Raw genomic sequence first — 142,131 nt, 5'->3', positions numbered from 1 at the left:
TACAGAAGCCAAGAGATGTTCCAGAAGCTTCCAGACACAAGCCATATCGATATCAATGAAATGACAAGGTAAGAGGTTTTTTTGGGTTTTGTTGTTGTTGTTTTTTAACAGACACAAACAGCACCTGGGAATGCACAGTTCAGCAAATTTCAGTTTATCCTCTCCCCCACATCTTAAATTCAAATCTCCACCTTTCTACATCAGTTTGCAGTTTTTTTTAAAAAATAAGGTCATCCGAATAATAATCATATTATTATTTATCCACCTGGCTGGGTTGCCCCAGCCACTCCCCAAAATTTGTCAGCATTGTTAGTGTACATTTCTCCTAATATACTGTGCAATTTTGCCTAAAAATAGATGACCCCCTGTCATGTATGATTGAGCTGAGATACCTGGATAGCAAGGGTTGCACTAATAATAATTTATTATTTATACCCCACCCATCTGGCTGGGCTTCCCCAGCCACTCTGGGCAACTCCCAACAAAATATTAAAATACCGTTATACATCAAACATTAAAAGCTTCCCTAAACAGGGCTGCCTTCAGATGTCTGAAGACACTAGACGACTTGCAGGGTCCCTACAATTCTACGATTCTACGGATACTTCTGCAAGCAATTTCCCCATATATAATCCATTTTTGTATGCTGTTTTCACTGACATATGTGAGCGTTTCCCTCGTTTTTGGTTGGCGAAATACACAGGAAAATTCAGTGAAATACAGAAGTCAAAGGACAGCTGCATGTTGGGTCATGTTTTGGACGGAATTTAACGTTGAGCTGACGCAATTGTTCCGTCAGTGCAAGCGTTTCTGCTTCTGGGGGGACTGATCTCCCTTCCTCCCCCTTCCAAGGTTCTCCCGACCCTCTAACATAGATTTGGGGGAGGCGTGGGGGGGCACACAGTGGGGAGGAGATGGGAGAAAGCCCCATCCCACTAGCAGGAGTCTGGCCCTCTGTTTCGGGAAGTGCAAACGAAATCACTTTTCTCCCCCAAGCCTTACTACTGACCCCGCACAGTTTCCATGTCTTTGTGCTGCAAAGCGGTTTATATATTTGGATAATAACTTTTCAGGTGTTATATGGCCATTGCGGAAGACGTAGTTTTTCTTACGCAAGCTTCTCCCTGCTCCCCCCTTTGTTGTCAGTGACGGTGAGCCTGGCCAAGTTTTGCTGTACTATTGTTACTGTGAGGTGGCAGATCCCCAGGGACTCTGTGACTGGCAGAGCGCTTTGTGCCAACACCTGCATCTCACGGGCAAGGTAAGGAATTCAGCACACTACACGGCAAAGAGTTGCAGCAGATTGGCTGTCCAGAGCTATCCCCACCAGCAGACCTGGCAGGCTAGGGGTGCCTCCCATATCAGGAGTCTCCTATCTGTTCAGACACCTTACAAGAGCCACTGTGGTATAGTGTAGGGCTGATAGGGGACGCAGGTGGCGCTGTGGTCTAAACCACTGAGCCTCTTGGGCTTACTGATCAGAAGGTCGGCAGTTTGAATCCCCGCAACAGGATGAGCTCCCGTTGCTCTGCCCCAGCTCCTGCCAACCTAGTGATTCGAAAGCACGCCAGTGCAAGTAGATAAATAGGTATCGCTGTGGCAGGAAGGTAAATGGCATTTCCATGCACTCTGGCTTCCGTCACAGTGTTCCAGAAGCGGTTTGAGAGCCAGTGTGGTGTAGTGGTTAAGAGCGGTAGACTCGTAATCTGGTGATCTGGGTTCAATTCCCCGCTCCTCCACCTGCAGCTGCTGGGTAACCTTGGGCTAGTCACATGTCTCTGAAGTCTCTCAGCCTCACTCACCTCACAGACTGTTTGTTGTGGGGGAGGAAGGGAAAGGAGAATGTTAGCCGCTTTGAGACTCCTTCACGTAGTGATAAAGCGGGATATCAAATCCAAACTCTTTAGTCATGCTGGCCACATGACCCGGAAAGCTGTCTGTGGACAAACGCTGGCTCCTTCGGCCTGAAAGCAACATGAGCACCGCAACCCCATAGTCGCCTTTGACTGGGTGTAACCATCCATAGGTCCTTTACCTTTACTGTTTACCTAGTGTAGGGCTGGGTGCAAATCATGATGCATTTGCAATGCAAAAATCATACTGCGAAGCCAGCTAATGCCTCTACATAGCTCCATCCTGATTTCAGACATTGTGATACACCAGTATATTGTGATGTTTAGCTGGTGATACTTCACGAAGCTGAAAACCAGCTACATCCTTTGTGATATATCAGTATATTGCAATGTTTTGCGGGTGATACATCACAAAGTTGAAACCCCAATCCTGCTGTTCCCTTCTACATAAAAAGGTAAAGGGACCCCTGACCACTAGGTCCAGTCGTGACCAACTCTGGGGTTGTGGCGCTCATCTCGCTTTATTGGCCGAAGGAGCCGGTGTACAGCTTCCGGATCATGTGGCCAGCATGACTAAGCTGCTTCTGACGAACCAGAGCAGCGCACGGAAACGCTGTTTACCTTCCCGCTGGAGTGGTACCTATTTATCTACTTGCACTTTGACGTGCTTTCGAACTGTTAAGTTGGCAGGAGCAGGGACTGAGCAATGGAAGCTCACCCCGTCGCAGGGATTCAAACCGCCGACCTTCTGATCGGCAAGTCCTAGACTCTGTGGTTTAACCCACAGCGCCACCCGCGTCCCTCTTCCCTTCTACAGAGTTCCATCCTTATTTCAGACATTGTGATGTATTGGTGCATTGCGATGTTTAGCTGGTGATATGTCTCAACATTAAAAACCAGATATCGCCCAGCCCTAGTATAGCGTCAGGCTTTGAGCACTCTGTACCTTTAAAGCGCAGTTGAAGCTCCTTCCCTTGCCCCTCAATGAATTCTGGGCACCGTAGTTTGTTAAGGGTTGCAGGGAATTGTATCTCTTTGAGGGGGGAACTGTAATGCCCATAATTCTTTGAGGGGAAATAATGTGCTTTGAATGCGCATAGCTTGTCAGACTTCCTTCTTCTTCTTTGGCGATCACTCATTATAATAATAATAAATAATAAATTTTATTTATATCCCGCCCTCCTTAGCCGAAGCCGGGCTCACTACTAAAGTACTTAATTAAAATCAAAATTGATGGCAACCATAAACTAAAGTTTTGTAAAGATTGCCAAAGGAGGGAGTCGGGCTGCGCCCTGACCAAAGGCCCTGCGGAAAGATGTCAAATCTTGCAGGGCCCTTGTCTCTTGTGACAGAGCGTTCCAACAGGTTGGAGCCGCAGCCGAAAAAGCCCTGGCTCTGGTTGAGACCTTAATCATTGCTGAGTAAGATTGCCTTCCATGAACACAGTGAGTCCATAAGTGACTGTGGAGGCCAATTCTGGATCCACACACCCTTCCACAGTGGGGACATTGGTTTCCAGGCGGGAGCTGATCACGGCGAGGGTTTGCCAAGCATGCCTTCCTCTTAGCACGTTTCTCCCTCTCCTCCTGAGTTTGAGCGTCTTCAAAGTCCATGACACCTTTGGTAAAGGCTGTTCTCCAATTGGAGCGCTTGCAGGCCAGTGTTTCCCAGTTGTCGGTGTTTATACTACATTTTTAAAAGATTTGCCTTGAGAGAGTCTTTAAACCTCTTATGGGACTAGGACCTGGTAGGACCTAGGGTTCAAATCCCCACTCAGCCACAAAGCTCACTGGTCTCTTAGCCTAACCTACCTCACAGGGTTGTTGTGAGGATAAAATGGGGAGGGAGGAGCCACACATGCCACCTTGAGCTCCTTGGAGGGATTGTGGGCTATAGATGCAACCATAAATAAATCACATTAGTTCCAATGAGGAACTAATTTTCCTGAAATCCAATCCTTTGGAGAGTAAGTCCACCAAAGGCGTTATGCAACCTATAGTGGGTGGACATAGCAGACGACACAGAGATTTCTCCAAGTAGTTCTTTATAAGTAAGCTGGAACTGAACTGAACAGCAAACAGCTCAGCCGGCCTGCTTTTATAGGCAGCCGGCTGTCAACATTGTAACAACAACCGCCCAGGGTTTCCCGCCTAAATTAAGTGGACCTGAGTGAAAACTATATACACAATACCCCCTGGTGGCCAGGGTGAAAACATCAATACTGTACATAACACAACCTGCACTAGCTTTTCCCTTGTATTCCTTACATGCAGCTGTGCGCAATGTGTCGTTTGGGCTGGAAGGCCAAAATCCAACGCAGTGGCGTAGTGTGGGGGGTTCGGGGTGGGGCCGGCCGCACCGGGCGCAACATCTGGGGGGGCGCTCGCACTCGCAGCTCTCTGCCCCTACCTGGCTCCACGGGTTAGGGGGCGCAAATTACTTGCCTTGCCCCGGGTGCTGACAACCCACGCTACGCCACTGATCCAACGCATCCTTTCTTGGATGTAAGCCAATCATTTGCACTTTACTCCCGGGTAGGCCTGAGTTTCGCATCTTGTCTCCTGTCCTTTCCTCCTTGGTTGGTTTCCAGGTGCGAATAGCTTCTGAAGGAATCAACGGAACCGTTGGTGGGAGCAAGATGGCTGCTAGTCTTTACGTAGAGGCGATGCTGTCTCATCCCCTCTTTAAAGGCATTTTGACAAGGGAGGATTTCAAGGTGAGAGACCTGATCTGGTTGGCATGATGCGGAAGCGCCCATTCTTGGTCCTATAGTCAGCATTTCTCGAAGTGCCCTTTCCTCTCCACTTCTAGGGTGGAAGGCAGAGAATCCAGCAGTAGGCAGAGCTAGAGCTCCAAAAGAATGGATTTGCAGCCTGTCAAATCCACTTTAAATGGGCAAACCTGCTGAACGACGGAAACGTATCTGCAAAATAGTAGTTGCTGGCATCTGTCTGTCTTGAGAGACAATGGAGTCTGCCTCCTGGGGTGAAGTCAAACTGCTGCATTAGCAGCACCAAAGTGACCTCTCTGGGGCGCAAGCTTGGGCAGTGTGTATAGAGGCCTCAAGCTGCCCAGATGGCAAGACCCTCCTCGCAGCCTGTCTGATGGGGTCCAAAGGAAAGCAGGGCAAGATGTTTGGCCCCAGCTTGGCTACAGGAATCGCTGGAAGGAGACGTACAAGGCTCCGCTCCAGATTTATTGTGCCTTTTATTTCCCCAAAGATATCCTGCAAGGCAGTGGAGGTTTAGGAGAGTTTTCCTTCTCCTGGATATAACAACAACAATAATTTGTACCTCACCCATCTGGCTGGGTTTCCCCAGCCACTCTGGGTGGCTTCCAACAAAGATTAAAAATACAATATTTTTTGCTCTATAAGACTCACTTTTTCCCTCTTAAAAAGTAAATGGAGATGTATGTGCGTCTTATGGAGCGAATGCAGGCTACGCAGCTATCCAAGAAGCCCGAACAGCGAGAGGGATTGCTGTTTTCACTGCACAGCGATCCCTCTTGCTGTTCTGGCTTCTGAGATTCAGAATATTTTTTTTCTTGTTTTCCTCCTCCAAAAACTAGGTGCGTCTTGTGGTCTGGTGCGTCTTATAGAGCGAAAAATACGGTACATTAAAATAGCACACATTAAAAACTTCCCTGAAGAGGGCTGCCTTTAGATGTCTTCTGAATGTCAGGTACAGTCATACCTCGGGTTGAATGCGCTTCGGGTTGAGCATGTTTCAGTTGCGCTCCACGGCAACCTGGAAGTAACGGAGTGCGTTACTTCCGGGTTTCGCCGCTTGCGCATGCGCAGATGCTCAAAATGACATCATGCGGAGAAGCGGCGAAAAGCAACGCGCACGTGCGCAGACGTGCCATCGCTAGATACGTTTGCTTCTGGATGCGAACGGGGCTCCGGAACAGATCCCGTTCGTATCCAGAGGTACCACTGTAGTTGTTTATCTCTTTGACATCTGATGGGAGGGCGTTCCATAGGGCGGGCGCCACTACCGAGAAGGCCCTGCCTGGTTCCCTGTAGCTTTGCTTCTCACAATGAGGGAACCACCAGAAGGCCCTGGGTGCTTGACCTCAGCATCCGGGCAGAACGATGATGCTACCTTCCCAGGTTGACAAGCCTCATCTCCTCATTTCCCTCTTCAGCAAGTGCATAAACCGCCTTATAGCAACAGTCTGGCAATAGCCTTCAGCTCCAGGAAACAATGCAGCCTGTTGTCTAGGAATGGGGAACTTCAGGTGCCACTGGACTACAACTCCCATCATCCCTGACCATGGAGCACATTGGCTGGGGCTGATGGGAGTTGGAGTCCAACAACGTCCCTGTCTCCACTTGACCTGCCTCCAGTGTAGATCTCTTGGTACATGTTTCTTGTTGGTTTTCTCCCTGCTCCTCAGACCAGCGCAGGAGGAGCCCACTGTTTCACAGACCTTCGGGTTGGCGTCTTTGAAGAAATTGTGCCCATGGGAATCAACCCGCAGAAAGTCTCTTACAAAGAAACAGGTGTGGAGAATAATGATATAATAATAATTTATTATTTATACCCCGCCCATCTGGCTGAGTTCCCCCAGTGGCTCTGGGCAGCTCCCAACAGAATATTAAAAACACAATAAAAAAAATCAAACATTGAAAACTTCCCTAATCTGGGTTGCCTTCAGATGTCTTCTAAAAGTCAGATAGTTGTTTTATCTCTTTGACATCTGATGGGAGGGCGTTTCACAGGGTGGGCGCCACTACCAAGAAGGCCCTCTGCCTGGTTCCCTGCAACCTCACTTCTTGCAATGAGGGAACCGCCAGAAGGCCCTCAGAGCTGGACCTCAGTGTCTGGGCTGAACGATGGGGGTGGAGACGCTCCTTCAGGTATACTGGGCTGAGGCCAACATCTCTTGGCTTTTAGAAGGACTGGGAATTGATGGGTAGGGGGCACCAAACACGGCGGGGGGCTGGTGGGGCAGAGGACAGGGAGCGCAAATCAATGAAAGGCGGAGCCATAGCTAGCGATGGGCGGAGCCGACTGAGTCTAATTTTGCCTTTATCCTCCTTCCTGCTGAGTTCTACTGAGACTAAGGTGGAAGTAGCTGACACCCAGAGCTCTGGCCCGGACAGGTTGTAAAAGCTAGAAGGCAAGTAGGGGGCAGGCTCAGGTTGGTGGAGCCGAGCCCCATTTTCCTTAATGGACCAGCTGCATTGCACTGTAAAAGGAAATGGCCGCTGAATTGATGCCACAGCCTCTGTTTGCTTCCCCTTGCTCTGCCCTTGGAGAACCTGGTTTTCAGGACCTCTTCACCCAATTGCTACTGCAAAGGGAGACTTCAGGCAGTCCCAGTTCACGCACCCAAATTGTTGCTGCCGTATGGATTTGAAACACTTTAATGTTATACCGAAAGATGTCTCATCGGAAGGGGTTTCCTGTTTTGACGCAGGGTTCCCCACACCCTTCCAAAGGGAGGAGAGGAATGCTGTTGGAGTCCGAATTCAAGTTTGGTTTTTATACCTTTCAATTGCTTGTAGGGATCCGTCTGACTCCGAAGGAGTTTCATCTAGAAGTGGAGAAATATCTCTCTCAGGGTAACAAAGGGCAGGCAGACACCATTTTGCTGGACTGCAGGAACTTCTACGAAAGTAAAATAGTAGGTGGCTTTTGAGTTGGCTTTTATTTTCTTCCTTGGGGATTCGAAAGTCTGAAGGAAGCGGATTTTGTCTTTCTTTAATTTATATCCCACCCAGGGCAGCAAACAACATGTGATAAAACAGTAGAAAAGCATATTAAAAACAATTCCAAAGCAGATGCAGCCTGGGGAAGGATTTCAGCTTAAAGCTTTGTTGACAGAGGAAGGTCATCATCAGTAGCTGCCAAAAAGACAACACTTCCTCCTTTCTTTTCCATCTGCTTTCTGCCATGTTTTAAAAATGATTTCATTTATAAGATTTATAGCCTGCCTGTGGGATGCGGGTGGCGCTGTGGGTTAAACCACAGAGCCTAGGACTTGCCGATCAGAAGGTCAGCGGTTTGAATCCCCGCGAAGGAGTGAGCTCCCATTGCTTGGTCCTGCTCCTGCCCACCTAGCAGTTGGAAAGCACCTCAAAGTGCAAGTAGATAAATAGGTACCACTCCGGCGGGAAGGTAAACGGCATTTCCGTGCGCTGCTCTGGTTCGCCAGACGCGGCTTAGGCATGCTGGCCACATGACCCGGAAGCTGTACGCCGGCTCCCTCGGCCAATAAAGCGAGATGAGCACCCCAACCCCAGAGGAGGCCACGACTGGACCTAATGGTCAGGGGTCCTTTACCTTTACCTTAGCCTGCCTGTGGCACTTTCAGATAACCTGTTTATTGAGCATTCTTCATGCTTGCTTTGTAGGGTGGTTAGATGATGTGGCATCAAAGCAAGTGCTACCCCACACTTCCCATTACATTTCCCTGTCACTTTCCTTACCGCAAACATTCCGATCTTGGGGGGAAGCAGGTTTATTGTGCAATCCTTCCCAACTGCGTAGCCTGAATTTGCCAGTCTGTGATTGAATCCTCACCCTGGAAACAGTGGGAGTCTGGAAGTGCCTCTTAATTCTCAATAGCAATAGGACACTGATGCAGAAACTCGACACGAGACTTCCTACTCTCCAGAAGTGTTTCAGTGGCCCCACTTTGCAAAACACTCAAGTTAAGTGACATGCCTTTCTTGTGGCCCCCAGGGACATTTCCAAGGCTCTTTGGCTCCAGACATCAGGAAATTCAGCTACTTCCCCACCTATGTGGATGAGAACCTGGATCTTTTCCGGGGCAAGAGGATCCTGATGTATTGCACGGGAGGAATCCGTTGTGAGCGGGGCTCAGCCTACCTCAGGTCCAAGGTGAGCAGCTGCCTCAGGGGAAAGTACTCGGCCGAGAGAATTTGTGTGTTTCAGAGCACGACTGGGGCAGTCAAATGTTCATAGCTTTGCTGGTTTGACATATAGGTCCACAAATTTAAGAAGAAAAAATGATAACAGCAGAACGATGACAGCACTGGGTAAACTTGAGTTCAGCACTTGAAATAATTATTAAGAAGGAATGGAAAGGGCATAAAGTTCATCTATTCTAAATGCTCTGATTAGAGCTAGATCATCTGTAGCAGCACCCTTAACTGATGAGCCAATACAGTGGTACCTCGGATTACATACACTTCAGGTTCCATACGCTTCAGGTTACAGACTCCACTAACCCAGAAATATTACCTTGGGTTAAGAACTTTGCTTCGGGATGAGAACAGAAATTGTGCTCTGGCAGCACGGCAGCAGGAGGCCCCATTAGCTAAAGTGGTGCTTCTGGTTAAGAACAGTTTCAGGTTAAGAACAGACCCATAGCTGTCAAGCGTCCCTTATTTGGCGGGACAGTCCCTTATCCCAGCGCCATGTCCCGCTGCTGTCCCTTATTGATGAGGCTTCGTTTGGCTGCTGGCTGGGCTTTCTGCTTTTGGCTCGGAAGAGCTCAGAAATTGAACACACACATGCCCAGAAAATCCCTTATTTTGGAAGCTGAACGCTTATTTTCGAGGCTGCTGGTCCCTTATTTTCAAATCTGTAAGTTGACAGCTATGAACAGACCTCCAGAGCAAATTAAGTTCTTAACCTTAGGTACCACTGTATAACTTAGAGGAGGCAAAGAATCTGCTGCAACATCTCTTCAAAACATTTAATTTCTTTCCTTATAGAAACAAATCTCTTTCAAGTGCCACCAGAGGTAACTGCTCAAGCCATTAGCAGACAGGAGAAGCCATCCTGTTATTTCCTGTGCTGTCTGTGTTTTGGCAAACCTTCCCCTAGAGACAAGGTCCTTTAAGGTTCGGAGATTAACACTTGTCCTTTCAAGGCAGTTCACTGAGCTTAGAGGCAACAGATATTACACTTGAGGCCCTGCCCTGATAACCAAAGCAAATGGTCTCCTGTCATTTCACAGTTACCTGGCACAGAATCCCATCTCGCTTGGCTTTTACTTTAAAGAAACGCAAAGCTGGTTTCTCGCCCTCCTGTTTGGTGGAAATGCATTTCAAAATGGGCAGGGAATGCCTGTAAAAAGCCTTTTCAGTCAAGGAACAGAGCTTCTGGGTTTTGGCTGGCAGTTTCCTGGTTCCTCCCTCAGGAACATGGGTCATGTTTCCCTCAGTTTCCTATGTTGCAGCCCTGCTCCCTACATGACCAGCATTCTGAGTTGTGCAGGGCGTCTTCTTATGCATGTATAGAGCAGACTCCCCTGCACAAGGACACGGGTGGCGCTGTGGGTTAAACCACAGAGCCTAGGAGTTGCCAATGAGAAGGTTGGCGGTTCGAATCCCCGCGAGGGGGTGAGCTCCCGTTGCTCGGTCCCTGCTCCTGCCAACCTAGCAGTTTGAAAGTACGTCAAAGTGCAAGTAGATAATTAGGTACCGCTCTGGTGGGAAGGTAAACGCCGTTTCCGTGTGCTGCTCTGGTTCGTCAGAAGCGGTTTAGTCATGCTGGCCACATGACCCGGAAGCTGTACGCCAGCTCCCTCAGCCAGTAAAGCGAGATGAGCGCCGCAACCCCAGAGTCTGTCACGACTGGACCTAATGGTCAGGGGTCCCTTTACCTTTACCTTTTACCCCATGCACAAGTTGTGAATGCGACAGCAGCAACAGTGGGAGCAGACACAGCAGAGGCACCTTGCTTATTATATACTCAGCACCGAGCAACATGTGAGGAGGGCTTAGGTGGAGGGCAAGGTAAGGTAAGGAGAGGGTGGCTTTGCGGTCTAAACCACTGAGCCTCTTGGGCTTGCCGATTGGAAGGTCAACGGTTCTAATCCCCGTGACAGGGTGAGCTCCCGTTGCTCTGTCCCAGCTCCTGCCAACCTAGCAGTTTGAAAGCACACCAGTGCAAGTAGATAAATAGGTACCGCTGCGGCGGGAAGGTAAATGGTGTTTCCTTGCATTCTGGTTTCCGTCACCGTATTTCGTTCTGCCCGAAGCGGTTTAGTCATGCTGGCCACATGACCCGGAAAGCTGCCTGTGGACAAACACCAGCTCCCTTGGACTGAAAGCGAGATGAGCGCCGCAACCCCATAGTCGCCTTTGACTGGACCTAACCGTCCAGGGGTCCTTTTCCTTGCCCACAGGGAGGGCCAGGACATTCAGTACAAGGATGTTCCCTCCCACTTCAGAAAATTAGCAGGTAGTGCAGGTAACAATAACTAAGCCAGTTGTAGACTGGAGAGATGTCTTTGCCTGTGTGTCAGAAATTAATAATGACTCTTGGTGGTTTGGGGCTGTTCTGAAACAGGGCGTATGCAAAGGTGTGTACCACCTCAAGGGTGGCATCCACAAGTACCTGGAAGAATTCCCAGATGGGTTCTACCGAGGGAAGCTCTTCGTCTTCGATGAACGTTATAGCATCTCCTCCAACGGCGATGTGATTTCAGGTAGGTGAGCCTCCTCTCCTGAGGGGCTTTTCTGACATTCAACCCTTTCCCCTTTCCTAGGCTCATTTGTAAACTTTAGTCCAGGGATGGAAGTGTATGGGGTTTCAGGGGAGGGGTAGTAGCTCTGGTGGGGGACACACCATGTTCCTTCTGGGGTAGTTTGTCCACCTTTGGTCCCCACCCTGCACTCCACTCTTTTCTGTGGCTCCTGGAAGCTGTCAGAATGCAACAGCGTCCACACTCTGGGAATGGCTTTGACTGGGCGCCTAAACCTGGCGAGGGTTGTCAATGGGTCTCAAACCCTTGGTGAGTTAGGGACTTGTCCTATATGTGAAGACTGGCTCTGGCAGATTGAGTGGATGAGACCAATAGAGGTTACAAACGGCCTCGGTCCAGTATACCTGAAGGAGCGTCTCCACCCCCATCATTCTGCTCGGACGCTGAGGTCCAGCGCTGAGGGCCTTCTGGCGGTTCCCTCATTGCGAGAAGCAAAGCTACAGGAAACCAGGCAGAGGGCCTTCTCGGTAGTGGCGCCCGCCCTGTGGAACACCCTTCCAGCAGATGTCAAAGCGATAAACGACTACCTGACATTCAGAAGACATCTTAAGGCAGCCCTGTTCAGGGAAGTTTTTAACGTGTGATATTTTACTGTATTTTTGGTTTCTATGGAAGGCACCCAGAGTGGCTGGGGAGGCCCAGCCAGATGGGCGGGGTATAAATAATAAATTATTATTATTATTATTACAACAGTCACGAAGATAGATTCTGCACATGCCGCAGAGGGAAGCAGAGAACTGGGCACAGTAGTTGTGGTTGGGGTTATTTTCATTGGGGTAAAACTGTAAATTATTATTATTATTATTTATTGATTTATTGGTTTATTTGTAGTCTGTATAAGATACAGTGGTACCTCGGTTTACAGACGCTTCAGGTTACAGACTCTGCTAAACTAGAAATAGTACCTCAGGTTAAGAACTTTGCTTCAGGATGAGAACAGAAATCGCACAGCAGCGGGAGGCCCCATTAGCTAAAGTGGTGCTTCAGGTTAAGAACAGTTTCAGGTTAAGAACGGACCTCCAGAACGAATTAAGTTCTTAACCCGAGGTACCACTGTATTGTTTTTTAATGTTTGATGTTTTATTATGTTTATATATATCCTGTAAGCAGCCCACAGTGGCTGGGGAAATAATAATATTAATAATAAATTATAATAATCCCTGTCTTGCTGCTTTCTTAGATCCCCTGCCTCATTCCCTTGGACCCCCATCTCACCTCCCATCTTCCCTGGGCCCTTTTGCCTTTATCTGTCAGGGACTGGCAGGGCTCTGAGGATGGGTGGAAGGGGTAGCGGTGCCAGAGGCTGATCTAGGGGAAGGGGACAGTGATTTATGGGGTTCTGTGCCCCCTGCAAGGCAGAAGCCAGAGCTGGAGGATGGGGAGGGGGTCTGAACAGTCAGAAATGGTGGAGGGAGGACAGGACACACCAGGAGCTGAGGGAGAGATGGTGCCCAAAGCGAGGGGGTTGGCAGAATCCTCCCCTCTGCTGTTGCCCCCCAGGACCAGGAGGGGGCTTGAAAAAGCAGGCGCAGTAACATCTTCCATGTAGGAGAAGTCACAGGTTGCTTGTGCTGCGCCGTCAGACAAGAAGACTTAATTTTTGGCGGGTAGGCATGGCGACCCGTTGCTTGGAACTCAGGCCCAGAGAGGGGAACCAGCTCGCTAAACACCAGAAGTGTATTGTCCGTGTTTGGTGCACCTCAGGAACTACTGTATGTTTGTGCTTTGTCAAGAAAGACTCAAACCACCTGCCATTCATCCTCCTTGAGCCAGATGCGCTTAGGACTCCATCTTGGATCTGAGTACCTCAGCCAATGGCTGCCCGAGATCTTGCTTCTCTGCAATATTAGGCAGGCCTAACCATGAATTTTTGGGATGTGCTGTGGGTTAAACCACAGAGCCTAGGGCTTGCCGATCAGAAGGTTGGCGGTTCGAATCCCCGCCACGGGGTGAGCTCCCGTTGCTCAGTCCCTGCTCCTGCCCACCTAGCAGTTTGAAAGCACGTCAAAGTGCAAGTAGATAAATAGGTACCGCTCCGGCGGGAAGGTAAACGGTGTTTCTGTGCGCTGCTCTGGTTCGCCAGAAGCGGCTTAGTCATGCTGGCCACATGACCCGGAAGCTGTACGCCGGCTCCCTTGGCCAATAAAGCGAGATGAACGCCCCAACCCCAGAGTCGGCCACGACTGGACCTAATGCTCAGGGGTCCCTTTACCTTTACCTAACCATGAATTTAATGCTGCGTAAGGTTTAAGTGGGATTAGGATGGCAGCCTTGTCAATTTCTGCTGCAGAATAGAGCGGGGGGGGGGGGGAATTAAGGAGCACCTTTCCTTTTTGCACTGAGAGGCAGCTTTTGTTGAACGCAGTGCTTTTTTTCCTGGGGGGATGCAGGGCTACGCATACCCCTAAACATTTTATGAATTGAATGGGAGAAGAAACGAATTTTTTATGAATCATCAGTTCCGTTGCTCTCCCCAATGGCAGCCTCATTTCCTGTCACGGTGTTTCCTGAGTCTCAGACGGGCGCGAGAGAATACCCGTCAACATTTTTAAAGGAAAAAAGCATTGATTGAATGTTTCTTGAGCAGAAGTTACAATGAAGGCAGAATAGAAAATTCATCTGGAGCAGGCTTCCTCAACCTCGGCCCCTCAGATGTTTAGAGACTACAATTCCCATCATGCCTGACCACTGGTCCTGCTAGCTAGGGATCATGGGAGTTGTAGTCCAAAAACAGTGTAGGCCGGGGTTGAGGAAGCCTGATCTGAAGGGTCTGCCAGAGGGCTTGGGGAGGGTGGGGTCAGCGGCAACCACAAATAATGGCTATTGGCCAGAGATTTAACCCTCCTCTTCCCTCTTTTCCTCCAGCCTGCCGTTACTGCGGGATGCTCTGGGACCAGTATCGACTTTGCTCCACCCAGCCCTGCCGCCAGCTTGTCCTGGCATGCCCGCAGTGCCAGCTGAAAGGGTTCACAGCCTGCTGCCCCCTCTGCCAGAAGAAAGGCCTGGCGCTGGCTTCAGCTCCTTCCGGACTCTCCTTCAAGGAGGAGTGTGAGTGCACCGGCACACGGCGGCAGGTGCCGGTGGAGCGCATCTAACCAAGGACCCCACATCCTTGGACATCCGCTTGGGGTGCCCGAATCCCAGCTCTCTTTTCAGGGGATTTGAGGCAAGCAGCTTTGCTGACCTCCGGTTTCAGGCAGTTAATCAGGGCTTCATGGCAACGCTATCGCAACTCTCCGAACTAAATTAATGGTGCAAGCATGTACACACAACAGAACTCCCATGGTGCTACACAACCGTTTTCCTTGTGTGAGATGATCGCCCCTTCCCTTCCAGCGGGATGCAGAGCGCTGACAGAAAGCATCACTGCTCTGCTTCTCTGAACCAGGGCAAGACGACAGAGCAACAAGGCACAGTGAGGTGTAAAGAGGATTTCCATTAAAGGAAAAGCACACCACCGACAGGTAGACTCTCATGTGCATGTGCATTGGGAGGCTAGTGTGCTCTGGCTTCCAGCAAATGTGGGCCACCAGTGTGGCCAGTGTGCCCAGTAGAGAACCAGTGTGGTGTAGTGGTTAAGAGCGGTAGACTCGTAATCTGGGGAACCAGGTTCGCGTCTCCGCTCCTCCACATGCAGCTGCTGGGCGACCTTGGGCCAGTCACACTTCTCTGAAGTCTCTCAGCCCCACTCACCTCACAGAGTGTTTGCTGTGGGGGAGGAAAGGAAAGGAGAATGTTAGCCGCTTTGAGACTCCTTAGGGTAGTGATAAAGCGGGATATCAAATCCAAACTCTTTTTCTTCTTCTTCACCACCTGTACATGCAGTGAGTTATGCGCTTGTAGGTACAGGCTGTGATTGGCCTGCAAGTTTCCCAGTCTTCCCTCCCAAAAGGTGAATTTTGGGTAGGAAACTGCGCTGGTTCCCAGTTTTTGTGGAATCCCCACCCCTGCCCAGGTAAGAGATCTGCATGGGGGATCTGAAGAATCAAAATAATCAGAATTGTAGAGTTTGAAGGAATCTTAAGGGCCATCTAGTTCAACTCCCTACAATGCAAGAATCTCAACTAAAGCATCCATGACAAGATGGCCGCCCATCCTCTTCTTAGAAACTTCCAAGAAAGGAGAGTCCACCGTCTTCTGAGGGACTCCCTCCCACTGTCGAACGGCTCTCACTATCAGAAACTTTTTCCTGATGTTTAGTTGGAAACTCCTTTCTTGTAACTTGAAGCCATTGGTTCAAGAAAAAAAAAGCTTGCTGCATCTACCCTGTGACAGCCCTTTAGTTATTTGAATATGGCTACTGTACATCTCTCAAGTCTCCTCTTATCCTGGCTAAACATACCCAACTCCCTCCAACAGTTCCTTGGAAGGTCTGGTTTCCAGATCTTTGATCATCTTTTAGATCAGTGATGGCCAGACTTGGCCCTCCAACTGTTTTGTGACTACAACTCCCATCATCCCTAGCTCACAGAAACGGTGGCCAGGGATGATGGGAACTGTGGTTCCAAAACAGCTGGAGGGCCAAGTTTGGCCATCACTGTTTTAGATAGTAAAAGACATCAGAGACCACAGGTTTGCAAGAGGACTCAGAAAGGCGACTTAAAAGTTCCTTAAAATGCATATATAGAGGAGTAAAGGTGGTTAGCAGGTTCCAAAACAGGGGAGGCAAAACCTCTGTGAAGCAATTTGACATACTCCCCCAAATTCCGCCACTTCACTCTTATTTTCTGGGTTAATGGGTTGCAAACAGATTTTTTTCTCAGTAAGCAATTTACATGGAAATGAGCATGGAACTTCCACTATACAGTCGTTCCTTGAAAGTCGAACAGCCTAGTTCTCGAACGTTTTGGCTCCCGAACGATCGAAACCCGTAAGTGACTGTTCAGGAAGTGAGCTTCCTGCAGCCAATAAGAAGCCACGCTTTGGTTTTCAAACGTTTTGGAAGTCGAACGGACTTCCAGAACAGATTCCTTTCGACTTCCAAGGTACGACTGTATTCTGCTATGTTCTGGAAGTGGCTTTTACTTCATGTGAAAGCTCAAACATAATGTGGAAATTAACAGCTAAGGAAATAAGATAAACTCCTGTGTGGATACAGCTTAGGAGACGCACAGGTTGTAGAAATCAGCCTTTCTTGGAGTTTTTATTTGCTAGTGGAGCAAAATTCACACAACCTTGGCTTAAAAGCAGAGGCTGTTCGGAAATGCAGCAAAACTGACCCGTAGTTTGGTGCCCAGTGGCTTCCAGGAAGGGCAGTCTTAATCAAGATGCATCTCTGGCAACTGCCCAAAGTATAGACAAAACTGGTGGGAATATTGCAGATATACGTTTCTGCACAGTGCCTGTGCATCTAGTTGCAATTAGCACCTTCTTGCAAAAGGAGGCAGGCCCCTCTGGACTCCTGGATCTGCAAGCAGGAGGAAAGAATTGAGATTTGTGATGCAGGGTTTAAAGAGCCTAACAAGTCGCTAATCAGATTCTTAATTCTTCTAGCAGGAATGGTCCAGTATCTATTTTCAGCCGAGGTTGTTGTTATGAGCAATGGTTTATTAAGGGGAAATTTACAAGCAGTGCAACATTACAAGGCTGGCTGCAACGGACCAGGCAGTGCTGCAATGAACCTGCCATCCATTTTATTAAGTTCTACAGAGGGTGCTGTGCCATGTTTGAAAGGAGCCAATCTCTGCTCCTCAGAGCCTGATAGTGCCCTGCGCTTTTAAGGGCAGCATCAACCTCTGTCCCTATTTCCTATTGATTTTTGGGGGGATTCTTTGATGGGGCATATTGTGACACCGCCAAGGAGATTTTGCACCCAGGCAGGCAGCACCCTTCTCCTTTGGCGGAAGACGCATTTGATCCAAGGCAACAATAGTGAGGGCAGTTCTTGAAACAGAAGTGTGACAAATGAACAAAGCAGCCATTCAGAAGAATAAAGAGTCCAGACACTTCCTTGTGCTTATTAGAAGACATTTTTAAGAGAACAACATGTGCAAATTCACTGTTTTAAGGTCTTGGAGTCTTCCGCAAGAGAGAAACAACCGACACCCCAGTCGGCAGCTGTCTTCTTGTGACTATTGCTTGGGGGGGGGGGAAGAGTGGCCTTACATTCTTTCTGTTGGGTGGGTGTGTAGAGACTTATTAACAGATGCTTTATAAACTTAGGTTGCAATGCAGGGCTGTGGATATTAGGCGACTGCAATTCACAAGTCCTTAAAAAAATAACAATGCAAACTGGGTTGATAGAAATGCTGTCAAACTAGTAGCTTCTTTCTAATTCTTGGAGATTGTCAAAATAAAAATAAAAGTATTTTTTTAACCTTTCTGCTACATTTGCAGAGTAGCATTGCATCCTTTTGTTGTTGTGAACTACTCATGCATATCACACCACACACAAAAATTCCATACCAAAATTAAGCTACGGTCTCTATCAGCTGAAGCCATCTTTGTGCTATGATGTTATTTTGTCAGAATCCAAAATTAGCACCTTACTGTAAACAGGCTCAGACTGGGATTACTCAAACAAACAAACAAGAAGATGTCATTCTCCACACAATGCTAACACGGGTCTTTGCCTACAATCACTATTTCGTTTAAACCTTCAGTGCGCAAGGATGTCATATGAAGAAGAAAAAAGCAGGCACCACAAATTCTCTGCACTGTTTGCTCCACACCAAAGCGTTGCAATCCAGTGCGAGCACGAGACTTCGCAATCCAGTGCCATCGGCACAGCCAAGGGCTACACTCCGGTCCGGCATTTGGGAAAAATGGGCCCGTTCAGGTCCTCAAGCCGCCTCTTCCTCACTGGAAAAAAAAGAAAAAGAAATACAGTTGAGGTAAAAGAGCTGCTATGTGCCTGTCCGGTTTGGGGACAGGCGTTTCCAGAGATATTCTAAATCAAGCTTCCTCAGCCTCTGCCCTCCAGATGTTTTGAGACCACAATTCCCATCATCCCTGACCACTGGTCCTGCTAGCTAGGGATCATGGGAGCTGTAGGCCAAAAACATCTGGAGGGCCAAAGTTGAGGAAGCCTGTTCTAAATTCTCAAATATTTATTTCACACACAAGAATGTTTTGTGTGTAAAATCTGTGGTAATAAGCCGGCTAATCTCCTCTGGAAACAATCTATACCAAGACGGCCATTTCGTAGTGACATCCATGCGAGGCGCTTTCTACAACACAAATTTATTTTGGCTCGAGACTGCCTTTCTCCATCGCTCAAGAATCCTAGGAATCTTAATTTGAGGAATTCTATTCGATACTCCACCACTGCCCCTTGTATTACAGTTCCAAGGAATGACCGCAAAGCCACATTCACTGTGCAATCCCATAAATCATGGGTTGCCAGCTCCCAAGAGACTGCTCAGAGAGTTAAAAACAACCCCGTTTTGCGGGGGTTCAGGTCAAATTTGTTCAGCTTTTTTTTAGGAAGGCTAGCCCTGTTGAACTTCTTTGGGGGGAGCCAGTGATCTGCCAGTGATCTACCACAGACATCCAGTGATCTACCGGTAGATCATGATCTACCTGTTGGACGTGCCTGCCATAAATGTTTACTCAGGAATCTCTATAATAAACTTTGATGGCGGTTGTTCCCAACTAAGTGTGGAGAAGATGGCAGTGTAGTCTTTGGTGAGGATATGCCTCATCTGTTTTGCCTCCCAGCTGAGAAACCCTGGAAAGTTGTTCTATTCCATGAAAGGACCAGGGGCTGGGGTCTCGGGTCCAACACAGAACAGGCCTTGGGAGTCTTTGAGATGAAGTCTTGCTAGTTAAGCCATGTGCTATTACTGAATGCAAAAGGCACAGAAAACAGATATGTTGGTCTGAAAATGTAACGGGACAGCAGGAGTCTCTTTTGTTGCATTAAGGCCTAAATCTGCACATTTCCATTGTTGAGGGACATCTGAAGGAAGAACCAGTCACACGTATATCGCAGAGGGGTCAAAGCAGGTCTCTGAGAATACCCGTTAGCAGTTTTGTGTGACACGACAAGAGTCGGGGACTGTCAGATGATACAGAACAAACGACAAAAATGAAGGCAGTCCTTTCTCAGGAACAGCCACAGAGTCCTCTTGTTGCCTAGGCTGGTGAACAAGCCTGACCTGGAAACTTTTTTGGCGGGTGCAGTGATCTGCTCTGGCCAACGACCAGTGTTGAGAGGCTTCCTTACTGGTTTGTCTCCCCGCAGATCCACACTTTGGCCAGAGCTAGATGGTGCTGCACAAGAATGAATTCTCACGTCAGGTCTTCAGGACCTGCTGCAAGTCCTGACCCTCCAGGACCTGGTTTTCTAACCAACTCCGTGCTTGCAACAGGGCAGAACGGTACTGCCAGAATTGGCTCTAAGGTGCATGGGCTTGAAGAGCTAGCTTCGGTATATCTAAGGCTGTGTAAGGAAGACTGATTTTCCAAGGTTTGAAAACTGTATGGTGAAGCTATTTGGTACATGCACACATTCTCTCCCCACTTCTCTGTTTTGCTCTGGTCATTGGCCAAACAGGCCTTCCTATTTTTATTTCCTTTAAAAAACACACCTCCCAAAGCTGTTAGAAAAGGGATGCTTGCGGGGTGAAAAATGCATTATTATTATTATTATTATTATTATTATTATTATTATTATTATTATTATTACCCCGTCCATCTGGTTGGGTTTCCCTAGTCACTCTGTGTGGCTCCCAACAGAATTAATGATGATAATAATTATACTGATAAAACATCAGACATTAAAAGCTTCCCTAAACAGGGCAATCTTCATATGTCTTATAAAAGTCAGACAGTTTATTTCCTTGACATCTGATGGAAGGGCAGGCACCACTACCGAGAAGGCCCTCTCTGCCTGGTTCCCTATAACCTCACTTCTTGCAGTGAGGGAACCGCCAGAAGAACTTTGGAGCTGGACCTCAATGATGGGGGTGGAGATGCTCCTTCAGGTATACTGAGCCAAAGCCGTTGAAGGCTTTAAATGTCAGCACCAACACTTTGAATCATGCCCAGAAACATACTGGGAGCCAATGTAGGTCTTTCAGGACTGGTGTTATATGGTCTCGGCGGTCACTCCCAGTCACCAGTCTAGCTGTAGACGGTAATGTTTCCTCCTATCGCTCTCAAGGCCCCTGAAAACATAATCTGTTCACCAGCAATCCAGTCCCCAGCAAATGTTGGCTCAATTGAATCTAGAACTGTTCTAAAGAAAGGAATCAGCCATACAGCCGCTTCTTAGTGGCTGAGATGGGTAGATCTTAATATAAGCACACTCATATGTGGTGACATTTGTGTGTGTGGAGTTTCTTGCCCTTTTGGGCGGCATGTTTCCCATTGTCCTACTGTGGGGAGTGCCAACGGCAATTGTATGGGCATACCTTTATTCAGTAAGGGATGCGGGTGGCGCTGTGGGTTAAACCACAGAGCCTAGGACTTGCCGATCAGAAGGTCGGCGATTTGAATCCCCACGATGGGGTGAGCTCCCGTTGCTCGGTCCCTGCTCCTGCCAACCTAGCAGTTCGAAAGCACGTCAAAGTGCAAGTAGATAAATAGGTACCGCTCCGGCGGGAAGGTATATGGCGTTTCCGTGCGCTGCTCTGGTTCGCCAGAAGCGGCTTAGTCATGCTGGCCACATGACCCGGAAGCTGTACGCCGGCTCCTTCGGCCAATAAAGCGAGATGAGCGCCGCAACCCCAGAGTCGGCCACGACTGGACCTAATAGTCAGGGGTCCCTTTACCTTTACCTTTATTCAATCTTTTGAACCTTTACTGCTTCTTTATATAAAAAGAGGAAGATATAAGCGTCTCTCACCTCACGAATGAATCCCTCTAAAAACACACACACTCTAAAAACACTCCCCCCTTGAAATCACAGGCTACCCTTTGTTGATGTTCTACTGTATTTGCTTCCAAAAGGGTTAGTTTTCAGTCATTCTGATAAATAAGACCGGGAAGAAGAAAAAGTTGAAGGAGAACAGGTCACATTCATGTTACAATGAAGGCAAGAGCGGCTCTCTCCCCACACCCCTCCCTGCAACAGGGCAGATGAAGGTATTTCGAAAGAATAAAACATATCCATAGCAAAGCCATGACAGAAGCTGAAAAGAGACAGTAAAATCCAAATGGAGTCGCAGGAAGGCACTGCAAGTTGAAGCCCACGAACGAAAAAGAGTGATTGCCAAGAGGAAAGTGGGTGAGGGAAGAATCTATACTTATACATCTTCCAGTTCCGGGGCTGAGATGTTATGCCAGAGGCCATCACATCGATGTATACGAGCTGCAAATAAGAACTGAGTCAGATATCTTTTGCACAGCTCCTGCCACCACGGAAGCAAACTCTGAGCGGTTCCCAGGCAAACTGACAACTGCTCTTCCCACAAATACTGAACTACAAAGCTCAGATTAGTAACAACTTTGTCCCACGTGAAGTTGGACTAATCTGTGCAATTGCACCAACTCAGCCAATGGTAACCATCTACCTGAAGCGCAATATAAAATGAATATCGCAATAGACAAGCTAACTTTTGCACAGCAGCTGCTTAAAAAGGTTTGATCACCCACAATCACTGCTGAGGCCCTAGGCGAGTCTTCAGGACCTCAAGACATCCCATTGTTCATAGAACAGATACGGAGGGCTTGTGCGCCCAGCATATGAAATGTACATGCTTCGGGTGCAGATTCAGTTCCTGGCATCTTCCATTAAAGGATCCCAGAGAACCAAGGAAGATTTCTGCTTGACACCCCGAAGAGCAGCTGTCACTCAAAGTAGACAATGCTGGGGCAGATCAATCAATGTTCTGCCTCAATATATGGCAGCCTGATATATGCATATAGGGCTGACCCCAATCTTTAGGGTGTGTTTTTCAATACTTTTGGCAACATCCCCCTCCCTCTTTCAAAATAATTCAGCAGTGCTTCAAGGGAGTCAGTTTATTCAGGATATGTGTTCCCCAGTTGGCTGGGATCAACCATGAGCAAGGAAAGGTGGGGGAGGGTTAGAAAAATGGCACTGAAGCACCAGGAACTACGGGAAATGAGGGCGCCAAACAGAATTTGGAGCTCTCATCTCCCCCAAAGAGAAGTTTGGAGGATGGTCATGTGGGAGGTGGTAATTTTGGTTGTGGACTCCCCAGTGGCGTAGCGTGGGTTGTCAGCACCCGGGGCAAGGCAAGTAATTTGCGCCCCCTAACCCCTAACCTGCCGCCGCTGCCAGCTTCTTCTTGCTGCTGCCTGGTCTGGTCTGGTGTGGTTCTCTCCCGCGCTCAGCGCTGCGCTGGGCGGCCGCTCCACTGTCCCTCCCCCAGATAGTCCCTCTCTCTCTCTCTCTCCGCACCGCATGCCTGGCACCCACCCCCTCCACAGTGGGCGGCGACCCGGCGGCTCGGATCGGATTCGCACAGCCAGCACTGCAGTGAGAGAGAGTGAGTGAGCCAGGTAGGGGCAGAGAGCTACGAGTGCGAGCGCGCCCCCCCCCCCAGATGTTGCGCCCGGTGCGGCCGGCCCCCCCTGCACCCCCCACGCTACGCCACTGGGACTCCCCGGCGTTGACTTTGGTATATTCCTTTACTTCCAGGCATTCAACGGCATCTGAGGGGTTGATTATTAATTCTTGATCAGCACTTGTTGATTGTTATTGTGTTGGGATTATGTGTTTTAGTACTGCTACAGAAACGAGGAAAGCAACCTCTTCTGTCAGCTAAAGAGACAATATATCAGCGCTGCATTGGCCGGGGCAGAGGCCGGAATTTGTGCCACCTCTGGGCACAACTGCTTTTACAGACCCAAGAAAATAAGACAAATGGGAGCCCCATCACTTGGGGAAAGCAACTCACCAAGGTCATTGTTGTTCATCATGGCATTGGATGCCCGAAGCCTGGGGCCTTGCTGAGTGAAATGATACCCAAACTTCAAGAGAGACTCGTTCTTTTCTAACATACTTGCAATCTCCATTTCTACCTTGTTGCCCAGGGGCTGGCTCTTTATTTTAAAAAGGGAAAGGGAAAAGAGTTAGTACAGCAACCCATTTAGTTTTTACTTCCCCATCCACTCGATCTTGACTTTAGATCTGACTTCAGCTCCACAGGGGTGGCCAGTCCCATTTCTCTGCCTGAGGCAAAATGAGAAGGGGCTGTTTTTTGCAAGACACATGCCTCCCCCTGCCCGTCACCTCGCTTACAGGGGTTCAGCAGCTGTGGCTTCCAGGTTCTGGCAATCTCATGGGGCTCTTGTGAGGTCTCGCCAGAACCCAGAAGCTGCTGCCACTGCTTTTCCACCCCTTAGGTTCTGTCAACTGAGGCAGGCTGCCTCAGTCTGCTTCTATTAAAGGTCACAGTCCATCACACTTTCACTGCATGAGTATACTCATGTGTAGGCACCTTGTTAGAAGCTTTTATTCATTTAGCAGACAGGTCAGCCCTGCAGTTCTAAGATTCTATCCTTGGAGGGGGGGAACCTCTCATTGAAACCAGAACAACACTGAGCAAAACTCCTTTTTTCCCCCCGACCCGCAGAACAGAGAAGGCTGGGCACAATGGTGTCAACTTGCCCAGTTTCCCTCATAATGTCATTCTGGGATGTTTCTGACCATTTCTGAAGGTCAGTGAAGATTTTTTTGTTGATGCGGCCAAAATGGACTTTGAATATATGGAGAACCCCAAGCATACTGAAATTAAGCCCAGCTCAGATTTCAAACTATGCCTGAAGAATAATTTCCTTAATAGGCCAACCAATTGCTATCTTTGTGGTTCAGAAGACAACGTGTGCTATATCCTGTATTGCCGTTTATACAGGTCACCTAGCAAATTCTTTTTAGAAGATCAGCCAGATGATTTCAAAATTAGGTGATTGCTGGTTGATATAGTGATGTTTTCCCCCTTATATCCACTAGTTGCAAGAAAGTCATGGGCTACTTGCTTTGACCCAAAACAAAGTTGACGGTCAAAAGGATTTTAAATAATTCGTGGAATTACAGAATTTTAAGTTTTAATGATTTGCAGTTCTGAAAATTGATAAATGTCTTGACTCACTCATGGATTGCCTTGTTTGTTTTCTGTGATTTATACTGCAACGGCCACTGGCTACAAATAATAAACATTTAACTGGCTGAATGGATCTACGCTCTCAGGCTGCATTTTATAACAGTAATAATTCAAGAAGTAAACTGCTTTGGTGAAGCATGAGAGAAGGCACAAGACAGACAGCTGAGCCAGCGCTTCAGTTACTAGAATGAAATGCATGCAAGTCATTTCAGTTGTAAAGCTGGGAGTTATGCTGGGCTCTCATTTTACATTGGTGTGGCTCACATTTATTGCTAAGTGATTCTTTAGCCTAACAATGGTATGTTTGAACTCAGCCTACCAGACTAACCATGGTTTGTTTCCTGCCAACAAACCAGAATGTGAAGCCATGGCTTATTGTTTGCTTACAAACCATGGTTTGTTCTAACCACGGTTTGGTGTCATATTTGAAGCCAAAAACCTTGCTTAACCATGGTTTGCTCAGTCATACAACCCAGAAACTTCAAAGGCACAAAGCAAGAGCATCTGAAAAGCAAACCAAAGCTTAAGAGAAATAAAACATGGTTTCTTTGCCGAGATGTGAGGTGGCTCGTGGTTTGTTGAACCAACCATGGTTAAAACAAACCATGGCTCAGCATTAAGTGCAAATGCAGCCATTAGGCCTGTCTTTACTGGATGAATTTGCTTCATTCCTCATCTGTGCATACAATCTACAAAATATGTGTCACTTATTTAATTCTCCCCATGCAACATTTCTGTTTCTCTTCTGAGCATGAAGCAGAACGTTTTATTTTGCGCTTCCTTGTATAACAGAACGGACACGGATTTTTATGTTACCTGGTTGTCAATTTTGAGCTCAATTAGCGTCGTGTTTTCCTGCAGTGCTTCTGCGAGCGCCAAAATTCCTGATCCAGAAATGAAATTTGATTCCACATTTAAGCTCTTCAATACACCGTTGACTTTTAGCATTTCTGCCAATGCCTTCCATAAATAATAATAAACAAAAGAAGTAATAAGATCATCATCAATAACTAGAAAGCTTATTTTATTGTTGTAAGAACTTAAGATTCCTGCTGCTGTATCAGACCAAAGCAATAGCTTGTCAGGCCAGTGAAACAGGTATTCTGTGGTGCCTGGGACAGTTTCTGAGATTTTTCAATATTTGAGTGCAGACCCAAAAAGGCCAGGGCCTTGTGCTTAACTCCATTTGCTGCCATAACCTTATTTCCAGTTTATGAAAGAGATATTTGACACAGGACTTGCATGTTGACACGTCTTCATCCAGCAGGCCGTCTTTAAAGGAGACAGTCCCATTAAACACGTCCCCGAGAAGATTAGCTGAAAGTAATCTGCCTAATACTTACATAAGCGACAGGGTCATTGCTCCTGGTTCCTACTATGCTGAACTTTTTCACGTACGAGTTGTTCTTCAGAGCATCAGCATAGGCTTTTAAAGTTGGTATGGGAATGTCCTTCGAAAGAGAAACAAGCAGCCAATGGCAGTGTGTTCTGTTTTGTTGGGGGGGGGGGGCATCATAACTACACACACTGAGGAAAACACAACGTGATCAGTCCATTCTACTGTCTGTGTAGACCCGGCCTAAGCCAGTGATATGATCTGTAGGTATTTCTCCTACACAGGCTTCACTGTAATGCTCTTGTGGGTGGCACTGTGGTCTAAACCACTGAGCCTATTCAAATCCCTGCGACTGAGTGAGCTCCCATTGCTCTATCCCAGTTCCTGCCAACCTAGCAGTTCAAGAGCACACCAGTACAATTAGATAAATAGGTACTGTTGTATCGGGAAGGTAAACAGCATTTCCATACACTCTGGTTTCCGTCACAGTGTCCCGTTGCACCAGAAGCGGTTTAGTAATGCTGGCCACATGGCCCGGAAAGCTGCCTGTGGACAAACACCGGCTCCCTCGGCTTGAAAACGAGATGAGCGCCACAACCCCATAGTCGCCTTTGACTGGACTTAACTGACCAGGGGTCCTTTACTTTTTTACCTTTACCATAATGCTCTTGCAGAGCTTACATTCATTCCGCTATTTGATGAATGGAAGGAATTCCTACCTTTATATTATTGAGATTAACTTCTTCAAGGTCCGGGTCGTTGTTTTTCACTCTTTGCAAGGTTTCTTCTACGTCGGTTGCATTGGGCTCATCAGGAACTGGTTTATATTGTGTGGGCTTGATTATGCCTGCATGGGAAGGGGTAGTGTGACGAGGATAACAAATAAACAAAGAAAAGGCCTACAATCTCTCTTCCTCTGACCAGTTCTCCTAGTGTGAGAAAGAAGCTAGTGCCCATCTCTCAGGACTCCAAATCTGAGCCCTGCAGCTTCAGATTCCTGGTAACCATACTGGTTTCGCCAGATTTCATTTCATTTGGCGAATAAAAGAGGAAATCTGATTCTCTGGTATTGGATCTACACAGAAATGGCACAGGATAGTTTTAGCACATAAACAGTGTAATGTGCTCACAACAAGGCTCACTAAATGACCACAAAAGCATAGTAAGTGTGGTTGGAGAGAAATGATTTTCGATTCTGTCTTTGGTTATGCACAAGCAGGTATTTCTAAAAAGCTTTCAACTTTCCTCCTAAATCAAGGGTGGCTATCCTGCGCCGCTCCCAATATTGCTGCCTGTACGAGAATTTCTGCCATTCATAACTGCTGGCTGAGTCCACCTCTGCCTTACATTACACTGCAGCACTAGCCTCAACCCATATTTAGTACCTCCTTCAGTACCTCTTAGGGATGCGGGTGGCGCTGGGGGTTAAACCACAGAGCCTAGGACTTGCTGATCAGAAGGTCGGCGGTTCGAATCCCCGCAATGACGGGGTGAGCTCCCGTTGCTCGGTCCCTGCTCCTGCCCACCTAGCAGTTCGAAAGCACGTCAAAGTGCAAGTAGATAAATAGGTACCGCTCCGGCGGGAAGGTAAACGGCGTTTCTGTGTGCTGTGCTGGTTCGCCAGAAGCGGCTTAGTCATGCTGGCCACATGACCTGGAAGCTGTACGCCGGCTCCCTCGGCCAATAAAGCGAGAGGAGCGCCGGAACCCCAGAATCGGTCACGACTGGACCTAATGGTCAGGGGTCCCTTTACCTTTACCTCAGTACCTCTTCCTGTGCATTTTCACCCTGATTCAAATTCCAGCTGGGTCCCATACCCCCCAATACTGGTGAATGGTGGTGCCACCTTTATACCACTTAAAAGACAAATGGAACTAAGCAGCAAAGAAAGAAAGAAAAATCAAAACCTCCTCAGAAGATGGGTCTTCCCTGAATGGAAAGAGGAGAATGTTTACTCAGCGTTAGACCTGCCGAAAGGGCAGGTGTGGGGAAACTTTGGCCCAGCAGATTTTGCTGAGCTACAACTCCCATTATCCCCAACCATTCACATACTCAATGGGACTGATGGGAGTTGTAGTTCCGCAACATCTGGAGGACCTAAAGGTCCCCACACTTGTGATAACAAGTCCTTCCCAGCCAGCAGACCTGATGATCCCTGGGCCACCCAGAGAGGAATTTGCTCTCTCATAAAAAAAGCCTAGAATTGGAACACTAGACAACAAATCTTCCTAGAATATCATGGAGAAGACACTAGCCCTTCCAAAGACAAAGCCAAGAAAATACATTGGTGATGATTCACCTCAAGGATATGCATTCATTCATCAAGTACCAGTAACATTACACCTATTGGCTCAGGTGTCCAGAATATGTCATGTGGCTGCAAATCTTACTTACTATCCAAACCTTCCTTGTTGACTATAGTCGTGCTTCCAAGTGCTTCGTAATATTGTTGGTTACTCATCAGGGTGTGCATGCCAAGAATAGCTACATGAGAGAGGAGAGACATAAAACAAAACAAGTTAAGCAAAATAACTAAACTCCTTTCTTGGGAAAGTGAGAATCTGGCCAAGATACATAGAAGGCAAGGGGGGAAAGCACGAAACAGCAGAACTCAAGTCGATTATGTTATTCACATTTTGGGTGGACTCGGAGGACAATGCAAGAAGATCCAATGCGCTGGGTGGGACTCAACATAATTTACATAAAAATTGTGAGAGGATACAATTCCATGTTTCTCAATAGTCACTTTGGTTGACCACGGATGATCTTTTAGCATGCAGCAACTTACTGCTTCGCCTGTAATGCTAAACTGTGGTTTAGCATGAGCTTGGTCGTGCCTTGGTTTTTGAACAGCTTAGTTCTCAAACATTTCGGCTCCCGAATGCCGCAAACCCGGAAGCGTGTGTTCCAACTTGCGAATTGTTTTTGGAAGCCGAATATCTGATGGGGCTTCCGATGGGCTGCAGGACCTTCCTGCAGCCAATCAGAAGCTGCACTTTTGTTTTCAAACATTTTGGAAGTCAAACGGACTTCCAGAACGGATTCCGTTCGACTTCCAAGGTACGACTGTACAAGCAAAGTCTCAGGCTTGTATGCTTCCCCCTCTAGTCCGCTTGCACAACTGGTTTCTGTAGCGTTTTACTTCTCTTTCCATGAATCCTGGTTTATCACTTTCCATGAATCCTGGTTTATCCCTACATACAAACCAGAAATTGTGATTTAAAACAAAACTCTGGTCAGTAATGTTTATCCTGTTTGTTTATCCAGTTTTGTTTTACGTAGGGATAAACCAGGATTCATGGAAAGTGAAACTAAACTCTGCATTAGTCTTCTCCCCATTCATGCAGAAGGTGCTGTGAGCCTGTGGCTTTGCTTCGGCTCATTCCAGCTTGTGCAAGTTGCACTAAACCATAAGTGTTATACAAGTTGCTACTTGGTGAAAAGTCGATCCTGCCGAGTGTTAAGGAGAGTTTTACTGCGACGGTTCAGAAATCGAGGGGAATTCGGGGGGAATCTGGGGGAAGCAGCAAAGGAAGGAGCAAAATTACCCTCACCATTTGGCAAAATGTCATAAATGACTAGTCTGCCAAGTGGATTGCATGCGCACTGCAACAAATTACTGTTGGAGTAGCGACCCTTTGACTCTAGTTTGTCTGGGAGGTGTTCCACCTATAGAACTGGGGAAAAAATGTGTGTGAAGTTTTCCTGTTACTGTCAGAACAAAGAAGACTTGGAATTGGCTTGATTTCAGAGTTTGTCCATGTAATTCACTCTATGGCATGCACTCAGAAGCAGGCAGAAATACATTCAGTAACAGCTGGGTCTCTCCTCTGGCAAATGATCTGGCAACATGCAACATCCTGTGTAGCCTTAAACCTGAGAGGAGCTTAGAATTTATCGTTACCATGTCTGCAATCTGATCTCAACTGATTCATTCTATGAGTATTACATGTCAGTTAGTTGCATCTCCTCCTATACTGAAGACTTTGCTTCAGTGTAGGAGAAAAAGGGAAAGGCCTCTTCAAAAATAGGGCCTGCAACCATCTCTCTTTTTAAAAACATTCATTTCAAAAAAATATGCTCAATTAGGGGAAGTTTCAAATGGCTGAAATAATTTTAAATAAACTCATCTGATAAGCCTGACTAAGGATACAATCCTAATTAGGCTTCCTAGGGAAATAAGCCCACTTGGCCTTAACTTCCAGATAAACATGCGCTGGAAATGGATATCATGTTAAACTTTATTGTAAGACATCCAGTTAGTAAGGTTCAGGCAAACTCATTTTCTTACCAACAGCCATCATTATTCAAGTACAGAAAGAAAGGAACACAGGCTTTAGCCCACAACCGTACAATCTTATCCGTGATATATATGCTACTCAAAGGCAGGAGGAAGTCAGCGTTATTTGCCCCCAAATGGATCGTGTACACATTTGCAGACATGTGGGACTGCCTTTTAGCAGATGATTACATAGGGCTTTTACAATGCACCGTTCCCCTCCTGCTTGCTGGAGTGTCAGTCACGTGACAACAGGAGTGTCTTTGCCAAGTTTAAGCTGGTCCACCGACTGCGCCTGCTCCTGAGGAGCCAAGAACAGGCCACAGGGACACACGGCTGAATTATTACAAGGCGCCCTGAACCTCTTGAGTCTTTGCTTCAGCTGATTACCGTATTTTTCGCTCTATAAGACGCACCAGACCACAAGACGCACCTAGTTTTTGGAGGAGGAAAACAAGAAAAAAAATATTCTGAATCTCAGAAGCCAAACAGCAAGAGGGATCACTGCGCAGTGAAAGCAGCAATCCCTCTTGCTGTTCTGGCTTCTGGGATAGCTGCGCAGCCTGCATTCGCTCCATAAGACGCACATACATTTCCCCTTACTTTTTAGGAGGGAAAAAGTGAGTCTTATAGAGCAAAAAATACGGCAGCTTGTCTGTGAATAAAGAAAGCACCTAAGCAAATGGTAAGCTGGCTTATTATGGTGGTTGCCCTAACTGACAGTGTGGGCAGGCAGCTTTTTGCAAATACAAAATGACCAAGCAGCAAAACCATTTTGGACGGCAGGGCAGAGCAGCAGGACCAAAGCATTCCTAAGCAGGGCCACGAGGCCACCAGCAAGGTTCTCTTACAGTCCCTCTGCGGCTTCTAGTGAGATGGATGATGTCATGGGAATATGGGAAGGAACAGACAGCAGGCTGGAAAAAACAAGACACAGTTTAAGGAGGAAGGAATGGGTTGGATTCAGTAAAAGAGCATGAAAATGAGATGAACAGAGGGGGAAAGAGGATTTTAGTTGAAACGAGCGAGTCAGGTGTTAATACGAACTCTAGGGAAATAAGCCAAGACAGTCTGCGCTAGGCAAGTGCTTTTCAGATACTGCTGGGCTCCAATTCCCATGAGAAACTGGGAAGGCCAATGAGAAACTGGGAAGGCCAATGAGAAATTGAAAGGCCAGTGAGAAACTGGGTGTTGTAGTCCATCAACATTTGGAGAGCAAACAGGGTTAGAGGGTAGACTGCATTAGCGCCTCAGCTTAGGTCCAAACTTGTCAAGGTTTCGGGAAAGCTATTCCTCCCCCGGCTGCAACAAGAGCAGAGAAAACAAGGTAGAGTCCTGTTTAATGAGTTTTATTCAATTCTAATAGCGAGAGACAAAAGAACGCAACAAGGCTTAACAATGGTGTTGCTCCAAACGGGGCTCCACCTCCCTCCTTCCTAGCAGCATCGTTTTCCCTTACGGTGGCCACCCGGGGTCAAATGTCTCTGATTCCATTGTTCCTGAACGCCGAGTTCTGGGGGAAGGGGAATCAGAAATACTCTCCAGTGACAAAGTGTCAGCTGGCTGCCCTGCCACGGTCCCCCCCTTCTTCTAACACTTCCCAATTCTTCTGTTCTCCTGTCTCTGAGCTGTGACTTCCCTCAAACCCCTGCTGTAAACCAATGGCCCCACCGGATTCCCACCCCCAAACTTAAATATGCGCTGAAAGGGCACAGATTTTCCAACATTTCACACGTCCAAGCAGCTGCTGTGATGAGGGAACTGAAAGCAGTACGAAAAAGGACTTCTCCAGGAATTACCAACGTTTCTATGTACGTTGTCAATGGTCCATTGTATCAGAGGGGGCCTGCTTTGAAGGCCTGTAAAGTATGTATGTTCGAATATTTCTCGCTGTCCAATTTCTGTGACCATTCACCGAACTTTCCGGTCACACCCTGTATTTAAAAAACAGGTTCAAAATTGCTCTGTGGATGGGAAGAGATAACCTGTGAGATCGCATGAGTTAGTCATTCTGTGCTGTCCAGAGGCAGCTTTTGCTGTAAACTTACAGAACAGTCCGCCCAAAAAAACTCAAAACTGGAGGATGAAGCAGCACATACAGACTGTACGTAGTGAGGTGGCTTCCAAACCGGTAAGGATAATTACAAAGAAAGTCAAATGTAGGCAGTCTCGTGTCTTACCAGCAATATCACAGAGCTCAGCATCTGAGGCGTTTGCTAGTGCTTCCTCCAGTTCTGGCTCCAGAGTTACACTTTCCAAAACAGGATCTATAGCTTTCTGCTTGGGGACCCAAATTTTTCCTGTAAATACAAAAAGGGCCATCAGCCTCGTGGCAATTGCTTTAACGACAGGGATTTAAGTTTCCTTGCTACAAAACCCTAGTAAACAGAATGTGTAGGACCAGGAACAACAGCTACTGTGTCCCAACCCAAATGTTCAAATTTGATCCTACTGACAGGGATGCATGTATGTTTTGATTAAGCAAAAGTACATAAAAGAACAGGATATACAATCAGTGGATAGCAAAGGGTAGCAAGCAGTGCAGTATTTTCAGAGGGCGCTGTGGTCTAAGCCACTGAGCCTCTTGGGCTTGCTGATCAGAAGGTCGGCGGTTCGAATCCCTGCAACAGGGTGAGTTCCCATTGCTCTGCCCCAGCTCCTGCCAACCAAGCACTTCGAAAGCACGCCAGTGCAAGTAGATAAATAGGTACCGCTGTGGCAGGAAGGTAAATGGCGTTTCCGTGCGCTCTGACTTCCATCATGGTATCCCATTGCACCAGAAGCGGTTTAGTCATGCTGCCCACATGACCCAAAAAGCTGTCTGGCTCCCTTGGCCTGAAAGCGAGGTGAGCACCCCAACCCCATAGTTGCCTTTGACTGGTCTTAACCATCCAGGGGTCCTTGACTTTTTACCTATTTTCAGAGCAGAAGGTCTACTCTGGAAACACCCTCCTTGCATTCAGCCCCATTCTCCAAAAATACCTTTCCTCAAGGCTGAAGCGGAAAAGTCGGTCGTGCATGACTGGCTGCCCACCTCCTAGGCATTAAGGAACCTTTCTTACCTTCTGGAGCAGTTTTGCGCTGAAAAATTTGTAAGGTGAACAAACTCATGAACTTTATGTGGTGCTTAAAAAAATTAAGGTACTCAACGCCATGAGGAGGCAAAGTCTGTCAGCTGTGCCAGCATTGGATTTGCTGGCATGCACATCTCTGGTTTCAGTTGCAAAGCTGAGAAGGAGCCAGGCTCATCCCCCAGGGATGTCTCAAGACATTTTGGTGCCTGAGGCAACGGACAGGACGGCGCTCCCTGGCTCCTGACCATTTCGTGTACGGAGCCTGACTAGGCTGACAGCTGAATCCTACTTCAAAACTGGCAACAGGCTCTTTCACCAGAGAGCAGGCTAGCTCATGGGGCACAAGGCAGGCTTGCTAAGGGGGCTTTTGTTGTGTGAAGGCCGGCAGGGTAGGTACTGTTACTGCCGCCCAACCACCTTCATCTGCCAAATAATCTGAGCACATCGCTCAGCCTTTCTCTCCCTGCTCACCCCACAAGCGAGGGACACTTTGTGTTTTCGCCAGATATTCACTCAAACTCCAGAACCCTGGTTTTATCCTCTTCCCGTTTTGCTTATTATGTTTTTTAAAAAATTATTTAATCATTTTTTTCAATACAAACAGCAACCACAAAAAACACAATAACACTAATAACACAATTTAACAATTCAGATGTGAGTACTGATATACCTATAACTACACCTTTTTAACAATATTTCCCCACCTCTCCTCCCCCTACTTCCCACCACTTTCCGTCTTATCGCTTAAGTGTTCCTTCCAGATTTCTTCATATTCATCCATTATTAATTTGAGTCGATATGCAATTCGTTCGTATGTAACTAGTCTGTCCATATTGTCAATCCACGTGCTCAATGGGATCTTTTTGTGGCTCTTCCAATTCATCAAAACAAGTTTTTTTGCTTCTAATATGGCACGGTACATCCATTTTTTTTGATCTCTTGAAATCTCACATGTTTCTGGTATATAATTTAGAATTAAATTCAAATCCCCTAAATAACAATTTCTTTTTATTACTCTTGATATGTATAGCCTTACCTCGCACCAAAATGATCTTATTTTTGCTTATTATGTTAACAGGCCATGGCTTTTCTCATCTCACTTTCAAAACTTTAAACCTCCTACACTTGTAAAAAGTATCTGAAACTGGGGACGACTAAATCCCAATTAAGTCATTTGGAAAAAAGGAAGAAAGAGATGTTTGATAACTAATTTAATGTTAAAGAAAGTGGGTTAGCCAATACAGTGGTACCTCAGTTTTTGAACGTAATCCATTCCAGAAGACCATTTGAGTTCCGAAATGTTCAAAAACCAAGGCGCAAAGGGCGTTCGCAAATTTAATAGAGAAAATTGAGAAAGATAACATATACACTCAGCGGAAGCCGTTCTACTTCCAAGGCATGTTTGAAAATGGAAGCATTTACTATCGGGTTTATGGCATTCGAGTTCTGAAATGTTCGTCAACAGAGGCGTTCAAAAACCGAGGCACCATTGCACTGTTTAGTAGGGCTTTTAGTAGTAACGATGGCACTCTGATATCAGATAGATAGGAGATATGTAATCTTGTATATCTATTTTATTTATAAAAATAATTGTACACTGCAATTTTGTATTTTTTAAAAAACCAACAACAATACAATTTTAAAAATGACAAACAAATTATTAAAAAATTTAAAGGTCAGCAGCTGACTTTTACAAAGGATGTTTTTCTTAATTGTCTGCATAAGCCTGGCAGCACAGAATAGTTTTCAGCAAATGTTTGAAAGTTCGTTCAGAAGGCGCCTGCTTAATCTCTATCGGAAGAGCATTCCACAAGAGGGGGCCCATTATACCGAAGGCTCGGTTTCCTACTTATGTCAAATGAGCCTCAGCAGCTCTGGGTGCAACCAGTGACCTCCTACAGATGTCCTTTCAGCAAAATCTTCAAAGTAAACACACACAAACACACACACAGGAGCAGGGACAAAGGGTTGAAAATAGTATAGAACAATCAACCACTACCGTATTTTTTGCTCTATAAGACTCACTTTTTCCCTCCTAGAAAGCAAGGGGAAATGTGTGTGCATCTTATGGAGCAAATGCAGGCTGCGCAGCTGTCCCAGAAGCCAGAACAGCAAGAGGGATTGCTGCTTTCGCTGCGTAGCGATCCCTCTTGCTGTTCTGGCTTCTGGGATTCAGAATATTTTTTTTCTTGTTTTCCTCCTCCAAAAACTAGGTGTGTCTTGTGGTCTGGTGCGTCTTATAGAGCGAAAAATACGGTAAATTGTAAGGAAAAATACATAGATTACAAGGTGGTGTTGGTTAGAGGGGGAAAGTTTATCTATTTTTAATACCTGTTTAGTTATTTTTCCACTAAAAGGGGGGGGGGGGGAGAGAAGTTCAATAAACATTCTATAAAAGCTGGATTTTGAAAGATCCACACCAAAATTTTAATAGTGAAAACACGAGCAGCCTGAAGAAAGAAAAAAAAACCAGGCACTTTTAAAGAAAACAATCTGGGAGACGCCTGTAAATGAGATAGCATACTCTTTGCTCCAGGCATGGAATGTGACACTGGGGCTATTTTTGTCCTTGCTGCCCCTGCGACGCAGAATGGAGAGGAGAACAAAGACCACGCTATCCCGAAAGCCGCTCGAAGGCTGAGCGTGGCTAAATTTAGGCCTCACAAAGAACCAACTGCTCCCTGGTTGCCTCTCGAGATCAAGAAAAAATAATTTTAGAAATCCTTTATGGTACTGCCCTGTCTAGTCACTTTAGATTTTAAAAAAGCATATACAGTGGTACCTTGGGTGAAGTACTTAATTCATTCCGGAGGTTCGTTCTTAACCTGAAACTGTTCTTAACCTGAAGCACCACTTTAGCTAATGGGGCCTCCCACTGCCGCTGCGCCGCCAGAGCATGATTTCTGTTCTTATCCTGAAGCAAAGTTCTTAACCTGAAGCACTATTTCTGGGTTAGTGGAGTCTGTAACCTGAAGCGTATGTAACCTGAGGTACCACTGTACTAAAGAAGAGAAAGGGTGGACTTTTACAGAGGCAAAGATCCGCATGCTCACTAACATCAGGGAATAGGAATTTTGACTTAAAATGTAATTTTGGGGGGAAATGCCGCCGGTACAATCACTCCACTCCACTCCCCGGTCTCCATTTTATTGATCTTAGATATATTGCTTTCAATTAGCAATAATCGCGCCTCGGATTAACCTCATTGGCTACGATACTGCCACTGCGCAAAGCTGATCTTAGATATATTGCTAAGAAAATTTCCAAAGATTGATTTTGTGGTTTTGTGTTGTTCAGAGTGTGACCCCCCTTTTTTCTTATGATATGTGTATTCCTGTTGTTTCATTGGTTATCAGATTTCCAACGTTTACCTGGGTTTAGTGCTCCCAAGTGGCAGGTGACAGGCTGGCTGGGCTTCCAAGGAGAAATGAAGGAGGGGAGGAGGGATTATGGAGCGGGTTTAAAATTGAGAAAATGCTGGGTTTCCAGTAACGTTCAATGTGTGTCACTATATATTCCAAAATAAAAGGGCTGATGGGACAAACAGTGTGTGTTTGGCAACCACATACAGTGGTACCTCGGGTTACAGACACTTCAGGTTACATACGCTTCAGGTTACAGACTCCGCTAACCCAGAAATAGTACCTCGGGTTAAGAACTTTGCTTCAGCATGAGAACAGAAATCGCGCAACAGCAGCGGGAGGCCCCATTAGCTAAAGTGGTGCTTCAGGTTAAGAACAGTTTCAGGACAAGAACGGACCTCTGGAACGAATTACGTTCTTTACCCAGGGTACCACTGTAAAGGAAGAGTTGCCTTACTGGATCAAAACAAAAGCCCACCTAGTCCAGAGTTCAGGGAAGCTTGAAATATGGAATTTTGCTACCATGCATGTCTAATTAAAACATAAGAGCATTGCTAGATCAGACGCATGAAGGCAGCTGTGCCTTCCCTGGACTCAGCCATAACATGGACATGTAATTCAGCTTATCCTGGCTACTCAACATTTATGGGATGCTGCCTTTTCACAGGAGTAGGGACTCCGACTAAAGAAAAATAAAAAGGTAAAGGACCCCTGGATGGTTAAGTCCAGTCAAAGACAACTATGGGGTGTGGCTCTCATCTCGCTTTCAGGCGAAGGGAGCCGGCGTTTGTCCATAGACAGCTTTCTGGGTCATGTGGCCAGCATGACTAAACCGCTTCTGGCACAACGTGACAGAAACCAGAGCACACGGAAACGCTGTTTCCCTTCCCGCCACAGCGGTACCTATTTATATACTTGCACTGGCGTGCTTTCGAACTGCTAAGTTGGCAGGAGCTGGGATAAAGCAACGGGAGCTCACCCTGTCGCGGGGATTAGAACCGCCAACCTTGTGATCGGCAAGCCCAAGAGGCTCTGTGGTTTAGACCACAGCGCCACCTGCACCCCCATGACTCCGACTACTGTGGGCCCATGTACATTTTATAATCCCTTCCTAGCAGCAGCGATCTGCAGCAAGTGCAGCAAGTGATTGGCCAATCGTTTGTGAAGCGGAAATGCCAGCGGTGGTGTTGCCAGTGATGTGCCAAACAGGGCAAGGCCCTTTGAAATGCGACTCGCCCCATACAGACCAGCCCCGTAGGGAAGGGCTTTTTTGACAGTCTCCACATGGAGAGCACAACATCTAAATCAGCCCTCTGTCTCATGGCTTTCTCTTTCTTTCTCTCTCTCTCTCTCTCTCTCTCTCTCTCTCTCTCTCTCTCTCTCTCTCATTCTCTCTCTCTCTCTCTCCCCGAGTGCAAGCAGAAGAATGGCTACATCCAGTGCTTCTTTTCTAAAAAAAATGTTTAGAGGTACTCTCATTTTCCTACTCATATTGAAATACTGCCCCTCAATGAGGCCCAACTTAGTTTCACAAAAAGTTTAGGGGTATGCGTACCCCTGCGTCCCCCCCAGAAAAAAGCACTGGCTACATTCAAATGAAGGAAATCTACTGCATATCAACCTAAGCAAGTTGTGCTTCCTTTTTCTGGTTATTTGGCTATAACTTTTAATAGAATGCAGATAACTGAACAAACTTTGTTGCGTTACATTCTCCATTAAATTATCTTCCCACTGATATATAATTTTATGGTATTACTCCAAAAAGAAAGAGTGTTATGAGCCATCAAACCTCGGAAATACATTTCCCCCAAAAGGTTTCCACAGTTTTGGCCACTAGTGGATATAATCTTGGAGACGGGTTATGAATTTCCTGCATTCCTAAACCCAATACGAACGTCAATCTAAATGCATCTCTCATGACACAGTGGCCTAAAGCACACTTACGATTTAATGTGAGTGAGCAGCATGTGAGCAAGTCAAGAGTCTGGCTTGTCGTGCCGTTAGTGGCAACCAAGGTTTGTCCGTGGCTTAGCACTCGGGGTTTATTGGGTGGAAAGAAACCAGAAGCCAACATCTGGATAACATGGCATGCTGCACTCTGCTATATTTTGTCCACAGTATGGCAGGAGCAGGGGAGGAGCGCTGCGAGAACTTTTGAATAGTGTGCCCCAGCAGGCTGCACACTCACATTAAACCATGGTTTGCTTTAAGAACTATGGTTTAATGTGATGTGCGAACCAGGCCAAGTCAATGGGAAGTTGGCCTGAGCAACCATTACTGAAAGGAATGGTATATGAAAAAAGAAGATTTAACCTTCAACATCACCTTGATTCATTCAGTGGGGCTAACTGAAAATCCAGAGAAGACGTACCCCAAACTTGAGAAACACCCGGACATAGTTACTTGACTGTCTCATACCTCTTTTCTCCCCTGTAAAAGGAACCAGATCTTCTCGGTCCTTAATCTCATTTGCCTGCTTCTCCAGATGGGCGAGTAGGTCATCTCTTTTAAAGGGGCCCGTGGGTGTTTTCTTCGTTTGATCTCTCTGTCTCATTCCTGCAGGCAACAATGCATTCTAGATTTCGGAGAAGGGGAGGGAAAACACACCATCACCATCACTTGTCAGCCCATATTCTTAAATATAAGATACCGCTGAAACACCGCACACTGACTGTGCCCACCTGACTGTATCCACAGTGTGTAGGGAAGATGACCAGGTAAGTTCCTTTTAAAGAGGTAAGTGGAATCTGCAACAAAATGTCGCAGCGTGGAGTGATCCTCTCCAGGGTTCCAAACAGCCAGCCATGACCCTTTTCCAGAACATATCATTCCATTTTCCCCCCATCTTTACTGGTTTTGCATCTCCCACCATGAATGCCAGGCAGTTCAAAAACATAAAAATAAATATCTGTGAGTAAATCTGTTGCCACTGTTCTGACCTCTCAGTACAGAGGAACTGGAATAAATGTCTGTGTGGCAAATAGACCTCTTTGCACCTGCTGACTGGAACAGGGGGAGCTGGTGGCAGGTTTACTTGTTAGGAAGCAGGTGGGTAGCATGCTGCCAACACACTTCCCCTTAGATTTCACAAGGAGAAGACTTCTAAGATCTCACACTGAGGGAAGGCTCCTGTAATATCCCTGAAGGAGCCTAGTCCTCACAGGACTTCTCAGCTACATTGCATTGAGAACAGAAAACTTTATTGGATAAGACATAATGTTGTATAAACATTTGGTTCTTTTTATTGCCGTTTCTCTTTTTTCTCGTTACTTTCAAACCCTTCTTTGCCTTTTTTGATGTGACGAATCTTTTTTTTCTCTTTTTTTTTACTTTGTACTTAACTTTGTTATGCTTACCTTTGTTGTATGATTGTATTTTTTAAAACATTAAAGATTTATTTTTTTAAAAAAAGAGAGAGAAGTAGTTTGAAAAATAAAACAAATCCACAATTCATTCCCCTCTCTGGCTGGGATTCAATTAATCGGTCCTGTCAGCCAGGGGCGCCCACTTGCCCCCCCCCACATAGAGGGGGCCTGGCATCACATGATGTCATATGCACATAATGCGCAATCTGGGGGTCGGCGGTGGGGAATGGGAAGCTTGGAAGGTGATCTTCCACGCATCCTGCCCCCTGCCCGGCACGCCAACAGGGAGGGCGTATTTTGTTAGAATTCCTGCTCCATGATTGCAGTCATGGAATTTTTGTCTATCACATGACGGTATATGTTTTGACTCCACAGAGTGGGAAGTTACGGAGACAGGATGTTTGTGTTACTGTGTTCCATGAAGTGGGACTATTGTCCTTTGTTCTTTTCCCCGTTGCTGTCTGATGCTAGAGAGAGAGGGAGCCATGTTGCAGTGCTCTGTGTGTGTTTGTATGTAAATAAAGTAGATTAGCCAAAATGCTGAGTTGCTGAGGTCTGTCACGCAACTGCGAAAACTCTGTGGATCCCTAAGTGTGCCAATGTTTGTTGGCATTGGTCGCTGTGATGTTCGGGCTGAAGAAAGCTTTTGAAGCTCCTGAACGATCGAACAGGAAGGGGAGAACATGCCAGTCGGGCATGTGTCTCTGCCAGGGTCCTACTCGAGTGTAGGCTGAGCTCCTGACATGTTTGCAGGTGGAAGGCTGATCCGTTTGGGGGGCCCTCAATATTGGAGGCGTTCAGCCGCCTGCCCACAGATATTGAGGGGGCTGAAACCCCTTCTGCCCCCTATAGACGGCGCTCCTGCTGTCAGCAGAAGCCCTATAGAAGGGCTTCTGCAATGGGGCTCTGTCCCCCCTCTCATTCTGTCAGGTCCCCCGAACACTGGCTTGGGGGTGGGGGTGAGAACTCTCTGAAAAGTGTGCGAGGGGGAGGATCGTTCCATCTCACAAGCCAAAACGCTTACATCGATGGAAAGCTGTATTCCACCCACAGTGCATAATTTTGGGTTATCCCATCACGAATGTAGGAGGTCTACATTTCAACCCTACCGGAGAAATGGCTGTCTCTGGCACAAAAATCACTAATTCCTCTTCACAAATTTGGCTTCCGTGCGCGGCGAAAACAGCATGGAGACAATGGACATTTTTGTGGTATTTACATATTGGCAAATATTCTTACTGTACGTGGGGAAGAAGGCGAGTGGAAACACGCAAAAGTAGCAACAGACTCCCCCTACCCAAAGAAAACAGCACACCTTTGCAGCTTAGTATGAAAGGTGTCTCTAAGAGAGAGTTTAGCACATGGATAGGCAAACTAAGGCCCAGGGGCTGGATCCGGCCCAATCGCCTTCTAAATCCGGCCTGCAGACTGTCCGGGAATCAGCGTGTTTTTATATGAGTGGAATGTGTCCTTTTATTTAAAATGCACCTCTGGGTTATTTGTGGGGCATAGGAATTCGTTCATTTTTTCCCTTCAAAATATAGTCCAGCCCCCCACAAGGTCTGAGGGACAGTGGACCGGCCCCCTGCTGAAAAAGTTTGCTGACCCCTGGTTTAGCACAATACAAAAGAACCTTAGAGCTCCTCCAGATGTGCTTTTTCTTGTGCATTTATGATGTTTTGTGCCAACAATGGCATTGTGTCAGTTATATGCGATCCCTCTTTCAATACTGTCTGCACCTCCAAATGTTTCGGAGTCAACATACAACTTTGCCCTGAAGCTTCCTGCTTAAATCTTGTAACTTTTTAATAGCACAAACATTTCAGTTTTTTTGTGTGCTGTGCTTCTCCAGACGGCAATGACGTAGTTACATTGGGGAAGCATCACAGAACAAACTACTGCCGTACCTTGGGTGTCAAACGCTTTGGTACTCGTCTGTTTTGGCTCCTGAACGCAGCAAACCCGGAAGTGAGTGTTCCGGTTTGCGAAAGTTTTTTGGAAGCCAAACGTCCGAAGCGGCTCATGCAGCCAATCAGAAGCCACACCTTGGTTGTTGAACAGTTTCGGAAGTCGAAAGGACTTCTGGAACGGATTCTGTTCAACAGCCAAGGTACGACTGTACTGTACTTCCAATCTTCTCCTCGCAGGTGTACTGGAGGGGAAGAGGGAAAGGGGAGGCCAAGGCTCGTTCACGTAACATTTAAACCATGTCTCAGTTTCCCAGTAGCAACAGCAGATCATCAAAAGGAATTAAAGCAGCATCTTTTTAATCAGGAGTGACTGCCAAGGAAAATCTAAACAAGATTCTATGACTCTATGATCTGAACCAAGGGGGCAATTCTAGTATTCCTGACACCACCAAACAGAGCGTGGCGCCGACATTTGCAGGCAAGAGTCTGCTTCAAATTAAGCAGACAGCGAAGGTGTAAGATTCCAAAATAGACTGTGTATCAAACCTGGCTCACGTCCAAGGAGAGTCGGGAGGGAAAGAGGGCGAAGGAAAGCCCAAGCAGATCCAAAGATGGTCTACCACTGCAAAGAGTAGCAGAAGGGTCCCCTATTTATTTATATTTCATTGCTTAGGATGCCCGACGTAGATGTTTTCACACAATTCAAGAAGTATCACATGACCTGTTCTTTAAAATCACTTACATCAGGGTCTAGGTCCACCAGTTCATCCTCTAACATCTTGATCTCTTCTTCTGTCAGCGCTCCAAGGATCTGATCTTCATCCAGATCTCGGTATTTCTCTAGTTCTTTTCGGTACGACATCTTGGAGAATTCTTGCTCTCAAGAGCTTCTCTCTAATATACAAGCTGTATGTTTCTAATAGAGAAAGTACAAAATATAAGATGGAATTTAAACATTGTGCTACCATGTTAGTTCTATGACTGCAAGCCTTGAGTGGCCAATGGAACCATCTTACACACACACACACACCCTGTCCCAAATTGTTCTAGTGGGTCTCCTGACCCCCTTCCTCAGAGCCAATTTGGGGGGAAGTGTGGGGAGAGAAGGACTTGCTGCATTGACTCCCGCTAGCTGAATCCGGCCCATTTTTGGTTTCGCAGTTGGTTCAGTTGCCAGAGCTCAACTCTACTAAAGAATTGAATCAACAATAGATTGATGAACTTACAGTTATTAGTCCTGCGCTGCAATTTTCAGTAGAGTTTGTTGTCGTTTGGCAATTTGTGGGGGAGGCAAAGATACCCCCAATGACTCTGGGATGGATGGGCAAAGTTTCCTGAAATTTAGGGATGTAGATGACTTTCTGTGCCCTTAAATGAGAGTCTGAGAGTCTCCGTTGCTTTTCAGCTGCATCACACATCCTGGAATGCCCACAGAAATTATGTCCTACAGTGTGGATTGCATGGGTACTCAAGGAAAACATGGTGTTGTTGGTAAGCCACAGGACTACAACACTTTTTTAAGTGCAGAGAAACAGGGGAACCCTCACACCCATCTTGTAAAATTCTTTTTGTGCAGGTATTTTATTTTCAGTATAAACAGGACTCTGTTTTTGCACCTATCCACACACACCACTTTTAATTGTTCTCCAAGAGATGGAGGGGAGGAAAAAGGGAAACTGGGATATTCTGGGATCAAATAAAACCCTGGGATGGCTTCTGTGACTCTGGGGTTGTGGCGCTCATCTTGCTTTATTGGCCGAGGGAGCCGGCATACGGGTCATGTGGCCAGTATGACTGAGCCACTTCTGGCGAACCAGAGCAGCACACAGAAACGCCGTTTACCTTCCCGCCGGAGCGGTACCTATTTATCTACTTGCACTTTGACGTGCTTTTGAACTGCTAGGTTGGCAGGAGCTGGGACTGAGCAACGGGAGCTCACCCCGTCGCGGGGATTCGAAGTGCCAACCTTCTGATCGGCAAGCCCTAGACTCTGTGGTTTAACCCACAACACCACCTGCATCCCATTAAAGGCCATACATTGCTTCAATTAGCCAAAGGCCTGGGAGAAGAGAAATGTTTTTGCCTGGTGCTTAAAGATCTGTAATGAAGGTGCAAAGCAGGTCTCTCTAGCAGTGCAGGATCAACGTATAAGCTAAACAAGCTATAGCTTAGGGCCCCACTCTCTTGGGGGCCCCAAAAAAGTTTAAAGGAATAAAACCTGGATGTACATTTCCAAAGTACTGTATAAGATAAAAAACAAATAAATTAAAACCTACATACAGCAACAATGTTTTGTGTTGTGTAGGCTCCTATTTGTTCTGTGCAAATGGCTTTAGATACCTATTAGGTCCATAAATTACTATATAGCGTATATTCAACACAAAAAACAGTGACAGTTTGTTGTTAACAAAGGATGGCTGGACAAATAATGGGCCCCATTACCTTCAGCAGCTTAGGGCCTCATCAAACCTAAATCCAGCCCTGCTCTCTAGGGACAATATTGCACAAGTGGAAAGCCAGTGACGGAAAGGCCTGGTCTCATGTTGCTACTCTCTATACCTCTTGCAGAGGAGGCACATGAAGAAGCCATCTAAACTCAATTGGTGGTATTCAATTAAGTCATGGGTAAGCAAGCTAAGGCCCAGGAGCTGGATCCAGCCCAACTGCCTTCTAAATCCGGCTTGCGGACGGTCTGGGAATCCGCGTGTTTTTACTTGAGTAGAATATGCCCTTTTATTTAAAATGCATCTCTGGGTTATTTGTGGGGCATAGGAATTCATTCCCCACCCTCCAAAATATAGTCCGGCCCCCCACAAGGTCTGAGGGACAGTGGACAGGCCCACGGCTGAAAAAGGTTGCTGACCCCTGAATTAAGTGTTACTCAGAGTAGACCCATTGAAATAAATTAATATGACTAAGGTCAGTCCAGTAATTTCAAAAGGTCTACCTGGAGTAAAAATGTGCTTAATATTGGCCCAAAAATGGAAACAAGAGGAACTACCGACCTTGACTGAGTGGAGAATGAAACTTATGGATTATGCAGAATTGGATAAAATGACTGGAAAAATTAGATATCAGAAAGATCACAAATTCATTGAGGACTGGGGAAAGTTTACGGAATATCTGAAAACTGTATGTGATGAACAGACAACGCTAGTGGGTTTTAAAGAGGCTTTGTGATAAACCAAGGTATATTGTAAGAAAGAAACTGAGATGGAAGGTTATTATCAAATCGGCAATACTACATAGAAAATGTGTAAAGATATGAAAAATGGATGATTGAAGGAGGTACTGGTGGAAGTTCAAAAACTGTAAATTGGTAAACATGGTTGTCAAAATTATTTGTTAAAGAAAAACTTAATAAAAATTCATATATAAAAAAATGAAAAAATGTGCTTAATAAACGGTTCAGGACCGCAATACCTCAAGGACCGCCTCTTTCCATATGAACCTAACAGGACCCTGAGATCATCTTCTGAGACCCTCCATGTCCCTTTTCCTTTAGAGGTCCAGAGGGTGGCAACACGAGAAGGGGCCTTCTCTGCAGTGGCCCCCTGCCTGTGGAATGCTCTCCCCAGGGAAGTTCGCCTGGCGCCTTCATTATACACTTTTAGACACCAGGCAAAAATGTTCCTTTTAAACCAGGCCTTTGGTTGATCTGATTTACATCCTATGCCCTTTTAAAATGTGGGGGTTTTTTGGGGGGGAGGGGGCTATTGGGTTGTTGTTTCTATTTTTTAGGTATTTTGTGGTTTTATATCTTGATTACCGGTATATTCTGTGAACCACCCTGAGACCCCTAGGTATAGGGCAGTATATAAATTCAAAATATAAAGGTAAAGGTACCCCTGCCCGTACGGGCCAGTCTTGACAGACTCTGGGGTTGTGCGCCCATCTCACTTAAGAGGCCAGGGGCCAGCGCTGTCCAGAGACACTTCCGGGTCACGTGGCCAGCGTGACAAAGCTGCATCTGGCGAACCAGAGCAGCACACAGAAACGCCGTTTACCTTCCCGCTAGTAAGCGGTCCCTATTTATCTACTTGCACCCGAGGGTGCTTTCGAACTGCTAGGTTGGCAGGCGCTGGGACCGAGCAACGGGAGCGCACCCCGCCGCGGGGATTCGAACCGCCGACCTTTCGATCGGCAAGCCCTAAGCGCTGAGGCTTTTACCCACAGCGCCACCCGCGTCCCAAAATTCAAAATATAATAATAAATAAATAATAATAATAATAATACCACCCAATGTCATCATCACTAATCTAACTTAGCACTCATCTATCACTTGAGCGCTTGGTTGTATTGCTGAACTGTTCACATTCTTAAACATTCATTTATTCAAAACGTTTCTATCCTGCTTCTAAACCAGACGGAAGGGGAACACAATACTGCCAAAAATGCCAAGAATTTTTTATTATCTGTTTTCAAAGACATTAATGCAGAATCCAAAGAATTCATAACATTTACACTGGTTGCAACCAGGCTGAATATTTTGCAACAGGGAAAAGCTACCGCTGACCTAAGTTTAGACCTCTGGTATAAAATATTATTGAAAACACTGCAGAAAAGTTAACTCTAATTCATTTCTTTAACGGTCAATCAAAACCAAACATCTTCCTTAGCATGGCATGACTTAATATTTTTATATGCAGATAAAAGTGACTCTGTAAGAGGCAGGGTAGATAAAAATCAATGATTTTTTTTAAATCAAAAAATCATTTTTTAAAAAATTATATCGGATTATTTTTATTTAGATCAGATTTTTTAAATTTAAATCAGATTTTTAATGTAAAATGCTTTTGGAGGAAAAATCTTTCTAAAGATAGCTTCTATTTCAGTTACATTATAGTCCAAAGGTTATTCATCAGGAAACAAGGATTTGTTTTAGGCCTTCCATGTGTGCTAAAACTCAGTGTAAGGTTTTGTTTAAATAAAAACAACAACCACATCAGTTAACAAACATGGATACATATGCTATAATATTGTTTTAGTTCAATAAATTGTTATTAAGGAAATGGTTATTTTTCTCCTTCCAATAAAGTACACCAGAAAAGCTGTCCAAATATAAACAGTTAACTTATTAAACCTCACAATAATTTCATAATTATCGGTCTATGTATTTCTAATACTAGAACCAAATCAGTAATTTTTGATATAACTGTAAAAACTACTCTGAAAATTTATTTTTCCAAAAAGGAAACCTTCATCTGGTTGTAAATATTAAGATGATACCAGCAAGAATGAGTCTTTCTGTAAAAAAATAAATCAAGTGCTAGTGGATAGTGATTTAAATCAAGGCTTACTGACTAGTGATTTAAATCGTGATTTGAATCGATTTGATTTAAATCAAACCTACCCTGGCTGCATCAGGGGCAGGTTGTTCTTCCCTCTGCTTTTCAACATTGTGATCTCTCACTACATCTTGATGTTTGGCTGCCGAAACGTCACAATTTTGAAAGGTTGATATCGCCCAGCCTTAATCCTAAACCTCTGCTGCCTTGCAGGGTATCTTCAGGAGAATAAAAGGCTACCGTATTTTTCGCTCCATAGGTCCACCGGACCATAGGGCGCACCTAGTGTTTAGGGGGGAAATAAAGAAAAAAAAATCCCCCCCCCAGCCCCCAGAACAGGCTACTATCCGCAAGCCTTTGGAGCCTGAAGGCTTGCGGATAGCTGCCTGAAGCCCAGGGAGTTGGCACTGCGCTCTTCAGGCTTCAGGCTGCTATCCGCAAGCCTTCAGAGCCCGGTGGAAACTCCCACCGCGCTCAGAAGACTTGCGGATAGCTGCCTGAAGCCTGGAGAGCGAGAGAGATCAGTGTGCACCGAACCCTCTGGCTCTCCAGGCTTCAGCGAAAGCCTGCATTCGATCCATAGGATGCACACACATTTCTCCTTCATTTTTGGAGGGGAAAACGTGCGTCCTATAGAGCGAAAAATACGGTAATTTGGAATGGCGCCCCTACGATGTTTGGATGGCGCCTTGAAGGCCTCCTTCCAGCAACTCCTGCAGCTAAGCTGGTGCCAAACATTTTGCTCTGCTTTCTTTTGGACCACACCAGCGAGGCTGAGATGGAGGTCTTGTAATCTAGGCGGCCCAGGATCTCCAGACCCACTGCCCAAGCTTGCGCCCCAGGAAGGTCTTAGTTGACCAAGACGCCTTATATGTAGAAATGTAACACTCCATTGATTGAGGGCAGAAGCTTTCGAGCTTAAATGAGAAGAAAATAAAAGCATCCCAACAAATCCAAGAGGGCTGCTTTTAAACTGCCGGAATGTATGGAAAAAGAAAATAAACAAGTCCTTCTACTACTCAATTGTCCAAACCCCAGCATTGCCATTCCATAACGCTGTGTAGCAAGTTTGATTTACAGGGCACTACACCGGCACGTAAGTTCAGCAAAAACAAGTTGTAAGTTACAGAGCAATGATTTTTAAATGGTGCAAATATCTCATAAATCATCTGAGTCGCAGCTGTTTCAAATGCTTTCCCCCTTTCTTCCGGCTGGAACAAAACTGTACGACAAGCCAAAGAAAGGCTGAGACAAATAATGGCTTTGGAGAGAGCAGGAGGTGATTTGCCCAGAATATAAAAATAATAATAATAATTTATTATTTATTATTTATACCCCGCCCATCTGGCTGAGTCTCCCCAGCCACTCTGGGCGGCTCCCAATCGAGTGTTAAAAACAATACAGCATTAAATATTAAAAACTTCCCTAAACAGGGCTGCCTTCAGATGTCTTTTAAAGATAAGATAGCTGCTTATTTCCTTGACATCTGAGCAGGTGCCACTACCGAGAAGGCCCTCTGTCTGGTTTCCTGTAACCTCACTTCTCGCAATGAGGGAACCGCCAGAAGACCCTCGGTGCTGGATCTCAGTGTCTGGGCTGAACGATGGGGGTGGAGACGCTCCTTCAGGTATACAGGACCGAGGCCGAACTAGAGACACTGCTGTTCCTTGGGCACACACATGCAGTTATTTTGCCCCACCATTATCTCAGTGATCAAAGAGGTTTAGTAAGATTTTAAACCCTGCCAAGACCTGATTGCCAGATGAGCACACACATCAATGGTAACAGTTGCGCCAAACCATTGTTCTGCATGTTCCAGTAACCTCCTATCAGGGCTACTGTAATGTGCTTTATATAGGGCTACTCTTGAAGATGGTTCTAGGCCAGGACTTTGTGAGCCTTGGCCAAAACAACCTCAATCTCCACCATCAGAATAGGTAGATAGGAAAGCTAGAAAACCATTTCACAACTTTTCTGCCAATACCTGAATGGACCATCATTGGGCCGCAGACCAGTTTGAAAATCTCTGCTCCAGGAAGCTCTGTGTTATCCTAAAAGGATCTTTTGTCTCTTACCCTGAACACCTTTCTTTATTATTATTTATTAATAGATGAAGGGAACCAACCAACCAGGGGGAAGAGGGAGCTTAAGTCTTGCCTGAAGCAAAAAAGAAAAGAAAACAAACTCTATAGTATCACCCACCCACGCAAGCAGGGATGGGGCAACCTGTAGCTTTCCAGATATTGCTGGGCTCCCAACAGCATGGCTGGTACTCAAGAGGATGATGGGAGTTGTGGTCCAGCAACAGTTGCGTCTCGAGGTCCCCAAGCCACCCTCAAATAAAACACAATTCAGACAGAATTTTTGTTTAAGGATTTTGGCATAATTTTTTGGCCACAACTTTCTTGATTACAGAATGTGAGTGGTTCTTTAGGCATTGGTTCGCGACTATCTGTTCCCACCTAGAGGTAGGAACAGAACTGACATCTGCAAGCCTGCGAAAGTGAGTAAGGGAAAACATTTTGGGGAGACAATAGAGCTGGGCGCCAGGCCCTCACCTCTCCCCAAATGCTCCCAGGGGCTCTTGCTTGGCCCTAGCCCCTGGACAGGGGTTCGGACAAGAGCATGGCAAGCCCCTGGATTCCTTTAACAGAATACCCTTGCAGCAGCAGCATTGGAGGGGCAGCCAACCATACCCCCTCCACCAACCAAATTTAACCAATGCCTAACCGCAACCTGGGACACAGGTGGCGCTGTGGGTTAAACCACAGAGCCTGCGGCTTGCCGATCAGAAGGTCGGCGGTTCGAATCCCCGCGACAGGATGAGCTCCCGTTGCTCAGTCCCTGCTCCTGCCAATCTAGCAGTTTGAAAGCACGTCAAAGTGCAAGTAGATAAATAGGTACCATTCTGGTGGGAAGGTAAACGGCGTTTCCATGCGCTGCTCTGGTTCACCAGAAGCGGCTTAGTCATGCTGGCCACATGACCTGGAAGCTGTACGCCGGCTCCCTCGGCCAGTAAAGCAAGATGAGCGCCGCATCCCCAGTCGGCCACGAGTGGACCTAATGGTCAGGCATCCCTTTACCTATTGCAAAAGTAACAAATTGGGCTGTTTTCTTCTGGTCAGCTGGCAGCTCTGGTTGTTACTGTCAACGAACAGGAGCACATCTGAGAAAACTGGCAACACTGGGCTGCCAACCATTTCACTGCGTAACATTCCCTCTTGCAGCATGGCAACCCACCCACTTCATGACTCACTGTCTTAGGTTATTGGGGAGTGCATAAATTTAAAAAAAGGCAAAGAGAAACTGTCTCCAATCCTGGCATAAAGAACAGGAGGTTCTTCTCTTCCTGGGTCAGGAAAAATAAGATGAAAGTCCATCAAACAGCACAGTTTCCAAAACCAAGGATTGGCTGCGGCATCCAGAGGTGGTCAAAGCAACATATTTAACAGTACCAGTGTAGCTGTATGGGCCCCTAGATGTGTACCTCACATGCATCACAAAGCCACATGGTTTCTGGGCACAACTAGCCTACTGCGCATAAACAAGATTTAAAAGCCTGAAACATGCTTCAAGACAAGTTGCTGAAAACATACAATTCAGCATGGTCCGTTGCTCATTTTGGGATGCCAAGCAGTTACAGAGTCCCCTCGCCCAAGTTCTCAAGCATGTTGTTACTGTACGCTAACAGACTATTATTGGCCAGCTTATTGTCAGGACGCTGAGATTTATTTAGAAGCGTCCCTTCTACACACACACACACACACACACACACACAGAGAGAGAAACTTTGCACTGAGTTGGGCAGAGGCACCAAAAGGGTTGCCAACAACTTTCCTCCTGGCCCTGCCTGCTCGTCTCTTGCAATGCCCAAAGCTTTTAAGGTGGCAAGGTCCACCGCCCATCCGCCCCACTTATCTCCCTGTCAGAAGAGGAATTGGGGAGGGGGAAAGAGAGTCACCTGCCTAGCTCTTTGGCGCCAGGTTGCTTCCTGAAGAGGTCCAGGAGGAGTTTGGATAAAATGTCTGAAAGGAGACCATTCCAGACCCTCCAAGTGTCCCTATTTTCCAGGGACAGCCCCGGATTTACAGAATCTGATCCTAGAACGTCCCTATTTTCATCAGAGAAATGTCAGAGGGTATGGGGTTATGGGACCCCTGGACCAAGGAGATAAGAAATTATACTGGCTGGGGCAACCTACTAAGATGGGCAGGCAATTATTATTATTATTAATAATAATAATATTAATAATAATAATTATTATTATTATTATTTGCCTGCCCATCTTACTAGGTTGCCTTAATAAGTTTTTATAAGTGCTGTAAGCTGTCCAGAGTGGCTGGGGAAACCCTGCCAGATGGGTGGACATAAATAAAATAATAATAATAATAATAATTAATTGAATAGGACGTTCCTATTTTTACCGGAGAAATGTTGAAGGGTATTGTCATTCCAGGGTCCCACTTTCAGGCAGGCTCCCTCCGGGTGCGCGTCTCGCCCTGCCACACTCCAGCCAAACCTAGCCTAGCCTGGTCTTGGCATTGCCATACACGCATCAGGGGCCCCACTGCTTTCGCACGAGCCAAGGGGCTCCCGAATTCGACGCGTTGGGGGGCGTCGCCTCCTCCCTCCCTCCCTCCCCGCAACAGAGGGAGGGAGGGAGGACGACGACTCGGCTATTTATAGGCGCTCTGCTGCTGCGCCCGGCCGGTCCCCGGTGGTGACCGCGGGATGTTTTGGCCACATATGGCTTGGCGGGCTGCCGCCGGGTTTCTCGGACATAGGTGGGGTTCGGGGGGGTGTCCCAAGCCGGGGGGGCACCCCGGGCCTCCCCACACCCCGCCCCGCCCGCTTCTGTACCTGCTGCCGCCTCCCAGGCCGTGGCCCTGCCGAGCGGTGCGCCAGGAAGACGCGCGCCGACTGCCGCCGAGACGCGCGCCGGGGACAGGCGCGCTCTTAAAGTTGCGCAGGAAAGGAGAGCCGGGGGGGTGTCTCCTCCCGCCGCCTCTGTCAGTCATGCGGCCCAGAGGATGGCGGAAGGGGAAGGCTGCCCACCCCCACCGGCTGGCTGGCTGGCAGGCAAGATCCACCGAGGAAAGAAGGGTGGATCTTCTTCCCAGCCACCGGGGGTGGGAAAAGAGGCAAGGAGAGCCTGGAGAGGGCGATTCCACTGTGGATCGCAGGCGGGGAGGCGAGATCCGCCTCTTATACTGTTACCTGGGAGCATGGGCGTAGCTAGGATTTATGTCGGGGGGGGGTGCAGGACACCCACCTGTCGTCATCCTCTGTCTAGCAGATTGGGAATAAAATGTCTCCACAAGTTGTTTTAAATATTCTTTTGACTCCAACGGCGCAGAAAAAATCTGTCCAAACCACTCTACGATTTCTGCTTTTAGTTAAGTGTTTTTATTTATTTGCTTGATTTAGATTTGCCCCCCCCCCACCTGTCATCATCCTCTGTCTAGCAGATTCGGAATGAAATGTCTCCACAAGTAGTTATTTAAAATGTTGTTTTGCCTCCAACGGCGCAGAAAAATCTGTCCAAACCACTCTACGATTTCTGTTAAGTGCTTTGATTTGCTTGATTTAAATTTGCCCCCCTGCCTACGCCCATGCCTGAGGAGCTCCTAGGGGCCGATGTCCCTTTGCCCCCCCATAAATTATTTGAGGGAGGCAGCCCCCCCCCAAAATTGATGGACATTAGCATTCAAAAAGTGTGTGTATGCTGCGTCATGTGCATAATTACGCGGGGATTACCTGCCCCACCCCCAAATGGCACCCCTGCTGGGGAGGGTACACCCACCCATCGAAGCTACAAATCGCCCCGGGTGCAACAGACCTCTATCTCTCTCTTCCCCGCCACTTTTAGGTGTGCACAGAATGGCAACCGCGTGGTCGAGCCTATCTATACCGCAAACCGTAAGTGTGCAAAGGGGCGTTTAGAAAAACCGGGAGAAACACTTCCGGAGGCGGCGCAAAACGGCAATGGCGGTCCTCTTTACTCAGTGAAGAGGGGCTCCGCGAAAAAGGGTCGTCCGCTACGGCGAAGCGGAGACCCATTCAGACAAACCGCAGGCAGAGCGAGCCTGTGGCCGTGGGACTCGGCGGGTGCCAGAAGCCCCCCCAGAAGCGAGGAAGGGACCTCGTAAGAGGCTCCGGATCGTGAACGGGGGAGCGGCGCTGTGAGTTCATCGCTCTTTTCGCGGAAGTGAAGCCGCGCTGCTGTTGCTGATGAGCGCCGACCTTTCTTCTTGAAAAACATCGAAATTGGCTGCAATCTACCCGTGAGTAAGGGGCACCAAAGAACTGATTAAGGATTAATTTAAATTTGTCTATTTCGGCTGAAAACGGGAGGCGAGTAACAGGAAGTCCGCCTTCCGGTCCTGCTAATCAGAGCAAAGCAAAAGAACCCGATGCGGGCTGAAGCGCTAAAAAGAGATTTTGAAAGAAGTAAGAAGGGGCATTAATAGACTGTGTGTTTCTAGAAATTGAAAAGAGTGAAGAAGTAAATTTTTTGGTTCATTGTGTTAGAGAATCCTCCTCCTACTGTGAAGAGATGTGGAATTGAAGGGGATAACCGAGTTATTGGACTGCCAGTGTTGTAAAGGAGTACTGTCAGGCTGCTGAAACTTTTTTCTTAACATAAACTGTTGCATTGATGGATACACTATCGCTTTAATACTGTCATTGAAACCTCTCCGTTACCTTGTGGCACTAATTTGAAACAGAACTTTCTGAAAGCCTCCTTTCTGAACTTGGGGACTTCAGTTGAAATAGGAGCTTTGATGGTGGAAAAGAAACTTTCTTTCCTATGAAAACCCCCCCTAGTGGATTTGCGGAGGCATTGAGGTCTGGGAACTGTATCCTATTGGGATTTTTTGTGGTTTAATTGTTTATACTCTGGGCTTGCCTTTCTCATGGATTGAAAGACTATTTGACCTTGAACAGCAGCTGGGGAATGAGTGGCCCAGCGAAAACAAGAGCAGCTAAAGCTAAGGAAGCTTTAGCTGAGGAAGCTAAAGAAAAGAAAAAAGATAAGAGAGCTGGGCAGCTTGTCCAAACAACCTTGATTCATCATCGTAGATCCTCGGTGCCAACTGTGCTGACGGCGCAGGAGGAAGAAGTTGAAACGCCTGCTACAGAAGAAATGGCAGCTGGAGGAACTGACTTGGTATTAACACTACAGGAGCCAGCCTCTAGTACTAAAAGAGCGTTAGAATTAATTTCTGACTTTGGTCGGGTGGCGGGATTTAAGCTGAACAAACAAAAAACTAAAGTCCTAGCAAAAAATTTGACAACTACTGAAATAGAGGAGTTCAGAAAAGAAACGGAATTAAATGTGGTTAAAAAAGTAAAGTACTTAGGGGTGCACTTGACCTCCAAAAATTTGAATTTGTTTAAGGACAATTATGAGAAATGTTGGTCAGAGATCAAAAGGGACTTGGAAACATGGTCAAGACTGAAACTTTCCTTGTTGGGTAGAATAGCTGCTATAAAGATGAATGTATTGCCGAAAATGTTATTTCTGTTTCAGGCCCTCCAGATCGTGGACAAGGTGGAATGTTTTGGAAGATGGCAGAGGGATTTATCTAAATTTGTCTGGCAGGGCAAAAAGCCCCGAATAAAGTTTAAAATACTAACAGATGCGAAAGAAAGAGGGGGGTTTGCCCTGCCGGACTTGAGGTTATATTATGAAGCAGCAGCCCTCTGCTGGTTGAAGGATTGGATTTTATTGGAGAACACCGATGTCCTTGACCTGGAGGGATTTGATAATGCTTTTGGGTGGCATGCATATCTGTGGAATGACAAGGTTAAAGTTCATAAATTGTTCAAAAACCATATTGTCAGAAGGGCAATTTTCATGGTCTGGTCAAAATATAAAGACTTATTGGAGAGTAAAACTCCGAGGTGGCTCTCACCGATGGAGGCCAAAGCACGTAAAAGACTCAATATGGAGGCCCACTGGCCTAAATATTGGGAAATAATTGAAAAAATTGGAGATAAATGGAGGCTACAGAGTATGGAAAAGTTAAAAAACAAGGTGCGAGATTGGTTGCATTATGCTCAAATCCAGGAAGTTTTTAAAGCAGACAAAAAAGTGGGTTTTCAGGAGGAAAAATCGAAACTAGAAACAGAGTTGCTTGAGCCAAAATCTAAACTAATTTCGAGAATGTATAACTTGCTGCTTAAATGGAACACACAGGATGAGATGGTCAAATCCTCTATGATAAAGTGGGCACAGGACTTGGGGCATAACATTATGTTTGAAGACTGGGAAAGGTTATGGAACACCGGAATGAAATTCACGGCATGTACTGCCTTGAAGGAAAACATTATGAAAATGATATACCGGTGGTACATGACCCCAGTCAAGCTTGCAAAGATATATCACCTGTCCGATAACAAATGTTGGAAATGTAAGGAAGAGGAAGGGACATTTTTACACCTCTGGTGGACCTGCCCGAAAGTGAGGGCCTTCTGGGAAATGATACATAATGAACTAAAAAAGGTGCTGAGATTCACCTTACCTAAGAAACCGGAGGCCTTCCTTCTGGGCATGGTAGACCAGAGGATGGTTAAGAAAGATAGAACTTTCTTTATGTACGCTACTACAGCAGCGAGGATTTTGTTGGCAAAGCACTGGAAGACACAAAATCTACCCACATTGGAAGAATGGCAGACGCAGCTGATGGACTATATGGAGTTGGCTGAAATGACTGGCAGAATTCGAGACTCGGGAGAAAAAGAAACGGAGGAAGTATGGGAAAATTTTAAGGACTATTTGAAAAAGTATTATAAGTTGTATGAATGTTAAAAAATGCTCCTATCTAGGAAGGTATAGCTTCAGTATCGGCAAATTCCTGAATCGATAAATAAGACACTATAAGACAGAAGTGAGATAATGAAACATTTTTATTGTGTGGAAATTAAAAATTAATGCAATTGTACTGAAATGTCTACATCAGATAACACGATAAAATGGAAGATATATTGTTATGTATAAAATAAGTTAACAAATTGCTGAGGTTTTGGTTACACAGGGAATGCAGTGCTCGGGAGATGGGGGGAGTCCATTGGATCTATGGAAGTTTGTATTTGAAAGTGGAAATTTGTTTATTAAAAACCTAATAAAATATTTATAAAAAAAAAAATAGAAAAACCGGGAGAAACGCACGTGGTTCCCGGAAAACAATAAAAACACAGAAGTGGCTATTTAACTCCTTGAAGGAAAAAAGACAAACAGCCGCAGAGTTTGTCGTTATCCGTGTAACCTCTAGGGGCGCCATTTCCCCCTTTTTCCTTTCTGCTCCTGTGGCTTTTAACTACAGTACAGTTGAATAAAATACAATAAAGGGCTTCTGTAAAAGTGCAATCTGTTAGAACAACTCCTGTCGTTTGCAGACTGTCAGCACTTAGTCCCGATCTGCCACCCACCAAAACTTCACCAATTTTAATCAACTATTTGTTCTTCCTTACATCTGAGGTGTTGTTGATCCCATTGATCTGAGTGTATATATTTTTACTGGAAAAGGAAAATTATCAGTGAAGGCATGATTTTTAATCTGCAAATGAGTTATGTTTAATATCTGGTGGAAATATATAAGACTTTTTGTGGTGCAGTTGATCCCAGGTTTAGATTTATTTATTTATTCAGCAGAGGGTTAAAGAAGTTTTGATAGTTACATTATATTCCTAACATAGGGGAGCAGGTGCTGCTGTGGTCTAAACCACCGAGCCTCTTGGGCTTGCTGATCGGAAGGTAGGCGGTTCGAATCCCTGTGATGGAGTGAGCTCCTGTTGCTCTGTCCCAGCTCCTGCCAACCTAGCAATTCGAAAGCACACCAGTGCAAGTAGATAAATAGATACCGCTGTGGTGGGAAGGTAAAAGGCGTTTCCATGCGCTCTGGTTTCCATCACGGTGTCCCGTTGCACCAGTAGTGGTTTAGCCATGCTGGCCACATGACCTGGAAAGCTGTCTGTGGACAAACACCGGCTTCCTTAGTCTCATTAGGCTTGAACGTCCAGGGGTCCTTTACCTTTTTTTAAACCTTATTCTTAACATACCCTCCAATGAATTATTTTCTCTAATCTCCCCTCTTGTCTTCACAATCAGCCTATAATGTAAACTAAGTTGAGAGCAATTGGCCTAAGGTTACCTAGTGAGCTTCATGATTGAGCAGGGATTGAAGATGGGTTACTCCCAGATCTCATCGACTTTACCACACGGATTCTCAAGAACAAAAATTAAAAAGCAAGCTGTGTCTAATATTTGCAACTGTTATTTAAATGCTACCTGCTTTGCTTGCTCCATGCAATTAAAATGTTAGAATTTCTACAAAGATTATGATCACACTCTTCTTCTCCTTCTCCATCTCCTTCTCCTTCTCTTCTTCTCTGGTGATCACTCGTAGATGAGTAAGATTGTCTTCCAATTAACAACACCATCTAATAATAAATCAGGTTTTAAAATCCTGAGTCCTAGTGTGATCTTCCCAGAGCATCCCTGTGATCCATCATTGGCTCCAGGCAGAGGACAATTGACCTTTCGAGAGACGAAGAGATGAGGCAATCAGGGATGACTATGACAGGAGCGCAGGAAACGGAATCTGAAGCAGAAAATTGCTCTCACCATATTACTAACACATCTAATTTGAGGACATCTTGGCACAATCAAATTCACACAGAGAGACATGCAGGAAGGGGATAGAAAACTGAGGAAGATCTGGTTGTTTGCGGGAAGACTTCCTGGGGCTCTGTGTGTGTGTGTGAGAGAGAGAGAAATGGACCCACAGGTCTTGCGAGGGGCCAGACCTGGTGATTAAGGCTTTGGTATTTTATAGTGCCCCAAACTCCACCCTGGGAGCCAGCAAGGCAGTGGCACTGGTGGAGGAAGGAGGGTGTTGAGTGCAGCATGCCCCGGGTGTCATCCCTGGGGAGGGGGGTGACATCACTGTTAGCTTCTGTTTGCCACTGAGCAGCTGCTTAAGAGTCACAGGACTCTGTTTACACTCCAGACACATTCTATACTGTTGGAAGTCTCATGGGAGACGGGACACGACGTTAGTGGTTTTCCTGTTCCTTTGTTGTGCAGTTGCTCTCTGCTCTCACAGAGAGAGGATGTAGTTTTCTTTGCGGAGAAGATAATAAAACTCTTTAGCCATGTAGCTCATTTTACTCCGGAATCGCCCCCGACGATAATTTAATGACCTGAGCCTCTGATAAGGCTCCAAGGCATGTTCCCCTATTCAGCAGAGATTCCAGCAGCACGCGGAAGGATGAGATAGTATGAGCTACATGGCTAAAGAGTTTTATTATCTTCTACGCAGAGAACAAAGAAAACTACATCCTCTCCCCACGCCCCTGAGATGCTCACCGAGGGTGGCACCCCCCGAGCCACGGGCAGCTAACCCCGCCCCCGGGTGCACAGCATGTGTGCCGCTCTGGGTGCTGGAGCAGATAGCTCCACCTCTGGACACTGGTCATTGAGAGAGAAGGATCCTTAGAGCGACAGAAACATGAGGAACATGATCCAGGATTTTTTACTGGCTGTGGTGACTGGGGCTAGTGGGCTAGTGGGAGTCCAACAACATCTGGAGAGCCACAGGTTCCCTAGCTCTGCTATCACTGGTGGGGGAGACAGCACGGGTGGTCAAGGTGCTTAATCCAGACATGTATCTATGCTTCTTGCGTATGCAGGCTTTTCACAGCATCCACACAGCATTGCTGGAATCAAAATGCCAGCCACTATCCTTCCCCCACCCCCAGCCATATACTATATTTTTCGCTCTATAAGACGCACCAGACCACAAGACACACCTAGTTTTTGGAGGAGGGAAACAAGAAAAAAAATATTCTGAATCTCAGAAGCCAAAACAGTAAGAGGGATCGCTGTGCAGTGAAAGCAGCAATCCCTCTTGCTGTTCTGGCTTCTGGGATAGCTGCGCAGCCTGCATTCGCTCCATAAGACGCACACACATTTCCCCTTACCTTTTAGGAGGGAAAAAGTGAGTCTTATAGAGCAAAAAAATGGTAATCCAGATTTACATTTTGGGTGGGAAATCCGAAAAGTTACCGAAAAATGTGTCACCTGCCAATGATCAGTTTGCAATATTCATCCCCCACCTGGAAGAACCCTGAGACTGAGAGGTAGCAGAACCAGGTGCCTGCTCAGTGTCAACATGCTCATCGTTAACAAAGGGCAGTCTTTATTGGCATTAGGATGTGGTTTAGGCATGTGGCTGTGAGAAAGTGTTTGCTTAGGAAGTGGCAACCACCTACTCAGTTAGAAAGGTGGGGCTGCAAAGGATTTCAGAGAAGTAAGAAGATATGATCTTCTGTTAGCCGAGGATTAGCCACAACTATTCATGCACTTAGTTCACTCCCTGTACTGTTACTTAGCTTAAGGCTTATCCCCACTGTTCCCCCCCCCCCGGCGCTAAAACCCGCTTTTCAGCAATAATGCAAAAAGCATTTCTAAATCAATTACATGCCACTGTGCTGTGTAACGTGCACTTGTAATTTCAAGGTTTGGGGTTATCCTATTTCCCCCTGTCTCTTAACTCCTCCTCTGTGCCACTTCCATCTTCCACCAGGTCCCTGCATGCTAGATGCAAGGTAGCAAGTTTTTATATATATACTTTTCAAATTTATAAATTTCATTAATTTTACAGACATTTTAACATTTCAGAATTTGACTTCCTTTCCCCTCTTTCTGCAGTTCCTTCAGTTGGTTTTTTTAATATCTTCTGCATATCCAAATTCACTTAATTTGCTCAATTACTTATCTACTTTAAATCTAGGTAAAGGTAAAGGACCCATGGACGGTTAAATCCAGTCAAAAGTGACTGTGGGGTTGCGGCACACATCTCGCTTTCAGGCTGAGGGAGCCGGCGTTTGTCCACAGACAGCTTTCCGGGTCATGTGGCCAGCATGACTGAACCACTTCTGGTGCAATGGAACACCGTGATGGAAACCAGAGCGCACAGAAACAGTGTTTACCTTCTCGTCACAGCAGTACCTATTTATCTACTGGCACTGGCATGCTTTTGAACTGCTAGGTTGGCAGGAGCTGGGACAGAGCAGCAGGAGCTCACCTCGTTGTGGGGATTCGAACTGACAACCTTCTGATCGGCAAGCCGAAGAAGCTCAGTGGTTTAGACCACAGCGCCACCTGCGTCTTAAATATATAGTCTTATGAAACTGCAGGTTATTACAATAATCCTGCCAATGTTTTTATCTGTTTGCAATTTATCTGTAAATATTCAATAAACCATTTCCATTATTTTATAATAAATTTGTTATCTTGCTTTCTTATTCTTCTGGTAAGTTTTGCCATTCCTGCATATTCCACAAGTTTTTGTATCCATTCTCCCTTTTCTGCTTCTTTCCACTTTGGAGCAAGTAGCATTCTTGCTGCTGTAATCGCATACATAAATAAATTTCTATACTGTTTAGGTAGTTCTGTATCTATAATTCCCAAAAGAAAAGCTTCTGGGTTCCTCACCCACAAAGGTTATTTTAAACATCCTTTTCAATTCATTATATATCATTTCCCAGTAAGCTTTAACCTTACTACATATGCAAGGTAGCAAGTGGTGCAGGCAGGAAGGAACACATTTACCTGAGAGGAAGTCCCTCTGGCTTGCTTCTGAGTAGGCTGAGTTGTTGGCTGTGTTAGTAAGGACCACGGGGCAAATTTTCCTTTACTCACCTGAGAGGGGAGGAATGTTGTAAGAGAATGACAGACCCACCAGAAAAGTCACATAAGGTGCTATTCTCCCTTCTGAGACTGGTTCTCACAATCTGGCAAAAGCTTCACCACTAGAAAGCGACTGACACAGATCCACTGCTTCCCAGAAGTGCATCTTCCTCCTCCTTTAGAGCAGCAATGGACAATGAGCATGCCACCTGCATGGGTTATAGAGCTGATAGCAGGATTGATGATCGCTGAATCATAGTTAGCTAGACATGGAAATGAAGTTTAGTCCAAATAGTAGCAGTCTTACAATGCCCCCCAAAATATAGGGAAGAGGGAAGCAAGCAGAGCCCAGGTGTTTTCCTTATTTCTTCTGGAAAGAGAGAGTGGGCTTTATGAAGTGTCCATGGGCGGGTTTTTTTTAAATGAGCAACACGACTATTGATGTGAAATACAATGAAATGCAAGAACAGCAAACAACTCCCGTAGGTATGGAACCACAGAGGGTCACAACACACAAAACAGATTTGGAAAATGTGGCTTTGGGGGAGCAGAAGAGCCCAGAGCAAGAACTTGGGAGTCAAGGATGGTCCTGAATCAAGTTTCTTAGAAAGGGTAATAGTGCCCCCTGGTGAATTGTGATTGCCTCAACTGAGCATATAATGTTTTGGTTCACTTGTCCTGTAGGAGAGCCAGTATGGCTTCAGAAAAATTGCCTGTATTCTTTGTAGAGGAGAGAGAGAAGTGTAATAATAAGATAGATCAAGTGGATCACTCCACTCTTTCAAGATCAGAAGGAGAGCCTCTAGTAATATATGCATATTCATGCATAACTCACCATATTATTTGCATTTTTTTGTACACATTACTTGGCGGAGAATTTGGGGGGAAATGTGCACAGTAAAAGAAATTCACACAAAAATACTAATCATTTTTTTCAAGATGACTTTTTTAGAGAGAGAAAAAAAAAATTGCAAACTGATGTGGAAATGTGGAGAACTTAAGAATAGGAAAATGAGAGAGTGAGAGAAACAGAAATTGATAGATTTGCCCACCGCTAGTAGTGGTCTTATAGGAAAATTTACAATTGCCGAGTGGTATGTGATTATAATTCATGCTCAAAGCATGCGTGGCTACAATGCACCTATGCCTTTTCTGCATGTGTGCATTATCCTTTCTTGGTGAGTGTTAAATCCCACGGCCTTCAGAAATCGACGCAGAGTGGGAGGTGCTCCTCAGGACTGGGATTTTGAGAAAAGAGTGATCTTGGGAGAGTTGAGTGTTATGTACTTAAGTTCTCACCCTGGGCCAGCAGGGGGATACTGTAGATAGTTTTCACTCAGGTCCGCATATGCAAATAAGGAATTGAAAGTGACGGTCAGTGATTGGATAGTTACAGAAAGTTGTTACTGTTGCTTTGTAGTGGAGCTCTATATAAGCAGGTTGGCTGAACTGTTCAGTCAGTTCTGTTCTGGCCTGTGAATAAACAAGAGGTATTTGAAGAATCGCTGTGTCGTCTGATATGCTCACCCACAACTTAACATTGAGAACTCATAATTCCTTCGTATCTCTTGTGGCTGCCTCTCATTACAGTGAGGAACCTAGACAGAAGACTTCTCTGTTTCGAAACTGCTTTAATAATTTTGTGCATTTGGGACACAAATATTTCACATCCATGTTGACTCCAGTAAGGTCCGTGTTATGAATGCCATCTTGGATATTTCTGGCTTCCCACCCTTATCGCAACACCACAGGACTAGAACCATGTTCTAGAACTATCTCCTTCGTTCTAGAAGCATTGGTGAATACCCGGAGCAGTGGAGTCTGCAGGGAGGGTCGTTGGCAGGGCGAAAGAGAAATGGGTATACTTGATCAGGGTCTCGGCTACACCCTTTTCTATTATCTAACACAGCACAACTTTTTGCATGACTTGAATGATTGAACTCCTCCTGATGTTCTTTCTGAATAGCCTCTTACTCCTTCTACCTGCTCATTTTGGATCTGACTTCCCTTTTAAAAACAGACAAACAAACAAACAAACAAACCCTATTCTGCACTAAGTGCTAACATCACCCAGAGTTCTTCAAAAAGAAACTTGCTAATAGATTTTGCAAGGGCCAATGAGCAGGACAGGAGATAGTGATCGAGACTTTTTTTATACAGTATGCTCTTCTTGACCAATGAGAGTTCCTGAACAGACAGTGGAAACCCCACTTCCTCTGCTAGGTGCAAAAAAGCAAGTGTTCCAGTCAAGCAGCCTTCGTCTCTTTGCTGATTACTCTAGGAAGGTAGAAATGGTGTCCATTGGGTGGAGGAAAATGTCTCTTCTTTGCTGCCTTCTTCTCTGCAATGTGGCCAGGACTTCAGCTGGTAAGATCAGAAAATAGCTTTAGTATTCTCCCATGGCATTTGCATGTGTGTGTACAATATTGGGTGTTTACACTCAATGCACTTAAAGCACAATTAAAATGCTGTACATGGCTTTCCCCCCAATAATCACAGGAACTTTAGTTTCTTAAGGGTGCTGGGAATTGCATCTCTGTGGTGGATAAGCTACAGTTCCCATGATTCCTTAGGGGAAGCCGTGCACTTTAAATGTATGTTGTGTACACAGCCATTATCAGTTGAGACCACTACTTTTTATTTAAGTATGAGAAACAGGGTTGCACTGTGTGGAGAGTGTGTGCGATTGAATCAAGGACTGTAACACCCTTGTGAAAGAGAGGCTGTTGCAAGGTTTCCTAGTAGCAGTTACTGGTAGCTCAACTTTAGATTTTCCAGTGTTTTATTTGAAAATGGGATTACAGACGCCACCTGATGCTCCTTTGCAAACCCTCTGAGACAGAGGTTCAGCACGCAGAACTCCCTTCCCAAGCCCATGACATCTCCATGCATGGAAAACTTCTCTTGCTAAATAGCTGGGTGCCAGGCTTCGCTTAAAGGTTCAAGATCTTGAGCTGAAAACTTAATGTTAAGTGGGAGGGGGGGTGTTGGTTTGTTTTTGTTTTTATTGTGCATTTTGTGTTCTCTTTTTTCATTTTTATGTTGTGAATTGCCCTGTGATCTTTGGATGAAGAGCAGTATACAAATTTTAATATTATTAATAATAATAATTGAGGTTCTCTCTTTATTCAGACATAAATGCACAGAAAAAACAGTCTCACAAAATGCCTGCTGTTAGATAAACTGAAATCTCTCTTTTTCCATTGTGGTTTACATTCTGAGTAGCGAAGAAGCTAAGGGTGTTTTCCCCCCTCCTGATATTTGATTAACACTGGTGTGTGTGGGGGGGGTTGTTTTAGGTGTTTCTCAAGGCTATTTACTGTAAAATGAATATGCAGCTGTTCTCAACATTTCTGGAAGGATGTATATGGAGCTGCATTTTTAATACTAGCAGTGGGATGCCAGCCAAAGGTGGGAATATTTGAGAATTTGCTCAGCTTGGCATTCAGAGTGAAAAAGAAAAGGGGGACAGAAAGAGAAGAGCATGGAAGAAGATGGACCTACTAACCAACTGCTGCTATCACAGTGACCACTGTGAATGAACACATCATTCATGTGCCATTCTCAGTTCCCCATAGGCATCCAGTTATCCAGTTGGCTTCAGTATGTTGTGAATGTGTGTGAAATTTCAAACCACTTCCCCTCTCACTCTTTACAATGTGCGTATAGCCTTCTCTGCTGGGAATGTGCGTGGAATTCGGAACCACTTCCTCTATTGCTCTTCCCCTATTGCATTTATGTCTATCCCTAACAGAGCTATACACACATTCTGAAGTGCGGTAGATTATTTATTTCATTCCATTTATGAAATGCTTTCTACAAGCAAATCTCAAATCAACGCAACAATAAAAGCATCAAGAATTTAAAAAAATTCAAGTCCAATGCACATACAGACTGGGATAAACGTCTCCACTTTGAGTGCTTTGGACACACATTCACAGCGTGCAACATTCAGACACACTTGCTGAGTGAATAGCGCAACGTAATTCTTAAGGAAACCAGCCCTGAGTGCTCACTGGAAGGACAGATCGTGAAGCTGAGGCTCCAATACTTTGGCCACCTCATGAGAAGAGAAGAGTCCCTGGAAAAGACCCTGATGTTGGGAAAGATGGAGGGCACAAGGAGAAGGGGACGACAGGAGGATGAGATGGTTGGACAGTGTCCTCGAAGCTACCAGCATGAGTTTGACCAAACTGCGGGAGGCAGTGGAAGACAGGAGCGCCTGGCGTGCTCTGGTCCATGGGGTCACAAAGAGTCGGACACAACTAAACGACTAAACAACAACAAGAGTGTATATCCCCCCCCATATACTGTGCATGCTAAGTGACCCCCCTCCTGGCATTCATGGACACACGGCAAATGTCTAGAGGAAGGGGCTTTGCACATACATTTGAAAAACCCCTCCCTACAAATGTTTGCATTGTGCACACAGATGCCAAGGGAGGGGCTGCTCAGCATGTGTGGTGTCATGTTTGAGGCTACTCAGTGTGTCCCTGCTTTTGTGTGCAGCTAGTTCACAGAACCTAGGACTTGCCGATCAGAAGGTCGGCGGTTCGAATCCCCGCGACAGGGTGAGCTCCCGTTGCTCAGTCCCAGCTCCTGCCCACCTAGCAGTTCGAAAGCATGTCAAAGTGCAAGCAGATAAATAGGTACCGCTCTGGCGGGAAGGTAAACGGTGTTTCCGTGCGCTGCTCTGGTTCGCCAGAAGCGGCTTAGTCATGCTGGCCTCATGACCCGGAAGCTGTACGCCGGCTCCCTCGGCCAGTAAAGCGAGATGAGCGCCGCAACCCCAGAGTCGTCCATGACTGGACCTAACGGTCAGGGGTCCCTTTACCTTTAATGCATGTATCGCCTGATTTCTCTAGCCATTATAAATCTGTACTTGTAGTGATCACGTGGTTAATATGAACATATGAACCGGCCCATACTGTTCAAGGGAGAGAAACTGCACAATTTTTACCATGCATTAATCCAGACAATTGCTTTTTTTCATCACACAGTTGCAAAACCAGGACTTTGTGGGTTGCACCATGTGTCCATAAGCTACACACAGTCGTGCCAGAAACTTGTTTAAAAGCACTGCCATATCAAGCTTTCCTTTGGGGAAAGTTTGCAGTTTTGACGCTCTCTTGTCGTGTCCTGTGAGTCAACTGCTGATTGCAGAGTAACGATAAACCACAGAGTGGGTTTCAACTGTGAGAGAAAGGAAGAAGCTGCTGGTGTCCCCTCATACGACATCAGCTTTGTAAGCTGTCGGTTTTTCAGTCTGAGTTCGCCAAACAGCAAGCTTATTCAGTAAAGTTGGAGGCACCAATAGGTAGATCTTGGTGTGTTGGGACTACAGGTGGTGGCCATTTTGCAAGAGAGTTGTGCTTGAGACCCCTGTGAGCATCAGCAGAGAGCACTCTACCCCTGCTCTGACTCCTTTTCTGTCCACTTGCGGGGTCGGTGCAATGCACATGCGCACAGTCGCACATCAAACCAGCCATTGCCTGCACAGAGATACCTTGGGTTAAGAACTTAATTTGTTCTGGAGGTCTGTTCTTAACCTGAAACTGTTCTTAACCTGAGGTACCACTTTAGCTAATGGGGCCTCCTGCTGCTGCCGTGCCGCCTCCACGCAATTTCTCTTCTCATCCTGAAGCAAAGTTCTTAACCCGAGGTACTATTTCTGGGTTAGCGGAGTCTGTAACCTGAAGCATCTGTAACCCGAGGGACCACTGTATTTCAAATGAATGGCAAACTAGCATCTTGGGCAAACCCACAAAGCCCTGTGTAGTTAAAAACAAAACAAGCAGCTCTGGGCCACATTTCTCTCACAAAACTATTTGCCTGGTTCCCAGGGGCTGACTCCAATTGTAATTTGTGCTGTGGTCAAATTTGCCCTCTCTTTCATTCAAATGATGAATCATTATTATTAATTGTTATTAAATAGAGAAATCTGAAGCTGACAGATCGGTCCATTCCCGGTAGCCTCTCGAGCTTTTGGAACCATCGGCCATTCTCCGAACTTGTGTATCTTCTCTCTGCACAAATGACCAGTCTGACATGGAACTGCGACAAAAAAACAGTTCCTCTGCCGTGCCATCAATTGGCCTTGAGAACTTAGCTGATACGTCACAAGCTTATTTCCATGTGTCCGCTGGACAAAATTTCTAAATAACTATTCATTTGTGAATTTTTCTTGTACAGGTAGCAAGAGGCATTTGCCTCATTCAGCCATAAAACCGGGATCTCCTGTCGCTGTCAAGACCGACGACCCAGGAGTTAAGAGAGCTGCTAGGTTTGGTGTTTACAGATACAACAACAGTTCGAATGACATCTTTCTATTCAGAGAATTTCGCATAAACAAAGCCATGAGGCAGGTAAGGAAACTCCGGCTGTTATGGCAACAAATTCAGCAATGAAACAAAACCTGTCATTTTCTGGTGCCCATGCAATATTCCCGTAAGTCACCTCACACTCAGGTGGAAATATCACTGAAAGTCACACTGTTGAAGTGAGATATTACGACTTGCATCTTGGTTCAGCTGCTGCTCTGCTGATGGCTAAATAAGCCCTTCTGGAAGGTCTACATTTCTCCTGCAACCACAAAGAACGCCATCTTCTGGGCTGCCACCACCCTGAGGTTCTGTGGGCCCTCTTCTGTTGATCTTGACACCAGAGAAAGTTGATAGGGAAAGAGATGGTCTTTCAGGTATTTGTGGCCTGAGTTGTTAAGGGCTTTAATCACTAACATGGACCTCTTGAATTAGGCGCAGAAAAGAACTGGCTGCAACCAATGCAGCTGTTTTAAGAGGTTATATATGATCCAAATGGAACCCCATCTAGTAACCTCGCTGTTTCATCACCTTCTCCCAATGTTGTCTCTGGTCAAACAGGTTTTTGTCCTTCAAAACCAATAATCAGAGATAACAGTAGGGTGAATAGAAAAGCAACAGGCACCGACATGCCATAGCAATATGCCTCCCACTCAGGTGGGGTGGAAATATAAGGCTTTTGAAAAAACTATGATCTTCCCTTCCTGCTCCCCCGGTATATAAGAAGTTCCCTCTATCTCTCCAATTTGTCCTTGCTATGTGTGGTTTAGTGAAAATTGTTTTTTCTAGGTTGTGAGAGGGGTGAAATACAAAATGGATGTCGATATCTGCCGGACAGTCTGCAGCAAAAGGATACACCCAGAGCCTGACTTGGACAGATGTGATTTCCAGGTGAAAAAGACACTGAGACAAGTAAGATGGTTTCCTAATGGACTAATGTGGAACTTTACGGGGGATTCAGCTACATTAGTAAAGAAAAAGCGTTTTAAATGCGTTAGAACACTGTGACACCAGATGGCACTGTGGAGTTCTGCCTTTTGGCAACGTGATTTCACATTACGAGGTTTACAACACATTTTCCTGAATTTCGCCCCCCCCCATGTGTCTAGATCTATCCAGGATCTGCTGCGCTATCCGTATTGCAGGGAGGCCAACTTGAATAAAATGGGGGGCGGGGAGGTAGGCCCTGCCCCACATAACTGAACACATGATGTGGCGCACCACATCATTTGAATGGCACTGCCCATCAACTTTGAGGGGCCTGGCCTCCTCAAATATTTTATTAGGGGAGCCAAAGGGACCTTGGCCCCTAGGAATGGACTCCTATGCATATTGGTATCTCTTCACTGGTGACTTAGCTAAGTCCATGAGTTTAGAAGTGCAAATATTATATTTAGAACTTAAATGTAGGTAAAATAAGCATGGTGACCAATATAAAATGAAAAAAAACCAAAACCCTGAAGGGCAGAAAGCTGGGGAAGGCTGGCTTATGTCATAACCAAATTTGCTGGTTTTTAAGATGCCCCAATAATTTGTTGTTTTTGCTGCTGCAATAAACTGACATACCTACTCCTGGGAGTGATAAATGGGGCAGTGGGGAGAACCTATTGTTCTCCAGGTGTTGATGGACACAGATTCCCCATCCCAGTTATAATTCAATAAGTTGATAAGGGAAGCCACGTGTAAAAAAACCACTGTAGATTTCAAATTCTCTCTTCAGGAAACACTTTTCACATTGACTGGTCTGCTGCAGAACTCATACACATGGCAAAGAGGGCCAGAGAACATTATTGGTTCATGCAGCACACAAGCCAAGGCGGTTGAATGTGTTTCATTGCATAAATGTATAGCATGCAATATTCATGTTGGGGAGACAGCTGCGATTCTTGCCTCTCCAAGGTCCTGATGGTGCAAATTTGTTACATGTTGGGAGCCTTAATGTCCGAGAGCTTTGACATTACCTTCCACCTTCAAATCTGGGAGCTTTTTAAAAAATACAGGAGTACTTCGTAATTCGAATGGAATCCTTTCTGGAAGTCCGTTCAACTTCCAAACATTTGGAAACCAAGGCACGGCTTTCAATTGGCTGCAGCCCATCGGAAGCCGTGCAAGCCACATCAGACGTTCAGGTTCCAAAGAACGTTTGCAAACCAGAATTCTCACTTCCAGGTTTGTAGCATTTGGGGATCAAAATGTTCGACTCGCACGGCATTCACAAACCAAGATACGACTGTATCCTTCACACAATACCTTAGGTAATGTAAGAAGCACTGGGCAATGTGAGAGGAGCCTATACTATGGCTCCTTCCTAGTGCTAATTTTTCCTAGAAAAAAAGAGGTGCCAGAACTCTCTGGTTTTTATAATGGCAATGGTGCCCACCTGAGAGGTGCCAGAACTGAGTTCCAGCAAGTTCTGGCTTTAAAAAGCTCTGCTCCGTCCTATTTTTGCATTAGTTATGTTGCGCCCAGGCCTGATATCAACACTAGACACCTTCTGGCACCTGCCCTGAGCCTCTACCCCCTCCCACCAAGCAGTGAGCGGCTGCAAATGGCCATGATGAATTTCCCACAATGCTCTGGGGTGACTGTGTAGGAGAAAGTTGTACAAGGGCACTGTGGAAAATTTGAAATGGTTGCTGCTGGTGGTCAATCGGGGGGCAGGCCCTACTGATGTAGGGAAACGAAGCCACAGAAGGCACTTTGTCAAAGGAGTGTGGCCTTCGTTGCTCCCCTGTAGCCTGGGACCTCTCCCTGTGCAACATGAGAAGTCGTGCAGTAGTGGCAACATCATGAGAGCAGCGAGAGACTCTTCCTTTGCTGATGCAGAATCTTTCCCCACTAATATATGGAGCTTATCAGATAGCGAAAGCACTTCAAGAAAGACTGCTGTTTCCTAAGCCAGAGCATTGCAAGAGGCCTCTGTCCTTTATCACGTTGGGCATGAGGCCAGAGTAGGGAGTTGCGCATGAATGTTGCAGGAGCTGCAACCACATCTCCTTGCTTTGGGGTTGTCAAAGAGGAAGGTGGAATAACTGTGAGTTCCTTTTTGAAATACCTGGTCAGGATATTGAACAAGCCATCGGATACAGGTCAGCTTTCTAGATTTCGACATTGGGCTGATTTTAATATTCATTTTTCTCCTTTTCCCCCCTTCTCAGACATTCAGCTGCTATTTTGAAGTTTGGATCACCCCCTGGCTGCATCAAGTCGAAGTCCCAGTCTCCCTCTGTCAATAACCTCCCCCTTATACAGGCAATGGACTCTGTTTTTGTAAATGTTATTCTGTGACAAAATCATCAGTAAAGATGCTGGTCTGTAAACAATTGTATGTGGTTTTATTGGGTTGTTGCTAATTAATTCTGCACCCCAGAGGTGAAGTCGGGCAAATGTTGGGGTGGGAGAGAAACTGCAAAATGGCTGGCATAACTGGAGGAAGTTGGTTCAGTGCAGCTAAAAGCAAATTCACCAAACAGGGCAGGGGTCAAGCAAAGAAATTAACAGGCAGCACACCAAGGAGATATAAGCAAGTGCTGTTAACCTTCCTGCCAGCGGCCTCTTCCTATTACAAGGGCTAATAGAAGACTGAAGATTACATCACACACAAAATCTATTATACATGTGACGGGAGAAGACTTGTGTTTTTAAATGTGGTTCTGCCTCGTAACTCAATAAAAAAGATTTCTATAAAAAAAGAAAAAGAAATGTTGCAGGCAGGGCCAGATTGAGGTTTGATGAGACCCTAAGCTACTGAAGGTAATGGGGCCCTTAATATGTCCTTTGTCAACAACCAATTGTCGCTGTTTTTTGTGTTGAATTGTTGTAAACAAAAATTGCCCTTTTCCCTTATGGGGTATCCAAGAGCCCATATAGAGTCCTTACATAGGTTCCCTATTGGTAGGAGAAGATAACAGAGGCCAACCAGAGAATACTGAGAAGCAAAGCAGCTAGTAAGCTTGATCTTTATTGATCTGTTGCAACAGGGTGCTCCCCTCACCTGCAGGAGAGGAAGAGGAACCCAGAAAAATGGCCGCAAGGCCTTATAAAGACTTTTGAAATTGCCATCCTGTAGATCAAGACCACCCCCAGAAACATCATACCTACATCACAGAAAAGGCGGTCTAAAACAGAAATCTGAATGTTGTTTTTCTCCTGTCCTTATCTCCTGTCTGGCAGGTTACTTGATTGGATTTCCTGGGGAGCCTGGCCAATCTTTTGTAACAAGAAATACTTACCGGTAGTTCCTGGGCCAGGTCACAGGCTCACACCCTATTCATATCTTAAATGTGCCCTTAAGACAGGATTTGTGAGGAAAGAGACAATGGAAGGTTTCCCACTTTGACCTTGCAGAGAAAACATTTGCTCAGTTTAGGAATCAAAATGGTTCCAGGTCAGTCTTCCTGTGCTGATCTATGTACGTGCTTGGTTGGTACCCTTATGAACATTACCATATGTCTAAGACCTCAAAATTCCTATCACAGAATATATGCTATATGGTCATTTATGGACCCAATAGGTATCTCAAGCCATTTGCACATGTTTCCGTGCAACCAGTCCATGCAGAATGTAGGCACCCTATATGTAAGGTAAAGGGACCCCTGAGCATTAGGTCCAGTTGTGGCCGACTCTGGGGTTGCGGCGCTCATCTCGCTTTACTGGCCGAGGGAGCCGGTGTACAGCTTCTCGGTCATGTGGCCAGCATGACTAAGCCGCTTCTGGCGAACCAGAGCAGCGCACGGAAACGCCGTTTACCTTCCCGCCGGAGCGGTACCTATTTATCTACTTGCACTTTGACGTGCTTTCGAACTGCTAGGTCGGCAGGAGCAGGGACCGAGCAACGGGAGCTCACTCTGTCGCGGGGATTCAAACCGCTGACCTTCTGCTCAGCAAGCCCTAGACTCTGTGGGTTAACCCACAGCGCCACCCACATCCCACCCTATATGTAGAAATGAGCAAACCAGTGATATTTTAGGGAGCAGGCTGGCTCAATGGAAACTACACAACACAAAACCCTGCTGCTGGATGTAGGTTTTATTTTATTTGTTTTATATCTTATATTTTGGAAATGTACATCCAGGTTTTTCCCCTTTAAATTTTTTGGGGGGAAGTGAGTGCGGCCCTAAGCTATAGCTTGTGTAGCTTATACGTAAATCCGTCAGGGCCCGCTTTCTCCCTCAGGGGCTCCTTCCCTCCCTGAGGCGGCCTAAGCGAGGCGCTGCGCCGCGTCTTGGCGCCTTCCAGCGCCGCGGCCTGGCCTGCCTGGCCCGCCTTCCCGCCCGCCTCGCCTCGCCTCGGTTAGGGGCAGGACAGGAGGCGGGATGCGGTGGCCGCGCCCGCGTTCTCCCCTGGCCGTGGCGGCCTTCCTCCTTCCTGCTAGTCGCGCTGCCGCCGCCGCCGCCGCCGCCATGGCCCAGCTCCGCGCCTCCTCTTCGACGGCCTTCGACTACCTGGTGCTGGGAGGCGGCTCGGGCGGCCTGGCCAGCGCTCGGCGGGCGGCGGAGCTCGGCGCTCGGGTGGCCGTGGTGGAGAGAGGGCGGCTCGGCGGCACCTGCGTGAGTCCCGGGCTCGCGGGCGCTTAGGAAACTTGGCCTGGAGGAAAAGAGGCGCCCGGGAAGGTTGGGCGGCCCTCCGGGGCTCATGGTGGAGTTGGGAGTCCTGCCTTGCAGCGGGTTGGACTAGATGACCCGGGGGCCGGGGGGTCCCTTCCAACGCTGTGATTCCGTGAAACGCAGTGCAAAGGGAGGCTGCGCGGCCGTCTGTCGTGTATAATCCAGCTGAAATTTTTGCATTGAAGCGGGTTGGACTAGATGACCCTTGGAGCCCCTTCCAATTTTATTATTCTATGAAACGCAGTGCAAAGGGAGGCTGCGCGGCCGTCTGTCGTGTATAATCCAGCTGAAATTTTTGCATTGAAGCGGGTTGGACTAGATGACCCTTGGAGCCCCTTCCAATTTTATTATTCTATGAAACGCAGTGCAAAGGGAGGCTGCGCGGCCGTCTGTCGTGTATAATCCAGCTGAAATTTTTGCATTGAAGCGGGTTGGGCTAGATGACCCTTGGAGCCCCTTCCAATTTTATTATTCTGTGAAACGCACTGCAAAGGGAGGTTGGGCAGCCGCCTGTTGTGTATGATCTAGCTGAGATTCCTATATTGAAGCGGGTTGGGCTAGATGACCCTTGGAGCCCCTTCCAGTTTTATTATTCTGTGAAATGCACTGCAAAGGGAGGTTGGACGGCCACCTGCCGTGTATAATCCAGCTGAGATTCTTGCATTGAAGTGGGTTGGGCTAGATGACCCTTGGAGTCCCTTCCAGCTCTACAAGCCTATGATTATATGAAGCTGCACAGTGGTCCCTCTAGCTCAGTGTTGTCAACACAGACTGACAACGGGCTCTGCAGGGTGTCTCCCAGCCCCTGCCTGGGGATTGAACCCTGGGACCTCCCTGGGTGCTAGTCAGGAGGGCATCTCTCAGGTGTTAATTGCCCCACGCCCCACACTTAAGGATGACCAGGAGCACAGGGAAGTTGTAATAAGAACATTAATCTGTTTTCTGTTTTTTATTTCCTTGTGCGCACACACACACACACACACACACATGCATGCAGACACACACACACACACTGAACTTGGAAAGAGGAACAGAGGAAATGTGTGCATGCATTTGACAGAGAGAGAAGGCCACTGTGTGTTATCTTTAGGTCTAGTTCTTTAGGCAGAAATTATGACTTAGATTTTAGGATGTTCCATACGCCGCCCTCATGTGCCAGCCCTAGTAGCTTTACATTTCAAATGGCTCAGGGGAGAGGAAACAAAAAAACCCCTGAAACTTTGAATTACTGAAAGAGTGTTTTCACTGTTTTCTGCATGCCAAGCATTATTTCCATGCCCCAAAATGTGGTACAATTCACAATGTTGTGTATCATCCTTGCAAAAGGATCACATGTCCATGGGCTTAGCCGGGGGGGGGGGGAGCTGCCCCCCCATCAAGTAAAACAATAGAAATACTTAACTAACTGATCAATCACGTTGGTTCTGCCCCTGACCCCAAGTCCTGCCCCACCTAACAAAAATCCTGGCTATGCCTGTGCGACATGCCAGTTGTTATGGTAGTGGTTAAAAAGTCCTGGGAAGACCAGGATTTAAATCTCCCCCTCAGCTATGAAGCTCACAGGTGGACTGTGGTCCATTCTCTGCCTCTCAGCCTAATCTACCTCACAGGGTTGTTATGAACATAAAATGGAGGGGGGGGGAGAGTCGTGTATCTTTTTAAAGCTTTGTTTTTATTAAATATTTTCTTGGGTTACAAAATTACACACGGTGTATCTGCTATCAGTTCACAGAGACCTTTCTACAGATCAGTTTATTTTCCTTTTAGGAAAGACATGATATAATGTACCATATTTTTCGCCCTATAGGGCGCACCTCGTTTTTTTGGGGGGGGAAATAAATAAATAAATATCCCCCCCAGCCCCCAGAACAGGCTGCTATCCGCAACCCTTGCGAGCCCGGCGGCAACTCCCACCAGGCTCGCAAGGCTTGCAGACATCTGTGCGAAGCATGGGGCGCGCTCCAGAGGGCGCCCCATGCTTCGGGCTGCAGGCTGCTGCCCGCAAGCCTTGCGGATAGCTTCCTGAAGCCTGGAGAGCGAGAGGGGTCGGTGCGCACCGATGCCTCTTGCTCTCCAGGCTTCAGCGAAAGCCTGCATTCGCCCCATAGGACGCACACACATTTCCCCTTCATTTTTGGAGGGGGAAAAGTGCGTCCTATAAGGCGAAAAATATGGTAATTTTTAATCATGTGTTTGTTGTCATCCTTTCTGGGTTCTTGATTTGTGAGGGCCAGGTTACACAGTTGTCCGTGATTCAGGGTACATTTTAACTTTCTTGTAATATTCCCAAGTTTCCCCATTTCTTTTTCCCAGTTGGAACGAATGGCTGCAACCATTTAATTATATGGAAGCAGGGCCTGTCAGGTGACACCACAAAGCAGTGTGGTGCTAAACTTGCTCTCTTCCTCTGAGGTCCTCTTCTGTTGAAAATCAAGTAATTGAGAATCATGTCTTGTTTCTTTCTGCTCCATTCTGAGTTCTGTTTCTTGGTCACTCGACTGAATATAAGGAACCCATCATTGCATATCTGCTTTCAAGGAGCTTGCTACAGAATTTCCACAATGGAGGAGGCAACTGTTATATTTATAATTGCAATACCTCATATTTATTGTAGTCAAATCTTTGTTTCTTAAATGTATAGGCAACATTGTAACCAAAGCTTCTGAAGCAATTAACTCATACAAAGACATGTATGTAACATTTACAGATAGGTAGCCGTGTTGGTCTGCCATAGTCAAAACAAAATAAAAAAATTCCTTCCAGTAGCACCTTAAAGACCAACTAAGTTAGTTCTTGGTATGAGCTTTCGTGTGCATGAACACATGCACTGTGTGTATCTGAAGAAGTGTGCATGCACACGAAAGCTCATACCAAGAACTAACTTAGTTGGTCTTTAAGGTGCTACTGGAAGGAATTTTTTTATTTTGTTTTATGTATGTAACATGTTATACAAGACAACAATAAAATCCAAATCTAAAATAGTTTTGTTAGTCAGCAATGGAATTCCATCTCATGCCGGAATCCAGTACTTCACACACATTATCTCAGTCACCCTTACAAGAGGGCAGGTCAAGTACCTTACAAGTAAGGTAGGTCACTTATAATCTCCATATTTATTAAATCCAGGTAAGGAAAATACTTCCTTCACACAGTCCATTGTTGAACTATGGGATTTGCTACCTCAAAATGTAAGGATGCCCACCAGCTTAAATGTTTTTAAGAGGGGATTTGAAAATTTATGGAGGATAAAGATAGCAGTGCCTACCACTCATGTTGACTGTATATTAGGGCAGTATGCCTCTGAACTACTGTAATAAAGAAATAATAAAAGCTATCCATAACAAATTATCTTGTAACCTGTTTGTGCATGTTTGCTAAATACTTGCTTAGTAGCGTTGGCGCTTGACACTGTTTATTTTTCCTTTTCAGGTGAATGTTGGATGTGTTCCTAAAAAGGTAAAAACAAACCGTTTAACGTGTCACTATCAATTTGTTTTGTTTTATTCTTAAATTGTGTGAAATGAAAACTCAGCGGCAGTAACAGCTAGAAATGGTTTTAAAATATATTCTTAGGCTCTCTGCATGTGTCAGATTGCTACCCAAGGAGACTATTGTCTTCTAAATGCAGAGGAACACAAGAAAATGGCCGGATCACTCAAAAAACACCTGCCTTTTTGCTTATGTGTGATTTTGTACAGGAGGGGCACTTGGCACAGTGTGGTCTGGCAAGCTGCTTCTCCTCTAAAAGGCACTGTTATCAGAGTGCTATTCTAACTCTCTCCCTGATGTTGATGATGTTGATGATGCTGAAAGTGCTGGGATGCAGCTCAGTTGCATTAAGGCTGCTGGGTTTCCATGGGCAGAAGTAGGTGGACAGGAACCGCCAAGCCTCCTAGACTTGTCTTTCTGAATGAATCTGTGCTGACCTTTCCTCAGTTGCTACACTGATACTCTCAGGGTGTTTCTACTTTTTCTTTGTCCCACCTTGGAGGAGGAGACATGTTTTCTTTTGTCTGCCCTGTAGAAAGATAAAAGAGCAAGCATAGCTTTCTGCATTTCCATCCTAGATTGTTTTAAGTAGAATTTCTTCCTATCCAACATGTATTTGCTATACAATCAAACCTCGGTTCCTGAAAGGCTCCATTTTGGAACGTTTTGGCTCCCGAACGTTGAAAACCTGGAAGTAAATGTTCCAATTTTCGAACCTTTTTTGGAAGCCATGCGTCCGACACAGCTTCCGCTGGAGTGCAGGAAGCTCTTGCAACCAATCGGAAGCTGCACTTCGTTTGTCAAACGTTTCGGAAGCCAAATGGGCTTCCAGAACAGATTACATTCAACAACCGAGGTTTGACTGTAGTAAACTTAGTATTCTTATTTTCCATACTGAGTTTCAGTTTGATTGCATTGAGGGCAAACGCTCGGGTTGTGAACGTGATCCATGCGGGATGCACGTTCGCAACTCGCAGCGGTGCGTCTGCACTTCTGCGCATGTGTGACTGCCGAAACCCGGAAGTAACCTGTTCCAGTACTTCCAGGTTTCAGCAGTCCGTAACCCGAAAAAACACAAACTGAAGCATCTGTAACCCGAGGTATGACTGTATTATTTATTTAGTTTTTCAAATTAAAATTTTACAATTGCAAACATCAAGATAAAGACAAGATTCCAGATAATAAAATAAATGCTGTCAGATGGCTGGGGGGATGTTAGATGGCATGTAAAAGACACCATGTGTCTTTCCACTTCACTGGTTGTCCTACCAGTGGTGGGGGTCCCAGAGACTTGAGGTCTGCTAGACTTAAGCCTTATAGATCACTCCAGGGACTTTTCCTTGGGGACTCCCCATCTATGTCAGGCGTGAGCTGTTGCAGAAAAAGAAAGAAAAAGACAACTGTCTTTATACCCTTGGCCATTGTGAGCTGGTGTGGTTTCGTATACACCGGGGGGGGGGGGAGCCATTGCTTCGCTTCTCCGCTGTCTAATTTAGGATTGCTGTTACTCCTGCTAAGTGCCTAATTTCCCAAGGCTCTTCTGGCTGATCCGGTTCTGAGGGGTTGAGAAGCCAACATTGCAATGTATGAAGCAAGCGTCCTTTATTGTTAGAAAGAAAACGTCGCTGGTTTTTCTCTTGCTTTCTCCGTGAACAGGCTCAAATATGAACTTAAGAAATTGCACTGGCGTGTTTTGATGGGAAGACAGTCAAAATGGCCTGATGCAATGATGCTCATTTGGGGAAAATAAAATGAAAAAGAAATCTTGGGATCATAATCGTTTAATAGAAAATTGAAGGCTGGTGTCTCCATCCGCTGTAGACAGTGGATGCTTCCAAGTAGCCGCAGGGAGGCTGGCAAATTGGAGCGTGCCCTTTGCCTAGAAGCCATCCTTTTGGCAAAGCAGGTAGAGTTGTAAATGGCAGGTTATGGGCTGTTGTCTGAAGATACAGGTCTCCTGTCCCACTGCCTCTGGGAGTGAGTGGGGATCTTTCAGACTATTCTTGATAAAAAAAAGCTGGTAGTTACCAGGAGAAGAACTGCTTTAGAGAAAGACTGAGTGAATTTAAAATTGAGTTTTTAAAGTATTTTGCAGACTACAGAACATGCCTACTGGGTTACGTTTATCATGGTGGGTTGCAAGTTGTGTGGGCCTGATATGTCTAAAGCGCTGCCCCAGTGTAAAATCCTTTATGCATTATACCTCCCCCCCCAACATATCAAAATTCACATTATCCTGCATTATACAAGAAATAGCGGTGTTTGGTTTTTCATTTATTTTTAAATTAAACCCTGGATGTTCTCCCTGCACCCTCCCCCCCCAAACAGGTGATGTGGAACACTGCTGTTCACTTTGAATTCATCCATGATCATGCAGATTATGGTTTTGAAGTATCTGATGTGAAGTTTAACTGGCGGTAAGTCAGGTTAAAATTACTTTCTGTGGAAATAAATGTGCACCATCAGACTAATGTGATGAGTGGGGTACAATCTACTAAGAGGTTCTAATATGCTTGCCCCACTAAACTGAGTGGAAGGTGTGCGAAATATTTGGAGCATCATTAATAGTAGCTGAATGTACCCCATTCATCAGATTTCCTCCAATCTACTATAAGGTATTTATATTCCTGTCCCATTGAAATGCACAAGGCTGTCTTTTGACAGCAAAGCAGCTCAGTCAATGGAGAAAAAAGTTTGGAGCTTTTAAAAACTGGCTCATCTTCTGGTTTTATTATGTTGGCTTTATAAACAGTTGGCTACTGGCTTTATAAACAGTTCTGCCTACCCAATATACCTGCATCTTGATTTTTTTGATGGGATGTAAATTCCTAAAGCAAATAATGAATGGGGATTTGAAAGGAGGGACAAGGTTAGGTGTTTTTTTGAGCCATAGTTTTGCTAGTGCAAGAGAGAGATAATTTTGTCACACAAAACTTATTTTATTACAGAGTAATTAAGGAAAAGCGTGATGCTTATGTGAAACGACTGAATGATATCTATCAAAATAATTTGAACAAGGTTTGTAACTGTTCCTGTTTTGCACCTCAACTGATCGTTAAGCCTCTTTCCTCCAGCTGCAAGCGATGAGTTTCACAGTATAGAATCTAGAGGGCTCTGCTGGTTCGTCAGCTTACTCCCTTGAGACAACCATCCTTCGCTCTTGGAAATATATTCCTCTTAGTTTCAGAGCACAGCACTTTTGTAAAATCTCTCTCACCAATCCGGAAATCCTTTAGGATTTGCAGCCCTGCCTCTGAGAATGTCTTAGCCCTATCTACATTGCTAATATATGTTGATTTTATATGAATCTTTTTTTCTATCTGTCATACGTTCTCTAAGTAACCCTGGGAAGTATAGTTTGTATGCTGAGGGTACAAAGAATTGTCTATTTGAGATCCTAATTCCGCTAGAGAAGTTTGGATAGAGGTAGTAATTAATTTAAGTCTGCATTGTAAACATGCCCTTAATTCTACCTGCTCTATCAGTATAGAACAGGCTTCCTCAACCTCAGCCCTCCAGATGTTTTGAGACTACAATTCCCATCATCCCTGACCGCTGGTCCTGCTAGCTAGGGATCATGGGAGTTGTGGGCCAAAAACAGCTGGAGGACAGAGGTTGAGGAAGCCTGGTGTAGAGGTTTCTCTGAATTTATGACAAAATATATAGGAGAGCTTTGGATAACCCAGACTTGTTCAATTATTTAAATTCATGAGAGAATCAACAGATGAGTGAAATCGGCACACAAACCGGGTAGCGCTGTGACAACATAGGGAATAGCTAAAATGTCTTGTGAAATTCTTTATCTGGTCTTTGGATTGACGTATAGATTGACAGCTCATTTTCAACCTAATTTCATTAGTCCAATGTAGAAACTATTCGTGGTGATGCTTCGTTCACACCTGATGGCAAAGGCACGATTGAAGTGGATGGTAAAAAATACACAGCACCCCATATCCTGATTGCAACTGGTGGGCAGCCTTCAGTCCCCAGTGAAAGTGAGGTGCCAGGTAAGTCATTTACATGCCACATTTTTTGCAGACACAACGGTTTCTCAAAGCACTTAAACTGTCAGAGCACAGTATCCCAATAATAACGATACATAATGAAAATTATGATATCACTACAATGTAACGCTACAAATTCAGTGGTTGATAGTTCATTTAACATACATAAAAGTTTAAATGAGCATATAGTTCAGAAATAGAAATATCTAGTAACTTCACATCCAAAAATAGCCCAAAGCTAATGACATCATCATCATTATTGCCTTGTTCCTAGGGCTGGGTGATGTATTGATATATTGTCCGAAACAAAGTCCATATTGTGATATTGGTTTCATAGTTTTTGACCTGGCAATATATTGTGACTCATGGGGGTGCGTGCGCGCATGCGCTATACAAAAATCAAAATGTGGGGAAAACCGTGAAGTCTGCCAATGCCTCTACATAGCTCCATCCTTACTTCACAGATTGTGATATATTGATATTTCATGATATTTTGCAGGTGATATATCACAAGGTTGAAAAACAGATATCACCCAGCCCTACTGTTCACCTCTACATAGTTCCATCCTTATTTCCGACATCGTGATACATCATTATATTGCAATATTTAGCTGGTGATACATCGTGATGTTGAAAACCAGATATCACCCAGCCCTTCTTGTTACCTCCCCCCATTTTATTCTAAAAGGCAAGAATCTCATCAAGATTTTTCTTGGGAGCAGCTCCCTTACGAAGGCTCCTTAGATGGAGGGTGAGGTAAAGCAAATGGAAATAGCTCTCTCCGTCCTGTGATTAGGAAAGATCTAAAAAAGCTGATATGACAGTTGAGCTTCTTGCTTCAAAAGATTAAGCAATAACTTGCTGTACTTTGTAATATTAATCCTTGGCAAACGCAGTTGCCCTCATCGCCTGTGCTGCTCGCTGTGTTTTGCTGATTTTTGGGGAATACATGCATTTTTCAGGAATGTTCCTCCTCTCCCCCTCTCCATGTTAATTATTATGGTTATAAATGTACATGGAGTAATTTTTGAAAAGTCCGGCAACCCCTGCCCCAAGGAACTTACAATTTCAGGATTGCTGCGGACATAATTGTGGTAGTGTATTCGCCGCATTTTTTAGATGTTTACCATCTTCGCCCCAGTTTAGGAGAAGCCTGTTTTTCCTGCTTGCAGTATTGAATTGTATTGTATGCAGCTGTTCTGCATTAGTGAATGAGCTGTAAGAAAAGTTGAATATTTTCATAGCTAAGATCTATTTATACGTAAGTGGACTTTGATATTCAGGGTAGTGTCTCATTGCTTTGCAGGGGCCAGCTTGGGAATTACTAGTGATGGTTTTTTTGACCTTGAAGAGCTGCCCAAGTAAGTTGCCAATCTAGGGTGAACCTGTTCTCAGTTTCCACATCGTAATGGAGATTCTTTGAGAAATAGAGCATGCTGGCTGTGGGTTACTGTGCGATGGGCGGGGTGAGGTGGGGCTCATGTACATCCCTCAAATGTCTATAAATATCTTAAGTGCAGGGAAAAGGCTAGTGAGTTCCCTCATAGTGCTGTATTTGCTGTTGCAAGTTGCAGAGTTGCTAAAGATGCCCCATATAGCATCTGGTCAGTCCTGATGCATATCAGGTGTTAGTCTAGAGCTAGAGCCTTTGTTCCTTTTGTTGCCTTAGAAAAATCTGCGGGCAAAATCCAGACAAATTAAAGCACTTGTAAACACAATTAATTTTAATGCAAGAGGGCTTAAGTATGTGCCTAACAGTGCATTATATGCATTGTAAGTCCTATTGAATTAAGTGAGGCTTGCTTCCATTAGGAAAGTAGGTAGAAGTTTGCACCCAGTCTTCCATTGAAAGCAATGGGGTTCACAAGTGTTTAACAGTGGCTGAGTTGCACCTAAAGGAGGTTTACCTTACTGGCTGGCTTTAAGGTAAAGGTAAAAGTACCCCTGCCCGTACGGGCCAGTCGTGTCCGACTCTAGGGTTGCACGCTCATTTCGCTTAAGAGGCCGGGAGCCAGCGCTGTCCGAAGACACTTCCAGGTCACGTGGCCAGTGTGACAAGGCTGCATCTGGCGAGCCAGCACCAGCGCAGCACACGGAAACGCCATTTACCTTCTTGCTATAAAGCGGTACCTATTTATCTACTTGCACTTAAGGGTGCTTTCGAACTGCTAGGTGGGCAGGAGCTGGGACCGAAAGACGGGAGCTCACCCCGTCACGGGGATTCGAACCACCGGCCATACGATCAGCAAGTCCTAGGCACTGAGGTTTTACCCACAGCGCCACCCGCGTCCCACTGGCTGGCTTTATGTAGTACTAAAATTGGAGGTTGTAGAGTTCAGGCTCCTTCATGCAACAGCAGTTCTTTTCGATTGTCCCAATCCTACTTTCTGGCTTGCAGCTCAGAATAGGAAGAATCAGCACAAAGTCTCATGTCTGGCTTGTAAATAGATGTTTGACACATTGGTTTGGGGAGATACGTGAAACCTATAAAATTCTTGTTTAGGAGCAGTTGAATATCAGTGCAAAACATTCCTCCTCATCCCTTCTAATGACTTGTTTGTTCACACACACACAGACACGGTTTGCTCTGTATTGGCATTGTTTGGGTTTTGAGGAAAGTTTAGCAGGCTTGTGGTGGTGTGGTTTGCAAATCAGTGCAGCAAAACGCTCAGTTTGAGTCATTAAGTTAATTAAAATTAACCAAACTTTCATATAATTATTTAGTCATTTATAAAACGCACACAGCACGTAGCTAAACGTTTGCCAGTTCTTCTGCACTCATTGGCCAGAACTCTGGAAGATGGGAGGAAGTTTACTTGCATCTGAACACGTGTAGTTGCCCAGATGTCTATAGGAAACCTACAGGTGAAACATGAGAGCTGTAGCCTTCTCCTGCTGTTATTCCCCAGCGACTGGTACCTAGAGGTATGTCTCTGATCCTGGAAGTAGCATATAGATTTCATGACTAGTAGCTATTGATAGCATAGTCCTCCCTCCATGCATTTGTCAAATTCCCTTTTAGGACCATCTAAGTGGATGACATAGGGACGCGGGTGGTGCTGTGTGTTAAACCACAGAGCCTAGGGCTTGCCGATCAGAAGGTCGGCGGTTCGAATCCCCACAACGGGGTGAGCTCCCGTTGCTCGGTCCCTGCTCCTGCCAACCTAGCAGTTCAAAAGCACGTCAAAGTGCAAGTAGATAAATAGGTACCGCTCCGGCGGGAAGGTAAATGGCGTTTCTGTGCGCTGCTCTGGTTCGCCAGAATCGGCTTAGTCTTGCTGGCCACATGGCTCGGAAGCTGTACGCCAGCTCCCTCAGCCAGTAAAGCGAGATGAGCACCACAACCACAGTCGGCCATGACTGGACTTAATGGTCCCTTTACTTTTACTTAAGGATGACTATCACTACATTTTGAGCAGCAGCTTCCATAGTTTTAACTGTCTGCTGAGTGAAGATCCTGACTGCCTCAGTAGAAGAAGAGGAGGAGTTTGGATTTGATATCCCGCCTTTCACTCCCTTTAAGGAGTCTCAAAGTGACTTCTCCTTTCCCTTCCTCTTCCACATCAAACACTCTGTGAGGTGAGTGGGGCTGAGAGACTTCAGAGAAGTGTGACTGGTCCAAGGTCACCCAGCAGCTCCATGTGGAGGAGCGGGGAATCGAACCCGGTTCCCCAGATTACGAGTCCACCGCTCTTAACCACTACACCACACTGGCCCTGAGTACGAGGGACTCAGGCAAAGCATAGTTAAGGGTGCAGTAGAATATCTTTCCAACAGGAACTTCGTAGGGTGTGAGAGATATGGCTCAAAACCCGTTCTTCTTTCAGGCGCAGTGTTGTCGTCGGTGCTGGATACATAGCTGTGGAGATAGCTGGCATTCTTTCAGCCCTGGGTTCAAAGACGTCCTTACTGATACGTTATGGTGAGGTAAGGCACACTCACTTTTTCATTGTCCTGACTGCTCTGCTGTATATTGGCCAATGCAATAAAAAGCAAGGCTAGGGCTCTGTTGTGCACGCTTTTAATTCCTTGCACTGATTGGCTGGGCAAGGAAGCACTCATCCAGCAAGATGGACACGCAGGAAGACTGTGCCCAGAACTCTGAGTAAAAAGCCATTTAAAAATGAGCCAGAGAGTGATTTCTTTATACCTTCTTTTTTTAAAAAAAGTAATATTTATTTTGCTTTAAACATATAAAGATAAATATAAACAACCAAATTACAAAAGAAAAATCCTTAGTAATAATAATGGAAAAGGCTAAAAAAAAACCTACAAAAAATACCAAATACATGGCATAGAACATAAGCCATTATGGGAAAGAAAAAAGAAAAAGGAAAGGAGAAGGAAGAAAAAAAGGGGGAGGGGGAAAATGAGACAAAACACAAACGTCTACTGTACGCTTCCGTCAAGGTCACAACAGATCATTATTCTTATCAATTCTCTCTATCTGCATTCCATAGAATCCCTCATCTTGGTATCAGGGAACATTTCCCTATGCGGTATAATTCTAAACATAACCAGGTCTTTATTGATGAACCATTATCCCATAGATAATTATTTAAACATTCCCATTCTACTTTCACCATCTTTTTAGCTTTATCTCTTATTGCATCTGTCAGCTTCGTGAGCTCCAAGGACTCACACAATTTGACTACCCATTCATCTTTAGTGGGTATATTTTTATCTTTCCAGTGTTTTGCCACTATAACCCTTGCTGCTGACATCACATACATAAATAACCTGGTTTTGTTTATACCTTCATTCCAATAAGCCAACACTGGCCTCTGTCCCTCTTCCCTCCCTCTTCTGATACCCTCTCACATCTCTGCCTCCCAAAGGCTCACACAGCTCTTTATTGCAGCAGCCCTGGCTACAAGCTCCCCAGGCAAATGGTGCCTCTGGGGCTGGCTGGGGGGTGCTTCCCAGACCCCTGTGGGGGCAGTGTGAGGAGACACCTCTCTTTGAGGCGGTGGGGGGGCAGCTCACAGACCAGGGGCAGCAGCTGTGGCTGCCAAGAGGACTTCCAAGGAGAGAAGAGAGGAAAGGAGGCCGAGGGAACACTCCACAAGGGAGGATGTTTGAAAAAGGAGGAGAGGTTGCCAGCTCTGCAGGCAAGGGGTGACATAGCTGAGCTCCTGAGCCCCACAGGGGTGCCGCAGAAAGAATGCAGTTGGTCAAGGGAGCTGGTGACTCAAAAAGGTTGAAAACCTCTGCAAGAAGAGAGACTCTGATTTGCCAGCTGGGGGGAACCTCTCTAGCTTTTCTCCTCTCCCAAGGAGCTCCCTTGGTTCTCCAAAACCGCAAGCAGGACCCTTCCCTAAATCCCCGGCAGCCGGCTGCATGCAAACCTTCTCTTTCCATTGCTATGAGACATCCAGGACCTGTCTGCTGCAAGACATGGTATCTCTTAGCACTGGCTAATCCAGACCCTGTTACTTGAGTTTTCCAGCTGTTGCTCTGTCCAAGGCCACAGGTGCAGCCTCTGTAGTCGACTCACTGGCTAGGATGCACTTTCCCATTGCGGTCAGGTTGCCATGCTCTTCCGGTGTCAGTGCTGTGTAAAGTGGAGAGCTGCAAGTGCTTTTAATTCACAGTTGTCTTAGGGGATGAGGAAAAGGAATTCCCAATAAACCAGATCCAGGCCAGAAACCATCTTGGCTGTGAGATCTGGAAGACCTGCTCCCTGCCTTGCAGGCCTTTTTCCACCTTGTCTGGAGCCCGGACTGACTCCAGCTACAAAAGCTGAGACTGCTGAACAGCCTCTTGGGCTGGGGCATTATTTAGTGTGTTTTGTTGAGGGGGCTTGTTGCTATCAGTATTAATTTTTGTATCTTTATTTTAGATCTTACTATGATTTATGTGGAAATTGTTTAATTTGGTTGTATATTTTTGATGTTTTAATTATTGTTTATTACTACTTTTGTTGTTCATAATTATGTAATTTTAGAATGTTGGAAGCAACCTTGAACATGGTTTGAACTATGGAAAGGTGGCATACAAAAATATATATGTATATATGCCTTATTTTAAGTGGGGGGAGAGGTTTTAACTGACATGGATTGATTGATTGATTGATTGATTGATCGATCAATCAATTAATGCACCACCCCTTCTCATTTCTTGTGAAATTGACCCGCATTGTAATCTGAAAAGCAGCAAACCTTTGCCCAGGTTCCTTCTGGACAAAAGCCTGAGTGCAATAAAACAAGAGGAAAAAATAATGCTTAAGTGTTTGTATAATGTTGCTGAATGTTCAATTCCCATTATGTCTTCAATAATCTGTACAACACCTCTGCAAAGTAGGCCAGTATTATTATTCACATGTTGAGGGTTTGGGGTGGAGAGGCTTAGAGAATTATGGTTTAGTGAGTTGCCCTTGCCAGGTTTACAGACTGGTGTTAGCCACTACTATTTAGTAAATGTATTTATATATTGTTTTTCACGTGGACCTCAAAGCGGTTTACAGGAATTTCTTATAAAAATGCAGTGATATGGAAATTACAAGTGTTCAGAAACAGCTGTAACTGCTACACTAGCTCTCTTGAATGAGTTATGTGGATATACTGTGTGTCCTCACAGTCTTATTTAATGTTCTTCCTGAACAGGTGCTGAGAAACTTTGATTCAATGATCAGCTCAAATTGTACCCAAGAGCTGGAGCATGGTGGTGTAGAAGTCTGGAAACATTCTCAGGTATTATCTATGTACTGTATCACTTTCATCATCTCTGTGTGCCTATATTTAGAGGGGAGGAATGTTTTGTTATTTTTGTTTTGACTATTTACTTGTGTTTTTCCTTTGTATTTTATCCTGTATAGCGCCCTGAGTTGAGCCCTAAAATCCACCTTTTTTGCAGCTAGTCTTTTTGGTCATTGTACATACTGTTTAGCTCTTTGTCCTCAAGTCTCCTGTCTCTCAACAGGTCAAGTCGGTCACAAAGTCACCTTCAGGACTGCTGTCGGTAACTGTAACATCCTCTCCTCCAAGTCAGAAACCCACCTTTAAAACTATTGAGGATGTTGATTGTCTGTTATGGGCCATTGGTAGAAAGCCAAACACAGAGGGGCTAAATCTTGACCAGCAGGTGAGCAGGAATTATTTTATTTCTTTGAGACAATGTGGGATTTTGATACATTGCATATAGAATCTGGATTATATGATAGTTGGCTTCGTGTTGTGGTTATGAGTGGAGCTGCAGTGTTTAGTCAGTTAAAAACTCACTTTGTTCAGTTAGAAAGCTGTTCTGATTAGCCTATTAAAAAAAATGAATAGAAATACTTATAAGAAAAGCAGACCACCATATTAGGTAGCAATTCCTCCACCCATCAGCAAATATTTTATGCTATCCTACATTTTTTTCATAGGATTATTGAGATAATACATGCAAAGCTCTGAACATAGTAAATGTCATTTAAATGTTATGGAAAAAATATCCCACATAGCTCCTGTCACTAAGCATACAGCTCATGCCTGACTCCTCTGAAATGGTTCCCTGTGTTTTGTGTGCTGAGGCTACGTGGGAAGAAAAAGGCCTGCCTTCCCTTGTTCACATAATTTTTCTGAAAAGTTACACAGCTTAGAAATAAGAGATGAATCAGTGCTGTTTGTCTTGGATACTCTTTTCCCAGAATGTCGTGTTTGACTTAAACTATCCTTTCCAATTTTAGAACATTAAGGTAGATTCTATGGGTCATATTATTGTTGACGAGTTCCAAAATACCAGCAGAAAGGGGATCTACGCTGTTGGAGACGTATGTGGGAAAGCTCTTCTCACACCAGGTAACATTAGGATGCTATTTTGCTTAAAAGGTTTCTATAATTTGTGGGAACCTGTGCATGTTGCACTAAAGATGACGTGGGAGAGGAGAACAGGGAAGTAATCAAGTGGTTGCCTGGGGATCTTTTTCTGCTCATCAACTTTTGATCATAGTAAATCTACTGCATCAACAAGGTCTGGATGTGACCTCTTAGCATCTCCCATATCACTGATTTCTGAAACACTAGCAGAAAATTAAAGAATTGTGTGGCGAATTAAAGAATTGTGTGGCAATGTAACTTGTTAGAAGTCTATCAGGTTTGCCTTTAGATCTGCCACACCAAGTAAATAATACGTAAGCTTTATAGTTCCCCATCATATGGAGAATAATTTATGCAAATTCTGGAGATGATATGAAGTTCTGGGCCAGGGCCAGGGAACCTTTGGCCCTCCAGTTGTTGGACTCCATCTCCCATCAGCCCTAGCCAGCATGGACAATGGGACTTGTAGTTCCGCAATGTCTGGAGGACCAAGTGTTCCCCATCCCTGGCAAATTAAAAACTCACAAATCACTGGGTCTGGTTGTTCAGGCATTTCAGCAAGTTCTTCAGTCATAACAAGCATGGGGAATAGGGGTGATCAAGGAGACCTTTCGTTAAAGTTCTTCAACATAGGCTCTTGAGTAGACGTAGCAATTGTGGGATAAGGCGAGATGCCCTCTTACGGATCAGTAACTGGTTAAAAATCAGGAAGCAAAGAGTAGGAATAAATGGGCAGTGCAATGGAGAGGTGTAAATACAGGCAGCTCCGTTTACGCGTGTTTAATACATGTGCGACTGTGAATACGTGCATTGCGCTGAACCCAGAACTGACCTGGAAACGTCATAAAGACATCACTAATAGGGCGGGTACGGAAAGGGGTATTTCAATGGGTTTCAATTATATGCGATTTCACCGACATTCGCGGTGCCTTGGGACGTAACCCCTGCGTAAATGGACAGCTGTCTGTAGTTCCTGGGACGCAGGTGGCGCTGTGGGTTAAACCACAGAGCCTAGGACTTGCCAATCAGAAGGTTGGCAATTCGAATCCCCACAATGTGGTGAGCTCCCGTTGCTCGGTCCCTGCTCCTGCCAACCTAGCAGTTCGAAAGCACGTCAAAGTGCAAGTAGATAAATAGGTACTGCTCCAGCGGGAAGGTAAACGGCGTTTCCGTGGGCTGCTCTGGTTTGCCAGAAGCGGCTTAGTCATGCTGGCCACATGACCCGGAAGCTGTACGCTGGCTCCCTTGGCCAATAAAGCTAGATGAGTGCCGCAACCCCAGAGTCAGCCACAACTGGACCTAATGGTCAGGGGTCCCTTTACCTTTACTGTCGTTCCTCCATGCAGCTGCATCCGCTGGCTCACTTCATGTGTAAGCATGCCTGCACTGGGGCAGATACCACATTTTATCATTAAACGGCGTTTCCGTGCACTGCTCTGGTTTGCCAAAGCGGCTTAGTCATGATGGCCACATGACCCAGAAGCTGTACATAAAGCGAGATGAGCACCGCAACCCCAGAGTTGTTCACGACTGGACCTAATGGTGAGGGGTTCCTTTACCTTTACCCTACGGCACGTAAATGGAGGGGGGGGCCTGCCTGTACTGCATGCGTCCCTTGGAGGAGAGTGGCAATGGACACTGTAGTCTGCTACTATGCCAGGTGACATGCCTAAATTTCATCCTTAACAGTTGCAATAGCTGCTGGAAGGAAACTGGCACACAGGATTTTTGAGAGGAAAGAAGATTCTAAACTTGACTACACCAACATTCCTACCGTGGTCTTCAGTCACCCACCTATTGGAACGGTGGGACTAACAGAAGGTAGGATCTTAGGCCTTGTTGTCTCACTTGTTCCTATGGCTCAGTGGGCAAAAGAATTGGCGCTGTAACCTTAAGCATTTGTGACATGCGATACCATTTTATCCTTTGCTCTAGGCACATTTTCTGCCAGTGGCTTGGCAAGGCTATATAAAGAACAAAAGGTTGTGCCTACGTAAACACATTGCAGATGCTAACTAGAATTTAGAGACTGGCTGCAGAATTGTATGCTTCATCCCCTCTCCCATTTCCCCTTGCCTATAGTGGAGGATCCTTCTGAACTTCAGTGCAGAAGACATTTTCTTAATTTGTTCAAAGCATAAAAAACTATATTGGTATGTAAAATTGGGACTTAAAACTCTGAAAGTGAAAGGTTAAGGAGTTGCGAGTTGCAAAATTGGCAGCCCAGGCCCTCTAAACCAGGATGGGGAACCTGAGGCCCTTCAGATATTGCATGGCCAGTGGTTAGGAATTATGGGAGTTGTTTGATTACAGGAGGGGGTCACCAGTCTTTTTTTGGGCCAGTGGGCATGCCCTGCACATGGAGGAGGGGGTGGAACCTACACCAGCCACTGTGTATTTGCTGACAGTGAGATGCTCTTTGCGGATCTCATCTGTTCAAAACTGGAGGCGTGTCCATCTTGACTTCCACTGAAATGTGGCCATGTTAAGAGGTGCCTTCAATGTAGGAGATGCCAGCCAAGTGTGAATGACAACTGAGTAGGAAAAAGTGTTGTGCATTGTGATATTTATGAATAACTATCGTAGGTGCTGTAGAAAGTATTGGTGGATGTCCTGACACACACACACACCCACCCACCCAGCCTACGACAGCTGGAGGGCTGCAGTTTCCCAATTCTTGCTTCATAACATCTGTATTTAGACACATCAAATACTTTCAAAAACTTTAGCATAGCAATTCAGACATGTCTAGCCTGCCTTTTGGCTTTTAAAGCAAGGCAATTATTGCTGTGCTTTGTGGTTCCTCTTCCTTAGCTATGTAGGCTATATGCTTATTTTGGTCTTACTATTTGTCTGTTTCAGCGGAAGCTAGAACTACATATGGAAGCGAGAATGTGAAAACCTATACAACTTCTTTTATCCCAATGTATCATGCTGTAACTAAAAGGAAAACGAAGTGTGTAATGAAACTGGTGTGTGCAACTAAACAGGAGAAGGTGAGCAAAACGGGGAAGAATAAAGATTCTGTGAGCAACTAGTCTGTTTATACTTATCTAGACACCACACACGGCTCTACTTTGTGCAGAACTGGCAAATGGAGCAGTATTGGAGAAGGAGAACACTGTAAATATAAGCCTATTTTTATTGATGAAGAAAGCTGGTTTGGGGAGTCAATGAGATGTCTGATTATAGTATTAAATCACCAATGCAAAACCAAAGTCTTAATTAACATGTTTGTTTGTTTGTTTGTTTTTAAGGTGGTAGGCCTTCATATGCAAGGGTTAGGATGTGATGAAATGCTTCAAGGCTTTGCTGTGGCTGTCAAAATGGGAGCAACAAAAGCAGATTTTGACCAGACAGTGGCCATCCACCCAACATCTTCTGAAGAACTTGTTACACTTCGTTGATATTTTTTTTTAATAAGGTGCCTAGATATAATCTTCACAGAATCATGTTCTCTCCTCTAATTCAATACAAGATTAACTTGTCTTTTCTTACTGCAACTGAACTGTAAATGAAACGTTTGCCCTTCTATCGACAAGCCCCCAGAAAATGCAGCACTGGAATAATAATACTAAAAGAATAAAGTTGCCTTAAATCATCTTAACATTGTGGGATGGAATTGTCATTCAATTCTTACAGAAGCTTTTTAAGTGATTATTTTGCAGTAAACTAAGTTGTGGAGGGAGAGTAACTGTTAGGAGAAATTACAACTTGCAAAAGAACTAAGTTTATAAAAGGTACCAACTATAAGGAAAAATTGGCAGTGTCTTCACCCACATTTTGTTAAGTTAAATCTGTAATGTGAATTTGAGCTAATATAGTTTTACATAAATAGAACAAGTTAACATTTTGCTTCATTATGAGGGATATAGCTACTGTCTTATGCAGCATATCAAAATGTGAGTTCTAAATATTTAGTTGCAGATACTAGTTAGCATGAAGTAATGATATAAACTAGAAAACTATTAGCTATTACCTTTATACTACTATGAAAGGAAGAGTGAGTGCAAACAGTCTCATGCTATGTTTGTGGCCCTGGTCCTACGTGTTTAGCTGCCAGATATTTAATGCCAAGAAGCAGTATTCCAACAACTGATAAATCCCCTATAATGAATGAGAAAGAGAAATTATTTCATTTCAGTGTACCCATCTGATTGGAGTAATGATCTGCAAGTTTATTTGCTCAAATACATCAAATAAGATGCAAGCACTTTGACAAATATACAGAAAAAAGGTAGGATCAACACAGAACAGTAATCTAGCTTAAATGGAGGGAAAGCTTATGACAACATACTCCCAAGAGGAACTTTCTTCTGCAGTTAAGTTACTTATGTCAATAAAATAGAGGGCGATAGGCGTAAGAAGGAAGTTAGTTTGTGCATTTTTCTTAAACTTCAAAATGTTAATACATGCCAGTTAAACACTACAACTAAAATTTACAAGTAAGCATGACAGGGAGATGAGTTTGTTAGTTACCTTTCCTCTTTGAATAGTCCAGAAGAAAACAATTACTATAGTTACAGCAGGCAAACTGGCTGTTGGACTGGCTGATAAAGGATTGATTAGTGCGTTGAAGTCCATCTGAAGTTGTGCTCAAAAGCTCGTCATCCTCATTATGGCACAGTTTGGTCCATGAAGAGGCTTTACGCTGAGACAGACCTCAACTTATCACAAATTGTTGCTTTTCAAAAATTGCCAGGTGTACTACTACTGATCAAGGTCAGGCTGAGGAAGAGATGTTTATAGGAAGTAGTCTGGGGTACGCCGAGTAACATGAGGCTCTCCACGGCGAGGCGCTGGATCAAATTGGAGGCTGTTAAAAGGAAAAGGCTGATTAAGTGCTTTGTTGCATTAACTGCTGCATTTTTATTAATTAAATCCCATACCTGTCCTCTCTCCACTCTCATTTCCACGAGTTCCATTCTTAAGCTATCTTATTGCAGAATGTCAGGCCAATAAAGATAATTCAGGTTTGCCAAAACTGAAAATAGCATTTCAGCCAAGGGTTTAGGATTTCAAGAGGACAATGTTTGTGCTTGCTTGACTACAGTAGACAATTACCCATTTTTCACTAAATGGTAATGCAACACTGAATCAAAAAAGGGAAATTGTATTTTTATTAACTGCAACAAACGTTATCAATATTTCAGTCATCATTTCCCATACTTTCACCCTCTATTAGGGCTTGAGCAGGAGAAGTTCCGCTGAAATAAAAATGGACTCATTTAGCATAGTTTTAATCATGATTTGTTTAAAATTCTGTCCTACATTGAAGGTGACTATTTTGTGGTGTAATTCCCAAATTAATGTGTCCTGTTCCTTGATTAGATGAGGTAGATATTCAACTTGGGTGATTTTAAAAACAAAAGGCAGTATTCTTTAACATACAGTTTCAAAAATATTACTTATGTTTTAGCTATCATTTTCTGAACATTAAGGCCTAGTTTGCACATCACACTAAGCCTTGGAATGTGAGCAGTCCATCCCCCGCCCCGGCCTGCTACTGAACTAAGCCATAACTTCACGTCACCCAAACTCTGGCTTGTGGTTTAGATCTCTGCAGCCCGACCACAAGCTGTAACCAAAGTTTGTCCTATGGGTTAGGGCTTGTAGCTTGTCCAGATGAGCTAATCCCCGAGCCCAGATTTCAACATGCTGAGCCAAGCTTTGTCCCGCTCAGTGCAGCAGCAAAACAACTGGAAAGGAGCAAAATGGCTGCAATCTCCTTTCCACGAGTCCACACATTTGTGCTAAACCGTAACTAGGCTTCCAGCATATGTAAACTAGAGTTCATACTGCAAAAGTGGTGTACTCTATAGAATTCATCAACACTTAACACAAGCCAGAGAACTTTACCCCTTGTAACCCCACCCCCATTGTTAAAACAAGCTCATGTTTCTTACAAGGAATATTTTAAAGTGTCATCTAGTTCCATGATAGCAGCCTGGTTCCCACAACGATAACAGTAATTGGGTGCACTGAAAATGGTGACCACATTCCGATCATGACACCAGTTGTAACCCTGCAGTGGGGGAAGAAAATGCTTTCAGTTAAAAGTATCAACCAATTTCTTCTTAAAAAGGTGTAACTAGATTAAAAGGTGTAAGGCCAGTAATCCCATGACCCTTAGGAGAGAGATCCAGGGGTCATAGGAAGCATCTAATTCCCTTCTCTGGCAGCAGAAAGCAAGCTCTGACGCTAAATTCCCCTTCCGCATTGCTGAAACTTCCACAACTCTTGCTCTACCCTGATCAGAGGTGATAGAGAGACATGCTGGGGATAGGCCAAAATACTTTGATCTAATGCCTTCCAAGTCCCACACCAGGGACTAAACTACAGCCCTGGAGCTGAAAACTTTATTCCTTTCTATCTCCCTTGCATTGGTCCCAATGGGAGGGAAATAGTTTAAATAAAAAGAAAAGGACGGAGTAATGTATGACTGCTTCTTTGTCCTCCCTTTCACAGTGCTGACACAAGCCCAGCAGGACCATCTTTGACTCGCCCGCCCCACCACCTTAGGAATGCATCCTACCTTGCTCTATATATTTTCACTGGTACAAAACAAACTATTTCAGAGTCAGAGCAAACATGCTTTGCACTATCTCAATGAATACTCATTACGTTCAAATGCAAACACCAATTTCTACATCTTTAAACATTCTCTGTAACTCGTGGCGAATTATCAAACCCTAGCCGCTAGCAAATTGGAAAATGTAGGATGCTCACTTGAAATGTCCCCTTAAAATTAATTTAGTATGAACTAAAATCAGTCACAGAGACATTAATATTACAGGATTAACTGGCACACTGGCAAATAAAGTTAATTGAACCATATATTTGTGACACGTGTAAACATTTTTATTTACTCTGAATAGTGTTCTGATAATTCTTGATGAATACTATACTAATTTACACCTTCTAAGATATAGGACATTTTTGGTGCCTACTACATAGCATAAAAATTCAAGATGCTGAGACTATACAACCTTCTTTCCAAAAAAGACAGACTTTCATTTTTAAGCCTTAGGTGACTAGGTGCAACAGAGTAATTATACCTCCATTACAAGTTGGTGAGCACGAGACACCAATGTAAGCCCATTGGCATGGTTAAAGGTTTCAGAGATATCTTGACCAAATGTATAGCCTGCACCACGTGGAGAAATCCCCCAGCCACCACGATCATCTGGATCTGACCATAACAGATCACACATTGGGCCCTGTTCAAAGAAAATGGTACAATATGTTACATAAGGGGGGAAATATTGCAAAAGGTAATCTAAAAAGTGTTAAGCTCCTGGATCTCTTAAGTATATTGCATATTCTATATAATAAGAACATTTTACAAAGAAATAGGAAAAGTGGTTTGTTACAGTCTTCAGGAATTTGAAAATGAAACCTATCTAGAGAAAACAAGTGTGAAAATCAGAGAAGTGAACAGTATCAATAGAAAAAAAATCACCCAACCCCCCTGTAAAAGTGATGAGAAACTTAGCAGATGAGTTTGGCAAACAAAGAGGTGTATGAAGTAAAAGCATCAAAACAAAATACATAGATTCCAAGCCAAAAAGACAAGTTAATACCAGAATCAATCAAACACAGATGAAGCAGAAGAACTAAAAGCAGGAGAAAAAAATAAGTCAATAAATAGAAAAAAGCATACTAGGAAAAAACAGGAAAATATAAATGAACATCACCAGTATGTGAACTATTGTGTGTGTATCTGGCAAAAGATCAAGTTGAACAGAAAAGCCACAGTGCTGTTTAGAGAGAAAATTGGTAAAGAAAAAGTGTAATTTCAGTTGAAATGAAAACTAGGTTGAAAGGACCAGAGGCAGGCAGTAAAGGCACTGAGAAAGACTAAGGCAATTCCCAAAAGGAAGAACGGAAACCAGATGACAGCTAAACAAAGAAGGAAAATCCAAAAGAACAGCTGAGGGATGCCAGGATCCTGCAAGATCAGCTTTTGCATGCAAAGTACCTAGGCATAATTCCAGCTTCAAGCACACAAATGAAATGTTTTAGTTAAAGGGTCTACACCCATCCAATGTGAAAGCTATGCATAATCTCAGAACTGACTCATCTAGCAAACTTTGCATGACATCAGCATCAGTTTAAAATGCACCTTCTAACTATAGAGCACTGTAGATGCACGTCTGTGTCTCTCTTAAACTACATAGTCATTGTGGTGCAAACAGAAGAAAGGAGCCATGATCTACCTTGCAGCTCAAACAAAACGGAGCTACAGAAATTTTATCCACTGTTTATAGTAAAACATTCTAAACCAAGTGTGTGCACCGGCATGCGGTAAACTTTCAAAGCCAGGTTACAGGAATAATCTCAACTTTCTAAAGTAATTAACACCACAATTTTCAATTCATGTATGGACACCCAAATTATTATTTACAAATGCCCAGAATAATTCAATTTATACAAGACAATAGCCCCATTCAGGCATCATGTCTACCAAGGTCCCTGCATGACTCTGTCTACTCCACCCACCCTCACTAAGGTCTGAATGAGCTTCTATCCTCACTTATTCAAGCACGTTTAGAATTCTCATTGAGATTTCCCTGCTTAACTTGGAAAAGTTGGGTGTGCCTGAGATGCTGGGGACTGGACCAGTCCACATATCCTTGTGCTTCCTACGTATGTTGGAATGCGGATGCTAAATCCTGATGCAAAGTGCTTTTAGGAAAGGGGGAGCAAACTATAAACTTCTAGAGAAGATTTCAACCAGAGCCAGGGCTTTTTCAGCCGTGGCCCCAATCTGGTGGAACGCTCTGTCACAAGAGACTAGGGCCCTGCGGGACTTAACATCTTTCCGCAGGGCCTGCAAGACAGAGCTGTTCCACCAGGCTTTTGGCCAAGCCGCAGCCTGACCCCCTCCTGTGGTAATCCTCACAGAACTCTAGCCCAATGGTTGCTCTGAGCCCGGCTCCGGCTGGGGAGGGCGGGACATAAATAAAATTTTATTATTACTATTATTATTATCTACAAATTCTCAACCTCTTCAAAAAGCTAGTCTTCCTCTTTTAAATCATATTTCAGCTATAGCAATGTACTAGCCACTTTGTAAAGTTACAGGAGAGCAACTCCAGTTGCTACAGAACTGTTGTTATCCAAATGCATTCTGTGTTGACTAAAATCCAGTGCAAATGAATGAGTCATGTATCACTACCATGAGTGCACATAATAAACCATTTGGGAAACATCTGTTAGGAAGTATTGCAGATATGTGGTCCATGGCCTTCTCTGTGGTGGCTCTATGAAATGCCTTCCTCCTGGAAATAAATCAGGCCCCAGTGCTTTTGACATTCCAACACCAGGCTGGGCATTTATGAATATTAGCCCACTGCTACATTTCACACTGTGAAATGTAATTTCCCATTTTTTACCTGCTTTCATTTAAGTAACTAGATGTGTTATTATCCTTTTAAATATTGTCACCCACCCTGAGATATTTGAATTTAGGGAGAGTTGAAAAATATTATTGGAACAAAGTATCTATACCACCAGTTCAGGGCTTGATATGACACACAAGCTGTGCAGACATTTTGTTCTTACAGACCCTATTATAGTAAACTATGAAGTAGAAGTTCTGGTCTGTTCATTTTCTAGCCATCCAATTAAAGTCATACATAAAAAATAGTACCGTAGAAGAATAACACTTGGTTTTTAAGATTGATCAGAGCTTGCAAAATTCTAAAAGGCATTTCCACACAAACATGCAACAGGGAATGCCTCATAATGTACAATTTTATACATGTCTACTCAGAAGTAAGGCCCACAAAGGTCAACAGAACTTACTCAGGTACATAACTAGGACTGCCTCCCATTTTTATAAAGACTAGAATGAAAAATAATTTTAAAGGATAAAGATCTGCAAACTAATTAAGGCAACCGACACATTTTTTTAATCAATTAACTGATCAACTGCATGTTGCAACCCTTTTGTCTAGCTATTATATTTGCCTGATTCAGTTCAAAGATATGATACCATACCCTATTCTATATTTAATGTATATATTTGCCATTCAATGTATACTCTGAGTCACAATGCATTTTCATTGATATTACCTCATGTGGAACTTCCTGCAGACGATCAAGAGCTCTAATATGATCCAGTGTATCTATAGATGGGGAAAGACCTCCATGGAGACAAAATATCTGTAGAAGAATAAGAACCAGAATAAATGTATTATGTGCACTGCCAAGGGGTTGTACTCTTCATTCGCTTGAGGTATTTGTTGATACCAAGAACCAATTCTTATGCTACTGTCGCAACATGCACTTGACAATGAGCCTTGTGTGTTGCTTTCTTTCTCAGTTTTTGCACAACAGAACAGAACAGAAATTTCTACCCAAGATTAAAATCACCAGCTTGTGTGATCACCTGAAACAGGTTTTTCATCGGGCCACTTTAGATGCAACACTAAAACCATTGTTTAGGGTTACAATAAGCTGCAGTGAGCCTCAAACTTAAGGTTCCCCCCTCCCCCATCCTCTTCAGCTGCCAGGAGTTTAGAAGTTTTGCTTCTGCTCTAAACGCAGCTTGCATTAAAGCTATAATTAATCTTAACAGTGGTTTGTTGAAACAAGTCAACAAAAAGGCAGTTTATGAAGCTGCCTTGATTCAATTTACTATGGTTAATAATAATCACAATATATCAGCACTCACATGATCACCATTAACCATAGTTTGTCAGTAAACCCAAACAGGTTTCACAAAAGCAATCAATTTAGTAGTACAATGCTAAAAATGTGGCAAAATGCATTAACATCTAAGCCCGCATAATACAGAGCAAAGAGTAACAAAAACAATTTCTGCCTCTTCTGTGAAAATAGTTGATTTCATAGCATTTCAACAATCCCCTTCTATCTGCATCATCTAGAGGAGGGAAATAAAGGGTATCAAAATCCTAGGACTTTTTAAAGTTGCTCCTTTGTTCTAGAGTAAAGGGTCACTTCAACCAATAATACTTTTGTTACATAAGCACTTCTATACGCAAGCCAAACTCATTTTAAATTCCAATTCAAATAGCACCAGAAAGCAATCAATTTTTTGCACAGTGAAAAGTTCTGTAGCTTACTTAATGGCTAATCTTTTTTTTTTTTTTGTTCTAGGTCAACAAAAAGCATCAACATTTCTTAAACTAGAGTTTCTGAACTCCACACGCAAGTATGTTTCACACTTCATAGTGTTATCTGCAAAATACAAACAATATGTATTTTACACGTAACAATTCAAATTAAGGACATGAAATTTAAAGTCATTAGTACAGTACTTTTACCACCGAATATGAAGGCAAAACCACATATGGGATGGAATGCTGGGCTGTCACGAGTTCCCTTTCCCCTCCACACATCTACATCATTCTTGGTAATGGTTTCCAGGTTTACTGAAGCCAAACTTTTTTATGAGTATCACTAAAATAATAGTATCATACCTGTCCATCAACTAGAGCTGTAAGTGGAAGATAGTCAAACAGATCTGTGAAATACTTCCAAACATTGGCATTTCCGTATTTCCGTAGACATTCATCATAGAAGCCATATACTTGTGTAATTTGCCTGCTTTCATGGTTGCCTCTCAGAATTGTAATGCGTTCTGGGTAGCGCACCTAGCCATAAAGAACAAACACATGTTGTAATGATTCATCAGCTGGTATCACCATTATACTCCAGGTGGCATGGAGCTTATCTCATTGCAAAATGTTTACTAAGCATATTTTAATCTAAAACCACAGGAGTCCGAGCCTACAAACCTTACCTTTAATGCCACAAGAAGAGTCACAGTTTCCACTGAGTAGTAGCCTCTGTCAACATAATCTCCCATGAAGAGATAGTTTGTGTCTGGTGATTTCCCGCCAATTCTAAAGAGCTCCATAAGGTCATGAAATTGACCATGGACATCTCCACAAACTGTAACAGGACAACGTACTTCCTGGACATTTGATTCTTTTGTAAGTATCTCTTTAGCCTAATATGAGAAAAAACAACCAATCAGATTTGAAACCAAAATATAGTCAGTTTTTTATGCAATGTAAAGAAAAACTGCTGCAACAGAAGATCTAGTGACTGTCCTTAATCTCAGTGTTGAACTGAGTTCCTTGTTGAACTCAACAGGAAAGAGGATGGGGGCAAAATCAGAATCAACTGGCTCTGCCTGTAACTGGTTATGGCTCCACCCTATTGTTTGCCTCCCTGAAGTCTGCCCTACGAGTCCCAATGGGCACCAGTCACAACTGGCATAACGTTTAGGAATTTTCCAGGTGTTCAGGAACTACCTATTATCTCCCGTTTGCAAGTATCACCAATCAAACCCCAAACCCCTACCCCTATTTCAACAAATGCAAGGCCCTACAATGTTCAAAAAGCACTTGCTTGACACTTCAGGATGTGTTTATCAACTCCAGGAAAAATTGTATTGATAAGCAAAATCAATATTCTTAAAACTATTATCCTAGGTGCACCCCACTTCCAGACCTATCATTACTACCAGCAGCAAACATTATTAAGAAGTTAAAATATATGATCTACTATGGATTAAATAATATTAATCTCACTTCAATTCCATAAATCATGGAATATTTCATTTATGTATAAATTTTAGTGGTAAAAGTGCTAGAAATGTGGTCTTCTGGAAGCCATTGCTTCAATGCTTCTGCACTAATTTATGCATATTTCTGATTACATAAACATATTCAGCCCTGCATTTTTAAAAATTCTGATTTCAAAAGACATACCAATAAACTAAGATATTTAAAACTCAAGAAATAAGCACAAAACTATGGGATTCCTGTGGCTCCCTCTTGGCTGTAACTACATAACTTTCAAATTCACACTCCTGGTGGCTGGGCAACTATGTCCATAATGCTAAGTGTAATGGATGTTGAATGTTTAGTTGAAAAGCGGGGGTAGTTCTGTATCCAATTATACAGAGCACTGCAAGAATTTACATTATTGAAATATGTGGAAAGCACGTACAGCTGTTTTCCTAACAAAAAGAAAAATGTAAACATTATTTGTACTGTTTAGGCTGCAATCCTATACACACCTACATGGGAGTAATTCCCATTGAGCAGGCAAGTACAGGATCACACTGTTAACTCTATATTCTCATAGGCTAGCTAGAGCCATGAAAGAAGCCTTCTGTGAGGGAAGCTGTCCAAAACTTCTGAAAGAAGTCAAATTCACCCAGGCTTCTTTGTATTCAACCTTGTGAGGGGAAGGAAAAAGCAAGTAACCTAGTTCAGATAAAGAAACTAGAATGTTCCAAAATTTTCTGGATCAGGGTGTGCAAAACAGTGAGGATAACGCCATCATTGGAGGTAAAGCATAGCTGTCAACTTTTCCTTTTTCTTGCAAGGAATCCTATTCGGAATAAGGGAATTTCCCTTTAAAAAAGAGAAACATTGACAGCTATGGAAGTAAAGGAATACACAGTACTGTGTCATAAAGCCATTTTTTCTTCTTCAAAGTGACAAAGCACTTTAACCAAGCGGTGCTATTTTGCACAATGCTCTAAAAAATGTCTGACACATACATTCAAAACGTAGTGACCACATAAGCACTGCATCATCCACTGAGTACTTGGGGGCGATACAGTAGTGTGGCTCATACCTGGATTATAACAGAACCCGCTACTCTGTGGGTCAGCATGCGTAAGAGTGGCAAAAGCAACCTCTTGCTGCAAGAAATCCGGTGCTGAGAGCATCGTGGGTTTTTGTTTTGTTGTTGTTGTTGGAAAAAAACAACAATACAGTTGCGGTCATCTGTCTGTGGCCCCCACCCTTCGCAACACTTCCATCTCCCCACGAGCGCGCAGGGAAGAGTAAATTGCAACGGAGGAGAGTGAATTGTAACGTTCCCTACAATCCCACAGTGCCCTTTGCCAGGAACACAGCAAGATTTCAAACCAGGCCCCAGGCACCAAGATCTTAACAGTGCTAAGAATGATGAGGATGGAGAGAAATTCGCAGGGAGCGGAGACAGTCACAGTCCAAGAAAGGCAAAGCCTGGGTTTAAAGTATGACATTGATATATACTCCACCAGCTTCATTCCACGACTGTCAGCTGTCAGCTTCGCTTTTAATCTAATTGCTATATGCAAATATCTTTTTTTTTTGGGGGGGGGTAATTTTTACACAGCCGTAGGCAGCCCTTTCCAGAGAACTCTCTCCCCCTTTAGCCTTCTCAAAACTGTCTCCTTGGCTTCCCAGGACCCGTTTTGCTGGCAAAGGGAGAAGTCCAAACCTTTTGCCGGAGTCATATTCAGCTTTTCCCCCCTCCTTCCTCTCTCTCTAGTGATCCTCTCAGATCTATGTACGGTTTTTATTTCGGTCAGATCCGGGCCGCCCCCCGTCCCCCACGCACCTTCTCGCAGAGACTCCGCACTTGGCTCTCGCTCAGCTGCTTGCACTCGTTGAGCTGCTCGATCCATTGGTCCAGCTCCTTGGTGAAGCTCTTGTCCTCCATTCTGGCCAGCCGCCCGCTCAGTTGTGGGAGAAGGGAGCAGCGCCGGGCGGCGTGGCCAGGGCGGCGTGGTCCAGGCTGGACCGGTCCAAAGGGAGGGAAAGAAGAAGGAGGAAGGAAGGAAGGAAGGGGGGAAAGGGAAAAAAAAAAGAAAGACAAGCCAACGGTACTGAGGGGGGCAAAGAGAGAGGGGGAGGGGAGGGGGAGGCCCGGACCAACGGTCACAAGCCCAACGGCCCGCCTAGAGAGCGCGCGCGCGACACAGGCCCAAGCCTCACCCTCAAGTCCCTCGCCCCCTCCGGCACCGTGTAATGGCGGCGGCGGCGGCGCTGCGCACTTCCGCCTCACGTCGAGGCGCTTCCGGTGAAACGGGCCGGCCGCAGCGCCACCTATCGCCCGGAGGGCAGAACTTGCCCTCGTTCCTCGCCTCTGCTCCGTTCGCGAGTTGAGAGAGGAAAAGGGATCGAAACCTGAAGGCAGGGGCGGATCTACTATGAAACGAAGGAAACTTAAGATTCAAGGCCCCTAATCCCCGAGGGCCCCCAGAAGTGGCTTTAGTGCACTTTTTTGGGGGGGGGTCCTGGTAGACCCAATTTGAGTCACACAACTCAAATTGGGGTTTGTTGTATTTCAATAATCTTAAATTTGAGTCAGGAGCACAGATGTTATGAAGGTGGAGTGTGGCAGTACAGCAATTTTAAGCAAAATCTGAAATGTATTTTTTTAATTATTATTTAACTGTGGTGATCTGACATGGAAGAACCCCATTGAAGATGATCATTCAGGCTTTGGGGCCCCCAAAATTGTAGGTCCGCCACAGCCTGAAGGGTGCAGTTCGGGGAAGGAGCCCACTACAAGCACCATTTTGCTTTCATCGTCCAGGGAACTGACAAATACTGTCAAGCTTGATTTTTAACAAGTTGGACTTCTTTATTTTTATGGTGGTGCCTCATATTTGAAATCCGTCTTCCTGTGTCCCAAGCCTTCCCTGAAACCAACTCTGGAACATTCAGTGAATTTATTTACTTGGGCCTTTTAAATGTCCGGAAATTTTCAGTAGTGCCATGGTTTCTAATAATGTTCTATTATTTTAATGTGTGCTTTTTTTAAAGCACTGGTTTTAACTGTTTTAGGAGCTCCTTCAGCACCAAATGAGGTATACAGCTCAGGAGCAATTGTGCTGGCTGTGGGGATTGCACCAAAGTTAGGCCCATGCAAATGCGAGGCAGCACATATCCCAGAAAAGGTGCAATCACTGCAAAAGATTGTTTGTTTGTTTGTTTGCTTGTTTTGTTTAATTTATATACCACCCTTCATCAAAAGATCTCAGGGCGGTTTGCAGAATTAAACATCGGGTCCCACAGTGCCAACAACTATCTAATGTCATGCCCCAAACCATGAATACAGGCTGCAGTCTTCTGGATTTAAAAAAAATTCTGTGGAATTAGCACAAGTCTCAGGATGAGATTTTAACAGCCCTAGTCTGGCTTTCTGTTACAGTGCTGAGTGCAGTTAACCTCTCCTTTCCACAGAGATATGGCTGAACATTTTTCCTGAGGAATGCAGAGATGAACCCATGTCTCTTCCAAAAAGTGGTAGTAGTGCAAAGGAACTGCAGCAAGTCCAGTGTAGCTACCAGTCCCAATCTTATCTGGGTTAATGTTATGACACAGCTGTTCATCAAAGTCCATGCTCACTAAAAAAAAAACATGTCTACTACAGTAAGCAACTACTCTAGAGAAATTATACCTCTGCTCACCCATTTTACCTGCTGTTTTCACACAAGGATTGTGTCATTGTCAAAGTTCAGTGCGTGTATAAGAGTGCATTGTGCAATCACTTGCGAGATGCTTCACAGGAACAGAATCACAAATGAAATATCCCACTGAAATAAAATGTGACTAGTAAAGTATTTCTATTATGCTTTACTAATTTCACCTGTACCCCAATTTAAATTGTGTAAAACTGTGCAGAATTGTGTTCCAGATAAACTGCCCAGTATTAAGTTATAAAGATTCAGATTTGGCTTTTTCTTAAGTTTTAATTTTGGTTGAAAAGGCAAGGCAACAGCCTTTAAGTTATTAATATCAAATTTAAGTAAGTATTTTAATCAAGTAAAAAAAGAAGGGACAAAAAATTTCTATGCAAATGATTCATGATTCAACCAAGAATAGAAAGAGGACTACTTTTGGCCTTTGTTCCATATGTAACATCACAATCCTTTGCTCTGCTGTAAAGTGCAGCGACATCTATAATTACTTGCATAACATCCAAAGGGCAGATTCAACAGTTATGACTCCACAGTACTGGCAATAAATAGTATGTGGGGCATCTATGGGTGTTTCATTTCTGGATGCTATGCTTACTATAACAACACAAGTTTCTGCCTGAATTATAAATGATGAACCAGTACAGGACCAGTCTGTTAACTTTCAAGTAAAGTTTATTTCCTTCAGGGCTTTAAAAAAAATTCTCAAACCACTCTCCTAGGGTACATTAGTCCAAGGTCTAGTTCAGGACTGCTTTTAAAGGAATGAAAGCTAAAAGAATACGATAAAATAACAGCTATGGTGTTCAACATGCCTCCAAGGGCTGGTTCACATGGGAAATGCCCCCCAGAACCATGCATGCATTGCGCTGGCTCCATATTACTTGCTGGACATGGTTGTTGATTCACAAAAAGATATTTTAAGCATCTGACTCATGTCAAATGTATCATGTTGATCTTGCTAGATTTTTACTAGACACATACTAATGGGCAACTAAATGCCACTTAAAAAAAACCACACATGCTCATTTTAAAAATTGCTTTAGTTCCTACTGTATGTATGTAGTTCCTATTATGTAGTTCCTACATAATCTTCTGAGCCGTTATTGGAAGGATACGGAAAAGCAACTTGTGTCCAAGGCTGATTTTCTGTATACCATGATGGCTGTTGCCAATGGCTATACGGAAAGGCCACGGCAGAACTGAAATAACCATACATTGGATAGGTTTGGGCTAAATTAAACCTTTGTGATTCTCCAACACTGAAATGACTAAAAGTCTGTGAACAAAACATACTAGACTCTGTGTTATACACTATGCTTGTAGTTGTGGACATGCCATGTGTCAGGGGATTCATTTCACAGGAATTTAACTCCTGGTATGTCTGAGTTACTGAGTGAGTATTGCAATGATTTTGATATAAGTACCAAGAGTAATAAGGATAAACTGCACCATAAATATGCACAGGAGAACTCTGCAACTGAGAGGTTTCCTCAATATGTTCATTTTGATTTAAAGGTTGAAATTTAGTTTTGTTATTTTCACTGTACGATGGTTCCATCTGCAAATGCTCCAATTCCATGGCTTTATTTAGTTCTGTCATCACTGTGGAATCTAAATTATATGGGGTTGTGCAGTTGGAGGTCACATTTTTTTCCTGTCCACATTCCCCGTTTCGATCAGATTTTAGAGGTGAACTCAAAGCTGTGCTACATTCAGGCATTAAATGTGAAGCATCTCTCAGGACATCTGATTTTAAGTTATGGTGCTCATTTAGCGTACCCAACACAGAATTAGCATCATCTCTAGTAGGAGAGTTTTCAGGAGATTGTTGTAATAACTCAACTGTCACTGAAGGTAAAGAAAGACTTTCACCTCCCTCATTGTGGGATGCAATATATTCTTGGTCATGGTCTTTTGCATTCCAGCCGCTCTTGTTGAAATCTTTTAGATCTGCTAGATTCTGCTGACCAGCTAATGTGTTTGAACAAATGAACTTTGGTTTGGAGTCATTTGGTGAAGATTGAATGCTTTCACAGGGATAAGCAACTTTCAAATCTTTTAACTGTGCAGGTGAGATTGGTGCTGTCTCTCTCAAATTGCCAGGTTTTTTATTCCACATATTGTCTGTTGAAATGCTTAACTGTACTTCTTTCTCTTTGGGGAAATTATATTTTCCACTCACTCTGTAAAACAAAAATCAAACTTTTTTGTGTGATTTTTGAAAAACAAGAATATCAAGGTTCTAGTAGAATTCGGACCTGATCTGAATTTATTCGATGCACAATAACATATATTGTTTATGTATTTATTTCTAAACATTTGCTTGGTCCCTATTTGTATAATCTGGTAATATATTTTGTTTCAAAACTAACATTTCAAGGTGGAAACAAAGCATCACTATTCTCCAGCTGTCTTAATTGTGAATAATGGAAAAGAAAAGGTGTGGGTAGCTAATCTTGTGGGTTACTAGATTCATCAAATGATCTGGGCATGGGTTATCATAAATAAAAACGTGTGTTAGCTTGATAAAAACATGGAAAAGCCAGCTGGCTCAAACCAATGGCCAATCTAGTCCAGCATCCTGTGGGAAACCAGCAAGTAAGATTTGAGCATAAAAGCACTCTCCCCTCCTGGAGTTTCCAGCAACTGGTATTCAGAAGGATTGCTGCCTCCAACTGTGGAGGCAAAGCTATCATGGCTAGTAGTCTTTCATAGCCCTCTTCTCCATGAATTTGTCTGATTCCCTTTTAAAACCAAACAATCTAGTAGTCATCACTGCCTCCTGTGGGAGTGAACATACTACATAGAGAATATATTTCTTTGATCTGTCCTGAATTTTCAAACACAGAGCTTCAATAGATATCCACGAATTCTAGTGTTGTGTACAAGACGGAAAAACGTGTCTCTATCCAATTTCTCCATGCCGTAATTTTAAAAACTTCCATCATATAACCTCTTACTCCCCCTTTTCTCAAACTAAAAAGCCCCCAATACTGCAGCCTTTCTTCATAGGGGAGTTGCTCCATCCCTTTGGTGATTTGGGTTGCACTTTTCTGAACCTTCCCCAACTCTACAATATGCTTTTTGAGGTGAGGTGGTCAGAACAGAACAGAACAGTGCACAGTACTCCAAAAGTGATCACACCATAGATTTGTATAATCAACATTATATCATATCATAATCATGTTATCAGCAGGTTTAATTCCTTTCTTAATCATCCCTATCATAGAATTTAACTTTTTCGCTGCTGCTACATACTGGGTCAACCTCAAGTTCTTGTTCCCGATTTGTCACTGCCAGTGTAAATGTGAAATAAAGTGCCCCCCCGCCCAACATCTATCGCTTTACAATTGTTTACATTCAATTGTATTTGCAATTTTACTGACCTTTCACTCAGTTTGGAGGGGTCTTTTTGGAGCTCTTCACAATATCTTTTTGTTTTAATGACCCTGAACAACTTACTCAAGGTGTATGTGAGAGAAACTTATTGGCCTACGTGCTCAGAATATTCAAATGTTATGTCCACTGCCCAAATGGGCAATCTTAATCCCTCAAAGGGTGTAGGGAATGTCTACCTCCAAATAAGGGAAACGTTTTAAAAGGCATTTAATAGATGGAATTTATAGAAGTAAAAAGCAAAAACAAGACAGGCTAAAGACCTCTCAAAAGTATGTTTCATCAACTTTAGATTTCGTGAAGATCTAATACTAGATCCAATACTGTTCAGATGACCTTCCCACAGACAACACAGGTTTCTTCGATACAAGAGCACATAAATCATGTTAATAGGAGAACAGAAACAAAAATGTGAATATTTTACTTGAAATTCAAGTTATCTATCTGACTGTTCAAGAACGAAATTTCTTTCAAGAAAAACACATGAATCCTCAGAGATAAATAACGTTTTCTCAGGTTACGTTTTATGAAGAGATGACTTTTAAAGAACAAGGGAGGCTGTTTCTTGACCAGATCTATCTGATGATATCCAAATGAACAACTTGGCTGTATAAACGTGGATAACGGAGTTTATTTTAACCAAGGTCCACAAGGAATTTCACGTGAAAGGCTACTTCAGCAGCTGGTTAAAAAAATATGGCACATCAGAAATGCAGGGAAAAATCAACCCATTTGTTCCATCAATGCAAGACTTCTTACTGTGCAAAGGAACTTTATTTTCTCTGTGTGTGTACCCCCTAAATCTGTTCTGGCATTTCCCTCAACCCTTTGAAACAAATCTGCGACGGCACAGGGCTCATGTGGGGAGACAGTACATACATGTACTGTCTGCAAGGCATGCATTAATCGGCTTTCCAATGCCAGGATGTCATATCAGCAACACAACTATTTTTGTGAATTGCCACTGTTAAACTACCACTGTCTATACTCATCTGCATTTCATGTCCACCTCTCTGCTTACATTCTGTTCTAAATGTCTGTCAAATAACATTAATTAGAAGTCTTTTTAGATATGTGCACATTATATGCCAAATACTGTCTTCTAGAATCAGCCATTATAGTACCCTGCCACAGTAGGAGAGATGAGAAACAGAGACTTTCCCTCAACCTCTGAAAGACCTGTCCCTGAACTGTTTCCATCCCAGCTGCTTTTTATTTTAAAAAAAGTACTATTTAACTTTAAGGTGCAGTATCTGAGTTTGCTTCGCTTCACCCCCTCCTCCTACCTATCCCATTTTCCTTTTGTGGTTGGTCTTTTAGATTTTAAGCCTGGGGACAATAACTGTCTTAGTTTAATTGTTTCTATGAAAGCCACCCTGGTTGCCTTTCCGGTGGCATTTTGTTTTTTAAAATCATTTAAAAATCCTATGCCCTTTTAAAAGGTGAGGTTTGGGGGGTTGCTTATTGGGTTGTTGCTTTTATTTTGATTATATATTTTGTGGTTTTATATTCTGGTTTTGTTCTGTGAAGTGCCCTGAGACCTTCGGATATAGGGCGGTTTATAAATTCAATAAATAAGTAATTTTTTATTGGGTTTTCAAAATACAAGTACAAACCAAAACAGAATAAAAAAATAAAATAATCTAAACATAAAAAGTATAACTCATAGAAATAAGGTAAACAGATGGAATTAAACAATCTAGCAATATAATCTAAAGGATAATTTCCAGAGTTCCATATATTGATTGATGGCTTAGAAAGCTGTTGTTGCAAGTGGTGATTACAAACATACGTGATATAGTTCCAGCTGATAGCATGAAAGGCACGGGAGCCTTTTTGGTTGAACAGTGCAACAGAAATCCTCTAAATAAAGTTTGAACACTGATCCGCAAAATTTGTATGAAAAGTTATGGAAGTAACACGTTTCAAATAGGTCCACTAGGCACTGGTATTTTGTTACTGTTTTACTATTTGTACCTTAAATTCCTGCTAGTTTCTTCTTCGTTTATCTTTTCTGTGGTTGTCATCAGTGAATCAGCAATCTAATAAATTGAAATAGGAAAACAAACTGATGTAAGTGTATTATGCACATTAATTCTTTTAACCCTTTTCTCTAAGTTCTATAAAATTGTAAAAACAATGGGAAAGCGTTTTGTGCTGTTGGACAAGACTTCAGATTGGATCATGAGACTCTGTTCCCATCATTCCTTACCACTGGCCCTGCTAGATAGGGATGATGGGATTTGTAGTCCAAAAACAGCTGGAGACCCCAAGTCTGGGAAACACAGTTATTGATTTTACAAATCACTTTGAGGGTTGTTTTCTTCTTTCTACAAGTGGTGTATTATTTTTATGAAACAACCAAAGAAATGATATTCTCTATTTCAGTTCTGCAAAACAAAACTTCTTAACTAGAAGTAATGATACCACTGATGTAAATTTCCTTGCTAATTCCAGTTGTGCATATATTTCCCTTCTTAGCCTTGCACATACACTATGTAAAAGTAGTAGTTTACTAACCCCCTCCTCCCCCCACTTTATACTATATACAACATCAATTTCTCACATTGAATATAACTGATCTGAAAAAGGACTTTACAATCTGAAAATAGAGATGCATGTACTTTTATTACCCAAGAAAATCTTTAATAAAAGGGGGAGGAAAAACATTTCCCTTAATAGTATCTTCTGATACAAGCATTTAATTGTATATTGATCATACAATTAAAGGCAGGAGGATTATTATTGGGGGGAAAACCTCTTCAAACCTCCATAACTGCAATAGTATGTGGGCTAGTTTGTAACACAAGATTATTTTCTTACAGTGGTGCCCCGCAAGACGAACGCCTCGCAAGACGGAAAACCCGCTAGACGAAAGGGTTTTCCGTTTTGGAGGCGCTTTGCAAAACGAATTTCCCTATGGGGTTGCTTCGCAAGACGAAAAATTCTTGCGAGTTCCCGCGGGTTTTTTTTGCTCCCCCTTTTCCTAAGCCACTTAACAGCTGATCCGCTGATAAGCCGCTTAACAGCTGATCGCTAGAAGCCGCTAGACTGCTGTAGCGCTAATCTGCTAAGCTGTCAATGGGCTTGCTTTGCAAGACGAAAAAAACGCTAGACGAAGAGAATCGCGGAACGGACTCTTTTCGTCTTGCGAGGCACCACTGTATTTGGTTTTACAAAACCGTAATAATGTTCCTTATGGTGGCCTTACACAGCATTGATCCAATGCTCTACTATCCAGATAAAAAAGATCCTTCCAGTAGCACCTTAGTGACCAAGTTTGTTACTGGTATGAGCTTTCGTGTCCATGCACACTTCTACTATCCAGGTGAGCCTAGACCAAAACTCATTCACTATGTGATTACTTTTTCTTTTTATGGTTATTGCTGTTTTTCCTTTTGTTATTTTTCTGAATGATGCCATGGCCTATGATGATGATGATGATGATGATGATGGATTACTTTTAGACGGATTCAGACTAAATGTTTACAAAGGCTTGAGCTCTTTGAGACTGTTCTATTTAAACCCTCACAAAGACCTTGAATGCACTCAGAAAGTTACAAAGGTTGACTTGCATCACTCCAAGGGTCTAATAATATACCTTGGGTTGGGCAGAACATGGAAAGCAGGCAGGCAGGCAGGCAGTAGAGGGCACTTTTGATACCTTAGCATAACATCTTTTCTCATGAGGAATGAGACTGCAGTAGTCCCAGTCCTTTGTGGGAAAAGATAATCCTGAGGATTGTTTGCCACTTCCTACATCCTTTCCATGCCCCAACAAGGAGTCTTGGTGTTGGGCAGTGGGGAAGGCTGGGACAGCCCTGCTCCCATCAATCCTACATTTTTGGCAAGCTCAGTTTGAATATTTGCAACATCCCTATTTGAAGTATTCGGTAATTTAATGTGCCCTTAATGTTCCTGGAATGCCACTAATACTACCCATCTTCCCATAAAAAGCTTAGTTAAGACATAAGCGGTCACTAGTCGCCACAATACAATTTCCAGCATCAGAGGCAGTGTTTATAAGCAATATTGCAAATGCTGGGCAATATACATACAGTGATACCTCGGGGTACATACGCTTCAGGTTACATACGCTTCAGGTTACAGACTCCGCTAACCCAGAAATAGTGCTTCAGGTTAAGAACTTTGCTTCAGGATGAGAACAGAAATCATGCTCCGGTGGCGCAGCAGCAGCGGGAGGCCCCATTAGCTAAAGTGGTGCTTCAGGTTAAGAACAGTTTCGGGTTAAGAACGGACCTCTGGAACGAATTAAGTACTTAACCCAAGGTACCACTGTACATTGTGACTAGTAGCCATGTGTAATGCTTTCAGTATTTTTGAAGAATTCTATCAGCACATTTGTGAACAAAAATAATACATTAAATATATTTAGAACCAAATAAAAGTATGTAGCATTGTCACTATATCATTCTTTAAAAACAGAAGTGTTGAGCCAAGTGGTTTTACCTTTATCTTTTTTGTACGCGAGGGATCACTCGTCTCCTCAGATGAACTGGAACCATCTTCTGAAGCGATACTGGCAGGTCTTTTGTGTTGAGACTGGGAATCTGAGGCCTGGGAAGCTGGTGGGCCGCTGCTGCACATACTGTGTTTGGTGCTATGTTCCTCAGTGGTATCCAGACCTTGTCTTTTCAACTCGCAAGATTTTCTCCAGTTTTTAACCATTTGATATATAACCAGCGGCAAAGGTGACTTTTCCTGTTTAGAACAGATGAACTTCATATGCTCAATAGTCTTCATTATTTTCATAATGTGAGCCATTTTTCCTAAATCCTTCCTTTCACACATCATCAATTTCTCAAGAAGTGAAGAAAACTGATTGTAGTTGTATTCTAGTTCAGACACAGTACTTCCATAGTTTAAACTTATAGTATATGGTACCAAATTGACGCACATAGAACTGAAGGACTTCGATGTTTGTAGCACGTTTTTAGTTTCTGAAAGTTCTTTAAGCTCCCTTGAGAAAAGATGAAGCGCATACGAGCAATTCAAATTTTTTGAGAAGCCATGAATAGCTTTCCACTCATTCTGAAGTTCAGAGATGGAAGAGTCTATAATTTCTATAAGGTTGCCTTTCCGGTAAGAGAAGGAAGCCATTTTTTCTTGACATCTTAAAAGTTCAGGTGTAAGTGATGTATCAAACCATAATAAACTTCGAAATCTTGGTTTATCTACTCTTCTTGCTATTGAGTTTTGGAGAAAAAGAACTGTTTCATATACCATTGTCATTTCAGCATACACTTCAACAGCTTCTGGTTTCAAAATGATAGGATTTATGCCACCACTTTTCAAGAATCCCAGCACGTTTTCTTTTGTGATCAAAACACTGTCACTCTCTTCCTGTAAAATCTGAAAATACTGTTTCAACATTTTCATATGCTCTGTACATCTGCACAAGAGCTGTTGTAATCTCTCAGTATCTGAAGACTGCGCTTCACCTAATATTTCACCAATACAAGCAATATCCTGGCGTACAATGAGGGACTTTGTAATACAATAATTTGCCTCTTGTTGCTTGCTTGCCATTTCACAATTACTAGAGTCCACTGAAGATTTCTTGAAAGTCTGTTCTTCAACAGCACCGTTGAAGTTTCTTCTTCCAAACTCCTCTATCATAAGCTGGTAAGTCTCATAGAGCTTAGATAGGTCAGCTTCATTTATTTTCATTGCTTGTCTTTCCTCACCTTTAAAATCTCCATTTATCAACTTAACTTTTTCTGTCCAAGCAAGACTTTTAGCAGCATCAAAAAATATGTGCTCAAGTCCAAACAGTGATGCTTTTATATTCACATCTTCACAGGTTTTTATGAATTCTACTTTTGTAGCAATAATATCCATTATGACCCAAAGATGCTCTTCCTTTTCTGCCCTCAGATTAATGCCAGGAGTTTTAGATTTGCTTATTAAATCTACTGTATTTTTTCTTGCATGTTCTAAGTCATCAAGAGTATCTCCAAAGTTAGCTCCACAAACATATGGGACAGAAAGGAAAAAATCAGAGAAATTGTAATTGCTTTTCATTGCTTGTTCACATTCTTCTATTTCTCGCCTCAACTTCAAGAAGGAATAGTAAGAATTATGTTCCCATCTTGTGTTATTAAAGGCACCCACTAATTGTTTGTGATGGGATTGTAACTCATTAAGAGCATTGTATTCTAGTCTTCTCTGAAAAGCAGGATAGAAATTTGATTGTTGTTGGTAACCTGACTCCCCACCAAACAACTCACTACACAGTGAATCATCATACCAAAGCAAGCTTCGGAAGGTTGGTACACCTTCTATAAGTCTCTTCTTATTTTCAATGAATTCAATGGTTTCCATTATAATCTGTAGTTCAATCAGGGATTCTATAGCAGAAGGTTTCAATTTATTAATAGTCTGCATCCTTCTTTCAGTACTCTCAAGTATCTCCCTCGAAACCAAGACTTGTTCAGAAGAGCATTCCTGCTTTTTTTCAAAAGCTCTAACAAAGGAGGGAAGAACGCTTCTGCAAAATATAAGTTGTTCAAGTAATACATTCAAAGATGTGGTTTCATCTGCCTTTCTCAAGATCTCTGATATTTTAATGATAAAATCAAGGGATTTTTGTTCAAATCCTACTTCTGGATGTTTGATGTCATGACTGAGGTCTCTGCAGTTATTAAAAGGTTCATTTGAAAAACAGTTGTTTTCCAAGGACACAGGAGACAGTTCGTAATCATTGGATGAGGCTTTGTCACTCAAACTTATCTTTATTTGCGGTGCTGGGGCTATTTCCAGAGCTTCATTTTCATCAGAAAAAACATTTTCCAGCCTTATGGAAATATTATCCGGTTTTAAAATGTTCACTTTTGCAGAAGATTCTAATGCCGCTTGAACTGGCGTGGCAAGTTTAATTGCAGTTGCCTTGATATCAGAGTCACAAGTCCTTTCATCTTTTCTTTTGTCTTCTTGATTGACACATGACTCCTTTTTCTCAACAGCTGTATTCAAATGTTTTGCACTATCTTTGCTTGTACATCTATTAACTTCAGAGCTGATGTCGTGCTCTGTGCTTACCATGCTGGCACTTACATTTTCTTGGGTAATATATCCAGAGATGACATTTAAATGAATCTTCTGCTCATTGCTCATAATGGGTTTGTCACTGCTTGGCTTTGTACTTTTCAATTCCATGGTATCTAAGCTAGCAGATTTCTCGGAGGCTGTTTGAAGTTTAGTTAGTTTTGCATTTCTCATGTTATCACAGCTACAAGGCATATCTGAAACGCAGCTAGATGAGGATCCACATTGTAGGACTTCACATGATTTTGATGATTCACTTGATTTTTTCCTTCCAGCTTTTGCTAATATTTTTAAAGATTTCTGAACTCTTCGATGTGCTTTTCTTAAGTGAAACATTGCTCCATCTATTTTTTGAGAAAGATGTTTGTTTTTACATAACAATGCTTGAGTGTTAAGAGTATTCAAAACATTCTTAATATACTCTTCAGACTGCACAAATGTTTCAACTTGTCCCTTGGACGATGAAGAAAATATATACTTCTCTTCTGAATTGTTCTGTTCTTTCCTTCTGTGATGTTTGGTATTTTTCTCCTGCAACCATTTCATATCCTTTTTATATCCTGAACATTTCCCCATATCTGTCTTCATTCTGAAAGAGCTATGAGGGGAATTCAGTTTTGGCTGAATTATGTTGGTGATTGTAATCTGCAGGTCAGGACATACAAATTCAGCTTTTTCTTCCGAATCATTTTTATTCTCTTCCACAGAGGGCTTTCCAGAAACCTTTGTACTCTGACTAGGTTTTTCTAAGAGACTATCCCAATCCATACGCTCTTGTAAATAATGATACACATCCCTTTTCTCCCAATAGTTTCCATTTTTACATGGCTTCTGTGATGTGGAGATACATTTTTTACACTCTCCTAATGTATTTTCAAAGTCACTAACAATGTTCAGGTTCTGGTCATTGCATCTTACCTCTAAATCCTCTTCAAATACTTCTAGACTATCATCTTCACAAGAGGAATTACTGTTCAACTCTTCATTTGAAAGACCTGAAATCTCAGACTGAGATTGAGGTTTTTTGAATTCTAGATCCTTTATATTCTCCAAAGGTACAGGAACAGAGGTACTTATCACAGAGGCAGTGCAATGTTTTTCTTGATAAGTCACCATGTCCGTATCTTTAGTTAGAAATGCTTGGTTATGTGGGTCTTCACATTTTTCTTTGCTATTGTTTATCAGCTTTCCTTCTGTTGTTGAGCCTCTACCTTGACCACTGAAGTTAAATTCAGAATCTGAGCTTTCTGAATCCAAAATTTCAGGCTTCCTTGAAGTCTCCATACAGCATTTTATATCACTTATCCAGTCCTCCTTGACAGAATCTTCTTTGTCTGATGTTTCCTCTGCTGAACTTTCTGATGAGGAAGGCATCTGCATTGTAGGGGTATCTCTTTTACCTTTTTCTTCCAACTCGCTTGTGTATATTTGATCAAAATCACTGGTATTTGCTGTGGTGTTTGTTTTACAGTTCCTTTGTTCATCAACAAATATTCCTGAGGAAAGAAGACATTCTTTGCTATCTCTAAAAATATTTTTATCCAATGAAACTGACTCAGGAAGACACACACTTTCCCCATTAAAATTTCTCATTACTGTGTCACTTCCACAGGAAGTTGGGGATTGATGCACGATTCTCTCTCCGATAGAATTATCTTTTACTTTCTCTATAGTACAGTAGTCTTTTTCACCCACTGAGCTGTTTGCTACTTCACATGCTGTATATATTGGTTTATTAATGATTACAGGTGCTTCAATCTTATTGAATTTTTCAAATTCTGTCACCGCATGGCACCCATTTTGTTCAAAATTCTCTGCATCCATTTGATTCTCTATAGACTGCTCACTGATATCTTCATCCCAGACTTCTCCCATAACATTTTCAGAAATGTGCAGTTTTTTACAAACTTCAGACTGTAATGTGTAATCTTGGAGACTACAACTGTTAGCACTATCATTCTGTTCTTCCTCTGATGAAGTAAAATTGTTTTGAGCACATTTTGTATCCAAATTGGCTGAGCAATGCATTTCAGAAATGTAAGCACCATCTTCTTGTAACTGGCTCTCCATTTCTCCTCCCATCTTATAATCGCCAAATGCTGCACTTTCTGGGTTGTGGTCTGGAAATTTCCATTCATTAATCAATGTTTTAGAAGGATTTAGGTGTAATGAGGGCAATTTTGAATGTCTTGTTCCTTTTTCTCCTCTTACATCTTCCATAAGGGTTCTGTCTGAATTATTAGTTTTGCAGACCTTTGATTTTAAAGAACTATCACCTACATAGGTTTTCAAACAGTGATCTGTATCAGTATTCTGAGAACCCAAAATGTTTTTGTTGACACTACTTATTAACCCTTGCTCACCATTCACTGGGGAATCTTTATTTCTGTTTAACACAGATGGCAATATAGTCCCTTCCAAATTTTCTTCCAAATATGTTTTCTCCATATATTGCTTCTGACCAACTGCATTCTTGGAGTTAAGAAGAAAATTCTCAGTTACAGGATATGGCGTGCTTAGAGTAGCAGATACTTTCATTTCCAAGTTATAGTCCAGCTCATTCTCACACTGTGAAGATTGCTTCTCCAAGATTGCTTCTCCATTTTGCTTCTCTAGGACTTGTTCCCTTTTTTTTAACCTTGGATCCTTAATCAGTTTTGAAGTAATTACAGTACTTGAGCCGCTATCACAGGCAGGAGAAACTTCAGGATGAGTTTTCAAAGAAGAGTTTTCAATATGGGCACTTCTAACATTTCTGCTGACATCCAGATCGGGGGAACAATGAAGATTAATTTCATTTGTTTGTATATGTGGGGAATCCCACCTTCCAGTAGATTTGGGCTTCATTTGGGTTTCAACTATAGAGCTGTTCCAGTTCTGTAGGCCTCCAGAAAATGAAGGAGATGCATTATTTTCTGAGTTTACTGCACAACCTATCGTGGGCTTTCTGAAATGTTCATAGATGAGTTGGCTTTTGCCTATCCTTGTCACTCGTGTACAGTTTTCCAGCGGTAGTCTTCTTCCTCTTCCTGTAAATACAAGGAAACAGATTAAAGTATAGGGTTGTGAAAATATTTTTGACCAAACTGTGTGCAGTATCTTCAGGTTAAAATGTGGCATATTTGGGAGTGATGCTTCCTATGACATCAAAGAACAGTTGCGAAGTATTGGCTACTGAGCAACTGAAACTTAAGTAGACAAATTGATGTGCCTAACACTTCAACAAATCATTAATCTTCTTTTTAAAAAGAACAAACTGAACATTCACAACATTCTGTGAGGAAAAAGGTCAGTCTGGATGGAAAATAACTTTGCATAGACAGACTTTAAGGAAAGAACAGCTACACGGACAAGGAGAGAAGATGGAAAGAGAAGAAAGGGAGAAAAGTTAGAGGGCATCTGACATCAGGCATGGGAAAGGAACAACTGGAGTGCATTAAGAGTGCACTCACAATGATTCATCTGCAGTTTTAATTTGGCACCATATGCAAGTCATGCTGCTTTCACCAGAGATTTAAATAACATCGAATTCAAGCTGTGGTTGCAAAGGCACAACTGGGAGCATTTGCTGCCATGGCTTTACCAGTGCCATGCGTGGCAACATACATCAGTTTAGCGACGGGTGGGTGTAGCCTGTCCAAAGCAGTGTTGCAAGCCAATTGGGGAGGCCTGACAAGCTTAATTATGCCAAAAGTTCCCCTCGGCTGGAATAGGCAGCAGGCTCATAAACAGGGAGGAATACCAGGAGGCAAAAATAAGGTGTATGTGGCGCTGTGGGGACACAGGTGGCGCTGTGGGTTAAACCACAGGACTTGCTGATCAGAAGGTCAGCGGTTCGAATCCCCGCGACGGGGTGAGCTCCTGTTGCTCGGTCCCTGCTCCTGCCAACCTAGCAGTTCGAAAGCACCTCAAAGTGCAAGTAGATAAATAGGTACCGCTCTGGCAGGCAGGTAAACGGCGTTTCTGTGCGCTGCTCCAGTTCGCCAGAAGCGGCTTAGTCACGCTGGCCACATGACCCAGAAGCTGTACGCTGGCTCCCTCAGCCAATAAAGCGAGATGAGCGCCGCAACCCCAGAGTTGGTCACGACTGGACCTAATGGTCAGGGGTCCCTTTACCTTTACCGTATGTATGTATGTATTACTCAGAAGTAAGTTCCAATGGCTCTAATAGGAATTCCTCCCAAATAAGTGTACTTAGGATTGCTGCCTAAAGGAAAGAAATGCAAGAGAAGGCAGATGAAAGCAATAAAAGGGGATTTTTAATTTCATTTTGAAGACCACTCTAGATCTAAGGACAGAAAAAGCTAAACCTTGTTGCCAGAAAGAGAGGCGAGACGACAGACAAGAGTACTAAGAAGGCAGGGGGAATTGGTAGAGAAACAGAATAGCTGAAGGACACAAGAAAAAAAAAGGCAATCTAAATAGACAAAGACTTGAGGAAACAGATGCATTCACATTAACCCATGGTTTGTCAAAGACTCGGGGTAGGCCAGTAGAGGGCATTATCTGTAGTGGGCCCTAAGCTGTGGAACTCCCTCCCCACGGAAGTGCATCTGGTTTCGGAGAATTCGGAAGACCCTTGCTTTTGACACTTGAAATAAGTATGTTTTCAGGGCCCATCTTATTTTTATGGCTATTAGCTGTTTTGAATTGTTTTCAATATTGTATTTTAATGCTGTTACCTGCCCAGGGACCTTAGGGCAATAAGAAACAAACAAACAAACAAACAAACAAGAGATGTTTCACAGGTGAGCAAAGCCCAGTGCCACTGTAGCATAGGGGAGCATCTAGAGTGGCTGAACAAAGCATGGTTAGGGTTAGGGTCATACAAAATGGGAGGAGGCGGAAACAGGCACGTGTATTAATTTAAGAATAAGAAATACACATTTATAAAATCAGCTTACCCACATGCTTAGGCAATTTTTGAGGTCTGCACTGCAAAGGTGTTGAAGCAGAGACAGTTGCATTTTTCTGATTAATGCGCTTTACTTCTATTACTGCATATGGAAGGCATTGCCTAGGCTTCTCCACTGGTTTTGAATGTTCATTGTATTCATAGAAATATATCTGCAAATATGAAAAATATCACAAGAATATCACTTGCAGGATTAGTAAAAGTGAATCCTAGACAAAGACTGCTAAAATAACTTCAGGTTTTGGTCATATTTCAGCAAAATTGACTTGTAAAACATCCACTAGTTTAAAATATATCTCACCTTCCATTTATAACATCATACAAAACTAAAATTTTAAAAAATCTAAAGTCAAACACTATAGTTATTGTGGAAACATTCAAATATTTAATGTAAGAGCTTGAATTACTAGTTATTTTATTTTATTGCAATTTCAATATTTGATTATAAGCTGCCTTAAACTCTGAAAAGGGTAGATTTTTTTAAAAATTTACATTTTTTATTTATATATATACCTGTTCCCTGTCTTACTGAGAGCAGTCTTTGCAGCTCAGCTGCACAGCCAACATTTCCGGCATCTAACACAGAAGACATAACTCTGTCTTCCTGTGCCAAAATTCCCACAAGAACTCGGGAGTCTATCAGCAATAAAGCTGGGCTCCCAGGCTCTCAAGTTGACCTGAGTGAAGGTTTGGCCCAGTCAGGTCCGCTCTGGGGTTATAAAGGTAGGGCTTGCAATGCGCTCAGCCCCAGAGTCTTCAGTTAGCACATAGGTGAAGAGCTGATTCTTGACAGGCTTAAATGGTCTTAACCAGTACTTTGAATGGGTAAATGAAACAGACCAGTAGCCAGTAAAGATGATAACAGTACTGTCATGTGCTTGTAATGCCCTAATACTAAAAGGAACATATTCTGCAGCAACTGAAACTTCTGAACCTCCTTCAAAGGCAGTCTCACATACAATGCATTATAGTAATCAAAATAGTAAGTCATACTGCTTCCCGCAGCAGTTTCCTGACCTGCCCCCATCCCAGTTGTCAGTCCTGCCAGAAGCAAGAGGCCTGTGTGCACCTAGCACCATAAAGGAGTCCAACTAGATCAATTACAAAGCATTATCCCTGTCTGTATGAACTCAAAATTATAAAGCAGGCATGTCCAACTCCCAAGAGACTGCAATCTACTCCCAGTATATATAAAAAAACCTGGCAGTGATCTACCCACTGTCATTGGAGGGAGGAGCGTGCGTGGGGTGGGTGGATTGCCCAGAGTTGTTGAGCTTTTTGGGGGGAGGGTTGCACAGAGTTTATAAACTCCCCCCCCCCCGTAACTTTTTGTACATGATAAGGATCCTGCGATCTACTGGTTGGACATCCCTGCTATAAAGCAATTGCTACCAAAATCATGAAAAGCTATTGTAAAAGCAAGTTGGTTAGAATGAAATCAACCCCCAAGCTGTTACAATCATCACACAAAACTCTTTAGCCATATGCAGACATCCACATCCCATGAGAGATGGTGGACTGGCCCAAACTCATCCCCTTCCATTCTGGTATTTGCACATTGGATTTCAGTTACACAAACACACACACCCCTTCGTTATTCTTTTTACGACTTTTTAATTTCTGGTGTTTGGCAAGTTATTCACTGTTCAGACTCATGTGCTCAGAGTAGGGTGACGATAAATGGGTGTCAATGCTCCGAGTCCCAGATTATGAACTGTTAAACTGGACAAGTTTCCATCCCTTTCTTATGTCTCCCACTTCTTCCGGCTATAGGTACTACTTGGTGAAAAGTCCCCAAATGGTCCTCCAAATTTCTTAGAAGGGTGTGTTTTTATGTAGCTTATAGAGCAGAATTTTCTCTCGTGTAGGTCTTGTATCCAGTTCTCTGTGTCTGGTGTGACTTGGGCTTTCAATGTTGGGAGGGTTATTCATTTTGCTGTGAGCATGGCTCAATGAAACCTTCCTTCCTGGCAGGTATGTAGCCAATTATTATGTTGGTGCCTCCTATTTAACACGGATTTGTCCAGGACCAAGTTAATTCTAGTCTGTACTTCTGTCCCAAAGGGTTTGATTACAGGACAGAGATACATTTGAAATAAAAGGACAAATTTTACTCATGTAAAAACACACTGATTCCCAGATCATCTGTGGGCCAGATTTAGAATGCGATCTGGCCCCCGGGCCTTAGTTTGCCTACACACGGTTTACATCAACAGCAATGATCTGTGGGTGTTAGGTCCATGCATCCAAAGTGTGTTGGTGTCCTGTAAGCCTGGAGGAATATTTTCTAAGTCTAATGTCATGGGTACCTGGTTTGACACAACACAGGTCCTTTTCCCACTGTGCAGTTATCAGACAGGCTTCTAATTCTTGGTTTCACTTATGTCTAATTGGCCTTAGGGTATTACATACTAATGTGTATAGGGACTTATTGAGTTTTCCTGAGGTGATGGTATGTGCTGTTTGCAAGAGATCTGGTGTGTCTGCTGCACTCAGGACATCGGGGCCAAAATTTTGCTCATATACTTTATTATCTTTATTATATTATCTTTACTTTAGATCTTGTGATTTATGTGGAGGTTGTTCCACTTAGTTGTGCATTTTCTGATGTTAGCTCAATTGGTAGAATATGAGATGCTAAATCTCAGGTTTTTGACTTAGAGTCCCCCATGGGCTTGAACTGTGAAAAGACGCCATAGAAAAAAAAATATGTATGTATGTTCGGTGAGAGATACTCACTCTGCCCATGCTTTTCTTAAGTCAAGATTTTTGGCATTTGGTTTGCTACTGCCACCCAGGCTTGTGCGATAGCAGCTATGATGGGGGTTTATGTTGCAGAGTTTCCCAGTTGCTTAGAGTCTAGTGCTGCCCAGCTGTTTAGCTGACTAAATATAGTTCTATCTGCCTACTGTGAGATAATCTGCTTCCTGTTGCCATTATGGAACTTGTGCAATTAGATAATACCATTTTTTTGCTCTATAAGGCTCACTTTTTCCCTCCTAAAAAGTAAGGGGAAATGTGTGTGCGTCTTATGGAGCGATTGCAGGCTGCACAGCTATCCCAGAAGCCAGAACAGCCTAAAGGTGTATAATGAAGGTGCTAGGCAAACCTCCCTGGGGAGAGAATTCCACAGACAGGGAGCCACTGCAAAAAAGGCCCGCTCTCATGTTGCCACCCTCTGGATCTCTTGTGGAGGCACATGAAGAAGGACCTCAAAAGATGATCTCAGGGTCTGGGTAGGTTCATATGGGAAGAGGCGGTCCTTGAAGTATTGTGGTCCTGGGCCATTTAAGGCTTTATAGGTCAAAACCAGCACTTTGAATAGGGCCCATAAACTAATTAGTAGCCAGCGCAGTTGGACCAGGATCGGTGTAATATGCTTAAACCCTCTTGCTCAGGTGAGCAACCTGCTTTTGAATTTTGCACTAGCTAAAGTTTCTGAACTGTCTTCAGAGGCAAACCTACATGATTGTCATAAATTTGGGGAAAGAGTTCTGCAGGTCCACTGAAAAAAAGCAGTGTGCCACCTGCAAAAGGGCTATCTTATACTTAAATCTTCAAAGATGAGAGCACTGTGGTTTGGGAGACATGCTATGGGTAGAAATGGGAAGCTGCACTCCCCCTAAAGCACCAAGTTTGCAGATTGGTAGTGTTTCTAGAGTTAACACTAGCAAGTGCAGACTGTGGTCAGGAGTGCTTTTTATCACCTTAAAGTATGATGTGCTCTTTGTGGGTCTGCTTTGAAAATGGTTTCAAAACTTCCATGGCTGCAAAATGGTCAGGTCAGAGTCTGTGTTTATTTCACATTTCAAATCCCATCACAACCCAATAGCAACAATAAATACCATTCCTCCCTTCTTCATCTGAAGACCTCCTCCAGAGAGGGGACCTTCCCTGTCATGGGGTCTCAGTTATGGAGTGCCCTTTTCAGAGAAGATAGTTTGGTGTCAACACGTCTTTTGGGTGCTAGGCAAAGACTTTATTAAGGTGGGCGTTCCAGCATGTTTTACAATTTTTACAAAAAAGTTTTCTAGTTTTGCAGCAGCCCCTGATGACTGTACTGTTTTTAAGTTGTATTCTGCACTCATAATAATAAATTAATAATAGAATATAAAAATTAAAAATAAAAGAACAAAGTTTCAAGAATACAACAAGCATAATGAAATATGACATCTGATTAGGTCGCATGTGCAAAAGTTAAGGATTCCCTACCAAAGAACCAATGGCCTGGTCCTCCAATGAATCCTTAACTGAAGGATGACTTCTGGACATGTGGCAATCAAATTTTGGAGTTGGATCCAAAGCAACTTTCTTCTTGCCTTTAGGAGGCTGAATTTTTTTCACTTTTCCTAAGAGAACCTATCAGATTAAATCAAAGAAAACATAGTTATTTTCAGTAAAATGCTCATATGATTGCATTCAGTTACCTAGCTGGACATACTTTCCTATGAAGTAAGTATATGGAACAAAGTTTTTTTAAACACAGAAAAAAGTGCCACTCCCCTTAAGCGCATATAACTTTTAAAAAAAGTCAATGTAAAATAATGAACTGTGAGTTAACGAACATGAAAATAAAATATACACCACAAATATCAAGAATGTACTCCTATATTCTGATTTCAGATGGAGGGTTTCTTTAAAAAAAAACAGTATGTGATTTTATCACTCACCCATAGAGGCTTCAGTATAAAAACTTAATAGCTGGAGTAGACATAACACTTGTCTAAATGCAAGATATTTAAATCCTGCATAGGAAATGAAAATATAAATTCTTGAGATTTTAGTAAAAATGTATATGAAACTGAGGTATACTAACCACTATTATCTGATGGTATTTCTGTGTTAGATTATGAATGAGGACTGCCTTTTCACTCAGTTTGAAGATGGCCTGTAATTACCTCTTTGTTGTGACTGGAACACACTCAGCGCTTAACAAATCCAAACTGCTCCTCCCAACACCATCGTCTGACCCACGCATTGAGACTATAAAGCTGCACCTGTCTAGCTGGCCTTGCGCATGGAGCCAGTAGCATTTCAGAGAACGGTCCCGACTTTCGGCATCCTACCTAGCAACCTAAATTTGGCTTCTGCATACAAAAATGCATTATAGTCAGGAAAAAAATCATTGGGATAAAAGATTCGGACATAAAACGACTCCTCATGCTACACACCTGCCTAGCATTTACCATTTCTGTATAAAACTTACCCTGAAAATAATGATATTTTCTATTGGGATTGAGTGTTCGGATGCATAATTCAGAGCAACATCAATGTGTCTGAATAAATATATGCCAAGTTGAGGATTTCCAAGTTCCTTCATAATTTTTAGTTGTTCTTTCTTGGAATGACCAGTGTGCAGGCCATTCTGACAAATGTTTGAGACTTCCTTGTTAGAGACAAGTAAAAAGCTAGATGTTTCTTTATCTTGCCTTCCTGCTTCACGCAACTTAGTCCTAGCAATGAAAAATAACACATTATACACATTTCCAAATAATTATATACATTTCAGATAAATGCTTCTTCACTTTCTTAGATTATAAGCAATTTCATAATACTGGTGTATTTGATTTTCTTTATACCCACTTGCAAGAAAAGGTAACAATCTGGCCCTGACCACATTGCAAATGGATGGTTGCTTAATAGTTGATGGTTTTCTTTAGTACATTGTAATTGGCTGCTTTAGTATGATGGCTCTTCTACATGCCATGGATTGTTTTATATCCAAGAAAGAGAGTCTGGTCTGATGAGTAAAGCTGCTGCCTATCTCTAAAACTGAAAAAATGTAATACTGTTAATCTTGTTATTACAACCCATTGAACCATGTGAGTTTCAAGGAGGTGGATGATTCAGGATGAATGGGCATGTATTTCCTGCAGAATGGAGCTTAGCATATGTGGTTCAGGAAGGCAGGTGGCCTAGAGAGTCACATCACGCAGTCCAATGTGTATGGCTCAGGACTGGAGAAGGAATTGCCTAAGCCCATGGGACTAGGAGAAACCAGAACTAAACTTCAGCATCTGTGTTCAATTATGACTATGGATAGCTAGTTGTGTGTGTGTTTGATTTTTCTGATAGGGATCCTATAGCTTTTGCACATGTAATGGACAAGCGTGTTGGATCTGGAATGGAGAAGACATGGGTTCAAACCCCAGCTATGAAGGGGCTCACTACGTGGGTTTGGGCAAGTCAATCTCTCTCTCTTTTTCATGTAATTGTTTTTAGAATACAGTGAGAAAACACCACATATAAACTTATTGGGAGTAAGGATGGAAGACAAATATGATAAAATAAAATGGATTAATTTCTCTTCATATAAGCACAATTCACCTCTTTGCGACAAACTCTTCTTCCAGATCTTTATTGTGAACCATTTTTATATTATTGAACTGCCACAAAGACTCGAGGTTACATTCTTTGTCAAGGCAACTTTGAATCAGCCGTTGTTTAATCTCATTACTGTCTCTCTGATTATTGGAACACTCCGTTAGTAAACCTAAAAACAAATAAATAAAAAGTTTTAAGAAATCTATTAGAATTACAGTCATGGGGATTACTAAGCAACATTCTTGGCAACACAGTGATGGTCACAGGCAAAAGAATCTCCCAAAGAGATTACTGTCAAGTTACAAGGTTTAGTAAAAAATCTCAGGAGAGAAAATCTTGCTTAAATTAGGTCATGGAAATTAATTCATTGCCAGTTAAAGTAGTATCTATGTTATACAGGGGCACATGTGACACTGCTTGGTTGAACTGGTGTGGTGGCATGAAGCATCCTGCTGCTTAGGTACTAAGGAGTTTCCAATCCAGCTTCTGTAAGGAAAGGGAAGCTGCCAGTTTGGCTTGGATTAAAATTTGCACAGAGGCAGCGAAAGGACTGAGAAGTGGTCCTAGGATATAAAGAAACCACGGGGTTCCTATTTCCTCTCCTGGCCCCTCAATATACGTCTGTGTTTCCACCAATCTGTGGGATACAAGGTGGAAAGGGTAGGATGGAAGGGTGGAGGGCGAGAACAAAACTTTAAAATAAAGAAATGAAGAAGGGGGGCAGCCAACCAGGAAAACACAGTGAAAAAACTTACTCAGATGATCTAGCAAACATGATGAAGGAAGGACTAGACAAAGGGAAAATCTACACAAAACAACCACTCAAGCAAGCATTTCTCTCCACACACACAAAAACATGAAGACCTAACTGTCCCTCTGGAGACGACATTGCAAGTTGAAGACCCTGCCTTTCTCCAGTAGGGGGAGTCATCCCTATTAGGAATGGTGTCCCCCTCTATGTGGTAAAAATAAACAGAAAAGGAAGAGAAAGGAAACTCAGGCAAGAATGGTAATCAGAAAGCAAGCTTTGAAGAAAATTCACAGTGCATAAGAACAGGTGTTATGGAAGGGTGAGAGACAGACAGACAGGAATTATAGGAAGGCTGGTCAACAGTTCAAAGAATATGGTTGCTTAGTCAGAGGAATTATGCTAGCTATGGCTTCTACTGTCATGGCAGCGTTGTGACCTTGCAAAAGTAAGGAAGCAAAAAGATGCAAAAACAGGGATATGGGATGTTCACATATTGATTTAAGCTAATTTGGCTGCAGGCTTTAAGTCAACCTTTATTTGAAAGAATACAAGTAGAAATTGAGAGAATTAAGATGGTTCATGTCCCTTTGTAAACCATTTTTCATGCATGCCCCCCATTGTGGCAAGGAGTCTTCCTGTGAAAGCTTTCACCTTTGTTCTTGACAACTAACTTTTTAACATGCACATGTTATAAATACGTAAGTCAATTGTTTTGCATCATACAGTTTTTGCATATTTATTGAGGTATACAAGAGCCTCTTTACTTTTCTTGCTCTTAATTATTTTTTGCTACAACCAAGACTACAATCATGACCATGTTTACTCAGAAGTAAATCTCAGTGAACTTCAGTGAGGCTTATTGCCAGGTAAATGGAGTTAGGATTTAGCCTTAATCTGCTACATTTTATGAGTTTTTAAACTCATTTGAATGTATCATTCAATGCTGTTCTTTCCCTATGGAAAGAGGTCCCTTTGTCAAAGTAGAAAGAATCATCTGGCTCTGACTACCCATTACTGACCACCTTAACTTTCTGCTTTAAAAGTGACATTAAATTTAAAATTATCTTCCTTTCCCTCACCGTTCAGATTTTCTTGACTTTTAAATGAACAGCTAAATGAAATGTGTTTGATGCCTGGGTGACGGAAAGGACATAGGATGGCAAGTTTATAGTGGCTGGGCTGGCAAAATCAAGGTAGCAAGAGCAGCTGCAATCCTAACCCCATTTACCTAGAAGTAAGCCCCTCTGAATACAATGGGACTATTAGACATGATTAAGTTTGCAACCATGGATAGCATTATGATCGTCAATTAGGCACTTCATTAACTTTGATTTTTAAGCCCTTTGTTGTTTTGCTGAAAAAGACTAACAGGGCATTCCCTGTAGAAATTAATTAAAATTGAAAGGCAATACACAGAGGTAACAAATCTGTAAATATCTGTTGGTGGTTGAGTCATGCATGTCTACGTGCTCTATAAAAGCTACATATGTTTCTGTGTTAGTAGATAAAATGGAACATAGACTTGTGCAAAATAAACCAACTGCAGTGGAAGAGAAAATATCAGATGAAAGTGCAGATAAATATTGGAACAGATTGAAGCATGTTTGTGCATCCCTAACGGGAGCAGCCCTTTTTCTCCGTACAATTACTCAGGAAGTGGTGGCACATCATAGTGGAGGACAATATTTAAAGAAGAAGGTGGGAATCCTTGCAGGAAGAACTACAATGGAACCTCTACTTACGGACGTAATCAGTTCCGGAGGTCCGTCTGCAAGTTGATCTGGGTCGCTGGTAGAAGCGCCGTTGTGTGCAGGTGCATTCGGCGGCAGCACACTTCTGCGCATGTGCAGATGGCGGCAGCCGCTTCTGTGTGTGCACAAACGGCAGAAGCCGCTTCCACACATGCATGAATCGCGGCAAACCCGGTATTTACTTCCGGGTTTGCTGCGGTCACAACTTGGATTGGGCTCAAGTAGAGCCGGTGGTAAGTAGAGGTTCTACTGTACTCAGAAGAATCTCACATCCTAGGCTCCTTGGGAGGAAGGGCAGGATTTAAATTTAATAATAATGATAATAGTATTAGCATCTGCCACTTCCCACAACTGGCAAGGATGCTTAAACACAAGTAAACCATTAAGATTATCTTTGCAAATGTGACTTAATTTTGAATCTGATACAGAATAATTTACAAAAACAAATAATTTGATCAATCTTTATTGAAAGATTATAATGGATAACGAAGGTACATCTCTGTTGGAGTTCACAGAATAGTATTATTGAATAAAAAGGCTGAAGATGGGATGAACTAGAATAAAAAAACGTTGAAAACAAGGATAAATCCAGCACAGGTAAAAGCTAAACCTAAAATTTGAAGGCCTGGCACAATAAAAAGGTTTGGATTTGTTGACTAGAACTGTAGTGACAAGGTCAAGCAACTCATTTTAGGGATAACAATCCATAACGTTGGTGCTATGGCAGAAAGCTCTGTCCTGTGGAACCAATAACTTTACTTCCTCCTGACAGGGATGCTACCACAGCCAATCATATGGGGAAATTCTTCAGAAGAGGGGAGAGACGAAAAGGCACAGGTAGTGTCAATTCCTATTATAAACATCAGAAACTGTCAGGATACAACTGACCTGGGAAAGTATACATTTCTGAAGTACAAAGACATGAACTGTTTGAAAATGACAATTTCTATCACATATCACATTGTTTCTTTGCTTAATAAATTATGGCAGATCTATAACACGTGATCAAAAATGAGTATTTTGTTATTTGTCTACTGTACCTTTATCAGGAGCTCTTTTAGGGATGGTAAATTTTTTCAAACGACTTTGATCTGACAAAAATATACCCTTTGTATTTGACGTTTTGTTTTTCTGTATCACTTCCATCTTTGGTTCCTTTTCTATTTTGTCTTCAACCTGAATCAATAATGAATTGCAGAAACTGTTATTAAAACTGTAACTTGCTTTTTCTTACTCCCTCCCAGTCTCTTTTTCTTTTGTCCCATAAATCTTGAGCCTGAGAGCAGGGAGTGTCCTCAATGAAATTTGTACACCACTCTGGGAACTCTTGTAGACTGAAAAGTGATAAAAATGCCAATAACTGTGGTAGTAGTAACATTTGCTTTCTACACAATTACTTTATTGTCTATAAATATCTTCCATCATTGCCCATTCCATTTCTATTTTTAATTCCTACTGCACCTGGATGTTCAGATTCCCTATTAACTCTGAAGCAAGAATGCCTCTTTTCCACCCCAAAAGTTTAATAATAAAAGAATGCATTTCAGTGTGGGCAAGTTAAGGCTCTCCCCCCATACCACTACCCTCAGTAACTGCCTACAGTAACTGCAATTAAATTGGGTTATCAGTTGTTACTTTTGTTTCGCACTGAAGAACATGCAGCAACATATTTAAATGAGAGACGCAAGTAGAAATTTAAATACGTGTAAGCATATTAAATTTAAGTATATGAAAAATTGCAACTGCTTTTATTCTTGCACTTTTATCTGAAGTATCACATTTCACAACTATGGTTTGTATCCTAATTTCTACAGAGTAGACCCACTGAACTAAATGAACCTAAAAAGGTAAAAGGTAAAGGACCCCTGACAGTTAAGTCCAGTAGCAGATGACTCTGGGGCTGCAGTGCTCATCTTGCTTTACAGGCCGAGGGAGCCGGTGTTTGTCCACAGGCAGTTTTTCCGGGTCATGTGGTCAACATGACTAAACCGCTCCTGGCGCAACAGAACACCAAAATCAGAGAAGTGCACGGAAACGCCATTTACCTTCCTGCCGGAGCGGTACCTATTTATCTACTTGCACTTTTCTTGGCGTGCATTCAAACTGCTAGGTTGGCAGGAACTTAGGTTAGTCTTATCCATTGATTTCAATGGGTATACTTGGACTGGTGTTGAATGCAACTCTATAAGGTAAAATAATCAACCAAATACTGTTATTAGTATTTCAGAAGCAATTCTGAGTGGTTTTTACAGCAGTAACTCTTGAGCTAAGGGAATGAATTATGGTGCGCTGTTATTTATGAACTAGGCACTAGAGGGAGATACAGTACATGTTTCCCAGCCAAAACAATGGCATAGAAGACTCCAACATTATTATTTTCATTCTCTACAAAATTGTATTCCAAGGACCATAAACTATTCATGGAGATCTATTAGCACCAAAGGCATCTCCAGCAATATGTAACATTTTGAGTATCAATACAACTGCAGACAATTTACACAACCAGTATTTATCACAGTGATATGCAGTCTATGGGGGTGAGGGTAAAGAAAAGTGTGTGGGCACACTGAATTACTGAAGTTGGTTACAAGTTTTTAGTTCTTTGTTTCTCTGGAAGATCAAAATACAGGTCAACCAGTCAAAGTCTGTCCTTGAACCTCTAAAACAAGCACATCCATTATTGGATGAATATAGCTTTCAAGATCAACACGAATTTTCTCCAATCAAAACAGTTATATGACCATTACAAAAAATAATATTTGGGCAAGCCCAAACACCCTAGAATCATAGAATCATAGAGTTGGAAGAGAACACAAGGGCCATCGAGTCCAACCCCCATGAGATGACACTGATTGATATATGACCAAATACTTTTGGTGCAAGATACTGTAAAGGGCTTGGGTACATGCACTTATCAGTGCCTTCTGCTCAGTGTGGCACTGGCCAAGATTCAATGCCATCTTATAGATAAAGTTTTTCTGGAGGTGTGGGTGTATGATTTGTGATGGCCCAGAGATTATTTGTGGGATGCATACTATCAGTGAGCATTCCAAAAAAAACTAAGATCAAGAACACATGAAGAACCTTGTTGGATCATTTCACAGTACCAGTCCAGGAATCAATCATTCTGTTTCCAGAGTGGCCAATCTAATATCTATTCAGGCTGGCAGGATTGGGTGGGGAAAGATCTTCAGATGTGCTAACGAAATAAATGGGACTCCTGCCTCCCCCAAACTCTTGCTGTGCTGCATAGCGCTACAGGGCTTCTAGACCCAACCCTGAACATTCAATAGCTAATAGGATACAGGCAAAGAGAGAATTCCAGAATTTTTCAGCTTCTCAGCATGCACCAAGCCAAACCCTAATTCTCACCGTCCAGGACACTGCAGTTTTCTTGACATGCTATCTTCCTAAACTCTGATTCAAAACCATCATTGAGAGTATGCAGATTAAGATCACCTGTAAGCATGTTGATATTTGATACTAAAAGGTCAGATTTAGCACACTGTACTGAGAAACTACTAATAAAGTTTTCTACTTTTTGAATAGCATTACAAAAATTATAGATCTGTGACAAAGAAGGTTTGTTTAGGAGTTTCTCCTAAAATGTACCCTTATGTTTAGAGGGCTATGAACTGTGCAATTAACATTGGGCACAAGGCATCCCAGAACAGCTGTCACTCAAAGAAGAGTTGTTTCCTTCCCTGAATATTAAACATACAGAAATATTTTTACAGTAACAAATTTCTGAAATCAAGCTTAGTTTATTTTTTATGTTTCTAGGAAGAATATGCATTTCAATGCAGAATAAAAAAGACAGACTAGTTACACCATAAAGTATGGCACAATACTAAACCATTGCCTATGTACCAATCTTACCAGACCTGCTAGAGCAAACAAAATTCTGATTTCTCTTTAAGAACTGCCAAACACAGTGTTCAGACTTTTTATATTTTTGACATGTCTGTTATGCTTTTGCTCTGTTCAATTATTTCCTCACACTGAGTTACCACAGTAGCAGCTGCTGATGTGGCAGCACTGTCCTGACCTCCAGTCTGCAGCTTACTGTGAGGAGAGGAACAAGGTGGTAATATGGTGCAAATGCACCAGTGGAGTTCATCCAGCGTTCCTGCTGGTGAATGTGCTCAATACCAACCTCAGCTCTCTTCTCAATAAGCCACAACAATGCTGAAGATGAGAATTCATAAGTACCACTCCTCCACCACATGCTACATTATAACGTTGAATACATTATAATATATAATACAGTAGAATATATAAAAATACTCTCTAGAATATACAATCTAATCAAAATCAGATTTAAAATCAGGATACACGTTTCATAGATCATGTATAAATATAGTCATATCCATGTAGCTTGAAAATAGAAACTAATTCAATTTTTTACCTATCTCCTAGTAAAGAGAATCATGTTTCTGAAAGCCATGCAGAAGTGAGCAAGTCTGCCTTATTATCTACGCAACATATTCAATTGCTTGTGCTGCATTTTGCAAATCTATTAATCTAGTTTGATGTGGTGTTCACTTTGATGCAATTAAGGACAGTTGACATATTCTATGTTTTGCCCCTAATAACTTTTCAGAAGTTTAATATTAAACTGCCTAAACACTTACAATGCATTTCCTCCCGCAAAAGAATTCTCAGCACTATAGTTTACCCCTCACAGAGTTACAATTCAAAGCAACCATTAACAAACTACAATACCTAGAACTCTGAGAGGAAAAAAAGTGTTTTGAATGTGATTTAAAGGTATAGCATGTAGACACAAGATTCCCTTATGATATTACCCTAACAAGTCACACAATTTAAAAGCTAGAAATTCTATAAAAGTGTAGAATTCTTAAACATACTCTCATTTATGTACTTTAATTCTTTTCTGGGTGGCAAGATAAAACATCCAAACATCAGCACTTGAAAATGCTAGTAACAAAACTGGTGTATTTTGTGTCTGTTAACTGTATAACATTTTCTACAGAATATTTGAACCAAAGGTATATTATGGTAATTATTATTCCTCCATTTGCTACACTAATTACCCCAACCCCTTACTTTCAGGAGTGGCTGGACCGTTTTGAAATATCACAATTAAAATATGCAAGCTATGAAAACCAAAACCAAGCAGAGATATGTTGCTTAAAGATACCTTTCCCACCAATTATTTGGGAAGATTTTCGTTTCTTGGAAAGGATTTTCAATACTTCCTTTCATGGGAAGATTTTCTTTTTTAAAAAAATTTGGATTGGAAGTTACTTAACTCTACAGCAAATGAAACACTCCATCAACAATGAATCAAACCAAACTGTCATAATATAGTTGTTTTTTAACCTTTTGAGAATATATTTGTCTATTATGCAAACAAACACAGGCCACAACACTATGCTAGTTTAAAGTAAAAGTTTCTAAAAAGATCTAAAACTCAATCAAACTAACTTCAGAAACCCCACTGATTGTTAAAAAGGATTTTCTTCTTAACCTGTTCAGGGTTCATTTAAGTCTTGCATTTACTTTGTTTTAGCTATGAGATTCACCTTAAGGAACAAGGACAAAGAGTGGGAACTTTGCATTTCTTCATTGTAATTTTAGAAAACCTAATAAAGCAGTTTTTTTTAAAAAAAGCAAGTAAAAACAATATCAATCAGCAACAAATTTCTGAAAATGCTTTACACAGGTAAAGTAACTAGCTGGATACGTGAGAATAAACTATCATAGGCAGGAATAGGTTCACCTAGTGATCACTTTTACCTTATGAACTTCAGCGAATATATGCATGCTCTCAAGTTAAATAATCATTTTCAAAGTGTTACCAGAGGGGACAGCATTACAGCAAATTAGGCTGCGATCTTCAACCTCTTGCACTGAACTTAATTTTCAGTAAATTATGATGGCCCTACATACTCTTCCAAACAGTAGTGGGAGCAGTTCAGCAATAAAACAAGAAACAAACGGGGGATGCACTGTGTAAATAACACATCACCAGTTAAGTTAGCCCTTAAAATCATTTAATCCCCTTAAATATATTTATTAAGGTAAAAGGGTAATTCCTCCCACTAAATTCAACATATATGTATGGGCAACATGTAGGTTTTAATTTGAGTGAACTGAGGGCATGGTGTGATTGCTCAGAACCAAAGGCAGATCATTTATTCTAGATTTAATAACATGGGTACCTAGATGGGTGTTTTTTAATTGTTACGATTGAAAAGGACCCAAAATGCAAACTGGACTAACTACTTTCACATCAAATAGACAGACAGACATACCAACCAACCAAACAAAAACACACACACGTTCCAACTTTCAATTTCAGAACTGTATTTCTGCTTTCTAGAGACAGATGGCTTAAGTTTCACAACTTGTAACTACGAACTTCCACAGTAATACTCAGGAGCACCGTCCTTTATTCTTCCTTCATCCCCAGCCCTACCACTGATAAGAGACACGAAATCCAAAACCTGCTGCGCACATGGAACCTTTTCCTCACCACTATCCAAGAGTTGGAGCAAGAACCTAAATCTTACCACTACCAAATCTTAACACTACCAAACAAAAGTGAAGTGACAATAACAGCATTTACTTTATAACCTCAGCGAAGTCGAGAAACAAGAGGGCTTCGCGGGGATTGGGGAAATAAACAGGGTCCAGATCCACCCGGGGGGGGGGGGAACCACTCTCACAAAAGTTAAATGTGCCCAATTCGGTTCCGCAGCAGGGCATACAAGTAGCCACTAACATAGACGGCACCCTTTTATATGTATAAAAGGGTGCCGCCTATGTTAGTGGTCACGAATTTCGCAGAATTTTACAGTGGTACCTCGGGTTAAGTACATAATTCGTTCCAGAGGTCCGTACTTAACCTGAAACTGTTCTTAACCTGAAGCACCACTTTAGCTAATGGGGCTTCCCGCTGCCACCGCTGCTGGGCGATTTCTGTTCTCATCCTGGAGCAAAGTTCTTAACCCGAGGTACTATTTCTGGGCTAGCGGAGTCTGTAACCTGAAGCGTCTGTAACCCGAGGTAGCACTGTATATAAAGGGGCGCTGCGAAATTCGTGGCCATGGGACTGGCGTCAACGGCTATTGGCCCGGGCAGTAAAATGGAACCTCCAGGTTCAGGAGCAGTTTGCAGGCGCCGTTGCTGAGCAACAAGAAACGTGAGGCGGTTTTCCCTCAAGCCCTTCTTGCCCTCGGCTATTAGAAACGGGACTCCGGGCCAGAGGGATCCACAAGTGCAAGCGTCGACCCACAGAAAACAACGGAGGTTAGCTAACCGCGAGGGACTTCGCCGTGGATTTCAACGGGTCACCCCGTCGAGTGCGAGGTTTCGCTCGGGCTGAGGGGCCAGCAGGAGACCCGCGGAGGGCCAGAGAGAGAGAGAGATTAGCCGCAGGCGGGCGCCGAAGTGGGGAAACCGCGCGAAGCCGTTAGCCGACCCCCGCGAAGGCACCTGTCGGCCGGTCACTCACTTTCTCGTCTCCGCAGCCGCCGTCCCTTTTCCCCGCTCCTTCGTCGCGTCCCGTCGGCTTCAAGCATCCCTCCGGCCTGCGCTTCGAATGCGAGCTTTTCAGGGCGCCGGCAACGCCGGCTGTCGCCACAGCGTGCCCGGCCTCGGTCCGCTGCTGCCGCGCCACAGCCACCATCGCGGCGGCCGGTGGGCGAATGGAGAGCGCCGGCTCCCGCAGCGGACTTTATAAACTCCGCCCCCGCCACGTGCAGCGCGCGGTGCGAGGGAGGGGAGGAGCCAAGGGACGGAGGTTCTCGCGCTCCGAAATAACCGCTCTCCTATGCCCCGCCCCCCCGAAGCCGGTTGCAAGCATATTTTATTTTATTTTATTTTTCGCCTCTAAGGCGTAGAGCGAGCCCAAGGACGGTTGGTTTGACCAGCCATAATAAACCCCAACCACACTGAACAATGGCATAAACAAGTGAGGAAACTTCACCACAAACACACACTGTCCAAGCAGATTGGAAATTCCTGAGATTAGTACAGTTCAAGGCAGCACCTCAGAAGACGTCGGATATTATAGGACCTAGACAACACTTTCTGTCTCGTTTATTTTCAGTTCCAATATTTTAAAAGCTCCCCACCCACCCCCCCATTCGTTCTTTCTCCCATTTCTTCCTCACAGATCTGTGGCTTGAAGCCTGTGCAATTGCAAAGTTCTTACGGAAGCTGAATTTCATGACAATTTGGTCAAAAAGAAGGGTAGAAAAATAACACAACTAGACACACCGCTTTGCCCTGGTTTTGAGATGCGTGTTTCCAGGACCCACGCTGTTTTTTTTTTATGTGCGTGATTGCATTTTGTAATCGCAAGTTGTTTCTAACGCTGTATTTTAAATGGTTGCAAACTAGGGGTCTGGGTTAAAGGCGGATCTACACGGATCCTCATGGATCCTCCGCTTTTTAAAAAATAACTCCAACAAATCCGCAACCTTGCAACCCGCCCTGGGACCTCAGGGTGAATAGTGGGTTATTTCTGCACCAGGTTTCCCATCCCTACAGGTTTTGTGGTAACAGCAGACGAAAGCTTACAAGTTCACTCCTTAACATCAGGTAAAGCTAGTGTAGACGCCTAGCTGAAACCCTGCAAAGTTGCTGGCAGTCAGTGCAGACAATACTGAGCTTAGGTGGACTAATGGTCTGACTTTGTCAGCTTCTGATTTTCCTATGTAATGGGTTGCCATATTTTTTTTAAAAAAACTACAAACCAGGACACCTCAAAAGTTGTTGAGCTTTTTGTAGTAGAAGCGACAAATTTTTTTGAATTTTGGAGCTTTGGGGGGGCATTTCTGGCACAATTTAACCCTCTTTGATGGAGATTTATCCGATAAATATTCCAGGATGCCATTTTCAGAGGCGAATTCCAGGACATGTCATGGAAAATCAGGACGTATGGCAACCCTAGACTGTGTAAGGTCTATGCTGCCTCATTCCTTGATGCAGGCCAGAATTTCGGAATGCTCTGGGAGAGGCATAGACAAGTCTGGCCCAAGACTTACAGAGAATCCTGTAATAAACTTTTAAACAAATCTCTTCACTTACTCTAAGCCTCAGTCCAAGTTCTTCATTGAAAAAAGCCCCAGGTTTCTGAGTACAATAGTAATGTGCAGAAACCAGCAGAGGAAGCTATTTGTGGTATGGAGAGTTTTCAATGGCACGGTAGAAATATCCGAGGCATAAATATATGCCAATTTATTTATTTCATTTTAATGGCTTTTTACTTAGGATTATAGATGCAGGCTTGCTGAGGAAAAGAAAGTTCCAGCTAACTAGCCAAATTTGCCACCTTTATAGAAAGCGTGCTGCAAGTTTGGTCAGGGTCACAGTGACTCTGCAGAAAGAAACCCACTTAGCAGCTGTGGGATCTTCTTGCTTCCAGGCCCTCTATTGCTGGGGGGGGGGGATTGGCTCTCTCAGCCCTGACTGGCTAAAGGGGAAATCTACTCTCCTGCATCCAGGCTTGATCTGTTTAAAAACTGATCTTTGGACTGAGTTTGGATCCTCTTTGGATTAAGGATCATGTTTCTGCCATCATGTGCTGGATGCAGTTTGGTGGTGGGCTCTGTGGTGAATGCCGTTTGGTGGTTGCCCAGTTTTTAAAAACTCTGTGCATTTATGTTTTACAGGGTGCGAAAAAAGGGCTTTGCACCTTTATACAATACAGTGGTACCTCGGGTTCAGTACTTAATTCGTTCCGGATGTCCGGACTTAACCTGAAACTATTCTTAACCTGAAGCACCACTTTAGCTAATGGGGCCTCCTGCTGCTGCCGTGCCACCAGAGCACGATTTCTGTTCTGATCCTGAAGCAAAGTTCTTAACCTGAAGCACTATTTCTGGGTTAGCGGAGTCTGTAACCTGAAGCGTATGTAACCCAAGGTACCACTCTATGCATGTGTGCTTGGGCCCAGGGTCTTTTGCCTCACCATCCCCACTACTGACTCCCTGTTGCTACTCAGCTTCAAAAAAATATATATTTTAAATGTCCCCCAATTCATTGAAAACAATATGGCAACCATAGGTTAATGACTTTTTGTCATTCTTCACAACTTCTATCCCAGGTGAGGCCCTGGCCTGGCATCTTCCCTTCAATACTCAAAATATTATCCAAATTCTACCCTTTATTAATTCACCAACACTTGCTGTGATGGGTGCTTGTATGTGTAAGGTAAAGGTAGAAAATTTTGATGGAAAGGCCATATCCCCTGGGCCCACTGCTGATTATTATAAAAGGCATACTATTTTTTAAAAATAAATTGTTATTCTATCATTTTTTGGGGGGGGGTGATGTGTTAGTTTCCTTACTTGCTGCTATTGGCCTTGCTTCATATGCTTTGCCTATGCTTAGGACAGGATCTGGTCCCATTGCCGTACATTTGATAGCTGAATATTTATTGCTGTTATACACGGGAAACTGAGAATTATTTCACAACTTGATGGGCTGTAGGGAAATAGGAGTTATGGCACATACTTTGATTAGGAGCTTTTGGGAACTGAGGCAGCCTGTATCTGCAAACGTCTTGGCTACAGCAAAATATGGTACAATGTTGGGGGCTAACTTTGAAGGAGTGGTTTATTACCAGCATTTGTAAAATTTTGTTCTGAGATTGGGAAAAACATCCAAAGAGTTATGAAAGGGAGCCACCAGTTGCCAAATGTTTCCATGGTTTCTGCTATTTTTATTTAATTAAATTTATATTACATTTCGTTTGCATACATCCATATACATTTTCCATCCATAATTCAGGCTTAGCCTAAGAATAAGCAAATACATAAGAGAAAACAAAATTACATAACCACTTAATATATTTCCCACCATCCATAATCCCTATTTGTTGTGTTTAATTATCAAACCTTAAAAATTCTAAAATGTTATTTGACTTCCGCCTACTACTTCAGTGTGAGTCAATTTTTTCATTTCCTTACCTGCCTTCTTTAAATGTTTCCACTTTCTTGGTATTAACTTTCTTGGTTATAATAGCTGTTTTGTCTTTTGCAAAAATTAATCAAAGCGTAATAAAGGTTTAATTTGCAAACAATGTTTTTCTAGATAGTTTTTATAACACTCCCATTCCTTAAGAAACTTTTGGCTTGTTCTATTCCTAATTGTTTCTGTCTTTTTTAGCTAGCTGTATACAGGTATATTCAAATAACTTTACTTGCCATTCCTCCTTTTCCTTCTGCTGGAACTGGCCCACACTCAGCAGCCACTTTTTACCTCCTGCAAGTCACCTGACATCAGGAGATTAAACTTCAAAAGAAGGGTTATTGTTTAAGTGCTAGCTAATTGAAAGCAGCTGTGGTGGGGAGTGTACACCAGGACCTGCCTTAGTATACTGTAGAAGCCCTGCTGCTCTTTCCCTCCTGAGAGCAGGGCACAGAAAAAGTGAGGCGCTGACTTTGCAGCAGCTTGGCCCTTGCCTACCCTGCTGTCTCAGCCAGCAGGTGTTTGCGTATTTTGTGCTACAATAGTTTGACCTGTGAAATATCTGGTTGTAGGTCAGAGTGTTTGTGCTGCTTATGAAAAGGTAAAGGGACCTCTGACCATTAGGTCCAGTCGTGGCCGACTCTGGGGTTGCAGCGCTCATCTCGCTTTATTGGCCGAGGGAGCCGGCGTACAGCTTCCGGGTCATGTGGCCAGCATGACTAAGCCGCTTCTGGCGGACCAGAGCAGCGCATGGAAACGCCGTTTACCTTCCTGCTGGAGCGGTACCTATTTATCTACTTGTACTTTGAGGTGCTTTCGAACTGCTAGGTGGGCAGGAGCAGGGACCAGACAACGAGAGCTCACCCCGTTGCGGGGATTCGAACTGCCAACCTTCTGATCGGCAAGTCCTAGGCTCTGGGTTTAACCCACAGCGCCACCTGCGTCCTGTGCTGCTTATAGCTGGTGCTAAACATTTTGTGAATCTTTGTACTTTTGTCCATTTACTGTATTTATTTTCCCTGATTTGAACTATAAAATGGTGGTTTTCTTGAGTCAAAAGGAGAGTACCCCTAAACAATTTTTTTTAAAGCACTGCTTATAGCTACAGTGGTACCTCGGGTTACATACGCTTCAGGTTACATATGCTTCAGGTTACAGACTCTGCTAACCCAGAAATAGTGCTTCAAGTTAAGAACTTTGCTTCAGGATGAGAACAGAAATCTTGCTCCAGCGGCGTGGCAGCAGCGGGAGGCTCCATTAGCTAAAGTGGTGCTTCAGGTTAAGAACAGTTTCAGGTTAAGTACAGACTTCCGGAACGAATTAAGTATTTAACCTGAGGTCCCACTGTATTATTATTATTTATTGAGAACTTAAAAATGGAAAGCATAATGCTGGTAGTCAACAAAAGAGGTTTAAAGACTGTCTCAAGGCAAACCCCTCTGCTTATGGTGTGAATGGTGGTACATGAATGCTCCTGGGTGGGCAGGTAGCAGGGAGAGGTTGAGATGCTGCCCCAATTCCAGTGGTGGTAGGCAGGGGAAGGCACTGACTACCATCTGGGGCAGAGACCTAGGTGTTGGGCCTCTTTTCCTTGTTCTAGTCCTCTCACTTCACTGGATGTCACTGGTAGCATATCTACTAAGCCCTCTGGTCTGGTGGTGCTGCTGCTGAATGCCAGATCAGTCTGTAAAAAAACAATGTTCACCCACAACTTGATTGTGGATAAGATGATTTGGCTTGCATTACCAATACTTGGGTGAGGGAGCTGGACGGGCATGTTCTTAGCCAGCTGTGCCCACCTGGGTTTTCTGTACTGCACCAGACTAGACTGAGAGGTTGAGGTTGGGGTGCAGCTATTGCCTATAAGAACACCATCTCCTTGACCAGGAAGTCTCTTGATCCTGGGATGGGCTTAGAGGGTCTGCACCTGATCAGAGAGAATGAGGATGCTGCTGGCCTACCAACTGCCCTGTTGCCTGGCAGTGTTAAGTTGTGGGTGAACATATCAGACGACACAGCGATTCTTCAAACAGCTCTTGTTTATTCACAGGCCAGAACAGAACTGAACTGAAGGGTTCAGCCAGCCTGCTTATATAGAGCTCCACTAGAACGCAACAGTAACCATTTTCTGTAACTATCCAATCACTGAACGTCACTTTCAATCCCTTATTTGCATATGTGGACCTGAACTATCTACAGTATCCCCCTTCTGGCCCAGAGTGAGAACTTCAGTACATAACAGGCAACATCTCTGATCTGCTGGCCATGGTAGTCTCTGTGGTATTGTTGGAGGACCCTAAAACGAGAATTCTGGGTGACTTAAATATCCATGGGGAGGCTGCTGTCAGGCCAGCTTGAGACTTCATTTTCTCTATGACAACTATAGGTCATTCTCAGATGGTCATTGGTTCAGCACCCCAGCATGGCACACCCTTGATGTAATATTTGCTCCAGGTGATATGAGAGAGTGCAATGCATCCCCTTGTTAGGTCAGACCAGTATCTGGTCAAGTTTGGACCAACAGGGACACTCCTCCCCCCTGTAAGGGTGGGGCCCCTGTTTGGGGGGTTCACCATCAGAGACTGATGGAACTTGATGTGTTTTTAAATGCCTTAGGGGACTTGTTAGTGGAGAAAACTGATGACCCCAGCAAAGCTCTGGTCTCACTATTGAATGGCAAGGTGAAATGGGTGGCCGTCACAATTGTTCCTGAGCATTGTCTCTGGCATTTTGAAGCCAGAGACCTGAGGTAAAAGTCTTGCTCTGAAGCTCACCAACTGGTAAGAACACATAATCTTTCCTGGGAATTGTAGTTTTGTTAAAGATCCTGGGGGGGACGACTACAGTTTCCAGCATTATTTT

At 43.6% G+C, this 142,131-nt stretch overlaps 6 protein-coding genes and 2 long non-coding RNA genes across 14 annotated transcripts in view; 4 read left to right on the top strand and 4 right to left on the bottom strand.

Moving 5' to 3' along the window:
- Positions 1-14,785, top strand: part of TSTD2 (thiosulfate sulfurtransferase like domain containing 2) — a 17,871-nt gene extending 3,086 nt beyond the window's left edge. The window contains exons 3-10 of the mRNA XM_081894392.1: positions 1-68; positions 1,147-1,261; positions 4,444-4,569; positions 6,255-6,360; positions 7,369-7,487; positions 8,549-8,707; positions 11,129-11,267; positions 14,190-14,785. The exon at positions 1-68 is cut by the window's left edge and continues 264 nt beyond it. Coding sequence (XP_081750518.1) covers positions 1-68; positions 1,147-1,261; positions 4,444-4,569; positions 6,255-6,360; positions 7,369-7,487; positions 8,549-8,707; positions 11,129-11,267; positions 14,190-14,419 — 1,062 coding nt within the window. The 3' untranslated portion in view covers positions 14,420-14,785. The remainder of the gene's footprint in view (positions 69-1,146; positions 1,262-4,443; positions 4,570-6,254; positions 6,361-7,368; positions 7,488-8,548; positions 8,708-11,128; positions 11,268-14,189) is intronic.
- Positions 14,786-17,274: 2,489 nt separating this feature from the next.
- Positions 17,275-52,049, bottom strand: TMOD1 (tropomodulin 1). 5 transcript variants are annotated; one of them, XM_081894632.1, is made up of 11 exons: positions 51,815-52,049; positions 42,409-42,582; positions 38,810-38,966; positions 32,136-32,255; positions 28,071-28,160; positions 26,396-26,523; positions 25,684-25,791; positions 25,157-25,300; positions 23,135-23,279; positions 21,515-21,579; positions 17,275-18,125 (listed from the first exon to the last, which is right to left on the bottom strand). In XM_081894632.1, exons 2-10 carry the CDS (start codon positions 42,526-42,528, stop codon positions 21,515-21,517), a joined length of 1,077 nt encoding a protein of 358 aa, XP_081750758.1. In that variant the 5' UTR covers positions 42,529-42,582; positions 51,815-52,049; the 3' UTR covers positions 17,275-18,125. The 5 variants fall into 5 exon arrangements, with proteins under 5 accessions (XP_081750758.1, XP_081750759.1, XP_081750756.1 ...); XM_081894633.1 differs by having other exon boundaries at positions 21,521-21,579; XM_081894630.1 differs by lacking the exon at positions 21,515-21,579 and having other exon boundaries at positions 51,815-52,044.
- Positions 19,175-21,508, bottom strand: LOC309360448. The gene is made up of 2 exons (XR_014164159.1): positions 21,047-21,508; positions 19,175-20,680 (listed from the first exon to the last, which is right to left on the bottom strand). It is a non-coding gene; the product is annotated as an uncharacterized lncRNA (long non-coding RNA).
- Positions 52,050-62,392: 10,343 nt separating the features above from the next.
- On the top strand, positions 62,393-70,296 carry LOC309360238 (cystatin-F-like). Its single transcript, XM_081894897.1, has 4 exons — positions 62,393-63,020; positions 66,846-67,018; positions 67,763-67,885; positions 70,132-70,296. The coding sequence occupies exons 1-4, from the start codon at positions 62,831-62,833 to the stop codon at positions 70,207-70,209; spliced, it is 564 nt and encodes a 187-aa protein (XP_081751023.1). The 5' UTR covers positions 62,393-62,830; the 3' UTR covers positions 70,210-70,296.
- Positions 70,297-72,273: 1,977 nt separating this feature from the next.
- Positions 72,274-91,402, top strand: GSR (glutathione-disulfide reductase). Its single transcript, XM_081894410.1, has 13 exons — positions 72,274-72,522; positions 76,009-76,035; positions 78,397-78,485; positions 79,017-79,086; positions 79,928-80,075; positions 81,379-81,433; positions 83,900-83,999; positions 86,678-86,764; positions 86,994-87,155; positions 87,739-87,850; positions 89,558-89,689; positions 90,731-90,864; positions 91,126-91,402. Exons 1-13 carry the CDS (start codon positions 72,289-72,291, stop codon positions 91,273-91,275), a joined length of 1,500 nt encoding a protein of 499 aa, XP_081750536.1. The 5' UTR covers positions 72,274-72,288; the 3' UTR covers positions 91,276-91,402.
- Positions 91,403-92,025: 623 nt separating this feature from the next.
- Positions 92,026-102,656, bottom strand: PPP2CB (protein phosphatase 2 catalytic subunit beta). The gene is made up of 7 exons (XM_081894706.1): positions 102,248-102,656; positions 99,642-99,851; positions 99,319-99,492; positions 97,949-98,038; positions 94,927-95,088; positions 93,775-93,893; positions 92,026-92,684 (listed from the first exon to the last, which is right to left on the bottom strand). The coding sequence occupies exons 1-7, from the start codon at positions 102,347-102,349 to the stop codon at positions 92,612-92,614; spliced, it is 930 nt and encodes a 309-aa protein (XP_081750832.1). The 5' UTR covers positions 102,350-102,656; the 3' UTR covers positions 92,026-92,611.
- Positions 102,657-104,771: 2,115 nt separating this feature from the next.
- TEX15 (testis expressed 15, meiosis and synapsis associated) lies at positions 104,772-135,983 on the bottom strand. The gene is made up of 9 exons (XM_081893594.1): positions 135,806-135,983; positions 129,363-129,498; positions 125,824-125,989; positions 124,703-124,949; positions 123,709-123,855; positions 119,486-119,648; positions 111,984-117,610; positions 109,491-109,555; positions 104,772-106,300 (listed from the first exon to the last, which is right to left on the bottom strand). The coding sequence occupies exons 1-9, from the start codon at positions 135,977-135,979 to the stop codon at positions 105,187-105,189; spliced, it is 7,839 nt and encodes a 2,612-aa protein (XP_081749720.1). The 5' UTR covers positions 135,980-135,983; the 3' UTR covers positions 104,772-105,186.
- Positions 135,984-136,111: 128 nt separating this feature from the next.
- LOC309360402 lies at positions 136,112-137,542 on the top strand. Of its 3 annotated transcripts, none has more exons than XR_014164105.1 (2): positions 136,112-136,264; positions 137,184-137,542. It is a non-coding gene; the product is annotated as an uncharacterized lncRNA (long non-coding RNA). The 3 variants fall into 3 exon arrangements; XR_014164106.1 differs by having other exon boundaries at positions 136,469-137,542; XR_014164107.1 differs by having other exon boundaries at positions 136,112-136,853.
- Positions 137,543-142,131: the final 4,589 nt, after the last annotated feature.

This window comes from Podarcis melisellensis (assembly GCF_964234715.1).
Source record: "Podarcis melisellensis genome assembly, chromosome: 17".
NCBI classification, from domain to species: Eukaryota; Metazoa; Chordata; class Lepidosauria; order Squamata; family Lacertidae; genus Podarcis; species Podarcis melisellensis.
The sequence above is the reverse complement of the archived record's forward strand: the minus strand, read 5'-3'. Positions and strand labels throughout refer to the sequence as shown.

Excerpts from the sequence above, each read along its gene's own strand:
- TMOD1 (XM_081894632.1), bottom strand. The coding sequence starts at position 42,528 with ATGTCGTACCGAAAAGAACTAGAGAAATACCGAGATCTGGATGAAGAT. Across the intron at positions 26,524-28,070 it reads CAACAAGGAAGGTTTGGATA|GCATAATCAAGCCCACACAA; the intron begins GTAAGTAAGATT and ends CTTCCCATGCAG. Across the intron at positions 23,280-25,156 it reads AGCTCAAAATTGACAACCAG|AGCCAGCCCCTGGGCAACAA; the intron begins GTAACATAAAAA and ends TTTAAAATAAAG.
- PPP2CB (XM_081894706.1), bottom strand. The coding sequence starts at position 102,349 with ATGGAGGACAAGAGCTTCACCAAGGAGCTGGACCAATGGATCGAGCAG. Across the intron at positions 99,493-99,641 it reads CTCTTCTTGTGGCATTAAAG|GTGCGCTACCCAGAACGCAT; the intron begins GTAAGGTTTGTA and ends CTTTATGGCTAG. Across the intron at positions 98,039-99,318 it reads CAGCTCTAGTTGATGGACAG|ATATTTTGTCTCCATGGAGG; the intron begins GTATGATACTAT and ends ATTCTTCTACAG.
- TEX15 (XM_081893594.1), bottom strand. The coding sequence starts at position 135,979 with ATGGTGGCTGTGGCGCGGCAGCAGCGGACCGAGGCCGGGCACGCTGTG. Across the intron at positions 117,611-119,485 it reads AAAATTGCCTAAGCATGTGG|GAAGAGGAAGAAGACTACCG; the intron begins GTAAGCTGATTT and ends TTGTATTTACAG. Across the intron at positions 109,556-111,983 it reads CGCGTACAAAAAAGATAAAG|ATTGCTGATTCACTGATGAC; the intron begins GTAAAACCACTT and ends TCAATTTATTAG.
- LOC309360238 (XM_081894897.1), top strand. The coding sequence starts at position 62,831 with ATGAGAGTTCCTGAACAGACAGTGGAAACCCCACTTCCTCTGCTAGGT. Across the intron at positions 63,021-66,845 it reads TGTGGCCAGGACTTCAGCTG|GTAGCAAGAGGCATTTGCCT; the intron begins GTAAGATCAGAA and ends TTTCTTGTACAG. Across the intron at positions 67,886-70,131 it reads TGAAAAAGACACTGAGACAA|ACATTCAGCTGCTATTTTGA; the intron begins GTAAGATGGTTT and ends CCCCCTTCTCAG.
- GSR (XM_081894410.1), top strand. The coding sequence starts at position 72,289 with ATGCGGTGGCCGCGCCCGCGTTCTCCCCTGGCCGTGGCGGCCTTCCTC. Across the intron at positions 79,087-79,927 it reads ATCAAAATAATTTGAACAAG|TCCAATGTAGAAACTATTCG; the intron begins GTTTGTAACTGT and ends TAATTTCATTAG. Across the intron at positions 89,690-90,730 it reads AACGGTGGGACTAACAGAAG|CGGAAGCTAGAACTACATAT; the intron begins GTAGGATCTTAG and ends TGTCTGTTTCAG.